The following is a 144,179-nucleotide window of genomic DNA, read 5'->3' as shown; positions in this document are numbered from 1 at the left end:
CTCTCTCTCTCTCTCTCTCTCTCTCTCTGGCCCCTGGCCCATTCCCTCCTCTCTCTCTCTCTCTCTCTCTCTCTCTCTGCCCCCCCCATTCCCTCCTCTCTCTCTCCCTCTCTTTCCCTCTCTCTGCCCCCCCCCCTCCTCTCTCTCTCTCTCTCTCTCTCTCTCTCTCTCTCTCTCTCTGGCCCCCATTCCCACTCCTCTCTCTCTCTCTCTCTCTCTCTCTCTCTCTCTCTGGCCCCCATTCCCCCCCTCTCTCTCTCTCTCTCTCTCTCTCTCTCTGGCCCCCATTCCCTCCTCTCTCTCTCTCTCTCTCTCTCTCTCTCTCTCTCTCTCTGCCCCCCATTCCCTCCTCTCTCTCTCCCTCTCTTTCCCTCCCTCTGCCCACCCCCGTTCCCATTCCTCTCTCTCTCTCTCTGCCCTGCCATTCCCACTCTCTCTCTCTCTCTCTCTCTCTCCTCTCTCTCTGCCCCCCGTTCCCATTCCTCTCTCTCTCTCCCTCTCTCTCTGCCCCCCGTTCCCACTCCTCTCTCTCTCCCCTCCCTCTCTCTGCCCCCCCGTTCCCATTCCTCTCTCTCTCTCTCTGCCCCGCCATTCCCCTCCCCCTCTCTCTCTCTCTCTCTCTCTCTCTCTCTCTCTCTCTCTCTCTCTCTGTGCCCCGCCATTCCCACTCCTCTCTCTCTCTCTCCCTCTCTCTCTTTCACTCTCTCTCTCCATCTCTCTCTCTCTCTCTCTCTGCCCCCCATTCCCCTCCTCTCTCTCTCCCTCTCTCCCTCTCTTTCCCTTTCTCTGCCCCCCCATTCACACTCCTCTCTCTCTCTCCCTCCCTCTCTCTGCCCCCGTTCCCATTCCTCTCTCTCTCTCTCTCTATGCCCCGCCATTCCCACCTCTCTCTCTCTCTCTCTCTCTCTCTCTCTCTCTCTCTCTCTCTCTCTCTCTCTCTCTGCCCCCCCCGTCCCCTCTCTCTCTCTCCTCCCTCTCTCTGCCCCCGTTCCCATTCCTCTCTCTCTCTCTCTCTCTCTCTCTCTCTCTGCCCCCCGTTCCCACTCCTCTCTCTCTCTCCCTCTCTCTGCCCCCGTTCCCATTCCTCTCTCTCTCTCTGCCCCGTTCCCATTCCTCTCTCTCTCTCTGCCCGCCATTCCCTCCTCTCTCTCTCTCTCTCTCTCTCTCTCTCTCTCTCTCTCTCTCTCTCTCTCTCTCTCTCTCTGCCTCGCCATTCCCACTCCTCTCTCTCTCTCTCTCCCTCTCTCTCTTTCACTCTCTCTATCTCTCTCTCTCTCTGCCCCGCCATTCCCACTCCTCTCTCTCTTTTCTCTCTCTCTCTATCTCTCTCTCTCTCTCCCACTCTCTTTCCCTCTGTATCTCTCTCTCTTTCCTACATCAAATAAAATAAAATAAAATGTATTTATATAGCCCTTTGTACATCAGCTGATATCTCAAAGTGCTGTACAGAAACCCAGCCTAAAACCCCAAACAGCAAGCAATGCAGGTGTAGAAGCACGGTGGCTAGGAAAAACTCCATAGAAAGGCCAAAACCTAGGAAGAAACCTAGAGGAACCAGGCTATGTGGGGTGGCCAGTCCTCTTCTGGCTGTGCCGGGTGGAGATTATAACAGAACATGGCCAAGATGTTCATAAATGACCAGCATGGTCAAATAATAATAATCACAGGCAGAACAGTTGAAACTGGAGCAGCAGCACGGCCAGGTGGACTGGGGACAGCAAGGAGTCATCATGTCAGGTAGTCCTGAGGCATGGTACTAGGGCTCAGGTCCTCCGAGAGAGAGAAAGAAAGAGAGAATACTTAAATTAACACAGGACACCGGATAGGACAGGAGAAGTACTCCAGATATAACACACTGACCCTAGCCCCCCAACACATAAACTACTGCAGCATAAATACTGGAGGCTGAGACAGGAGGGGTCAGGAGACACTGTGGCCCCATCCGATGACACCCCCGGACAGGGCCAAACAGGAAGGATATAACCCCACCCACTTTGCCAAAGCACAGCCCCCACACCACTAGAGGGATATCTTCAACCACCAACTTACCATCCTGAGACAAGGCCGAGTATAGCCCACAAAGATCTCCGCCACGGCACAACCCAAGGGGGGGCGCCAACCCAGACAGGAAGTTCACATCAGTGACTCAACCCAGTGACGCACCCCTTCTAGGGATGGTATGAAAGAGCCCTAGTAAGCCAATGACTCAGCCCCTGTAATAGAGGCAGAGAATCCCCGTGGAAAGAGGGGAACCGGCCAGGCAGAGACAGCAAGGGCGGTTCGTTGCTCCAGAGCCTTTCCGTTCACCTTCACACTCCTGGGCCAGACTACACTCAATCATATGACCCACTGAAGAGATGAGTCTTCAGTAAAGACTTAGGTTGAGACCGAGTTTCTGTCTCTCACATGGGTAGGCAGACCATTCCATAAAAATTTAGCTTTATAGGAGAAAGCCCTGCCTCCAGCTGTTTGCTTAGAAATTCTAGGGACAATTAGGAGGCCTGCGTCTTGTGACCGTAGCGTACGTGTAGGTATGTACGGCAGGACCAAATCAGAGAGATAGGTAGGAGCAAGCCCATGTAATGCTTTGTAGGTTAGCAGTAAAACCTTGAAATCAGCCCTTGCCTTGACAGAAAGCCAGTGTAGGGAGGCTAGCACTGTAGTAATATGATCCAATTTTTAGGTTCTAGTCAGGATTCTAGCAGGCGTATTTAGCTCTAACTGAAGTTTATTTAGTGCTTTATCCAGGTAGCCGGAAAGTAGAGCATTGCAGTAGTCTAACCTAGAAGTGACAAAAGCATGGATAAATTTTTCTGCATCATTTTTGGACAGAAAGTTTCTGATTTTTGCAATGTTACGTAGATGGAAAAAAGCTGTCCTTGAAACAGTCCTGATATGTTCTTCAAAAGAGAGATCAGGGTCCAGAGTAACGCCGAGGTCCTTCACAGTTGTATTTGAGACGACTGTACAACCATTAAGATTGTCAGATTCAACAGAAGATCTCTTTGTTTCTTGGGACCTAGAACAAGCATCTTTGTTTTGTCCGAGTTTAAAAGTAGAAAGTTTGCAGCCATCCACTTCCTTATGTCTGAAACACATGCTTCTAGCGTGGGCAATTTTTGGGGCTTCACCATGTTTCATTGAAATGTACAGCTGTGTGTCATCCGCATAGCAGTGAAAGTTAACATTATGTTTTCGAATGACATCCCCAAGAGGTAAAATATATAGTGAAAACAATAGTGGTCCTAAAACAGAACCTTGAGGAACACCGAAATACAGATCTTGTGATTTATTTCTTGCTCACACACTTGTCCTCCCGAAACCATAACCCTCTCTAATCCTAACCCTCTCTAATCCTAACCCTCTCTAACCATAACCCTCTCTAACCCTAACCCTCTCTAACCATAACCATCTTTAACCATAACCCTAACCCTCTCTAACTGTAACTCTCTCTAACCGTAACCCTCTCTAACCTTAACCCTACACCATCTCTCCCTACACCCTCTTTCCATACACCCGCTCCCCCAACCCCAACCCTCTCTAACCATAACCATCACTCTCACTCCCCCTAACCCTCTCTCCACCTAACCCTCTCTAACCATAACCATCTCTAACCATAAACTTAACCCTCTCTAACCATAACCCTCTCTAACCATAACCCTCTCTAATCATAACCCTCTCTAACCATAACCCTCTCTAATCATAACCCTCTCTAATCATAACCCTCTCTAACCATAACCCTCTCTAATCATAACCCTCTCTAACCATAACCCTCTCTAATCATAACCCTCTCTAACCATAACCCTCTCTAATCATAACCCTCTCTAACCATAACCCTCTCTAATCATAACCCTCTCTAACCATAACCCTACACCCTCTCTCCCTATATACTACTTTGCTTTCTCACTCACATTCCCCTTATTTTCTTCCTCTGTCTTTGTGTGTCTCTACCACTCACACCCACCCACCAACTCACCCTCCTCCACACCCACCCACCCACCCACACACACACCACACACACCCACAACCACACACACACACCCACAACCACACACACACACACCCATACACAACCACACATACCCACCCATACCCACCCACCAACTCACCCCCCTCCCCCCACACACACACAACCACACATACCCCCCCATACACTTACTCACTCTCTCACACACGTTCTCTTTCTCTCTACAGAGGTGTCTGTGTCCTCAGTACTGTGTCTGTCGTCAGTGAGAGAATTACCAGTTCAGGTGAGGGAGCTGTATGGTCAGGGCTTCGTCCTGGTGGCTGTCCATCCCTTTGTCCACCCTTGTGGCCCCAGGCCTGCACGCATCCAACGCCAGCTACACAGAGCTGTCCTCATCAGAGAGACACACAGGTATGGAAACACACACACACACACACACACAGGTACGGAAACATATACACACACACACACACTCATTTCCTGCAACCAACGCCTGCTACACAGAACACAGAGACATATAGTTAGGGAATGCCTTCAATTCTCACCTGCAGGAGCATCATCTGAGTTCTATTCTCACCTGCAGGAGCCTCATCTGAATTCCATTCTCACCTGCAGGAGCCTCATCTGAATTCTATTCTCACTTGCAGGAGCCTCATCTGAGTTCTATTCTCACTTGCAAGAGCCTCATCTGAGTTCTATTCTCACCTGCAAGAGCTTCATCTGAGTTCTATTCTCACCTGCAAGAGCTTCATCTGAGTTATATTCTCACCTGCAAGAGCCTCATCTGAGTTCTATTCTCACCTGCAAGAGCTTCATCTGAGTTCTATTCTCACCTGCAGGAGCTTCATCTGAATTATATTCTCACCTGCAGGAGCCTCATCTGAGTTCTATTCTCACCTGCAGGAGCCTCATCTGAGTTCTATTCTCCCCCACAGAATGTGTGAAATCTGAGCAGAATCCTATTTTCACACTGAGGATTCTCGGCAGAGATCTATTCTCACCCGTGTAATTCTTGAAGCATACTGTATGTGTAGATAGGGAACTGTATACAGCGTGTGGCAGACCCATGTGGCAGGCCTATGTGGCAGGCCCATGCTTATAGACATGCTCACACTTAGAAATGTAAACTGTTTTTCTCTCACACTTCCACACATACTGTATATGCTTACACAAATACACACACACACACACACACAATCTTTCCCTCATACTCACATATGTGCGTGCGTACACACACACACACACACAGTTGGGTGATCCTGCCAATTGGCACTTGTCACCGTGGCGACGACTGATTGCATCATCAGCACCCGCCGGAGGGGAATAATGTGCTAGGATAGGGGAACCATGAGGCCTTCTGTTCTCCTTTTATCTCTCCATCACTTCATCTCTCTCCAACCCTCTATCCTCCACTCTCTCCTCCTTTTATCTCTCCATCACTTCATCTCTCTCCAACCCTCTATCCTCCACTCTCTCCTCCTTTTATCTCTCCATCACTTCATCTCTCTCCAACCCTCTATCCTCCACTCTCTCCTCCTTTTCTCTCTCCATCACTTCATCTCTCTCCAACCCTCTATCCTCCACTCTCTCCTCCTTTTCTCTCTCCATCACTTCATCTCTCTCAACCCTCTATCCTCCACTCTCTCCTCCTTTTCTCTCTCCATCACTTCATCTCTCTCAACCCTCTATCCTCCACTCTCTCCTCCTTTTATCTCTCCATCACTTCATCTCTCTCCAACCCTCTATCCTCCACTCTCTCCTCCTTTTATCTCTCCATCACTTCATCTCTCTCCAACCCTCTATCCTCCACTCTCTCCTCCACTCTCTCCTCCTTTTCTCTCTCCATCACTTCATCTCTCTCCAACCCTCTATCCTCCACTCTCTCCTCCTTTTATCTCTCCATCACTTCATCTCTCTCCAACCCTCTATCCTCCACTCTCTCCTCCTTTTCTCTCTCCATCACTTCATCTCTCTCCAACCCTCTATCCTCCACTCTCTCTCCTTTTCTCTCTCCATCACTTCATCTCTCTCAATCCTCTATCCTCCACTCTCTCCTCCTTTTATCTCTCCATCACTTCATCTCTCTCAACCCTCTATCCTCCACTCTCTCCTCCTTTTATCTCTCCATCACTTCATCTCTCTCCAACCCTCTATCCTCCACTCTCTCCTCCACTCTCTCCTCCTTTTCTCTCTCCATCACTTCATCTCTCTCCAACCCTCTATCCTCCACTCTCTCTCCTTTTATCTCTCCATCACTTCATCTCTCTCCAACCCTCTATCCTCCACTCTCTCCTCCTTTTATCTCTCCATCACTTCATCTCTCTCAACCCTCTATCCTCCACTCTCTCCTCCTTTTCTCTCTCCAGCACTTCATCTCTCTCAACCCTCTATCCTCCACTCTCTCCTCCACTCTCTCCTCCTTTTATCTCTCCATCACTTCATCTCTCTCCAACCCTCTCTCCTCCACTCTCTCCTCCTTTTCTCTCTCCATCACTTCATCTCTCTCCAACCCTCTATCCTCCACTCTCTCCTCCTTTTCTCTCTCCATCACTTCATCTCTCTCCAACCCTCTCTCCTCCACTCTCTCCTCCTTTTCTCTCTCCATCACTTCATCTCTCTCCAACCCTCTATCCTCCACTCTCTCCTCCTTTTCTCTCTCCATCACTTCATCTCTCTCCAACCCTCTATCCTCCACTCTCGCCTCCTTTTATCTCTCCATCACTTCATCTCTCTCCAACCCTCTCTCCTCCACTCTCTCCTCCTTTTCTCTCTCCATCACTTCATCTCTCTCCAACCCTCTATCCTCCACTCTCGCCTCCTTTTATCTCTCCATCACTTCATCTCTCTCCAACCCTCTCTCCTCCACTCTCTCCTCCTTTTCTCTCTCCATCACTTCATCTCTCTCAACCCTCTATCCTCCACTCTCTCCTCCTTTTCTCTCTCCATCACTTCATCTCTCTCCAACCCTCTATCCTCCACTCTCTCCTCCTTTTCTCTCTCCATCACTTCATCTCTCTCCAACCCTCTATCCTCCACTCTCTCCTCCTTTTATCTCTCCATCACTTCATCTCTCTCCAACCCTCTATCCTCCACTCTCTCCTCCTTTTCTCTCTCCATCACTTCATCTCTCTCCAACCCTCTATCCTCCACTCTCTCCTTCTTTTATCTCTCATCACTTCATCTCTCTCCTCTCCTCTCCCCAACCCTCTATCCTCCACTCTCTCCTCCTTTTATCTCTCCATCACTTCATCTCTCTCCTCCCTCCATTATCACCATTCTCCTTTCTTCCATTCTCTAAAGCACAATAGATTACTAAGATCCAGAATGCAAGCGTGATTATCTATAGTTTTATTCAGGCCTTCATCAGTCCTTTCTACATGTTCATGTCTTTCTCCACGTTCATGTCTTTCTTTGAGAAGAAAGTAAGTCTGTGTCCTAAATGGCTATTCCCTACATAGTGCACTCATTTTGACCATAGCCATATGGGCCCCTATGAGCCCTGCAAAAGTAGTGCACTATATAGGGAATAGGGTACATAAATGTCCGCTGATGTCTTCCTTCAACCCTCTTTCATTTCTCTCTGTCCAGTTCAGAGAACGAGCTGAAGTGGGCGGGGCTTCGCCTGGAGACAGACGTGTGTGTGGCGGGTCAACAGGCCCCTGACCCAGAAGTCATCCAGAACTACGTGAAGAAGGTCAGCCCTGCCCATTAGTCCTAATGCACAGATCTAGGATCAGCTTACTACCTACACTCAGCTCCACTCAGGGAGAAGTTACCCATAGGCACAGATCTAGGAACAGCTTACTATTTACACTCCGCTCCACTCTGGGAGAAGTAACCCATAGACACAGATCTAGGATCAACAAATTCCCCCTTAATTTTTAATTGTAGCCCTTTACTTTCGGGTTGAAAATGGCAGATTTGGGCACTAATAAGAGTCGGTGTCTGAGTGAGAAATGCTGTAAATTAAGAGGACTCTATGTATTTTGAAATATGATATGTTGATGTCATACAAGCAAGCCAAACACCGGTGAGTCACATCACATCTCCAAATCATAAAACTCATGTCATATGCAGGGTCAAGGTTTCTGATCACTATGTTTGATGTACAGTTACCAGATGACATGTGGTCATACCCTGGGATGTTCTGAACACAATGAGCTTGTGTTTGTTTATTTCACTTAAATGCACTCCTTTTTATGCGCACCAAAATGACGATCTGTTTCTCTGAATTGCCTTGTGAAAGCCTAACACTGTAAGGTTCTATTTCATAACTTAGCTAGCAATAGAACACACTTTCTAATCATGCCCACTTGACACAGATTGCGATTTTTAACCAGAGGAGGGTGACGTGTGAGATCGCGGACATCAAACGGAACATACAGACACCCAGCTGGACACCCAGGGGGAGTGGGCTCTGCACGTGATGCCCGCTTGATGTCCGCGTCCACCTCCCATACCACCGGTGCCACCAGGCGAGAAGCTGGAAGTATGGGAGTGGGATCCGTGGACCGCTCCTCTGTATCATACAGCCGGGACAGTGCGTCTGCCTTCACGTTCTGGGAACCTGGTTTGTAGGAAAGGGTGAAAACAAAACGGGTAAAAAACATGGCCCACCTTGCCTGGCGAGGATTCAGTCTCCTCGCTGCTCGAATGTACTCCAGATTGCGGTGGTCAGTCCAAATGAGAAAAGGGTGTCTAGCCCCCTCAAACCAATGTCTCCATGCTTTCAGAGCCATGACAACAGCTAACAACTCCCGGTCCCCCACATCATAGTTTCGCTCCGCGGGGCTGAGCTTCTTCGAAAAGAATGCACAGGGGCGGAGCTTTAGTGGCGTACCCGAGCGCTGAGACAGCACAGCCCCTATCCCTGCCTCGGACGCGTCCACCTCAACTATAAACGCTAAGGAGGGATCAGGATGAGCCAGCACGGGAGCCGAGGTAAACAGAGCCTTCAGGTGACCAAAAGCCCTGTCCTCCCCTGCTGCCCACTGCAGTCGCACCGGTCCCCCCTTCAGCAGTGAGGTAATGGGAGCCGCTACCTGACCAAAACCCCGGATAAATCTCTGGTAGCAGTTGGAAAACCCTAAAAACCGCTGCACCTCCTTTACCGTGGTTGGAGTCGGCCAATTACGCACGGCTGAAATGCGTCATTCTCCATCTCCACCCCTGATGCTAAAAAGCGGTACCCTAGGAAGGAGATGGACTGTTGGAAGAACAGGCTTTTCTCAGCCTTGACGTACAGGTCATGTTCCAACAGTCTACCAAGCACCCTGCGTACCAGGGACACATGCTCGGTGCGTGTAGTGGAGTATATTAGAATGCCATCAATATACACCACTACACCCTGCCCGTGCAGGTCCCTGAAAATCTCATCTACAAAGGATTGGAAGCATTCATCAACCCGTACGGCATGACGAGGTACTCCTAATGCCCAGAAGTGGTGCTAAATGCTGTCTTCCACTCATCTCCCCCCTGGATACGCACCAGGTTGTAAGCGCTCCTGAGGTCCAATTTTGTGAAGAAGCTCGCCCCGTGTAATGACTCAGTCATACTGGCTATGAGCGGTAGCGAGTACTTGACCTTATTCAAACCTCCATAATCAATACACGGGCGCAAACCTCCATAATCAATACATGGGCGCAAACCTCCATCCTTTTTCTTCACAAAAAAGAAACTCGAGGAGACGGTTGAGATGGAAGGTTGAATGTAATCCCTGTCCCAGAGATTCGGTGACATATGTTTCCATATGTGACAGAGGATACAAATGACTCAACGATGGGCCTGGAGAAATTCAAATTCATAGACCGAGCTATGGATTCAAGGACTGACCAATCCAAGATATCAAAATTATACTTTAAAGCATGTTTTGAGGCGCTACAGTGTTTATTTACATTTGCATTGTTTACAAACAATGGAGTAAAACAAGCTAACATTATGGGTTCTGATGGGGTACGACAGTTGAACTAAAGTCATTAGGCGTTTGTAAATTACATTCTTCAAGAATCAATAGGTATATATCTTTAATTTATAAGTAAAGAATGTATGTATCAACTGCAGATTCTCCCTTTAAAGGGACATTACACTCTAAAATTCATCCCTTATTTGAACCTTAATATTTGACTGAAAAATTCTAGTGGCAAGCTCATCCTAATTTCCTTGGATGCCTCCTTACTGGAAGAAGAGGAAGCCAATTTGACTATTGAGATGCCCCCCTAATGTCACTATCAGCTGTGACATCATTTAACAATCACAAACTCCCTCTTAGGCACTTATAGTTGTGAATTCATCTAATTCTACAGCGACCATGAGTCGCTGTAGAATGAGATGAATTCACTACTATAAGTGAACAGGCCTTATTGAGGAGATTTGCATGTGAACAGGCGGAGCATAAAAGGGAGCGGTGATTGGATTGAAATGCACAGGGCTCAGTATAATGTGATATGGTCAGGCAGCGTGACATGAATAGGCAATCAGATAGCAGCCTGGCTGCTGGGGAATCACTGAAAAGAACCACGGACAGGATGCAATAGAAGAGTAGGGGACATTGATGGGTCTTCTCACACTGCAGGGTTTGGCACTTACTTCCTTCCTTCTTATGACACACACACACACACACACACACGTGCTCTTGCATATATGGACACACTAAACATGAGTAAGTACATGTCAAGGAGGTATAATACGCCTTTGGGTGGGATTGAGTAATAATCCCCACCACCCACATACATGTGACACACACACACACACATTTTGTATTTCTACTCACATCTTGACACACTCACTGTGTTCACTGTCCCTCATCTTCATCTGCCTCCCCAACAAAAATGTGTGTTGATTGTCATTGAAGGAGGGATGGTAATGGGGAAAGATGTCTCGTTATTATTGGTAGTAGTTAGCATTCTGTGTTCTCTCTAACGAGCCCCTCTCAAACTGTCAGCATTAATATCAACTGACAGTTAACCAGAGGAGCTCTGTGGGAGGGAGAGGGAGAATGACACACACACGGTAATGACAAACGCACATACAGACTGTGGATAATGAGGTTCCTTTGTCATTAGAATACTTGTCTTTAGGGATGATTAGGCTGTTTGCAGGATGGTTTGCAGAATGTCTGTAGTGTGTAAATGAGGCTGTGGGTGTAACCCCAAGTAAGCGTAATGGCTACTGATTGAATATGATTTGTATCTATATATGTATCGGGCATGAGAGAGTGTGTGTGTGTCCGTGTCTGTGTGCTTGAGTGCACAGTACCAGTACACATATGGAATCATGTAGTAACCAAAAAGGTGTTAAACAAATCAAAATATATTTTAGATTCTTCAAAGTAGCCATCCTTTGCCTTGATGACAGCTTTGCACACTCTTGGCATTCTCTCAACCATCTTCATTAGGAATGCTTTTCCAACAGTCTTGAAGGAGTTCCCACATATGCTGAGCACTTGTTGGCTACTTTTCCTTCACTCTGCAGTCCAACTCATCCCAAACCACCTCAATTGGGTTGAGGTTGGGGGATTGTGGAGGCCAGGTTGTCTGATGCAGCACTCCATTACTCTCCTTCTTGGTCAAATAGCCCTTACACAGCCTGGACATGTGTTTTGGGTCATTGTCCTGTTGAAAAACAAATGATAGTCCCACTAAGCGCAAACCAGATGGAATGATGTTTTGCTGCAGAATGCTGTGGTGACACCAACAGTGTTACCAGCAAGCACCCCCACACCATTACACCTCCTCCATGTTTCACAGTGGGAACCACACATGCGGAGCTCATCCGCTCACCTACTCTGCGTCTCACAAAGATACGGATGTTGACTCATCAGACCAGATTTTGACTCATCAGACCAAAGGACAGATTTCCACTGGTCTAATGTCCATTGCTTGTGTTTCTTGGCCCAAGCAAGTCTCTTCTTATTATTGGTGTCCTTTAGTAGTGGTTTCTTTGTAGCAATTTGACCATGAAGGCCTGATTCACACAGTCTCCTCTGAACAGTTGATGTTGAGATGTGTCTGTTGAACTCTGTGAAGTATTTATTTGGGCTGCAATTTCTGAGGCTGGTAACTCTTATGAATTTATCCTCAGCAGCAGAGGTAACTCTGTGTCTTCCTTTTCTGTGGCGGTCCTCATGAGAGCCAGTTTCATCATAGCGCTTGATGGTTTTTGCAACTGCACACATTTTCCGATATCTTAATGATGGACTGTCATTTCTCTTTGCTTGTTTGAGCTGTTCTTGCCATAATATGGACTTGGTCTTTTACCAAATCCTCTGTACACCACCTCTACCTTGTCACACACAACTGATTGGATCAAACGCATTAAGATAGAAAGAAATTCCACAAATTAACTTCTAACAAGGCACACCTGTTAATTGAAATGCATTCTACCTCATGAAGCTGGTTGAGAGAATGCCAAGAGTGTGCAAAGCTGTCATCAAGGCAAAGGGTGGCTACTTTGAAGAATCTCAAGTATAAAATATGTTTTAATTTATTTAACACTTTTGGGGTTACTACGTGATTCCATATGTGTTATTTCATAGTTTTGATGTCTTCACTATTATTCTACAATGTAGAAAATAGTAAATATAAAGAAAATCCCTTGAATGAGAAGGTGTGTCCAAACTTTTGACTGGTACTGTATGTGTCTGCTAAGTGACCACTACTCTGTGTGTGTGTTTGTGTGTGTGTGTGTGTGTGTTTGTTTGTGTGTGTTTTGTGTTTGACCAGATCCAGGACATGGCGGAGCAGGGTATGCTGTTTGTGGGCTTCCTGCAGCAGCCTGGCGGGGGACCCTGTTTCCTGGGGCACTTGGACCCTGAGGACCTGTCCTCCCTGCACTCCAGCCCCTCCCCCATACACAGACACCCCACCAGTCCCTCAGAACCCATGATACTGGATCCCAGCTCTACAGACTCTGCAGAACCCCACCAGAACCTCCTAGAACCAGAACACAACCGAAACACAGAAGTGAAAACACCAGAACACAAGTCGGTTGAACTCAGAACAATTGAGCAGAACCCTACAGATACCAGTCTGGTGGAGCTGGACTTGAGCTCCACAGGACCGCTAGATCTCACACAGGACTCTACTCCAATAGAACCATCAAACAGAGAACACGACCACAGTCCAGGCAAAATAGCCTCAATAGAAGACCAACCAAACCGCTGTCCAGATGAACCAACAGACTCACCAGAGAGACCCAGCCAAAGAGATCCAGCTAGTGACCAACAGAACCACAACCACGCCCCAACAGAACTCCCTGGTGACCAGGATCAACTACAGTCTGACAACACAATAGAGACCACATGTATAGAGAGACAACAGAATGAAAGCCAAGCAGACTTCCTCAGGATTCTACTACCCAACTTCAGCCCAACAGAGTTAACACATGGACTTGGTGGTCCAGACGCAGACAGACAGTGCCAGGGAGACAGACAGAGTCTAAGCCCTCAGACACAGAACCACAACCAGAGACCGGAAATAGACCACGGTACAGACAACCTGGTCCGGTCACCAGAACTAGACAACGGTGACCACAGGTCAGAGTCCGGGGCTGAGAGGGGGTATAACCGTAGAAACGAGGGCACGGGCGGTGACCCGGGTGAGCATCTGAGGAGCAGCAGAGTTCCGACCCACAACAACAACAATCACATCCGGGTCAAGAGTCCAGACAGAGAAAAGAGGGCTGTAGGGTCTCCACCAGCACAGAGCAGTGAGTGTGAAGTCTACTACTATTGCCACTGGGTTATAGAGGTTATAGAGTTTAAACTGAATATTACTGAATAATATAATATTGATCAGATATATGTATAGTGTGTATAGTATTTCAAACTAATGCTATGTGTCTCTCTCTCTGTGTTTGTGTGTCTGTGTGTAGGGGTGCAGCTGTTTGCCCTATACAACCACACGGGGGAGCTGTCCAGCTCTCTGAGGTTCTACTCCCTCAGGGTTCCGCTGCAGCTGCAGAGAGAGGCAGGGCTAGTGACTGAGGTTGACGCCCACTGGCTGGATCACATGACCCAGCATTTCACCAGCGGAGCTCACCTCATTGACGGCTTCTTTCACCTTGGAGACGACAATGGTATGTTTTGCACAATGGTGATGTGTAATACAGTAGTAGCCTGAGTGTCAGTCTGTTTGTGCTGTCAAACTCCTTGTCATGCCAAACAATAGGTTCTAGCTCATTAATGATAATATGTTCATATTTGAAGATTTCAGTGAGGCCAGACTGTTTGGATTGTCCATGAGCATTGCAGTTAGGAAGAGCACAAACAGCTCTTTGACAACGCTAGTGCTGTAGTGTTTACCATGGCGAACATACTTACAACTTTTGGAACTTTTGGAAAGCTTACCCATGTTCCTTCACCTATGTTGCATGGAAGTCCATCAAAGCCAAGAACGGATCAACTCTATCTTTTCCAAATCTGTGGAAGAGATTCAACTGTAACAGAAGACGTTGTTGAGTTTCTATCTCTCTCTCTCTTTCAGACAGCGGGGTCTCCTCCGTGGACAGTGTGTTCATCTTTCAGAGCTCCTCAGAAGAAACCCCACCCACTTCATACGACGCCATTGTGGTGGAGCAGTGGACCATTGTCGATGTGAGTGTGTGCGCGTGCGTGTAAATGTGCGCGTGTGTGTGCACCCGAGCGACCATTGTCGACGTGTGTGTGACACTGTTGTTCTCCTCTCCAGGGTGTAGTGGTAAGGACAGACTACATTCCTTTGCTCCAGTCTCTGGCTCCCTATGGATGGAGACTGACGTGTGTGCTGCCTACTCCCATCGTTAAGACCAACAGGTGCTGTCCCAACCCACCAGTCAGGAGCACTAGCCTAGCACAGACTAATAGTGACAGTATTTCTCTAAACCATACTAAACATTGGAACACTGCACATCATTTGGAACAAAATTACATTTCACATTTTCTTTCACACTATAAGATACAGTATAGGACTCAGAAGTTCTAATATCAAGTGCCAAGATGTGAAGCCAGTAGTGATGTACATTACGTTAATAGCACTGTTCTCTCCGTAGTGATGGCAGTTTGTCCACGAAGCAGATCCTCTTCCTCCAGAGACCTGCCTTGCAACGCAACAGGAAAGACTTCAAGGTTCCTCACTTTTTTTGTTCCTCTACTTCTGTCTTTCTCTCTATCACTCACTCTTTCCTTGTACCTTACACAATGCTGTGTCATTAAAAAGTCATACTTCTAAATGTAGCTGTAGATAACCCAGCTGATATAGTCCTACTCTGGTTCTGTTAACACTCAGGGGGAGAGTTTTTATGTTCTAAAAATAATCATTTCTTAGTACATTACAGTCAAAAAGATTACTTTCTTCAGTCAATTCTTTGCTGTTAACTGTCCAAGAGAAGCATCACAAAGATTTTTGTAGTCATTTGTCAGGTGTCTGAAGAGAGAGAAAGAGTTCATATAAAGAAAAAAGACATATCCTTAAAATGTCTATCTTTCAGAAGTTGAACCTCAGGGGTCGAAACAAGCCGAAGAAAAACTCTGCTGGAGAAATGCTAGAGAAGAAAGAGGAGAGAAAGGACACATCCCCAGTGATGGAGAGAGGGATGGATGGACAGAACAGGAACACGGAAGAGGAGGAGGAGAGAGAGGTGAGAAGGAATTGTGAGAAGAAAAGAAATGAGAAAGGGAGAACCGTAGACAGAGATGGAATCAAGAGAGAAGAGGAGAGAGAGTGTGAGACAGAATTTCAAGAAGACTTCACCCAGGGTACAGAGGGCGGGGCCACAGACCTCAACCAGGAAGTAGAGCGGGGGAATGGCAAAGCCCTATTGGCCAGACATGAGAAGGCCGTTAGGTTTGCAGATCAGTTTGTCAATCAGAAGAATGATGAAGAGAAGTCAGAGGAGAAGATCACACAGCAGCTGAGTGAGAGAGCGCTGTTTTCTGGAGTATGTTAATTAGATATAATTAAATATAAAGCGCCTGAGTAGGACTGCTGATCTAGGAACAGTTTTGCCTTTTAAATCATAATGAATAAGCGGGGAACTGATCCTAGATCAGCACTCCTACTCTGAGATGTGTTCTGAATAACGTTACAGGCCCTGACCTGGGTTCAAATAGTATTTGTAAGATTGCTTGATTGAGCTTGCATGGTGCCTTGCCTGGATGGAACCCAGCCCACCTGACACTCTAGGCACGCTCAGCAAGTTGTAATATTTCAAACAGCCTACTATTTTAACCCTGGAATGGAAATAATAAATATACAGAATGACAGAATAGGATGAAGCACTAATAGCTCATCGATGGAAACCAAGTCACTTAACAGAATGGTGGTTAAGTTATATTCCTGGTACTGTATCAAACCTGGAGTCGTATACAGTATATACTCTGTGTATATATATATATAAAATATATTTGTGTGTATACATATACATACAGTTGAAGTCGTAAGTACACTTCGGTTGGAGTCGTTAAAACAAGTTTTTCAACCACTCCACAAATTTCTTGTTAACAAATTATAGTTTTGGCAAGTTGGTTAGGACATTTACTTTGTGCATGACACAAGTCATTTTTCCAACAATTATTTAATATAATTCACTGTATCACAATTCCAGTGGGTCAGAAGTTTACATACACTAAGTTGACTGTGCCTTTAAACAGTTTGGACAATTCCAGAAAATTATGTCATGGCTTTAGAAGCTTCTGATAGGCTAATTGACATAATTTTAGTCAATCGGAGGTGTACCTGTGGAAGTATTTCAAGGCCTACCTTCAAACTCAGTGCCTCTTTGCTTGACATCATGGGAAAATCAAAAGAAATCAGCCAAGACCTCCACAAGTCTGGTTCATCCTTGGGAGAAATTTCCAAACGCCTGAAGGTACCACGTTCATCTGTACAAACAATAGTACGCAAGTATAAACAACATGGAACCACACACCCATCATACCACTCAGGAAGGAGACGCCTTCTGTCTCCTAGAGAGGAACGTACTTTGGTGCGAAAAGTGCAAATCAATCGCAGAACAACAGCAACGGACCGTGTGAAGATGCTGGAGGAAACGGGTACAAAAGTATCTATATCCACAGTAAAACAAGTCCTATATCGACATAACCTGAAAGGCCGCTCAGCAAGGAAGAAGCCACTGCTCCAAAACCGCCATAAAAAAGCCAGACTATGGTTTGCAACTGCACATGGGGGCAAATATAGTACTTTTGGAGAAATGTCCTCTGGTCTGATGAAACTAAAATATAACTGTTTGGCCATAATGACCATCGTTATGTTTGGAGGATAAAGGGGGGTGCTTGCACGCCAAAGAACATCATCCCAACCGTGAAGCACAGGGTGGCAGCATCATGTTGTGGGGGTGCTTTGCTGCAGGAGGGACTGGTGCACTTCAGAAAATAGATGGCATCATGAGAAGGAATATTATGTGGATATATTGAAGCAACATCTCAAGACATCAGTCAGGAAGTTAAAGCTTGGTCGCAAATGGGTCTTCCAAATGGACAATGACCCCAAGCATATACTTCCAAAGTTGTGGCAGAACAACTTAAGGACAACATAGTTAAGGTATTGGAGTGGCCATCACAAAGCCCTGACCTCCATCCTATAGAAAATTTGTGTGCAGAACTGAAAATGCATGTGCGAGCAAAGAGGCCTACAAAACTGATTGTTACACCAGCTCTGTCAGGAGGAATGGGCCAAAATTCACCCAACTTATTGTGGGAAGCTTGTGGTAGGCTACCCGAAATGTTTGACCCAAGTTAAACAATTTATAGGCAATGCTACCAAATACTAATTGAGTGTATGTTAACTTCTGACCCACTGGGAATGTGATGAAAGAAATAAAAGCTGAAATAAATCATTCTCTCTACTATTATTCTGACATTTCACATTCTTAAAATAAAGTGGTGATCCTAACTGACCTAAGACAGGGAATTTTTACTAGGATTAAATGTCAGGAATTGTGAAAAACTGAGTTGAAATGTATTTGGCAAAGGTGTATGTAAACTTCCGACTTCAACTGTATATATATGTGCACATATGTATAGATATATACTACCGGTCAAAAGTTTTAGAATGCCTACTCATTCAAGGGTTTTTCTTTATTTTTACTATTTTCTACATTGTACAGTCATGGCCAAAAGTTTTGAGAATGACACAAATATTAATTTTCACAAAGTCTGCTGCATCAGTTTGCATGATGGCAATTTGCATATACTCCAGAATGTTATGAAGAGTGATCAGATAAATTGCATGTGCGTGTCAGTGATTCTCTCGTTAACACATGTGTGAGTGTTGACGGGGACAAGTCTGGAGATCACTCTGTCATGCTGATTGAGTACGAATAACAGACTGGAATCTTCAGAAGGAGGGTGGTGCTTGGAATCATTGTTCTTCCTCTGTCAATCATGGTTACCTGCAAGGAAACACGTGCCGTCATCATTGCTTTGCACAAAAAGGGCTTCACAGGCAAGGATATTGCTGCCAGTAAGATTGCACCTAAATCAACCATTTATTGTATCGTCAAGAACGTCAAGGAGAGCGGTGCAATTGTTGTGAAGAAGGCTTCAGGGCACCCAAGAAAGTCCAGCAAGCGCCAGGACCGTCTCCTGAAGTTGATTCAGCTGTGGGATCGGGGCACCACCAGTACAGAGCTTGCTCAGGAATGGCAGCAGGCAGGTGTGAGTGCATCTGCACCCACAGGGAGGCGAAGACTTTTGGAGGATGGCCTGGTGTCAAGAAGGGCAGCAAAGATGCCACTTCTCTCCAGGAAAAACATCAGGGACAGACTGATATTCTGCAAAAAAGTACAGGAATTGGACTGCTGAGGACTGGGGTAAAGTCATTTTCTCTGATGAATCCCCTTTCCAATTGTTTGGGGCATCCAGAAAAAAACTTGTCGGAGAAGACAAGGTGAGCGCTACCATCAGTCCTGTGTCATGCCAACAGTAAAGCATCCTGAGACTATTCATGTGTGGGGTTGCTTCTCAGCCAAGGGAGTGGGCTCACTCACAATTTTGCCTAAGAACACAGCCATGAATATGAATGGTACCAACACATTCTCCGAGAGCAACTTCTCCCAACCATCCAGGAACAGTTTGGTGACGAACAATGCCTTTTCCAGCATGATGGAGCACCTTGCCATAAGGCAAAAGTGATAACTAAGTGGCTCAGGGAACAAAGCATCAATATTTTGGGTCCATGGCCAGGAAACTCCCCAGACCTTAATCCCATTGAGAACGTGTGGTCAATCCTCAAGAGGCGGGTGGACAAACAAAAACCCACAAATTCTGACAAACTCCAAGCATTGATTATGCAAGAATAGGCTGCCATCAGTCAGGATGTGGCCCAGAAGTTAATTGACAGCATGCCAGGTCAGATTACAGAGGTCTTGAAAAAGAAGGGTCAACACTGCAAATATTGACTCTTTCATAAACTTCATGTAATTGTCAATAAAAGCCTTTGACACTTATGAAATGCCGACAAAAATATCTAAAGACACTGAAGCAGCAAACCTTGTGGAAGTTAATAAGTGTCATTCTCAAAACTTTTGGCCATGACTGTAGAATAATAGTGAAACTTTGAAATAACACATGGAATCAGGTAGTAACCAAAAAAGTGTTAATATAAATATATTTTATATTTAAGATTCAAATAGCCACCCTTTGCACACTCTTGGCATTCTCTCAACCAGCTTCACCTGGAATGCTTTTCCAACAGTCTTGAAGGAGTTCCCACATATGCTAAGCACTTGTTGGCTGCTTTTCCTTCACTCTGCGATCCAACTCATCCCAAACCATCTCAATTTGGTTGAGGTTGGGGGATTGTGGAGGCCAGGTCATCTGATGCAGCACTCCATCACTCTCCTTGTTGGTAAAATAGCCATTACACAGCCTGAAGGTGTGTTGGGTCATTGTCCTGTGGAAAAAATGGATTCGCCATCCCATCAGGTTTGCGCTTAGTGGAACTACCAGTCTCAACATCAACAGTGAAGAGGTGACTCCAGGATGCTGGCCTTCTAGACAGAGTTGCAAAGATAACGCCATATCTCAGACTGGCCAATAAAAAGAAAAGATTAAGATGGGCAAAATAACACTGGACCAGAGGAACTCTGTCTAGAAGGCCAGCATCCCGGAGTCGCCTCTTCACTGTTGACGTTGAGACTGGTGTTTTGTGGGCACTATTTAATGAAGCTGCTAGTTGAGGCCTCTGTTTCTCAAACTAGACACTCTAATGTACTTATCCTCTTGCTCAGTTGTGCACCAAGGCCTCCCACTCCTCTTTCTATTATTTTTAGAGACAGTTTCCGCTGTTCTGTGAAGGGAGTATTGCACAGCGTTGTACAAGATCTTCAGTTTCTTGGCAATTTCTCGCATGGAATAGCCTTCATTGCTCAGAACAAGAATAGACTGACGAGTTTCAGAAGAAAGTTGTGTTTCTGGCCATTTTGAGCCTGCAATCAAACTCACAAATGCTGACGCTCCAGATACTCAACTAGTCTAAAGAAGGCCAGTTTTATTTCTTCTTTAATCAAAACAACAGTTTTCAGCTGTGCTAACATAATTGTAAAAGTGTTTTCTAATGATCAATTAGCCTTTTAAAATGATCAAATTGGATTAGCTAACAACGTGCCATTGGAACACAGGAGTGATGGTTGCTAATAATGGAAATCTGTACGCCTGTGTAGATATTCCATTAAAAAATCAGCCGTTTCCAGCTACAATAGTCATTTACAACATTGACGATGTCTACATTGCATTTCTGATCAATTTGATGTTATTTTAATGGACCAAAAATGTGCTTTTCTTTCAAAAACAAGGACATTTCTAAGTGACCCCAAATTTTTGAACGGTAGTGTATATATATATGGATTTGTGTATATTCATATGGACTGCTGCCAACGTGTAACGGCTTCAATCATCCTTCAAGGCACACATTTCACCTTCTGGCCTCAGATGTTGTCGTTTGGAGTAGGGTGAAGTGGCCCCTAGACGCTGATCTTGGGTCAGTTTTTGCATTTCCCCCACAAATGGTCAAGGTTAGGATTGAGGGAGGGTCCTAGATCTCTACCTAAGGGAAACTTCACCCTGGAGTGTTGTCATGTACTCACCTAGTAGGTATTATTTGCAATTTTAAACTGGGTGGTTTGAACCCTGAATTCTAAATGGCTGAAAGGCAGGGTATATCAGACCGTATACCATGAGTATGACAAAACATTTAGTTTTACTGCTCTAATTATGTTTATAATAGCATTAAGGTTCTTCCGGGGTTTGTGATATATGGCCTATATACCACGGCTAAGGGCTGTGTCCAAGCACTCCGCATTGCGTCATGCTTAAGAACAGCCCTTAGCCGTGGTATATTGGCCATACACCACACCACCTCGGGCCTTATTGCCTAAATATGTGGAGATGATTTTGTACAGTTGTGCATCTGCTTTGGGCCAATGAGAACATGCCGATAATGTAGGTCAGAGCCATAATTGCCAAGGCAACATCAATCATACCACTGTTTATAGATCTATTTGACATGTATCATAGAATACTGTACATTTAAGGAGATTTTCTCCACCTTCTATTTAACCCATTTAAAGTCAAGGACAATGGCCCTGTGTGAATACTGAAAATGTATCCTCCATTTATCATGATTGCACACTTAACCCTAATTGCTCCTGTATGTCGCTCTGGATAAGAGCGTATGCTAAAAGATTCAAATGTAAATGTTACAGTTGGATAGGTGTCACTGTATAGCTTTCCCTAATCATGTTATGTTAGGTCAGTGATTATACTTTACAGAAGGCATTTATGGAATACTTGTACAGCACTATAGTCCCCTTCCTGTTGTTTGAGTGATGTGGTAAACAAGTCTGGCACCCTATACCCTATGTAGTGCACTATATAGGGAATAGGGTGCCATTTGAGACATATTCTTTATTACAGACAAACAGAAGGAATAAACAGTTCTCAAAACAATATACTGACTTCTTTTCTTTTATTTCAACTCTTAATTCTGTATACACCCCTCAGTCGTCTCACATCTGAGGAGCAAAACAAAACTATTTCAGGGGACAAGGACCACCAGGAGGTTATATTACAGTGCACCATGACAGATCCCCCTCTGCCTCTGTATATGCAAACTCATTTGTGAGAGGTGTGTGTGCGATTTCAGGCCTGGATGGGTGTGTGATGATTGGAAGAAGTCGTGGTGTGTGTGTAAGTGGGAAGAGAGAGATGGGATGAGGGGACACTTGCCAGGATGTGTGAGAGAGATGGGATGAGGGGACACTTGCCAGGATGTGTGAGAGAGATGGGATGAGGGGACACTTGCCAGGATGTGTGAGAGAGATGGGATGAGGGGACACTTGCCAGGATGTGTGAGAGAGATGGGATGAGGGGACACTTGCCAGGATGTGTGAGAGAGATGGGATGAGGGGACACTTGCCAGGATGTGTGAGAGAGATGGGATGAGGGGACACTTGCCAGGATGTGTGAGAGAGATGGGATGAGGGGACACTTGCCAGGATGTGTGAGAGAGATGGGATGAGGGGACACTTGCCAGGATGTGTGAGAGAGATGGGATGAGGGGACACTTGCCAGGATGTGTGAGAGATATGGGATGAGGGGACACTTGCCAGGATGTGTGAGAGAGATGGGATGAGGGGACACTTGCCAGGATGTGTGAGAGATGGGATGAGGGGACACTTGCCAGGATGTGTGAGAGAGATGGGATGAGGGGACACTTTCCAGGATGTGTGTGATAGATGTGTTAAGGTCTGCATAGTTTAAAAAAAAACGTTCTATATATATATATACACTCACTGGTGTGATTTTCTCTCTAGCCCCTTTATATCTGGTGCTAACAATGTGTGCTGAGCGTGTCTACATTCTCATTGAACCACATTGATCAGATAACAAAACCACATTTGAATGCAAGGTGTAACCAGGGCTATAAATATACCTTTTTGAAAAGGGGCATCAAAGATTAGAACCTGGGACCTTCTGGTCCCTATATCCCCAGTGCCTCGTCCATTGCACCACACTTGTTTTTCACATATTTGAAGTTCTTCAGTAAGACACTAAAATGTGATTAGTTACGTTGTGTAGGGTTGGAAAACAAGTCGCATTGTGATTCAAATTGACAACCTTGCTGTTCACAGCCCTCCATCCACCTCTGAAAAGGTTTCTTTTATTTGACTCCATCCAGAGCGGTCATCAAACCCATCAAATCATCCCCAACTATCTAATCACAATCAGTTATTAGAATAATTTAAACTTCAAGCACCAGGTATAAACAGGGGTTCTACTGTGTGGTTCGGTCTAGCCTGGCTGACGCGACCCACGTGACTACAGTCAGAAAGACTTTGAGAGCTGGTGTTAGCCAGACTAGGCTCGGTCTTGTTTGAAAAGCATTCCCTTATACATTTTTTTCTACTGCAAGAAAAAAGATAATCAGATAATTATACTGTACAGAATTGCACATACACATTATTTCCTCAAACTATATCCACTGAATAAAATGATTTATTTTCATAATCAGAAAACAGTTGAAAGTTTCTCCACTGGGCAATGTGCACCATCAAGAAACTTTTATATACATTTTATACTGCACTTCACACGGGTCAGAGGTCAAAATCAGTCAGGCTCAGTGCAATGAGCCATGTTCAACTTATGTTCATTGCATTTGATGAACACCTGAGTCAAGTGAATATTCATGGTAAAGATGCGTTCATTTATTCAAGTTGTACCCGAGTCAAGCCAGATGTTCAATTTAGTACCTGGTAGAGACTTGGGCAGTTAGGGTGACCATATTACCGCCACCCCAGTGGTCAAGAGTCATGACCGCAGTCAAATTCCACGTGACTGTTTAGTCACAGTAACAAGGCTTCTCCAAGCTCATACTCATTAGCCTACCAAACTTGCTAACGACTAGGTTAGCGTTCTATTGTCCCTCTAATCACTGACATCAATGCAAATGTATTGGAAAATGTAATCAAACACTTCATGAGAGCCCATGAGCTCATGTTGCCCAACATTTCTATAGGCTATGCAATTGCTGAGTTTTTTTGTTTGTTTGATGGCTTCTTAAAAAGAGGATCCAATCAGCTTTCTATGGGATAGGCCTACTATATTTACTTATACTATTAAGCACATTGCTTCTCTTTACAACAGGAGTATATCCTACCTCGCTGGCATGAAAATGAACCACAGGAAAAGTGTCCTCCATTTGCTATTTAAGTGCATGGATGACATTTAGTTTATGTAAAGACAAGATTAAATCAAGAATAGTCTGATGGGTGACAATTTTAGCCTGTCACTTGTGAATGATTCCAAACTTGTGTGCAGTAAGGCAAGAAACAGCGCATGCCTCCCCCTTCACAGAACAGTGCAAACTGTCTCTAACCAGAATAGAAGGAGTGGGAGGCCCCGGTGCACAACTGAGCAAGAGGACATGTACATTAGTGTCAAGTTTGTGAAACAGACACCTCACAAGTCCTCAACTGACAGCTTCATTAAATAGTACCCGCAAAACACCAGTCTCAACATCAACAGTGAAGAGTTGACTCCAGGATGCTGGCCTTCTAAGAGAGTTGCAAAGATTTGCAAAGAAAAAGCCATATCTCAGACTGGCCAATAAAAATAAAATATTAAGATGGGCAAAAGAACACCGACCCTGTACAGATGAACTCTGCATAGAAGGCCAGCATCGCCTCTTCACTGTTGACGTTGAGACTGGTGTTTTGCAGGTACTATTTAATGAAGCTGCCAGTTGAGGAGTCTGTTTCTCAAACTAGACACTAATGCACTTGTCCTCTTGCTCAGTTGTGCACCGGGGCCTCCCACTCCTCTTTCTATTATTTTTAGAGCCCGTTTGTGCTGTTCTGTGAAGGTAGTACACAGCGTTGTTCGAGATCTTCAGTTTCTTCTCAATTTCTCGCATGGAATAGCCTTCATTTCTCAGAACAAGAATAGACTGACGAGTTTCAGAAGAAAGGGCTTCGTTTCTGTCTATTTTGAGCCTGTAATCGAACCCACAAATGCTAATACTCCAGATACTCAACTAGTCTAAAGAAGGCCAGTTTTACTGCTTCTTTAATCAGAACAACAGGTTTCAGCTGTGCTAACATAATTGCAAAAGGGTTTTCGAATGATCAATTAGCCTTTTAAATTGATAAACTTGGATTAGCTAACACAACGTGCCATTGGATCACAGGAGTGATGGCTGCTGATAATGGGCCTCTATACACCTATGTAGATATTCCATTAAAAATCTGCAGTCATTTACAACATTAATGTCTACACTGCATTTATGATCAATTTGATGCTATTTTAATAGACAAAAAAAGTGTTTTTCTTTCAAAAACAAGGAAATTTCTAAGTGACCCCAAACTTTTGAACGGTAGTGTATATGTTCCAACGGTCTGCATCAGGGGCTTGTAGGCTATGAGTGGAAGCCAGGAGATGCTAAATGTGTTTGTCATGTATAACTGACCGTTAATTAACAATCACAGGCTGACCTTCACAGCCCTAGTATGTTTAGGTGAAGTAAAATAAATAAAATGATGTGTGCAGCTCCAGACAAATATGGTCCAATACTCCTTGAGATGTTGCCATGGTAACGTGGGCAGGTGCTTGGTCTGATCTCCTAGGCACTGGAGGAGAGAGCAGGGATAGTTAGGCCGGGGTGAGATGATGATGAAGAGGTCTGTCTCTAGTACACACTACCACCACTTCTCAAACAGTATCCTTTCCTGGGATAGGCCTAGGCTTAGTAGGGTCTGGACCACGCTCTCTATCATGGGTGGAGGGCCACACAGGTAACACAGAGTGGTGTTAGGGTCGACGTGGCAACGCAACCCCCCCTCTGACAGTCTCCCACCTGGGGAAGATCAAATCAACATTTATTAGATGTGCCGTAAAAAAAAAAAAAAAAAAAGACAACATGAAAAACATACATTAAAGAGTAGCTAAAAACACTTTCATACCCGTACTGCCATTCTGGGACTAGCATCCATTTAAATGAATTGAGAATGTATCCGTTTTCCAACCAATGGAAGCATATTCAGTTAAAATATAGATAATTTGAAAGTCAAAGTACACCGACCCATTGTAGACTATATCAGTAAACATTTGTGGTTGTGTTAAGGTCATTCTGTGGTACTTACGGTTCATGTACGGTTGGAGTTCCTGGTCGATGTCTGCGGTCTGTGCGGTGATGTGGAAGTCGCAGGAGAATTTCTCTGGGAATTCCTTACACACATTTATGATGCTTTTCTGAGAGCAGAGCAGGGATGGGAAGAACAATTATTGGTCTCATTCCTACACACACAGGCCATTTCTCAATTAGATTTGTTCAACTCCTGCGTCTTCTTCTCCGTCCTCCCTCACCTCCTTTTGAAAACGGTGAAAGTTAATCGAGGCGAGGGAATGTGGACAAAAATATGCTGAAAATACGCTGTATGAAATGAGATTCCTTCTCCACTCACGCGTCATCAGGAAAATGACATTTACAGGGGTGGATCCCAAATTAAAATGTGTGAAGTGATTCAAACAAAAAGTTAAAATGTGCAAGACATTATAGATAAAACAGTAAGTAGAACATTGTTTTTAAACGTGCTTTTCTCCTCCGACAAAAAAGCGAATTCAAAGGGGGTGTGGCAGATGTTAAAACTCTTCCGCAGAGAACTCTGCTATCCTCGATGAAAGGAGGCTATAGAGGAAGGGAGGACACTTCTGCTCGACTTACTAATGAATTGACATCTCCTCAACTACTTATCGGTTTCCGGATCACGGAGGAGAAAGGGTGTAATGGTACCCCTGTATATTGTCTCGCTATTGGTATTTTAATGCTGCTCTTAACTACTTGTTACTTTTGCTTTTGCCCAAATGAGAAAAGACCATACATCCTGGTACAAATACTTGCAACCACACACACACACACACGTCCTCTCTCTCACACACACACACACACACCTTGAAGAGCAGCTCCTGTATGTTCTTGGCACTGTAGCAGAGGTGGGTGGAGCCTATGTGGTAGCCCCTCCCTGCGTTAGTGGGGTTCTGTCGTAGCAGGTCAGCGGCATGGAGCAGGATGGAGTATAGAGGGTTAATGCCCACGCCCCCAGCCACCAACAACAGGTCGACAGAGGGGTCAGAGGGCAGGGGGTCAAAGAAAAAGTTACCACCCACACGCATCGCTACATGGGAGTCCATGGTGCACTGTAGGAGGAAGAGGAAGAGAGGGGGGCAGAGAGAGAGAGGAAAGAGATAGGGAAGGAAGAGAGAGCAGTGAGCAGAGGGAGGAGAAAGAAGGAGCAGAGAGGGGAGGGAGAGAGTGGGGGCGGGAGCAAGAGCAGAGAGGGGAGGGAGAGGGGAGAGAGCAGAGAAGGAGGAGAGAGCAGAGAAGGAGCAGAGGGAGGGAGGGCGAGAGCAGAGGGGGAGGGAGGGCGAGAGCAGAGGGGGAGGGAGGGCGAGAGCAGAGGGGGAGGGAGGGCGAGAGCAGAGGGAGGGGAGGGCGAGAGCAGAGGAGCAGAGGGAGGGAGGGCGAGCAGAGGGAGGGAGGGAGGGCGAGCAGAGGGAGGGAGGGAGGGAGGGAGGCGAGCGAGCAGAGGGAGGGAGGGCGAGCAGAGGGAGGGAGGGCGAGCAGAGGGAGGGAGGGCGAGAGCAGAGGGGGAGGGAGGGCGAGAGCAGAGGAGCAGAGGGAGGGAGGGAGGGAGAGCAGAGGAGCAGAGGGAGGGAGGGAGGGGGAGAGAGAGAGCAGAGAGAGGGGGAGAGAGCAGAGGGAGGGGGAGAGAGCAGAGGGGGGGAGCAGAGGGAGGGGGAGAGAGCAGAGGGGGGGGAGCAGAGGGAGGCGAGAGAGCAGAGGGAGGGGAGAGAGCATAGGGAGGGGGAGAGAGCATAGGGAGGGGGAGGGGGAGAGAGCAGAGGGAGAGAGAGCAGTGTGATTATTTTGTACTGATAAATAGCTCAGGTATGAGATGTGTCCACATTCTAGAATGATCTGCTTTCTGCTCCCTATTGTGGAGAAAATGTCTCTTTCAGAGATAAAAAAAAAAAACGACTTCCAGTGCAGCGTCGGTTTAGCTACGTCTGAACACTATTACACACAATGGGAGAGAGAGAGCAGAGAGAGACAGAGAGCAATTAACAGATATAGTGACCAGCAGAAATACTGACAAAGCTATTGATTGATTTTGTGGCACTACCAACAAGTGAACATTTTAATTTCAATGCACACACACCTTGGTGTGTATCCAGTGTGCAGGGGGATGTTGTGTGTATTTGACAGCCAGCTCGATGACACCCTCTTTCTGCAGCAGACCTGGACTGGAACACACAGAGAATCCTCCTACCTTCTCCATACCAGGGATGAAGAAGTCCACCCTACACAGACACACGCAGCAAGGAAAAAATTAAATCTTAAAATGTACAGGACGTGTCGATGACATCTCTGTTTGTTTGTGTGTGTGTGTGTGTGTGTGTGTGTGTGTGTGTGTGTGTGTATATACATACATACACACAATATATATATATATATATATATATACACACACACATAGTGGGGCAAGAAAGTATTTAGTCAGCCACCAATTGTGCAAGTTCTCCCACTTAAAAAGATGAGAGAGGCCTGTAATTTTCATCATAGTTACACTTCAACTATGACAGACAAAATTAGAGAAAAAAAATCCAGAAAATCACATTGTAGGATTTTTAATTAATTTATTTGCAAATTATGGTGGAAAATAAGTATTTGGTCAATAACAAAAGTTTCTCAATACTTTGTTATATACCCTTTGGTTGGCAATGACAGAGGTCAAACATTTTCTGTAAGTCTTCTGGCCCATTCCTCCATGCAGATCTTCTCTAGAGCAGTGATGTTTTGGGGCTGTTGCTGGGCAACACAGACTTTCAATTCCCTCCAAAGATTTTCTATGGGGTTGAGATCTGGAGACTGGCTAGGCCACTCCAGGACCTTGAAATGCTTCTTGCGAAGCCACTTCTTCGTTGCCTGGGCGGTGTGTTTGGGATCATTGTCATGCTGAAAGACCCAGCCACGTTTCATCTTCAATGCCCTTGCTGATGGTAGGCTTTGTTACTTTGGTCCCAGCTCTCTGCAGGTCATTCACTAGGTCCCCCGTGTGTTTCTGGGATTTTTGCTCACCGTTCTTGTGATCATTTTGACCCCACGGAGTGAGATCTTGCGTGGAACCCCAGATCGAGGGAGATTATCAGTGGTCTTGTATGTCTTCCACTTCCTAATAATTGCTCCCACAGTTGATTTCTTCAAACCAAGCTGCTTACCTATTGCAGATTCAGTCTTCCCAGCCTGGTGCAGGTCTACAATTTTGTTTCTGGTGTCTTTGACAGCTCTTTGGTCTTGGCCATAGTAGAGTTTGGAGTGTGACTGTTTGAGGTTGTGGACAGGTGTCTTTTATACTGATAACAAGTTCAAACAGGTGCCATTAACACAGGTAACGAGTGGAGGAAAGAAGAGCCTCTTAAAGAAGAAGTTACAGGTCTGAGAGAGAGCCAGAAATCTTGCTTGTTTGTAGGTGACCAAATACTTATTTCCCACCATATTTTGCAAATAAATTCATTAAAAATCCTTCCTACAATGTGATTTTCTGGATTTTTTTTCTCATTTAGTCTGTCATAGTTGAAGTGTACCTATGATGAAAATTACAGGCCTCTCTCATCTTTTTAAGTGGGAGAACTTGCACAATTGGTGGCTGACTAAATACATTTTTGCCCCACTGTACACACACACACACACACACACACACACGTTTCTCCCACTCCTCCTACCCATCTGTCAGAATAGGAACATCATCCATATGGACTGGAGGTGGTGTAACAAATGCATTTACATCTTTTTACATTCATTACAGAATGCCGACGTCCAACTCACGGACCCCTACTGTTTATACACAACACAAACGCCCACCTGCAATATGGACCTCAGAGTTGAAGGAGATGTTGGGGTTTAGGCTGGGTTCTGTATAAGAACTGACGTCTGCTGATGTAAAGATAGCTTTAAAAATAAACATGATTCATTGATATTTACAGTTAGAGAACTGAATGTACTTTTCCATAACATAAATTAAACATGTTTATGTATGTGTGCTTTGCTTTTAGCTACAATACTAATGCTTGATAGTGGGTCTAAAATAACCTCGCAAGTTTCAAATACTTCCTGCTGTCGCCATCTCTATTCGTCTTTTAAAATGATCAACTTCTGAATGTACCTGCATTTTAACCGGGGGGGGGGGTGGTGATTGAGAACGTTTTATTTACCACAATGACCTGGGAAAGAGTGGCAGGGGAGAGTAAATGTACACACTACATGTATCTGTACAGCATAAACATAACCACAGAGCTTCAGTGCAACACTTCCCTCTTGTGCCTGGTAAAGGTATTACAGTCCTTATAAAATAATTGTTCAAGAGTTGGACAGAAGAGCTCACCGTGCGTGATGACTGACAGCAGCCTATGTCAAATAATAAACTTCATAAGCTCTATGCCAGTGGTCCTTTTATGCAAAAAAAAAACAATGTACATCTGTTGTGGTTTATTGGTGAAATGTGACGATCCCCTCCCCCAATACTATTCCTACCAATGATGTATATAAACCCTAGATTACAGATGCTATGTATGGGCGATTGAGAGGCTTTGAAGCCACCGTTCAACCATATTGCCACTCCCCAGTAGAAGCAGTCCTCCATAGGAATGAATGGAATTCTACAGTATTTCAATTAAATGTTTCAAGGACAAAATTACATGCATTTAAGTATTTTTGGTTGTTGTAGTGTGGACAGTAACATTAGTAATCTCTACAAATTATACTGTATGGAAAATGTTTTTACACTGAACAAAAATATAAAACGCAACATGTAAAGTGTTAGTCCCATATTTCATGAGCTGAAATAAAAGATCCCGGAAATGTTCCACATGCACAAAAAGCTTCTCTCAAATGTTGTTTACATCCCTGTTAGTGAGCATTCCTCCTCTGCCAAAATAACTCAGCCACCTGACAGGTGTGGCATATCAAGAAGCTGATGAAACAGCATGGTCATTACACAGGTGCACTTTGTGCTGGGGACAATAAAAGGCAGCTCTAAAATGTGCAGTTGACTGCAAGAATGTCCACCAGATCTGTTGACAGAGAATTGAATGTTCATTTCTCTACCATGAGCCGCCTCCAACGTAATTTTAGATTATTTGGCAGTACGTCCAACCGGTCAAACAACCGCAGCCCACATGTACCCACACCAGCCCAGGACCTCCACATTCAGCTTCTTCACCTGTAAGATCGTCTGAGACCAGCCACCTGGACAGCTGATGAACCTGTTTGCACAACTAAAGAAATTCTGCAAAACTGTCAGAAAGTGTCTAAGGGAAGCTCATCTGTTTGCTTGTCGTCCTCACCAGGGTCTTGAGCTGACTGCAGTTTCAACTGCTGTGTGGGTGAGCGGTTTGCTGATGTCATTATTGTGGGACAGAGGGATCCATGGTGGCGGTGGGGATATGGTATGTGCTGGTATAAGATACGGACAACGAACACAATTGCATTTCATCAACGGCAATTTGAAGGCACAGAGATATCATGACGAGATCCTGAGGCCCATTGTCACGCAATTCACCGCCACCATCACCTCACGTTTCAGCATGATAATGCACGGCCCCATGTCTCAAGGATCTGTACACAATTCCTGGAAGCTGAAAATGTCCCAGTTCTTCCACTGTCTGCATACCAGACATGTCACCCATTGAGCATGTTTGGAATAGTCTGGATCGATGTGTACAACAGTGTGTTCCAGTTCCTGCCAATATCCAGCAACTTTGCACAGTCATTGAAGAGGCCAAAATTAACAGCCTGATCAACTCCATGTGAAGGAGATGTGTCGCACTGCATGAGGACAATGGTGGTCACACCAGATACTGACTGGTTTTCTGATCCACGCTCCTACCTTTTTTGGTCTCTGTAACCAACAGATGCACATCTGGATTACCAGTCATGTGAAATCCATAGATTAGAGCCTAATGAATTCATTACAATTGACGGATTTCCTTTTAGTGTTCTGTTGGCATGTGTCTTCACTGACATTTTCAACATGTCCCTGATTGAGTCTGTAATACCAACATGTTTCAAGCAGACCACCATAGTCCCTGTGCCCAAGAACACAAAGGCAACCTGCCTAAATGATTACAGACCCGTAGCACTCACGTCCGTAGCCATGAAGTGCTTTGAAAGGCTGGTAATGGCTCACAACACCATTATCCCAGAAACCCCACTCCAAATTGCATACCGCCCCAACAGATCCACAGATGATGCAATCTCTATTGCACTCTACACTGCCCTTTCCCACCTGGACAAAAGGAACACCTATGTGAGAATGCTATTCACTGACTACAGCTCAGCGTCCAACACCATAGTGCCCTCAAAACTCATCATTAAGCTAATGACACTGGGACTAAACACCTCCCTCTGCAACTGAATCCTGGACTTCGACAAGCCGCCCCCAGTTGGTGAGGGTAGGTAGCAACACATCTGCCACGCTGATCCTCAACACGGGGGCTCCTCGGGTGCGTGCTCAGTCCCCTCCTGTACTCCCTGTTCACCCACAAATGCATGGCCAGGCACAACTCCAAAACCATCATTAAGTTTGCAGACGACACAACAGTGGTAGGCCTGATCACCGACAACGACGAGACAGCCTATAGGGAGGAGGTCAGAGACCTGGCCGGGTGGTGCCAGAATAAAAACCTATCCCTCAAAGTAACCAAGACTAAGGAGATGATTGTGGACTACAGGAAAAGGAGGACCGAGCATGCCACCATTCTCATCGACGGGGCTGTAGTGGAGCAGGTTGAGAGCTTCAAGTTCCTTGGTGTCCACATCACCAACAAACTAGAATGGTCCAAACACACCAAGACAGTCGTGAAGAGGGCACAACAAAGCCTATTCCCCCTCAAGGAACTAAAATGATTTGGCAAGGTGTCCTGAGATTCTCAAAAGGTTCTACAGCTGCAACATCGGGAGCATCCTGACTGGTTGCATCACTGCCTGGAATGGCAATTGCTCGGCCTCCGACCGCAAGGCACTACAGAGGGTAGTGGGTACGGCCCAGTACATCACCGGGGCTAAGCTGCCGGCCATCCAGGATCTCTACACCAGGCGGTGTCAGAGGAAGGGCCTAAAAATTGTCAAAGACCCCAGCCACCCCAGTCATAGACTGTTCTCTCTACTACCGCATGGCAAGCGGTACCGGAGTGCCAAGTCTAGGACAAAAAGGCTTCTCAACAGTTTTTACCACCAAGCCATAAGACTCCTGAACAGGTAATCAAATGGTTACCCGGACGATCTGCATTGTGTCTGCAAGGCTGTAATTGCTGCAAATGGAAGATTCATTGACGAAAGCACAGTTATTATTATTTTAATTAAAATTCATTATTTATAACCTTGTCAACATCTTTACTATATTTCCTATTCATTTTGCAACTCATTTCATGCATGTTTTGGGGTCATGGTTCAGTTACAGTACAGTGGAAAAATGAACTTCTAACCGTTACTGTAGTTAATGTTTGTTTATTTGGCAAAATACGCTAAATTAAAAACCACCCTATTTGTGGCCAAGTCCAGTTTCTGTGACATTCATAATGTTCCTGGAATTGTGTTGTGACAGGGACTGTTCTGTTGGTCCAAAAGTAGAGGTCTAAAAAGTTGGCAGCGTTTTGAAATGGACCTGGGGCTTTCCCACCAAGACAAATACGCATAAATACATGTTTTAATGTAGAGACCTGTTCCATACGGACCCGAAGACGACCACTTCCATATAGACGTGGTCAATTTTGAGTGAAGAAAGCAGCAGACAAGTCCACAGCTATTTTATTAACCAGAGCTGATACAGCGCCACGGAGAGCAGGCGGAGGAGGGGCCTTGTGTACTGTAAGCCAGGCAGTAACCAAACAAGACGATTTGCGCTAGTAGACTAACTTCTAGCTTGTCATAGCTAGGGTATTTACAGTTGATGTCAGAAGTGTACATACACTTAGGTTGGAGTCATTAAAACTTGTTTTTCAACCAATAAATCCACTAATTTCTTGTTGACAAACTATAGTTTTGGCAAGTCAGTTAGGACATCTACTTTTGCATGACACAAGTAATTTTTTCCAACAATTGTTTACAGACAGATTATTTCACTGTATCACAATTCCAGTGGATCAGAACAGCTTGGAAAATTCCAGAAAATTATGTCATGGCTTTAGACGCTTCTGATAGGCTAATTGACATCATTAGAGGTGTACCTGTGGATGTATTACAAGGCCTACCTTCAGTGCCTCTTTACTTGACATCATGGGAAAATCAAAAGAAATCAACAAAGTCCTCAGATGTTTTTTTTAATAGATCTCCACAAGTCTGGTTCATCCTTGAGAACAATTTCCAAACGCTTGAAGGTACCACGTTCATCTGTACAAACAATAGTACTCAAGTATAAACACCATGGGACCACGCAGCCGTAATACCGCTCAGGAAAGAGATGCGTTCTGTCTCCTAGAGATTAATGTACTTAGGTGTGAAAAGTGAAAATCAATCCCAGAACAACATCAAAGGACCGTGTGAAGATGCTGGAGGAAACAGGTACAAAAGTATCTATATCCACAGTAAAACGAGTCTAATATCGATATTTATTCATTCGGGTTCACAGTGCGGTCGAACCGAGGTCTCCATGACAGAACGGTTCAGTACTAATACCTTTACAACCCTAGTATCTACCCATACCTACAACTTCGCACTTGTGCAGATCAGAAAGGATTGGATAGGTGAAGCAGCCTCCTTACAATGAGCTATGAATATAGCCAAACAAAAACGACAGTACTGTACTACTCACCACTGGCCAGCTCTGAAAGTGAAGTCTGGATGGACAGCTAGCCGGAGGCGTTTCACTGTCTCAGACTCGTCCATGATGCCACATACCTGCGCCGGATATACACCCTTGACACAGACAGACACACAAACTTTACAAATGTAATAACCTGTCGATCATGAATATGAACAATTGTAAACTGTGGCAATAGTTAAGACTCTGTACACTACTAACCTATAGCATAAAGACAAGGAAAACTGTCTCAGCAATTGACAGTCTCGTAATAAAACACAGAATGTAGCCCAAAACCGTTTTCAGCTATGAATTGCATAAGCCACAGTTTTGCTGCTATAGTACGAACACAGCTGGGCGGTCACTCACATCTTGTCTGTAGTTGCTGGCTGTCCTCTCTAGATGGTCCATTTGTCTTCTGGATGACATTTTCCTGAAAAGGCAACAAAAATGCCTACTTTATTTAAACATGTCCATCTAGTAGAAAATAATGTAACCAAGCTGATCATCTCAAAGGTTACATAAGGCTATAACATCAATGGACCCTATAAAGACACTGCAGTGTTACATGTGTGCAGATGTCAAAACACAAACGGCAAATTGACTTTTACCTATTGTCAGCTGGGTCCAACAAACTTTAGTAAATCATAATCTAAAAACAGGCGAGTAGTTCTGGGTGTATGGAGGCTCTGGTGTTGGAAAAGAAGTGGCAAAAGTGTAGTAGCTGCACAATCAGTCTCTGCTCTCTCCTAACCCACAACAATGACAGTGGTGAACGGTCACCTGACCGCAACAATACTCGACATATTCGAGATGGAACTCAACTCACCTTGTGATCGAACAAGGGCACAATACACGGAACCGGTGTAGCAGCACACCGGACGCCCCCAGCAATGTGAAGCTTCGAGCAGCCCTGGACAGTAGACATGGGACGCTCATTGCGATAGGATGTCACTTCACCTTATCTTTATAGAGGAAACCTATTGCAAGAGAGGAAGAGAGAAATGTGGTGTTGGTTGGTGCTGTTGTGATGGCCAGTTGTAGGTGGTCTTAACCAGATTGACAGTCACGTAATCTAGTTCATTGATACAAAAATCGATTACAACACCCTCGGTCTCTTTCTTGTCACCCGGCATCTCAACATGTATGTCTGATGTAACTAGCATGATAACCAACTGTTGCAACCACAGCGTTTTTAATACATAGAAAGCCATAGCATGACAGCTCAGTTACACAACCCTATGCCCTTTCACATGACAGAAAGCAGCTATCGTAACATTGCTTAGTCCTGGCTGCATTCCCTACGGAATATAGCTAGCTAGTCTCTCTGAAAACAAAGTCTTACCAATGTGATGAGAATGTTTCATGTGATCTTCTTCATTGTACAAGTTAGTTAGATAACCTTTCTGGTGAAAGCTTTGTTGACCCCGGAAGTGATTGACGGACGGCTCTTTCGCGGGTTCATGTTTGCGCAGAAACTGCGCAGGCCACGTTCAACTTTGTTCTCAGCGAGAATAGATTCCGACCATACGATTCCTTACAGCTGCACTGTGGTCGGACAGGCTTCCTGTTTAGATTAATATATTAACGAGCCAGCGCAAAATATGGTTTGGAAATTGTACCTCAATCCAGGGATGAGAAATTGTTGTCTCCTTATCCCAACTGGTCTTTCCACATAATTCAAAGGAAAAGGAAGGTGTGGACTCAAGTCTACAAGATTAATAACACATCTGGGAAATGTAACAGAACCAAGAGGACTAAACAGTCCTACATGAATTGGGTTACTTTCAACTCCACCCAAATAAATAAAGAACCAACATACCTTGAAAGGAAGGAAATGGGTGACCGACCATTCCAAACGTTCCTGGCTGGAGAAGCAAAAGCACATCAAATAACATCAAACATATTCCACCCAATTGACCAGGTGTAGCAAGATATGGAGGAGTCCTGTGGTGATACTAAAAATATTATCTAATGTAAGAAGAGTTAGTAATCGTTCCCAACATGTGACAGTTCGTAACTAGACAAGGGCAATTAGAAGGGTTGGTTTATGCTGACTGGTTTCTTCATCTTTCTAATCTATAAAGTGGTGGTTAAGATTCTTCTCAGACTGAGAGAAAAGGATGAGACGGTGAAGGATGAGACGGTTGCCAGAAGGGATGAAGACAACAATCTAGGTAGGACATACTGTTCATACATAGTCTAGTCGCAACATTGCAGTTTAAATGGTTGATGAATTACTGAAGATTTTAATTTGATATCAACAGGGATTATTTATTTATTATGTTCTCTTTCTCTGTCCCTCCTTCCACCTCTATCCCTCTACCTCAGTCTCTTCTCTGAAGTTCTTACCTTGTCCACACTGCACCATCTCCTTCACTGACTGTTACTTCTTGGACAACCACATCAAGACCAAACACCAGAAGCAGTACCTGGCCATGTTGAAAAGCCATGTCTCAAAGAGTAAAACAGTACACGCCCTCACAAACAGATGTTCCCACTGTAGCTGTATATTCCACACCCCATGACAGCTAGACATCCACACATGCCAGGCCCACCCCTCTGCCCTTCCTCAGAAACCTGCCCGTCCCCCCAGCGTTCCGGGGAAAGTCCACCTATGCCTGCAGATTTTTGTACCTGGGCACCCTGCTGAAGCACTGCAAGAATTTGCACAAAATGGCAGTTTTTGCACCAATGGACACATCGGTTTCTCCGACTGTGGGAAAAGCTTTGAGAATTGCTGGGGACTGGGGCCTTACCGGTGTCATGAACCAGAGGGCTCTAAACCTAAGGACACTAAGCCTGTGGTTTGTCTGGGAGTCTGGGGAAATCATCAGTCCTCCTATGAGCCTGGACATTCACATATTCATCCACACTGGAGAGAAGCCTTATAAATGCAAGGAGTGTGGCAAGTGCTTCTCAGAGAACAGCAGTTACCGTTGTCACTTGTTAATACACTCAGGACTCAAGCTGTTGAAATACCGGTACTACGGGAAGGCTTTCAAACAGAAGTCGCTCCACTGGACTCACCTGTCTGTACACACCGGTGAGAGGAAGTTCTCCTGCTCCCAATGAGACAAGCAGTAGGCAAGAAGGGCACATCTGACACTTCACCTGTTTTTTAGGCTTCACTCAGTCTGGGGATCTGTCTCAACACAAGCTCCTCTGCACTGGGGAAAAGCCATTTGAATTCCTTGAAATCTCCAACCGGTTTAACCACTATGGTTCTCTGACCAGTCACATGAGGAGCCAAACTCATCTTGATATGTACAGAAGATGATTGTATGCTGACTCTTCTGGTAATAAAGGTGGCAATGCCTGTTCTATCAGTCAGCAAATTGATCAGTCTGCCATCTGAATTGTCGGAATTGTGTAGGCCTAGGTTACTTCTAAGCTTGGAGACATTTATACATTGAAACATCCACACACCATACTATTGATACTTTTGTTAGATATTTTATTCAGGATGAAAAATCTTGATTGTTTGCACTTCTAAATTATTCTAAAGGATTCTGTCACCATTAAGCCTACATTTACATTACACTTAAGTCATTTAGCAGACGCTCTTATCCAGAGCGACTTACAAATTGGTGCATTCACCTTATGACATCCAGTGGAACAGCCACTTTACAATAGTGCATCTAAATCTTTTAAGGGGGGGGTGAGAAGGATTACTTTATCCTATCCTAGGATTATAGGCTATTCGCTAACTAAATCTGGCAATTTCATAATATAGAATATTCCTTTATGTGCAGCATTGTACAAAATCATACAGCTTATTTCCTCTGTGATTTATGGTTTGTTCACACCATAGAACTTGCATTATATGTCCTTAAAACAGAAACCAAATCTAAATGCAGGCAAGATGCTGATTCCACAAGCCATTGCAAAGAATATACAGACATACAGTATAGCCACATCAGCATTGCTATTGAATTTAGCCTTAGACCTCTTGCCCATAGAGACCCACTGATGATACTGGCTCCTTACAATATGTGCTTTTATTATGTGCCTTTAGGCAATGTACTGTAACTATACTTCAAGTCAGTCTCAGGCCCCTTTAGGGACAACTAGCTGTTCGAAGTGCCACTGTTGCCGGGGCTGATGGGCACAGGGGCGCAGGAACAGACCCTTCTGGGTAGCGTTGCCCCCTCTCTGGTGACCTCCTGTGTCCCTCTGCTGCTTATCCCCCTCCTTCACAGCTTCCAGACATCTCTGGGTCTGCAAGTGAACCACCTGGCCACTCAGCTGAAGAAAAAAATATATAAATTATTAATTGTCTGTATTATTATTATATCTGTGTCAAATTACAAACACCTAAATAAATAACACTTCATACAGCTCTATTATTATTTTTTGCTTATTTATTTTGTACAAGTTTGCAGTTGTCATGTCATGCATGACCTTTGCCCCTTCACTGACCTTGATGACCCTCCACTGTGGTTTGTTGCGTGGTGGCTGATGGGCGGGGCACGGTGTTAGTACCACCCTCTCGCCTTGGGCGTGGAAACACAGCCGTCCCGCTGGCCCCCAGCGCACCTCTCCCATGGAGTTCAACTCACAGTGCTGAAGAGAGAACAGACAGAGGAGTAAAACTTTAGTCTTCATCACTACATCAGCATCATCATGATCTTCTGATTTAGGATCTGCTCTCACTGTCTCCAATATCATCATTGTCATGGTTACCTGGTAGCCATTGCCACTGCAGGGTGCTATGTCCATAGTGGCGCCCTGTGCACCCCGTCCTCCAGGGTAATCTGCACAATAGCCAGTGCCAACATTGTACAGCTTCAAACATACAGGCACAATATGTTATATGATACATTCATGTTCAACATACAGCACAAGAATAACACAATATATTAGTCAAAAGTATAAGGATAATGATATAATAGCTATACAAGTGTGTGTGTGGGGGGGGGGTGAGTTCTACCTCCCCTGAGAGTGAAGGTCTGTCCTGGGGTATATAGAGGTCTGGGTAGACATTAGTCAGGAACCAGTGGAAGTTACGACAGCCCAGTCTCTTCTTCAGTCTGACTAGCTCTGTAATGTTAGGACTCTCAGACTGCACAGGGAACAGGACACACACATTAATTTGAGATCAACGCCAGAAGCAGACACACACACACACACACACACACACACACTGATTGTACAAAACATTAGAAACACCTGCTCTTTCCATGACAGACTGACCAGATAAATCCACGTGAAAGCTATAATCCCTTATTGATGTCACCTGTTAAATCCACTTCAATCAGTGTGGATAAAGGGGAGGAGACGGGTTAAAGAAGGATTTTTAAGTCTTGAGACTTGGATGTGTGTGTGCCATTCAGAGGGTGAATAGGCAAGACAACATTTAAGTGCCTTTGAACAGGGTATGGTAGTAGGTTCCAGGTGCACCTGATCGGGTCAAGAACTGCAACGCTGATGGGTTTTTCACGCTCAACAGTTTCCCGTGTGTGTCAAGAATGGTCCACCACCCAAAGCACATCCAGACAGCTTGACACAACTATGGGAAGTATTGAAGTCAATATGAGCCAACATCCCTGTAGTCCATGCCCTGAGAGCAAAAGGGGGAGCAACTCAATATTAAGAAGGTGATCCTAATGATTTGCACACTCAGGACACATACACGCCTATAGATATAAATGCACGCGCACACACACATGTGCACACACCGCATACACACACCCTACCTGCCTGATGAAGTGAGCTAGTGTATCTCTCTTATAGTAGATCTTCCTGAAGGCATCCAGCCAGGTGTCAGCGATGCGTATCTTGTTCCTCTGGAGGATGTCCTGGTCAGGGAGGGTATAGGGCTGGTGATGGCGCCCCAGGTGAGCCACTCTGGAGCAGGGGACCACCTCCATGGAGCCCCCACACAACCACACCTGGACAAACAGACAGACAGAGACAGGGAGATGCCATCACCTTTTTTGTTGGAATATGACTTCACCAAGATGAGCAGCCCAATCTACAGAAGCCTTGTAGAATCATCTGCACATCTAAACTCCACAGACAGTTGTGTCTCCACTCAGACTCCATTACTTTCGCTACATTGTCAAAATGTCTTTCAAATGAAGATGTATGTTTGAATCTTTAATTGCTAGGATCACAAAAGCTTCACATTCACTGACACCTGTCTGCAAATACACTATTAACCACTGCGATCCTATTCCTCTTTATTTCCCAAGGTCTACGTTTGCTCATCATTTCAAACCAAACCAATTAAATATTCCATGATGGATATAAAAATTCCATAACGGCACCCTATTCACTAGTGCACTACTTTCGACCAAGGCCCATATGTAACATGCTACATAATCCTGCTAGTGAGACATTCCATCATCAATCAGCCCTTTGCATTCCATATATAACCTCCCCCCTTTACCCTGATGGACAGCTCCTTACACCCCCCACATAGAGAAGTCACATTTTAAAATTCCTAATTAGACACTTTAGGGCTCTATTTTTATTGTTTTTATTTAACCTTTTTTTAACAAGTCAGTTAAGTACAAATTCTTATTTACAATGACGGCCTACCCCGGACGACGCTGGGTCAATTGTGCGCCACCCTATTCAATCCCCATTGCGGAAGTTCAGCTGTACAGCGTGATTGAAATGTAAAGGCAATGTTTCCCACAATAGTGGAGACTGTATTCCTGGTAAATGCTGCATATGTCGGCTCAATCGAAAATGACCTTATATTTCTATCGCGGGACCTGTAATGCTTCACTAAACATCCATTGAATTATTATACTTAGAATTGTAATTCAAATTTTCGCTGAGCACTATTTTTTTTCTCCATCACTCACAGCCAAAGATACTAGATATCCGACCGTTGTTGTCAACGTAATCCAATAACGAATTGCAAAAATCGCTGAAGTTGGAGACTTTTATCTCCCTCACCAACTTCAAACATCTGCTATCTGAGCAGCTAACCGATCGCTGCAGCTGGACATAGTCTATCGGTAAATAGCCCACCCATTTTTACCTACCTCATCCCCATACTGTTTTTATTTATTTACTTCTCTGCTCTTTTGCACACCAATATCTCTACCTGTACATGACCATCTGATCATTTATCACTCCAGTGTTAATCTGCAAAATTGTAATTATTCGCCTACATCCTCATGCCTTTTGCACACAATGTATATAGACTCTCTTTTTTTTCTACTGTGTTATTGACTTGTTAATTGTTTACTCCATGTGTAACTCTGTGTTGTTGTCTGTTCACACTGCTATGCTTTATCTTGGCCAGGTCGCAGTTGCAAATGAGAACTTGTTCTCAACTAGCCTACCTGGTTAAATAAAGGTGAAAAAAAAATGAAATAAAACATTTTATATTCATCCAATGTCTGGCAGTTTTTTGATGGCGTGATGATATCTTCACTGCATAGAGCTGTTCTCCATGGGCACTGAGTGCTCGTGCGAATATGAAGTTGGTCCGTATGCAACCCGGATATAGACGGTCCGTGAATCGGCAAATGTTAGTGGATTACGTTGACAACAACGGTCGGATATCTTGGACAAAGTCTCTAGTTCTTATTATAGCTCTATGGTCATAACCAAGGTGGATTTTTAAAAATCCACATTTCCAGAAACATGTCTCTCACCGTTGCCGCTTGCTATAGACCCGACTCTGTGCCCAGCTGTGCCCTGTACACCATATCTGAATGGATTGCCCCCCATCTATCTTCAGATCTCGTGCTATTAGGTGACCTAAACTGGGACATGCTTAACACCCCGGCCATCCTACAATCTAAACTCGATACCTCCAATCTCACATAAATTATCAATGAACCTACCAGGTACAACCACAAATCCGTAAACACGGGCACCCTCATAGATATCATCCTAACCAACCTGCCCTCCAAATACACCTCTGCTGTCTTCAACCAGGATCTCAACGATCACTGCCTCATTGCCTGCATCCGTAATGGGTCTGCGGTCAAACGACCTCCACTCATCACTGTCAAACGCTCCCTAAAACACTTCAGCGAGCAGGCCTTTCTAATCGACCTGGCCCGGGTATCCTGGAAGGATATTGACCTCATTCCGTCAGTAGAGGATGCCTGGTTATTCTTTAAAAGTGCTTTCCTCACCATCATAAATAAGCATGCCCCATTCCAAAAAATGTACAACCAGGATCAGATATAGCCCTTGGTTCACTCCAGACCTGACTGCCCTTGACCAGCACAAAAACATCCTGTGCCGTACTGCATTAGCATCGAATAGCCCCCGCAATATGCACGTTTTCAGGGAAGTTAGGAACCAATATACACAGGCAGTTAGGAAAGCAAAGGCTAGCTTTTTCAAACAGAAATTTGCATCCTGTATCACAAACTCCAAAAAGTTCTGGGACACTGTAAAGTCCATGCAGAATAAGAACACCTCCTCCCAGATACCCACAGCACTGAGGCTAGGAAACACCACCAATAAATCCACGATAATTGAGAATTTCAATAAGCATTTTTCTACAGCTGGCCATGCTTTCCACCTGGCCACCCCTACCCTGGTCAACAGCCCTGCACCCCCCCACAGCAACTTGCCCAAGCCTCCCAATTTCTCCTTCACCAAAATCCAGATAGCTGATGTTCTGAAAGACCTGCAAAATCTGGACCCGTACAAATCAGCGGGGCTAGACAATCTGGACCCTCTCTTTCTAAAATTAGCAGCCGAAATTGTTGCAACCCCTATTACTAGCCTGTTGAACCTCTCTTTCCTATTGTCTGAGATCCCCAAAGATTGTAAAGCTGCCGCGGTCAACACCCTCTTCAAAGGGGGAGACACTCTAGAGCCAAACTGCTACAGACCTATATCGGTCCTACCCTTCCTCTATACGGTCTTCGAAAGCCAAGTTAACAAACAGATCACCGACCATTTCGAATCCCACCATACCTTCTCCGCTATGCAATCTGGTTTCCGAGCTGGTCATGGGTGCATCTCAGGCACACTCAAGGTCCTAAACGATATCATAACCGCCATCGATAAGAGACAATAGTGTGCAGATGTATTCATTGACCTAGCCAAGGCTTTCGACTCTGTCAAATCACCACATTCTTATCGGCAGACTCAACAGCCTTGGTTTCTCAAATGACTGCCTACCCTGGTTCACCAACTACTTCTCTGACAGAGTTCAGTGTGTCAAATCTGAGGGCCTATTGTCCTGACCTCTGGCAGTCTCTGTATACATCAATGATGTCGCTCTTGCTGCTGGTGATTCTCTGATCCACCTCTACGCAGACAACACCATTCTGTATACTTCTGGACCTTCTTTGTACACTGTGTTAACTAACCTCCAGACGAGCTTCAATGCCATACAACTCTTCTTCTGTGGCCTCCAACTGCTCTTAAATGCAAGTAAAACTAAATGCATGCTATTCAACCGATCGCTGCCCGCACCTGCCCGCCTGTCCAGCATCACTACTCTGGACGCTTCTGACTTAGAATATGTGGACAACTACAAATACCTAGGTGTCTGGTTAGACTGTAAACTCTCTTTCCAGACTTACATTAAGCATCTCCAATCCAAAATTAAATCTAGAATCGTCTTCCTATTTCTCAACAAAGCATCCTACACTCATGCTGCCAAACATACCCTCGTTAAACTGACTATCCTGCTGATCCTAGACTTCGGCGATGTCATTTACAAAATAGCATCCAACACTCTACTCAGCAAATTGGATGCAGTCTATCACAGTGCCGTCCGTTTTGTCACCAAAGCCCCATATACTACCCACCACTGCGACCTCTATGCTCTCGTTGTCTGGCACTCACTTCATATTCTTCCCCAAACCCACTGGCTCCAGGTGATCTACAAGTCTCTGCTAGGTAAAGCCCCGCCTTATCTCAGCTCACTGGTCACTATAGCAGCACCAAACTGTAGCACGCGCTCCAGCAGGTATATTTCACTGGTCACCCCCAAAGCCTTTCTTTCCAGTTCTCTGCTGCCAATGACTGGAACGAATTGCACAAATCACTGAAGCTGGAGACTTATATCTCCCTCACTAACTTTAAGCACCAGCTGTCAGAGCAGCTCATAGATCACTCCACCTGTACATAGCCCATCTGTAAATAGCCTATCCAACTACTTCATCCCCATACTGTTATTTATTTATTCATTTTTGCTCCTTTGCACCCCAGTATCTCTACTTGCACATTCATCTTCTGCACATCTATCACTCCAGTGTTTAATTGCTAAATTGTAATTATTTCGCCACTATGGCCTATTTATTGCCTTACCTCCCTTATCTTACCTCATTTACACACACTGTATATAGACTTTTTCAAATAAAATCAAAGTTTATTTATCACGTGCGCCGAATACAACAGGTGTAAACCTTACAGTGAAATGCTTACTTACAGGCTCTAACCAATAGTGCACAAAATGTATTAGGTGAACAATAAGTAAGTAAAGAAATAAAACAGCAGTAAAAATACAGGCTAAAAACAGTAGCGAGGCTATAAAATTAGCGAGGCTACATACAGACACCGGTTAGTCAGGCTGATTGAGGTAGTATGTACATGTAAATATGGTTAAAGTGACTATGCATATATGATGAACAGAGAGTAGCAGTAGTGTAAAAGAGGGGTTGGCGGGTGGTGGGTGGCGGGACACAATGCAAATAGCCCGGTTAGCCAATGTGCGGGAGCACTGGTTGGTCGGCCCAATTGAGGTAGTACAGTGGGGCAAAAAAGTATTTAGTCAGCCACCAATTGTGCAAGTTCTCCCACTTAAAAAGATGAGAGAGGCCTGTAATTTTCATCTATGACAGACAAAATGAGAAAAAAAATCCAGAAAATCACATTGTAGGATCTTTTATGAATTTATTTGCAAATTATGGTGGAAAATAAGTATTTGGTCAATAACAAAAGTTTATCTCAATACTTTGTTATATACCCTTTGTTGGCAATGACAGAGGTCAAACGTTTTCTGTAAGTCTTCACAAGGTTTTCACACACGGTTGCTAGGATTTTGGCCCATTCCTCCATGCAGATCTCCTCTAGAGCAGTGATGTTTTGGGGCTGTTGCTGGGCAACACGGACTTTCAACTCCCTCCAAAGATTTTCTATGGGGTTGAGATCTGGAGACTGGCTAGGCCACTCCAGGACCTTGAAATGCTACTTACGAAGCCACTCCTTCGTTGCCCGGGCGGTGTGTTTGGGATCATTGTCATGCTGAAAGACCCAGCCACGTTTCATCTTCAATGCCCTGGCCTGGACATGTACTGGCTTAAGCAGGGGGACACGTCTGGCACTGCAGGATTTGAGTCCCTGGCGGCGTAGTGTGTTACTGATGGTAGGCTATGTTACTTTGGTTCCAGCTCTCTGTAGGTCATTCACTAGGTCCCCCCGTGTGGTTCTGGGATTTTTGCTCACCGTTCTTGTGATCATTTTGACCCCACGGGGTGAGATCTTGCGTGGAACCCCAGATCGAGGGAGATTATCAGTGGTCTTGTATGTCTTCCACTTCCTAATAATTGCTCCCACAGTTGATTTCTTCAAACCAAGCTGCTTACCTATTGCAGATTCAGTCTTCCCAGCCTGGTGCAGGTCTACAATTTTGTTTCTGGTGTCCTTTGACAGCTCTTTGGTCTTGGCCATAGTGGATTTTGTAGTGTGACTGTTTGAGGTTGTGGACAGGTGTCTTTTATACTGATAACAAGTTCAAACAGGTGCCATTAATACAGGTAACGAGTGGAGGACAGAGGAGCCTCTTAAAGAAGAAGTTACAGGTCTGTGAGAGCCAGAAATCTTGCTTGTTTTTTAGGTGACCAAATACTTATTTTCCACCATAATTTGCAAATAAATTCATTAAAAATCCTACAATGTGATTTTCTGGATTTGTTTCTTCTCATTTTGTCTGTCATAGTTGAAGTGTACCTATGATGAAAATTACAGGCCTCTTTCATCTTTTTAAGTGGGAGAACTTGCACAATTGGCGGCTGACTAAATACTTTTTTGCCCCACAGTATGTACATGGATGTATAGTTAAATTGACTATTCATATATGATAAACAGAGAGGAGCAGCAGCGTAAAAAGAGTGGTTGGGGAGGCACACAATGCAAATAGTCCAGGTAGCCATTTGATTACCTGTTCAGGAGTCTTATGGATTGGGGGTAAAAAACTGTTGAAGCCTTTTTGTCCTAGACTTGGCACTCCGGTAACGCTTGCCATGTAGTAGTAGAGAGAACAGTCTATGACTGGAGTGGCTGGGGTCTTTGACCATTTTTAGGCCCTTCCTCTGACACCACCTGGTGTAGAGGTCCTTTTTCTATTGTGTTATTGACTGTATGTTTGTTTATTTCATGTGTAACTCTGTGTTGTTGTTTGTGTCGCACTGCTTTGCTTTATCTTGGCAAGGTCGCAGTTGTAAATGAGAACATGTTCTCAACTAGCCTACCTGGTTAAATAAAGGTGAAATTAAATAAATAACCTCCCTTCTTTACCCTGATGGACAACTCCATCTGCTCCGCCCCCCAGAACAGCATGCCTGGATCATAACCTCCCACGCTCTGGAAGAAGTGTCTGTCAATTGCTAAGACCACGCCCACCAACGCCGGACTCCTATAGGACAATGAAAGGAGAGGAAATATCAAAAGATTAGACAGGGATAGGTACTACTAGGGGTCGATTTTGAGCTGGACATGTCTGTAATCTCTGTATTTGACTGTAGTATTCCAGAGGTCAGACTATATTTACTGGACAGGCTCCACTGGTGAATCCTGGTTTTCCTGTTGGGACAGGGTTTCCCAGTTGAAGTCCAGTCTCCAGTCAAACACTCCCCTGTGTGGCCACTGGGTGGCGTTGTACTGGAACGTCTGCCAGTCTATCACGTCTATGATGGGGGACACCACTCTGGTCCTGGAGATGGGAGGAGATAGACACTGGGCACAGAGGAAACTCATATAACTTCTAGAACTAGATCAGAAACATTTTCTCGCAATGAAGATTAAAAACCTAAGATTTTATTACATGGATGTAAATCTGCAGACAGATTATTGGTCGATGATAACCTGTAATTTCATAAAACATCACAGAAGAAGAGCAGGGATTCAGGAAGGGAATTAAGAGGTTTGAGGGAGAGAGAGAGAGAGATGGAGTAGTGCCAGGCAGCAATATAAGGACCCTGTTTAATCAACTAGTCTAAATGGCTGCTACCCTGCTGGATACAGCTTAGCAAGTAAGCTACCATGGTCCGGAGGCAATTAAGGATTAGATATAATACACAGAGACAGATTCACACAAACACAGACATACATTATGCCATTTTGTGTGTGTGTGTGTGTGTGTTTATGTGTGTACCTGTCCTGTGCCACTCGCTCCAATAGTGGTTCCAACCAGCCCCTTTGGCACTCGCAGTGTGAGTCCATGAAGACCAGTACCTCCCCCACAGCTCTGGCTGCACCCAGAGAGCGACACCCTGCCACGCCCAGACGCCACGTGCTGCGGACCAGACGCACCCCTTCCAGCAGCAACACATACTCACTCAGCACACTCTTCAGGTGACCTACAGATAGGGAAGGCAGGGTCAGGTGGCCTACAGATAGGGGAGGCAGGGTCAGGTGACCTACATGTAGGTGAGGTAGGGTCAGGTGACCTACAGATAGGAGAGGCACGGTCAGGTGACATACAGATAAGGGAGGCACGGTCAGGTGACCTACAGATAGGGGAGGCACAGTCAGGTGACCTACAGATAGGTGAGGTAGGGTCAGGTGACCTACAGATAGGGGAGGCACAGTCAGGTGACCTACAGATAGGTGAGGTAGGGTCAGGTGACCTACAGATGAGGGAGGCACGGTCAGGTGACCTACAGATAGGGAAGGCACAGTCAGGTGACCTACAGATAGGTGAGGTAGGGTCAGGTGACCTACAGATAGGGGAGGCACGGTCAGGTGACCTACAGATAGGGGAGGCAGGGTCAGGTGACCTACAGATAGGGGAGGCAGGGTCAGGTGACCTACAGATAGGGGAGGCAGGGTCAGGTGACCTACAGATAGGGGAGGCACGGTCAGGTGACCTACAGATAAGGGAGGCACGGTCAGGTGACCTACAGATAGGGGAGGCACAGTCAGGTGACCTACAGATAGGTGAGGTAGGGTCAGGTGACCTACAGATAGGGGAGGCAGGGTCAGGTGACCTACAGATAGGGGAGGCACAGTCAGGTGACCTACAGATAGGTGAGGTAGGGTCAGGTGACCTACAGATAAGGGAGGCACGGTCAGGTGACCTACAGATAGGGAAGGCACAGTCAGGTGACCTACAGATAGGTGAGGTAGGGTCAGGTGACCTACAGATAGGGGAGGCAGGGTCAGGTGACCTACAGATAGGGGAGGCAGGGTCAGGTGACCTACAGATAGGGGAGGCACAGTCAGGTGACCTACAGATAGGTGAGGTAGGGTCAGGTGACCTACAGATAGGGGAGGCAGGGTCAGGTGACCTACATATAGGTGAGGTAGGGTCAGGTGACCTACAGATAGGGGAGGCACGGTCAGGTGACCTACAGATAGGGGAGGCAGGGTCAGGTGACCTACAGATAGGGGAGGCAGGGTCAGGTGACCTACAGATAGGGGAGGCAGGGTCAGGTGACCTACATGTAGGTGAGGTAGGGTCAGGTGACCTACAGATAGGGGAGGCACGGTCAGGTGACCTACAGATAAGGGAGGCACGGTCAGGTGACCTACAGATAGGGTAGGCACAGTCAGGTGACCTACAGATAGGTGAGGTAGGGTCAGGTGACCTACAGATAGGGGAGGCAGGGTCAGGTGACCTACAGATAGGGGAGGCACAGTCAGGTGACCTACAGATAGGTGAGGTAGGGTCAGGTGACCTACAGATAAGGGAGGCACGGTCAGGTGACCTACAGATAGGGAAGGCACAGTCAGGTGACCTACAGATAGGGGAGGCACGGTCAGGTGACCTACAGATAGGGGAGGCAGGGTCAGGTGACCTACAGATAGGGGAGGCAGGGTCAGGTGACCTACAGATAGGGGAGGCAGGGTCAGGTGACCTACATGTAGGTGAGGTAGGGTCAGGTGACCTACAGATAGGTGAGGTACGGTCAGGTGACCTACAGATAGGGAGGGCACGGTCAGGTGACCTACAGATAGGGGAGGCACGGTCAGGTGACCTACAGATAGGGGAGGCACGGTCAGGTGACCTACAGATAGGGGAGGCACGGTCAGGTGACCTACATATAGGTGAGGTAGGGTCAGGTGACCTACAGATAGGGGAGGCACGGTCAGGTGACCTACATATAGGGGAGGCACGGTCAGGTGACCTACATATAGGGAAGGCACGGTCAGGTGACCTACAGATAGGTGAGGTACGGTCAGGTGACCTACAGATAGGTGAGGTAGGGTCAGGTGACCTACATATAGGGGAGGCACGGTCAGGTGACCTACATATAGGGGAGGCACGGTCAGGTGACCTACAGATAGGTGAAGTAGGGTCAGGTGACCTACAGATAGGTGAGGTAGGGTCAGGTGACCTACAGATAGGTGAGACAGGGTCAGGGTCAGACACACACAGTACCAGTCAAAAGTTTGGACACACCTACTCATTCCAGGGTTTTTCTTTATTCTTATATTGTAGAATAATAGCGAAGACATCAAAACTATGAAATAACACATATGGAATCATGTAGTAACCAAAAAGGTGTTAAACAAATCAAAACAATATTTCTGTAACCTTCTTTATACTTCAAAGTAGCCATTTTCCTGTTGAAAAACAAATGATAGTCCCACTAACGCAAACCAGATGGGATGGTGTATTGCTGCAGAATGCTGTTGTAGCCATGCTGGTTAATTAAGTGTGCCTTGAATTCTAAATAAATCACTGACAGTGTCACCAGCAAAGCACCCCCACATCATCACACCTCCTCCTCCATGCTTCATGGTGGGAACCACACATGCAGAAATCATCCGTTCACCTACTCTGCGTCTCACAAAGACACGGCAGTTGGAACCAAAAATCTCAAATTTGGACTCATCAAACCAAAAGGACAGATTTCCACCGGTCTAATGTCTTTTGCTCGTGTTTCTTGGTCCAAGCAAGTCTCTTCTTCTTATTGGTGTCCTTTAGTAGTGATTTCTTTGCAACAATTTGACCATGAAGGCCTGATTCACGCAGTCTCCTCTGAACAGTTGATGTTGAGATGTGTCTGTTGAACGCTGTGAAGTATTTATTTGGGCTGCAATTTCTGAGGCTGGTAACTCTAATGAACTTATCCTCTGCAGAAGAGGTAACTCTGGGTCTTCCTTTCCTGTGGCGGTCCTCATGAGAACCAGTTTCATCATAGCGCTTAATGTTTTTTGTGACTGCACTTCTTGACATTTTTTTTCTTGACATTTTCCAGATTGAATGACCTTCATGTCTTAAAGTAATGATATACTGTTGTTTCTCTTTGCTTATTTGAGCTGTTCTTGCCATAATATGGACTTGGTATTTTACCAAATAGGGCTATCTTCTGTATACTACCCCTAACTTGTCACAACACAACTGATTGGCTCAAATACATTAAGGAAAGAAATTCCACAAATTAACATTTAACAAGGCACGTGTTAATTGAAATGCATTCCAGGTGACTACCTCATGAAGCTGGTTGAGAGAATGCCAAGAGTGTGCAAAGCTGTCATCAAGGAAAAGGGTGGCTACTTTGAAGAATTTCAAATATAAAATATATTTGGATTTGTTTAACACTTTTTTTGGTTACTACATGATTCCATATGTGTTGTTTCATAGTTTTGATGTCTTCACTATTATTCTACAATGTAGAAAATAGTAAATATAAAGAAAAACCCTTGAATGAGTAGTGGTGTCCAAACTTTTGACTGGTACTGTATGCCCAATTCCATGGGCATAGCACAACTCGGATTACAGGTGGAAGTTTGGTCATATTACTAAGACCTATCCTTTCAGACAAGTGCAAACGGGTTTGGGACACTTGGGGGCTAGGGGTCTATTCAGAATCTGCACTATAAAATGGTTGAATATGGTGGGAATAGAGTGAACAAGTTTCGTCTGATATGTAGTGATGTTGTAGTGGTACTTTAGACTAATTAGATACAACTCGTGCCAATTGTTTGAGTAATGTCTTCTACACGCACCATGCTGACTGAGGTCGTCCACGAGCAGGACCTCGCGCAGGTACTCCTTGGGCGCTGTGTCGAGCACGCTGTGCACGGTGCGGAGGAGCGTGGACCAAGCCTCGTCATGGAAACATATCACCACGCTCGCGGACGGCAGCGACTCACTGTAACGCTCAACGAGGCACCTGTCAAAGCATTCCCATTGATTGACAGGGGTATAGACGCACGAGTAATTACGCACGAACCCATTAGCTTTACTAAACAATATACCATATTTCGTAGTTAGTGAGATCTTGAAATTAGACTACATATTTGTCACTGATAGCTCTTGTCGAGTCTATCTAGTTATTTTAGATACGTTGTTGAAGAGCCCTTTTTTGGTGTGGTGCGCTCCTTTGGAACATGCAGGACACTTACGAAGGATGGCGAGCCTCGGGCAATCTGCGATGCAGTGAGATCCGTTCGCTCACCAGCTCGTTGAAGCCGTATTTCTGCAGAGCAGACTTCTCCATGTCCCTTTCTAGCCCCTCCAGCTTCAGCCGCACCGGTCTCCCCATATTCCCGTGCGTCGGTAGCACCGGGACCGCTGATTCCTTCTTGGCGCTTGATATAACCATCCGGTAATTCCCCTTCCTCGGCGGCGGAGCTGGGTTCCTCACCTGGGTTGAGGGCACGAAGAGAAGCTGGTCCTCCTGCAGGGAGCTCAGCGGCGCGAGACCGAGATTATGCTCCTGTTTGAGACGGTCCCAGGAATCCACGATCACCTCCAGGTCCGGTGGACCAGAGAGCCGCTGGAAGGGACGGCGGGGCGAGTTGGGCGGTGTTTGGGTCTGATCCCGAAAGACCAGGTCCATGAGGGCCAGCGTGGCCACGGATAGAGCGAGGATAAGTAACCAGAGACAGAGCATCACCCGGCGGCATGGTCTGGGTCTGCTCCAAAGCCGCATAGTGAGCGGGAGAGAGAGAGGAGAGCGACGGGTTCACATAGAGAAGTCAGGGCTGAATCTTATTTCCCTCATCAAATTTGACTGGGGACAACATGGTCAGATACTGCACCTTTTGGCTACAACTTTTTAACCATAACGTTTTAGGCTTGCAATGGATAGTCCGTAATCATGACCAAATGGAATTACGCATAGATGTTGTTCTTTAGTTTAGGTCCATAATTCTTCCACGGTGTCCTTCCAAAGAACTGCAGCTCTGAACACGTTAGCGCTTCGTTTCACCTCCGACAAAATGTGGTTTCCAGTTATGTCCCTTGTTCCATGATACTCATTGCTGTTGGAGTGAAGTGCGTAAAATATGTCCTTCCACCGCGCCCCTGTGGTCCTAACGCGAGATTTAACCCCTGCAAGAATAGCGGATTTGAAGGCCACACCTGTTCAAACACCTTGCTTGCTCTATCACCATAATGACTAACTGACAATAGTTTAGGAAATCATATCCAGGCCTATAGCCCTATAAGTGAATAGAAAATATAGGCAAAGAACAAAAACACATTAAATCATTCAAATATGGCTAAAATTCTATTTATCTGTCATAAGAAAATATTTTGCCATCATTATATCTGATGTCAACTTCTAAAAGAAGGGGCAACATAAACGGAGAACAGACTGTCATCAACATAGGCCTCGATTCAATCCGTAGTTCTGATGACCTGAGCTACAGTGTGATAGAAATGTCACGTATTCCCGCGTTCGGAGACGACATTCATAGTATAACGCTGTATATGTCTGCTATATCGCGCTACGGAGCTGATTTCCAGCGCTACGGATTGAATCGAGCCCATAGTTTATTTGTGTATGCGAGTACTGCGCCCCTCCTCGCTGCGAGCTCGAGGCAGCATCACTCCCCGGTCAGACATCAGAGTTATTCCCCGGGCCAGCTGGCCAACAGCCTCGCGGTCCCATGACTGGCTGTTTGACTGTGATGCCAGCGGCTGCAGACTCGATCTCTCCAGTTTTCACATTGATTCTTGGCAGCCACTGTGGCTGTTTTCTTCACCGCTGTTGGAAACAGGGTGCCTGGCTCCACACCGCCCAAAGTCTCCTCTTCCCTCCCTTTATAGACTTTTAGTTTCATCATATTTTATATAAGAACCATGCAGCCTACTGTAATGCTACAATGTGAAGGTGCATTTGGAGAAGTGTTGAAATGGGCCACAGTGTGCTGATAACAGGACAACAATAGAAAAGGGTCTACATAGTCATGTCTGTCTCTATCTTGACTCTCTGTATGTGTCTCTACTTATGTCATCTCTCTGTCTTGGAATGCCTGTCTGTTAGTGTTGGGTAGTTTTGACAGAGTTAGTTCTGTCTTGGCATGCCTGTCTGTTACTGTTGGGCAGTGTTGACAGAATTAGTTCGGTCTTTGCATGTCTCTGTAGGTGTTGGGTACTGGTGACAGTTAGTTCAGTCTTTAGCATTAGTTTTCTCTGTAATTACATTGGGTGGTAGGATCTGTGTGTCCCCCTCAGGATGAAAGCACTGTGTCCACCTCTAAAGGCTCCCCCTGGTCAGGATGACAGGGCAGAGACATCAGTCTCCCTGAGGCCCCTGGGTAATGATGGAGTCCACAGGGCTCTGGTGGCTCAAGGGTGAAGTCTTCCCTAGGATCAGCTTTCCCTCCCCAAATCCTAACATGAACCATTCGTGGGAATAATGAAAAACCCGCCCAAGATCAGCATCTAAGAGAAACATCACCCTACACCTGATTACACAGGAGGACATACCTGGAGAGAGAGAAGCAGGGAAAGAGATAGAGTGAAGGAGAGGATGAAAACGAAAGAGAGGGAAGGGAGAGAAGGGGAGAGAGGTGAAGAGAGCGTAGAGTAAAGGAGAGAGAAAAACAGACTAAGTGACAAAGAGGGGGCGAGAGGTAAGAGGATCTACCAGGAAAATGAAAGAGGAGAATGTGAGAAAGAGGACAGAGAGACCTTTCAGTCGAACTGTTAAAAATCAGCACAGAAGTTGTACAGAATGTATTTAGTCCCTCCCCCTACTGCCAATTGACATGGCACAGAACAGGTTGTTGACCCCTTGACCTTTAGTTGATCTAATAGGATCTAAATGGAACTCACAAGTCATTCACCCAATTAAAGAACCATACATTTCCATCTGCACACAGAATAACATTTCCGTATGATCCACCCTCCTGCCAAAAGAGAAACATCTAAATTCCCAGACCACCACACAAACAGACATACAAGGATGTAGACTCTGCACACTCAAACGCGCGCTAGCGCACACACACAGAGAGCTCGACCCACGCATCCTCCTCAGGAATGTTCCTGCATTCCTTCCCCCTCTAGAAGCCATGCAGTGCTGTAAGTAGGAAGAGGGTAAGTGCTTGTAACCAACAGCCCCTAACACACATACGTGAACTCATGCACAAATAAAAATCTAATAAAAATCTAACTTTATTTGTCACATGCGCCAGAACACAACAAGTGTAGACCTAACCGTGAAATGCTTACTTACAAGCCCTTAACCAACAGTGCAGTTCAAGAAGAGTTAAGAAAATATTGACCAAATAAACAAAAGTAAAAAATAAAAAGTAACACAATAACATAACAATAACAAGGCAATATAAAGGGGGTACCGTTACCGAGTCGGTGTGCGGGGGTACAGGTTAGTTGAGGTCATTTGTACATGTAGGTAGGGGTGAAGTGACTATGCATACATAATAAACAGCAAGTAGCAGCATTGTACAATACAAATGGGTGGGGGGTGGTGGCGGGGTCATTATAACAGTCCAGTGGCCATTTGATTCATTGTTCAGCAGTCTTATGGCTTGGGGGTAGAAGCTGTTAAGGAGCCTTTTGGTCCCAGACTTGGCGCTCCGGTACCGCTTGCCGTGTGGTAGCAGAGGAAACAGTGTATGACCTGGGTGACTGGAGTCTCTGACAATTGTATGGGCTTTTCTCTGACACCGCCTATTATATAGGTCCTGGATTGCAGGAAGCTTGGCCCGAGTGATGTACTGGGCCGTACGCACTACCCTCTGTAGTGCCTTATGGTCAGATGCCAAGCAGTTGCCATACCAGGTGGTGATGCAACCAGTCAGGATGATCTCAATGGTGCAGCTGTAGAAGTTTTTACACCATACACACTTAAACATGTACACACACACACACACTCTGAAAACACACACACACCGAAAACACACTCACGGTCCAGGGTCATGACATGGCTAGACACACTCCCTTCCCCACTACACCCAACAAGGGTGTGACCTGTTCTTCTCAACTCTGGGTACTCAGTGTACTCTTCACAGTAATCAATGTTAGTATCCTCTGTTTGTACAGATGTGATTAATGGTGTTGGTTTTGGGTGATATTCAGGGTAACATGCCTGGATTGCTGGTCTGAAAACATTCCTTTTGTTTTTGCAGTCAGTGACGTGTCGAGTCTGGACTCTTGTTATGTCTGGATTGACTGGGGCTTACTGAGACGGAATAGTGATGCACTCTGCTGGAGGGTTAGAAGTACTGCACTTCAGTCTTGCTCGCCGCTTTCAATTTCAATTTAAGGGGCTTTATTGGCATGGGAAACATATGTTTACGTTGCCAAGGCAAGTGAAATAGATAATAAACTAAAGTGAACGGTAAACATTACACTCACAAATTTCCAAAATAATAAAGACATTTTAAATGTCATTACGTCTATATACAGTGTTGTAACGATGAGCAAATAGTTAAAGTACAAAAGGGAAAATACATATACATGTGGATTGTATTTACAGTGGTGTTTGTTCTTCACTTGTTGCCCTTTTCTTATAGTAACAGGTCACACATGTTGCTGCTGTGATGGAAAAATATGGTATTTCACCCAACAGACATGGGAGTTTATCAAAATTTGATTTGTTTTCGAACTCTTTGTGGGTCTGTGTAATCTCAGGTCAATATGTGTCTCTAATATGGTCATACATTTGGCCGGAGGTTGGGAAGTGCAGCTCAATTTCCACCTCATTTTGTGGGCTGTATGCACGTAGCCTGTCTTCTCTTGAGAGCCAGCTCTGCCTACTGTGGCCTTTCTCAATAGCAATACTATTCTCACTGATTCTGTACATAGTCAAAGCTTTCCTTAAATTTGGGTCAGTCACAGTGGGTCAGTCACAATATGTCAAGTAATTATCTTTTTGTTTTCTCGTGATTTGGTTGGGTCTAATTGTGTTGCTGTCCTGGGGCTGTTTGTGAACAGAGCACCAGGACCAGCTTGCTTAGGGGACACTTCTCCAGGTTCATCTCTCTGTAGGTGATGGTTCTATTATGGAAGGTTTGGGAATCGCTTCCTTTTAAGTGGTTGTAGAATTTAACGGCTCTTTTCTGGATTTTGATAATTAGCGGGTATCGGCCTAATTCTGCTCTGCATGCATTATTTGGTGTTTTACGTTGTACACGGAGGAGATTTTTGCAGAATTATGCATGCAGAGTCTCAATTTGGGGTTTGTCCCATTTTGTGAATTCTTGGTTGGTGAACGGACCCCAGACCTCACAACCATAAAGGGCAATGGGCTCTAAGACTGATTCAAGTATTTTTAGCCAGATCCTAATTGGTATGTCGAATTTTATGTTCCTTTTGATGGTGTAGAAGGCCCTTCTTGTCTCTCAGATCGTTCACAGCTTTGTGGAAGGTACCTGTGGCGTTGTTTAGGCCGAGGTATGTATAGTTTTTTATGTGCTCTAGGGTAACGGTGTCTAGATGGAATTTGTATTTGTGGTCCTGGCAACTGGACCTTTTTGGGAACACCATTATTTTTGTCTTACTGAGATTTACTGTCAGGGCCCAGGTCTGACAGAATCTGTGCAGAAGATCTAGGTGCTGCTGTAGGCCCTCCTTGGTTGGTGACAGAAGCATCAGATCATCATGTGAGAGGGCTACATAAATCTACATACCCAATATGGAAGAAGATGGAGTGTAGTGAATGTAAGGGTTTCAGTTGATAATCTAGTGCATTCCAGGTAGAAAAAGTTAGAGCAGCTAATTGCGCTATAGTCAGCAGAATACAAGCAGAGTCCCCCTGACAAAGCAGATACTGCCTGTGGAGTTGTCCAGAGCCAAGAGCCGGTGTGGATAGTTCAGATGAAAGATCTTAAGGAAAGGGAAACTGTTTATGAGGATACTAACCTCTGGTTAGAGTGGATTCAATATACGGCCAGATCAATAGCTAAAGAAGAATGCTATGCTTGTGCCACAGCAAACCTCAGTTGACAACCATTCCTTTTCCATTAAATGGAATTAATTCACCTAAGGGAATGGCCTGTATGGTAAAGCTATTCATGGAAGCAGGAACACCAGATAATAACAGTTGTATGGATTTGAACTATTTATATCCACATGTTCCTCTGAAATCTAAGCTTCCTCCTTTCAAAGAGGCAAGGGGAGACTGTTTACTGTTTGATTCGGTATAGTACTTCTGGGAAATATGTGGGGGAAATCAGTACCTGCAATAGGACAGATAATGTTACTTCTGATGCGACAAATGAGTGATTTGGCAGGCTGGTTGAGATCTGGGGATTTCAGTAAGATAAGGAGGCCCAGGGCTCACATCTGGTGGTTGGTTGTGTTGGGGAATGATGTTATGGCCGAGTATTACTGGCTAATTGGACAGGGGTATGTGCACTGGTACATTTGAGAATGCCTTTCACACTCATTCAACACCATGACATGATGTTGACTAAACGGGAGAAAATAAGTACTCCGACTGGGTCTTTTGATGATAGGGTTTGTATTAATAACATTGTGGTTCCACGGGGGGGAGCAGATGAGATCAAAGCTATAAATTAGATCCTGGTAGGATTAGAGTGAAGTATTTTTTGGTGGTCCACTCTCAATGAGAATGTGGATTGGATCAATTATATCTATTAAAAATCCACAGCGCTTCACCAATTATATCAGAGATGTAATGAATGGCTTGGCAGAATAGAATAGTCTTAGATATGTTTGCTGGCTGAAAAGGGTGGGAGTGTATGGAGGTAGTTTGGACCCCGATGACACAGCTCCGGATGGATCAGTGACCAAGGCCTTGGCTGGTTTACACACCCTAGCTCACGAGTTGGCAGTGAACTCAGGGGTGGATACTTCTCTGACTAATTGAGTTGACAGTGTGTTTGGAAGATGGAAAAATGTTATGATTACTGTGTTATGGGCTACCTTCACCTGTGTGACTGTGTTAGTTTTGTGTTTTGATTGCGTGTATGAAAGTTATCATTTCCAGGATTCTGGAGAAATCAATGACACTTCAGATGGTGATATATATGGACCAATCCTAAGCTCTGACCAGTGGAATACAAAATACATGGCTCCGGACGTAATAGAAGAATCCGGATCCTTTCACTCGCGAGGAGACCATATTTGATGTTTAGGGAATTTAGATGTTTTCTTGTTTCAATGTATAGACTGTTTTTTCATGAAGATTGTAACGGAAAATCCTGATAAGTAGAGTTAAGATTCTGATGTAGGTTAGAACAGTCATTGAAGTTGATTGTGTACATACATGTATGGGGTTGTCTTCTTCTAGTATATCATTGATATTTCCATGTAGTGTTTAATGATGGTATGAGTTGTTAAGTCATTTTTAAGGTGGATTGTTAGGAAAATTATGATTAAATGACTGAACAAATCATTTTAAATGGAACTGTAACTAAGTAAACTTATACTCTGTTTTATTATATCTGATTAACAAATATGAGTTTATAAGAAGGGATTGTGTGACACGGACAAGGAGTAATTCAAGTTAATGAACACCATTCCAACTAGGTAGAAACGAATGGGTTGTGGATTAAGTAAGCAGATAAGGTAGTTAACCTATTGTTGAACCGACAAAACTGAGCTCTGGGGTGTTTTAGATAAGACAGTGAGTGCATTCCTAGGTTTTCTGTTAATTAGAACTGTCAGCTAAGTGGTGATCGATAATGTTGAGGGGTCAAAAATTCAGTTGTGTTGTGTGTCCTGTGTATGTGCTAGGGGGGGTCACAATGAAGTTCCCTTTGTCCCGGTCGAGAGGAGGGGATTCTGTTAAGCAATGAAATGACATCATGTTATTGTATATAAACTGCTGCTCGTGGTAACGTGGCAGCGCGCTCCGAGAATACATTCTGTTACCTATTATTGATAAGACTGGTCTCCGTCTATTTTATGCAAACAAGAATCTTACAAATTCTCATAAAATAGATTAAAGAGAATTAAATTAATGAAAACACATTGGTATAATTCAATTACAGTAACAGTGGCCCAGCCAGAGCCCGGACTTGAACCCGATCAAACATCTCTGGAGAGACCTGAAAATAGCTGTGCAGCGATGCTCCCCATCCAACCTGACAGAGCTTGAGAGGATCTGTAGAGAAAAATGGGAGAAACTCCCCAAATACAGATGTGGCAAGCTTGTAGCATCATACCCAAGAAGACTCGAGGCTATAGTCACTGCCAAAAGTGCATCAACAAAGTATTGAGTAAAGGGTCTGAATACTTATGTAAATGTGATATTTCAGTTTTTTAGTTTTAATTAATTTGCTAAAATGTCTAAAAACCTGTTTTTGCATTGTCATTATGGGGTAGAGGGTGTAGATTGATGAGGGGAAAAAAACATTTAATCAATTTTAGAATAAGGCTGAAGGGGTCTGAATACTTTCTGAATGCACTGTATGTTGAAGAGGGTGGGACTTAAGCTGTGTCCCTGTCTCAGCCCACAGTCCTGTGGAAATAAATGTGTTTTTTTGCCAATTTTAACCACACACTTGTTGTTTGTGTACATTGATTTTATAATGTCGTGTTTTTCCCCCAACACCACTTTCTATCAATTTGTATAGCAAACCCTCATGCCGAAGCTTTTTTGAAATCAACAAAGCATGACAAGACTTTGCGTTTGTTTTGGCTTGTTTGTTTGTCAATTAGGGTGTGCAGGGTGAATACGTGGTCTGTCGTAATTTGGTAAGTACATTGTTTTCACTGAGGAAATGTACACGTCTGCTGTTATTGATAATGCAGATGATTTTTTTGCTGTTGACACATATCTCACGATAGTTATTGGGGTAAAATTTGTCTCCACTTTTGTGGATTGGGGTGATCAGTCCTTGGTTCCAAATATTGGGGAAGCTGCCAGAGCTAAGGATGATGTTAAAGAGTTTAAGTATAGCCAATTGGAATGTGTATATTTTATCATTTAATTTAGGACACCATCAAACCCACAGGCCTTTTTGAGTTTGAGGGTTTGTATTTTGTCCTGGTAGTTCATTCAATGTAATTGGGAATCCAGTGGGTTCTGGTAGTCTTTAATAGTTGATTCTAAGGTTTGTATTTGATCATGTATATGTGTTTGCTGTTTGTTCTTTGTTAAAGAGCCAAAAATATTGGAGAAGTGGTTTATCAATACATCTCCGTTTTGGATAGATAACTCTTTGTGTTTTTGTTTGTTTAGTGTTTTCAAATTTTCCCAGAAGTGGTTAGAGTCTATGGATTCTTCAATTACATTGAGCTGATTTCTGACGTGCTGTTCCTTCTTTTCCCGTAGTGTATTTCTGTATGGTTTTAGTGATTCACCATAGTGAAAGCGTAGGCTCATGTTTTCTATGTTTTTGGTTGGATAGGTTTCTCAAATTCTTTCTTAGGTTTTTGCATTCTTCATCACACCATTTGTCATTGTTGTTAATTTTCTTAGGTTGTCTGCTTGAAATGTTTAGATTTGATAGGGAAGCTGAGAGGTCAAAATATACTGTTTAGATTTTCTACTGCCAAGTTTACACCTTCACTATTACAGTGAAACATTTTGTCCAGGAAGTTGTCTAAAATGATTGAATTCGTTGTTGCCTAATTTTTGGGGGGTAGGTTTCCACACTACTTTCCTTCCAACTATAGAATTTCTTAATATTATTCCGTTCCCTTGGCTTTGATGCCTCATGATTGAGTATTGAAGCCAGAAGAGGACTGGCCACCCCTCATAACCTGGTTCCTCTCTAGGTTTCTTCCTAAGTTTTGGCATTTCTAGGGAGTTTTTCCTAGCCACCGTGTTTCTACACCTGCATTGCTTGCTGTTTGGGGTTTTAGGCTGGGTTTCTGTACAGCACTTTGAGATATCAGCTGATGTAAGATGGGCTATATAAATACATTTGATTTGATATTGCTCTGTTCAAGTAGACTGTGATTTTGCTGTGATCTGATAAGGGTGTCAGTGGGCTGACTGAATGCTCAGAGAATCTGGGTTGAGGTCAGTGATGAAATATTCTACACTACTACTGCCAAGAGACGAGCTATAGGTGTACCCACCATAGGAGTCACCTCGAAGCCGACTGTACATACCCAGCGTATGACAGATCTGCAGGAATTGTGACTGTTTTTTGTTGATTATGTTGTCGTAGTTGTGCCTAGGGGGGCATATGGGGGAGGGAATACTGTCACCTCCAGGTAGGTGTTTGTCCTCCTGTGTGCTGAGGGTGTCAGGTTCTTGTCCAGTTCTGGAATTTAGGTTGGCACAGACTAGTACATGTCCCTGGGCCTGGAAATGATTGATTTCCCCCTCCAGGATGGAGAAGCTGTCTTCATTAAAGCATTGGGATTCTAGTGGGGGGATATAGGTAGCACTACAGGAGGACATTGTTCTCTGTTGAGATAATTTCCTTTAGAATTTCTAGCCAAATGTACAATGTTCCTGTTTTGATTTTCAATAGATTGAGTTAGGTCTACTTTATACCAAATTAGCACACCCCCTTCCCTGTTTCACACCTGGTCGTTTGGTGGATGGGACTACCAGCTCTCTGTAACCTAGAGGGCAACCAGTGGGTCCATCTCCTCTATACCATGTTTCTTCTAGGATGACAACGTCTGTATTCCTGATTTTTTGGTGAAGTCCAGGTTCCTGCTTTTTAGACCAAACGCAGATGACATAGTAAAGGCTTTGAGTTCCATAAAGTGTACAATTTTGCTAGTCATGTGGTTTGGCCTCAGACCATGGCTCTCTCCCCCGATCTCTACCCATCTCTGTCGTTCTCTCTCCTTCTAGCTCTCTCAGGCACACCTCCTGACTATTTCTATTGAGTGTAGGTACATTTATTTAATGATCCCCTACATTAAATCTCAGAGAATAATACAAATAATATATGTTTTTGGTCCTATACGATCCCAGGTCATATTTTGATTGATGAAGGATGACACATTGAGTCTGACTGAGAGGAATGGTGATTAGATTGGATGCTTATCTTGTCAAAAACAATGTAAGTAGAGTATAATTTAAAGGTTCATCAGACACCACCACGTGATGGCTGGACTGTTGCCCAAATGATTGACTATATTGACGAGAACACGCATAGTAGGTAGCCTACTCAACTTTACTGGCCTACCAAATCATCATCATCATTAATCAATCATAGACAATTTCTACTCAAAAACTGTCAGGAATTCAGGACTCTTTCTAGAGCTCTGACCTGAAGATCACGGATATCATGATTCAACCTTGTTTTTTTCAAAGTTCCCAGTTGTATTGAAAGCACCATAAATCAAGAGAATGCCAGACGCTGATGTCAAAGTTTGATGACAAAATATGTCCACAAGAAGAATAGCCACGAGACCTTCCTGTTCAAGTGAGCACAGCACAAGGTAAGTACAAAAATGTATTGAATGCTGTTGCATAATGTATGTAATATGCCAGGGAGATACAGTTGAAGTCGTAAGTTTACATACACTTAGGTTGGAGTCATTAAAACTCGTTTTTCAACCACCACACATTTCTTGTTAACAAACTATAGTTTTGGCAAGTCGGTTAGGACATTTACTTTGTGCATGACACAAGTATTTTTTCCAACAAATGTTCACAGACAGATTATTTAATTTATAATTCACTGTATCACAATTCCAGTGGGTCAGAAGTTTACATACACTAAGTTGACTGTGCCTTTAAACAGCTTGGAAAATTCATGTTATGACTTTAGAAGCTTCTGATAGTGACATCATTTGAGTCAATTGGAGGTGTACCTGTGGATGTTTTTCAAGGTCTACCTTCAAACTCAGTGCCTCTTTGCTTGACATCATGGGAAAATAAAAAGAAATCAGCAAAGACCTCAGAAAAAAATGTATACCTCCACAAATCTGGTTCATCCTTGGGAGCAATTTCCAAACGCCTGAAGGTACCACGTTCATCTGTAGAAACGATAGTACGCAAGTATAAACACCATGGGACCACGCAGCCGTCATACCGCTCAAGAAGAAGACGCGCTCTGTCTCCTAGAAATGAACGTACTTTGGTGAGAAAAGTGCAAATCAATCCCAGAACAACAGCAAAAGTACCTTGTGAAGATGCTGGAGGAAACAGGTACAAAAGTATCCACATCCACAGTAAAACGAGTCCTATATCGACATAATCTGAAAGGCCTCTCAGCAAGGAAGAAGCCACTGCTCCAAAACCGCCATAAAAAAAGCGACTACGGTATGCAACTGTACATGGAGACAAAGATAATACATTTTGGAGAAAAGTGCTCTGGTCTGATGAAACTAAAATAGAACTGTTTGGCCATAATGACCATCGTTATGTTTGGAGGAAAAAGGGGGATGCTTGCAAGCCGAAGAACACAATCCCATCCGTGAAGCACAGAGGTGGCAGCATCATGTTGTGGGGGTGCTTTGTTGCAGGGGGGACTGGTGCACTTCACAAAATAGATGGCATCATGAGGGTGGAAAATGATGTGGATATATTGAAGCAACATCTCAAGACATCAGTCAGGAAGTTAAAGCTTGGTCGCAAATGGGTCTTCCAAATGGACAATGACCCCAAGCATATACTTCCAAAGCTGTGGCAAAATGGCTTAAGGACAACAAAGTCAGGGTATTGGAGTAGCCATCACAAAGACCTGACTTCAATCCTATAGAAAATGTGTGGGCAGAACTGAAAAAGCATGTGCGAGCAAGGAAGCCTACAAACCTGACTCAGTTACACCAGCTCTGTCAGGAGGAATGGGCCAAAATTCACCCAATTTATTGTGGGAAGCTTGTGGAAGGCTACCTGAAACATTTGACCCAAGTTAAACTATTTAAAGGCATGTAAACTTCTGACCCACTGGGAATGTGATGAAAGAAATAAAAGCTGAAATAAATCATTCTCTCTACTATTATTCTTACATTTCACATTCTTAAAATAAAGTGGTGATCCTAACTGACCTAAGACAGGATTAAATGTCAGGGATTGTGAAAAACTGAGTTTAAATGTATTTGGCTAAGGCGTATGTAAACTTCTGACTTCAACTGTATGTATACTGTAGCTAAGAAAGTAATACTAAAGGTATGTTGTGTAATAAGTTGTTAGTACCCTATGTGCCTCACCCAAATAATTTGGTCCCTTTCCCCCTCATAACTTAGCCTACTGTTCTGACTTGGTGGTGCACATGTAGCCTATAGCCTGTTTTAGAGAAATGTAATGATTGAATATTGTAAGAGCTTTCATTGCCTGCTTATATGCCCCCTTTATTTACCATACTGTTCTGACTTGTTGTACAGGGAGAATACTGTAAGAATGGCCTATATTCTGCTGTATATATTTCAAAAGTGCTGAACAAATAGTTATACTGATTACATCGGTCCTAGCTTGCTCATTAATGTCTAAATCGAAATTACAATCGAAATTACCTCTTACTTGCTCGTCATCCCCTTATGCCATAGTTTGTACATCTCAATTGTCAGTAGAAAATACATTTGTTTAAGCAAGTCAGCCATATCAGCTATGTTTTTTTAAAGGCAGTAAATGAGGCTGAATTAATTGTTTCCCTGCCAGATAAGGCTCTGCTGATAGCCAGGTGTGGTGCAAAAAAAATATATATTTGTCATGCATCTACAACGTTGTTTATTTTTTCGCACTACCAAGATTTACATGCTAAATTCGCCACTGAACGGGACAGGACAGAGCAGAGGGGTGGGGACTGAGACGGTTCACATGAAGCGCGCGACCTAATGAAGGATGAGATGCATCTTGTTATCAACTTCATATGTTTGCGCGTGCATGCATCCCTCTATTAAATTATGGAACTCCGGGCACGCGGGGGAAGGAAGGGAGAATAGGTGCGCGTAGGAGCAGTTATGTGTTTGGTGGGGTCCGCGTGAGCAGCAATATCTTTGGGGTTGTGTGGATATAGTTGCAGCTTTTTCTCCAGGTAGAAATGGGACGTTTACATTATGCCTGTGTTCTGGCTTGCACTTTTTTCGTTTCTCAAGCCAATGGACTCAAAAGTAAGTAAAGTTTGAGTTGCTTTTGGGGTCTCAGCTGTACCTATCAATCAGGTTTGTGGTATAGGATGATGGATGCAGATTAAGCATAATTTGTTGTCAAATGAATAATTTAAATAATATAGGGATGATTGTAAGCCTACAATCTTGTTGATAATTGTTATGCGGATCGTTGTATATTTTTTCCATTTAGCCTATAAAGGTTTAATAATGCAATCAGTCAACTCTTTCAAACGACTAGGCTATAGGTCGAAATAATTTCACATAGGCTATGCATGGAATTGAAATGTATTGTAATTTTTCTCCGTGTACAAATTACGTTTTTCAAGTAAAAATGAACGCTTCGGACTAATTGTTTTCATCTGACCTTGGTCATCCTCTAAGAATGTCAGAGAGGTGCGCGAGCTGTTATTGCTTTCCTAGTATCCACGCGCTTGTCTTGTCAGTCTCAGTCCCATGAGCCCAATTATGCCATTTACGCGCGTGCACTAGTAGATGCGTCTTGTGAATATGGTTTCCTCGATAGGTTTTCCAACAGTATACAAAACATTTTTGAACACAATATCTATTGTAGTCTGTGTCTAGAATATGACCGTTTATTATGGTTAGGGAAATAGGCTGGTTTCAACGAATTCATACAATAAGCTTACATTAGAGCGCTCACATTAGGCAGCATTTTCCAATATACGTTTTTAAAAGTACCATTTTAGTCTATAAATTTTAAAACAAACATTTACTCTCTCTCTCAGCTTACCGAGACATGTTCCCTCATAAGCATTCAGTATCGATGAAGTTTCCACCGATCCCCGGTTGGAACCCAGACAGTAACCCATGGGATGACTATCTTTACCCACCCTTCAGTCCCAAGGAACTAACGCGGAGGAAAGGTGAGCACCACCACTGACCTTGTCAAATTATGCAGGGAAAGTTTATAACGTTCCTCCTTTAAAACATTTAGCTATCCACTATTTTCACACACCTATCCAGGTCAGCCCATCAAAGTTCGCCTGACCAGTGACAGTCCTGCGATCATTGGCTCTATGGTGTCATTTACGGCCAAGCTAGACTACCCACCTTGTCAGAAGGAGGATGCCAATGGGGAGCTGGTGTGGGATGAGCATTGTCCGGATGGTGTGGAGCTGGAGGCCTCAGGTGCTTCCCACAAACCACTCTACGTGCACGCACACACATTTGCGTGCCACAAAAAGGACAACATCTGATAACTTCTGTATTGACTAAACTCTCCCCTCTCCTGGTCAGCTAACGGTCAGCTGAAGCATGGCTATGTGTTTAACTGGACGTCCTGGCTGGATGACTACGGCTTTGGAAAGTGTACTGACCTGAAGAGATGTAACGTCTTCCCAGACGGGAAACCCTTCCCTCAGAGCAACGACTGGAGACACAAGAGCTACGTCTACGTATGGCACTCCATGGGTAAGTCTCACTCAAACACAATCAGTCACGGACATACTCATGCACACAGTCATAAAGTAACACACATATGCACGCACAATGTCTTCAATTATATGTGCTCTATCAAAGATGCACTATGCAGAAATCGCTCTGCCATTTCCTGGTTGCTAAAATTCTAATAGTTTGCCTAGGTTAGAGCATTGGGCCAGTAACCGAAAGATTGCTGGATCGAATCCCCGAGCTGACAAGGTAAAAATCTGTCGTTCTGCCCCTCATGCAAGGCAGTTAACCCACTGTTCCCTGGGCGCCGAAAACGTGGATGTCGATTAAGGCAGCCCCCGGCACCTCTCTGATTCAGAGGGGTTGGGTTAAATGCGGAAGACACATTTCAGTTGAATACATTCAGTTGTACAACTGACTAGGTATCCCCCTTTCAATTAATGTGACAAATTAATTATTTCAATTAATGTGACAAAACAACAGTGTGGAGAATCATTATACCATCTAAACAACTGTGAAATATATTTTCCATAACCAAAATATAGTCTTTTTTATCGTATTTTCAGCTGTTTGAAGCTGGTGTACAAAACCAAAAGTAAAAGACGCAAAAACAAAGCATATAAATAGTGCACGTTGAACAAATCTGCTTCTTAGACTTGCTTTCAATAAGAATGACAGATCTGTAACTCACAGTTCTAAAAAGTTTCATATTGCAGCTTTAAAGGTGGGGAAAGGTGAGGCGGCAGGTGCTGAGAGAGATGGAGATCTGCTATCGCTGTAACTCTCTCTGCCCTCCCTCTCCACCCCCCCCCCCCTCCATCTCTCTCTCTCCCTCACTCCCTCCATCCCTCCCTCAGGTCAGTACTCTGAGACGTGCGATGGCTCCTCTTCCACCCTGACAGTGAACACCAGTGACATCACTCTGGGGCCGGAGCTGATAGAAGTCATGGTGTACAGGAAACGTGAGCGCAGGAAGTACAGCCCCCTGGCCACAGACAAGACCGTCTTCTTCGTCACAGGTGAGTCCCCTGTATACACTTTGTATACATGTCTACTCCCAAAGCATCAATGGGACGGGTCTCAATCCACAACCTTTCTTCCTCCCATCTACTATCATTTCTTCCCCTTGTACATCTTATAGGACACCAAGCCCTTAGTCAGGTGGAGCTTTAGTGTTTTTTTGCTTTCACTTATTCAAAAAAGATTTGACAGTCAAGAATTTTGTTGATTGGAACAAAGGCCAATGGTGTGTCCCAAAAGGCACCATATTCCCTATATAGTACACTAATTTTGACCAGACCCCTATGGCTGTAATGTACTATGTAGTGCACTACACTCTTAGAAAAAAGGGTTTCAGAGATTCTTCGGTTGTCCCCATAGGAGAACCCTTTTTGTTTCTAATTAAACCCCTTTTCGGTTCTAGGTAGGATCTTTCTGTGAGAAGGGTTCTATACGGAACCCAAAAGGGTTCTTTCTACCTAGGGGTTCTTCAAAGGGTTCCCCTATGGGGACAGCTAAATAACCTTTTTAAGTTCTAGATACGCTACATTCTTTTTAAAAATGTATTATTTTACCCCTTTTTCTCCCCAATTGGTAGTTACTGTCCTGTCCCATCGCTGCAACTCCCGTACAGACTCGGGAGAGGCGAAGGTCGAGAGCCGTGTGTCCTCCGAAACACAACCCAGCCAAGCCACACTGCTTCTTGATACAACGCACGCTTAACCTGGAAGCCAGCCGCACCAATGTGTGGGAGGAAGCACCGTACACCTGGCGACTGTGTCAGCATTGCGCCCTGGCTACCACAGGAGTCGCTAGTACGCGATTGGACAGCCCGTTGCTGACAGGTATATAACATTGAGCACACAACCATGCAATCTCCATAGACAAAAATTGGCAGTAGAATGGCCCATACGGAAGGGCTCATACTGAAGAGCTGCCCCGGTCAACTGTAAGTGCTGTTATTGTGAAATGGAATCTTATAGGAGCAACAACGGCTCAGCCGCAAAGTGGTAGGCCACACAAGCTCACAGAACGGGACCGCCGAGTGCTGAAGCTGAAAAAACGTCTCACCTCGGTAGCAACACTCATTTCGAGTTCCAAACTGCGTCTGCAAGCAACATCAGCACAATAACTGTTTTGTCTCATGAAATGGGTTTCCATGGCCGAGAAGCCGCACACAAACCTAAGATCACCATGCGCAATACCAAGTGTCGGCTGGAGTGGTGTAAAGCCTGCCGCCATTGGACTTTGCAGCAGTGGGTAAGGATGTTGCAGTGACCGTTTTACCACCACACCAGCGGTCACGTGTCATGAAGGCAGTCAAATTCCAAGTGACTGTTTAGTCATGGTAATTCATTAGGCTTCTCCAAGCTCTGATGCTGCTGCTAGTCGTTAGTAACAAACTTAATAACTGCCTGGTACTCAGCACTCTATTGTCCCTCTAATTACCCTGATAGCAAATCTAATCAAAAATCTAATCAAACACTTCCTGAGAGCCCATGAGCTCATGTTGAGCATGAGTGATGGCCTCGACTAAAAATAGGAGGATCCCATCAGCTTTCTATACGCTAGACCTACTATATTTATTTCTCAACTTTCCTAATATTAAGCACATTGCTTATATTTACAACCAGAGTATAGCCTACCTGGCTGGCATAAAAATGAACCATATGAAAAGCGTCCTCCATTTGCTATTTAAGTGTATAGATTACATGTATTTTTTCCTGCTGCCCCTGCTTCGAGACAGGCGCATGATAATGGTCCATTGTAAATCAAAATATATTTCACACATATATCATTTAATAAATGTAAAGACTAGATTAAATCAAGAATAATCTGATGGGTGACAATATTAGCCTATCACTTGGGAATTAAATATTATCACTTGTGAACAATGCCCAGCTTAAGAAACAATGCCTTTTTTGGGGCAACTTTTTCGAATCATAGTGGCACACCTCATGTAGCCTAGCCCATAAGCCTACATGTTTTGATAAGGTTTGTATCACAACTAAAGTGGCCAAATAACTTCTTAAAATGAAGCACATTCATCCGCTTTACAAGGGGTGTAGAGCCTAACTGGCATGCATAAGCATCGTGTGAGTTTCAAGTTTGGGGAAGATCATTTTCACCATAAAAATGCACCTTAATAATGAAAGCATTACATGCATAATTGCATTTGTGGTCACCTTTGATAATGATGTTTTCTGCTAATGGTACATCTGCCCTCATAGCCTACTACCATGTGCGCATTGCTGCGCTTATAATGTGAAGAAATAGACTGATAATTAATCAACATTTTAAACTAAACGTTCTGATCTGTTGCGTCAGCCACATTGCATAAAAATGATTTTGAAGCTAGTAGTTGTATTAATTTGGGATCTATTGCATCCCTCAACTGTCCCAGACTATGTTTGGAATATTTATTTCTCACACAGAGTAGAATAGGTTGACTTTTGTACTATGGGGGAATAGTAGATTGACATAGGCTAGAGCTTATTGCTTTTCGTTAGGCCTACTCATCTTGTTGGCTGAAGAAAAGTAAATGCTGACAGTTCTTCCAATATCTTCAATTTGCACCTCGGAATTGGATTAGGAAGCGCACAGTTGTATCCCAGATGTGTCTGTCTTCACTTGTAGCCTGTGAGAAAGACCCGATCATGTGATGGAGAGCCATATGAGTGGGAGGTGATTCGGAGCGCTCAGCACTCAGGGAGAAGGGCACAATGTCAACTGGCTGCAAAAGGCAAGGATTTTTTTAGGGTGCATTACGGCCACACAAAGGTGATAACGCCATGAAATTCAAGGCATTATCAAATCCTTGTCAAGTTGTGAATGAGTGACTGATGTAGTGTGTACAAAAAAAAACAAAGCAGAGCTCATGCCTTTCAAGCAACTTTTTTCAAATCATCGTGCAGCCTTACAATGTATTAAAAATCTAAATATATAGCCCAACGTTTGTAGAACACCTAAAGTTACATTAATAACTCTACATTAACCGCTCAACACAGAATGTGCACACTCCCTCAAATCGTTTGGAGAAAATGTCCTTTCTCTTTTATTCAGCTTTGTTCAATTGTATTCATACTATAAAATAATGCCACAGAATTCTAAGCAAATCTTGTCTACTAAATGAACTAGTGTATCCCACAGCCATTTGGCATAGCCAGATCAGGGCCTAACATAAGGACAACTCAGAGTATGCTATCCTGTTCTTCTGAAATAGACTACATTTTCTTCATATCATGCTTCTTTAGACCTGTCAAAAAGAAATAATGGATTTAGTTGTAGGCTATATTTACATGGATTTATTAGACTTTTTTTTGTTTTGTTTTTTGTTTTTGTTTTGTATTTTACACCTTTTTTCTCCCCAATTTCGTGGTATCCAATTGTTTTTAGTAGCTTCTATCTTGTCTCATTGCTACAACTCCCGTACGGGCTCGGGAGAGACGAAGGTTGAAAGTCATGCGTCCTCCGATACACAACCCAACCAAGCCGCACTGCTTCTTAACACAGCGCGCATCCAACACTGAAGCCAGCCGCACCAATATGTCAGAGGAAACACCGTGCACCTGGCAACCTTGGTTAGCGCCCACTGCGCCCGGCCCGCCACAGGAGTCGCTGGTGCGCGATGAGACAAGGATATCCCTACCGGCCAAACCCTCCCTAACCCGGACGACACTAGGCCAATTGTGCGTCGCCCCACGGACCTCCCGGTCGCGGCCGGTTACAACAGAGCCTGGGCGCGAACCAGAACCCAGGCTCTGGTGGCACAGCTGGCGCTGCAGTACAGCGCCCTTAACCACTGCGCCACCCGGGAGGCCCTTTTATTAGACTTTTTAATGTAGATGTTCCAAAGTTCTGCACTTGCAAGCTATGAGTGGAGATGCTAAATGTGTTTATGTTAATTAACGGTAAATTACAGTGATACCGACAGTTATTTGCTTGACAATCACCAGCTGACAAAATTTTGTGACCACCACAGCCCTAGCAGTGGAAACACGTTCTCTTGAGTGATGAATCACGCTTCACCATATGGCAGTCCAACAAACAAATCTGGGTTTGGCGGATGCCAGGAGAACGCTACCTGCTCCAATGCAAAGTGCCAACTGTAAAGTTTGGTGGATGAGGAATAATGGTTTGGGGATGTTTTTCATGGTTCGGGCTAGGCCCCTTACTTCCAAAGGAGGGAAATCTTAACGCTTCTACAGCATACAATTACTTTCTAGGCAATTCTGTTCTTCCAAATTTGTGGCAACAGTTTGGGGAAAGCCCTTTCCTTTTTCAGCATGATAATGTTGACAATGCACAAAACGAGGTCCATACAGAAATGGTTTGTTGAGATTAGTGTGGAAGAACTTGACTGGCCTGCACAGAGCCCTGATCTCAACTCCATCGAACACCTTTTGTGGCTGGATGGAAGCAAGTCCCTGCAGCAATGTTCCAACATCTAGTGGAAAGCCTTCCCAGAAGAGTGGAGGCTGTTATAGCAGCAAAGGAGGGACCAACTCTATTAAGGCCCATGATTTTGGAATGAGATGTTCGATGAGCAGGTGTCCACATACATGTAGTGTAGCTCCCTTTTTCCCCCCTAAAAGTGTACGTAGCGAAAAGGGTGCCATTTTGGAAGCAACCATAGCCTGTCTCTTACACATGAGATGGTCCTTCCTCAGAGGGACGCAGAAGTACAGAAGAGAATGTATAGCTGAACGGATGCGTCATGTCTGAGCGTTTCTCATTAACCCTTACCCCTTCACAGACAAGATCCCAGTGGCGGTGAATATTTCCCAGAAGGCAGCATCCAACCTGTCAGCGAGCGTGTTTGTGCGTGGCGAGGACGTGGTGTTCAGTGTGTCTGTTCACGACCCCAGTAACTACCTGAAGACTGCCGATGCCGTCGACTACATCTGGGACTTCAAGAACGGCAACCAGCTGGTCACCCATAGCAACGTGGCCACGCATGCCTACAGCGCGGTCGGCGAAGTTAATGTGAAGCTGATGGTGGAGGTGGCGATCAAGATCCCGTGCCCCCCGCCAACACCGATGAGTGTTACTTCGCCACAAACTACAGGTACACTCGAGTCACACACCTCACTTCAGAGGATACTACAGGCACACAAATCTAGAAGAAGGTATGTACATAGTACACACAATAATGAGCTTCACCTGCACCGTACTTCTGCCACACATGCCTGGAATAAGGTATGCACCGTTGGGGGATGGTGCATGTTTATTTTGGACTGATTGAGCAGCAGACGCATTTCCATCTTTGGAGTGTTGTATCATATCTCTTTTTCTCTCCTTCAGCGGCTCCTACACCTCCCACTGGCACTCACTCCATCACTAGCAAAATGGAAACAACCCATGGTTATGGTAAGAGTTAACTCTACAATGTGTATTGAATAGAAGTGTCTGCCAGAGTGTATGAGGAAATGTTTTCTCTTGTGAGTTTAGTTCTATTCAGTTGACATAAACTGTCCAAATTCGACTGTCTCGTTTCCAGTGCCAATCACCACTGCCAGACCCACATCCAAGGGCCCCAACACACCTGTTTCCGGGACAACAGGCTTCCAGACGACAGAGCCCCTCCCCTCGACGGTGGCTGATTTGACCCAGGGGTTCAACCCAACCTCGCTGCTGCCAGCTGTCCCCACCCCTATGGCCCAGCTCCATCACAGACACCTGGCGGCCACCGACTGCTTCCGCTACCTCTACGGAACTTTCCAGACCAACATCACCATCATCGGTGGGTGCATGACAATGGGGTGTCAAACTGATGACAATCAGTGAAGTTAGATAGTTAGTCAGTCAGTTAGCCCCTCAGTTAATCACTTATCAGTCTATACAAATATATAAAGCTTGTACATTACAGATTTGGCTGATGAGTTCATGCGAACTAGAAAATGACATCACTTGGGCTTTACCCTATCACAGAGCACCTAATCAACAGCCAGCCAGCCAATCGAATCGTGGACGTGTCTGCTGCCAAGGTGACCAACACTGACATCAGCTTCCTGGTCAAGTGCCTGGGCAGGTGAGTGGAATACAATTACACATTGCTAATGCAACCCTCAGAAATGTTTTGGGGACTAGTGAAAAATGTAATTTGTGAATATTAGCACACAAACCACTCCATAGTTTCCCCATCCATCTACCATAACCACCTCTCTACTTCTCCTCTCCCCCCGTAGCACTCCCACCTCAGCCTGCACCATCGTGTCGGACCCCTCCTGCCGCCAGGTCAGGAACATCGTGTGTGACGACGTGCCTCCGTCTTTGGGGTGCGAGGTGCACCTGCGGAGGACCTTCCTGGAGCCGGGGATCTACTGTGTCAACATCACCCTGGAGGACGCCAGCAGTATGGCCCTCGCCACCATCACCATCAGCAACACTGACCCTGACACACCCGGTAGGTCCCAGGGAAAAACCCTGAGGTACTATTGGCAGTGTTGCAGGCGGACTACTTTACACACGTCTGCCAGATCTCACAATGTCTGGATAGGTATTTAGCATAATTAGCTAACCTCATCTGATACAGCATTCTGATGCCAGACTGTACAATGTCTGCTGCAATGTTGTGAACATGTGGATAAGTCCAAGTCGTAGTTGGAGGTTTAAATAAATAAATAAATGTATAGGGGACAATGCACAGTAATCAACATCTATATTACAATAATGCAACATCCATGTAAATGTGCTGGGGTTTGCCAAAAGCTCATTTGCACCCGTAGTCTCAGGGCAGCTAAGGACAATTATACAGGCACAATACAAATACTCAGTAAAACAATACAAGACCATGGAGCATCTTAAAGACAAGGCTTGCATGTAAGTGCTGCTTAAAGCTATCCAGACTAAACAAATTATGTTTGTAAATGACAATGGTGGTAACTGTTTGGTTTGTTATAAAAAATCGTAAGTGTTTGTTTGTAGAGTGATTCAATTGGTTTCAGACTGAAGTTAGACACAACTTTCAGATTCTCCTCATTAACAAGAACAGCTCGTTGGGAAAAATCAATGGATTTCTTAGAGAAGTACATACAAACAGTCTTGATATTTAAATGCAGGCAAGAATTAGTCATCCATTTAGAAACATGTACCATAGCTAAAGTTCACTTGTTAACAACCAGTTGTCAATTGTTTTGAGTGTACATACAGAACTGTATCGTCTGCATACATCTAATCAAAATCAAATCAAATGTATTTATGTAGCCCTTCGTACATCAGCTGATATCTCAAAATTCTGTACAGAAACCCAGCCTAAAACCCCAAACAGCAAGCAATGCAGGTGTAGAAGCACGGTGGCTAGGACACTCCCTAGAAAGGCCAAAACCTAGGAAGAAACCTAGAGAGGAACCAGGCTATGAGTGGTGGCCAGTCCTCTTCTGGCGGTGCCGGGTAGAGATTATAACAGAACATGGCCAAGATGTTCAAATGTTCATAAATGACCAGGATGGTCAAATAATAATAATCACAGGCAGAACAGTTGAAACTGGAGCAGCAGCACGGCCAGGTCGACTGGGGACCGCAAGGAGTCATCATGCCAGGTAGTCCTGAGGCATGGTCCTAGGGCTCAGGTCCTCAGAGAGAGAGAGAAAGAAAGAGAGAGCATACTTAAATTCACACAGGACACCGGATAAGACAGGAGAAGTACTCCATATATAACAAACTGACCCTAGCCCCCCAACACATAAACTACTGCAGCATAAATATTGGAGGCTGACACAGGAGGGGTCAGGAGACACTGTGGGCCCCATCCGATGATACCCCCGGACAGGGCCAAACAGGAAGGATATAACCCCACCCAGTTTGCCAAAGCACAGCCCCCACACCACTAGAGGGAAATCTTCAACCACCAACTTACCATCCTGAGACAAGGCCTAGTATAGCCCACAAAGATCTCCGCCACGGCACAACCCAAGGGGGGGCGCCAACCCAGACTGAAACATCACATCGGTGACTTAATTAACCCACTGAAGTGACGCACACCTCCTAGGGACGGCATGAAAGAGCACCAGTAAGCCAGTGACTCAGCCCCTGTAATAGGGTTAGAGGCAGAGAATCCCAGTGGAAAGAGAGGAACCGGCCAGGCGGAGACAGCAAGGGCGGTTCTTTGCTCCAGAGCCTTTCTGTTCACCTTCACACTCCTGGGCCAGACTACACTCAATCATATGACCCACTGAAGAGATGAGTCTTCAGTAAAGACTTAGATTGAGACCGAGTTTCCGTCTCTCACATGGGTAGGCAGACCATTCCATAAAAATTGAGCTCTATAGGAGAAAGCCGTGCCTCCAGCTGTTTGCTTAGAAATTCTAGGGACAATTAGGAGGCCTGTGTCTTGTGACCGTAGTGTACGTGTAGGTATGTACGGCAGGACCAAATCAGAGAGATAGGTATATAAGCCCATGTAATGCTTTGTAGGTTAGCAGTAAAACCTTGAAATCAGCCCTTGCCTTGACATGAAGCCAGTGTAGGGAGGCTAGCACTGGAGTAATATGATCCAATTTTTTGGTTCTAGTATTTAGCACTAACTGAAGTTTATTTAGTGCTTTAGCCGGAAAGTAGAGCATTGCAGTAGTCTAACCTAGAAGTAACAAAAGCATGGATACATTTTTCTGCATAATTTTTGGACAGAAAGTTTCAGATTTTTGCAATGTTACGTAGATGGGAAAAAAGCTGTCTTTGAGACAGTCTTGATATGTTCGTCAAAAGAGAGATCAGGGTCCAGAGTAACGTCGAGGTCCTTCACAGTTTTATTTGAGACGACTGTACAACCATTAAGATTAATTGTCAGATTCAATAGAAGATCTCTTTGTTTCCTGGGACCTAGAACAAGCATCTCTGTTTTGTCCGAGTTTAAAAGTAGAAAGTTTACAGCCAACTACTTCCTTATGTCTGAAACACAGGCTTCTAGCGAGGGAAATTTTGGGGCTTCACCATGTTTCATTGAAATGTACAGCTGTGTGTCATCTGCATAGCAGTGGAAGTAAACATTATGTTTTCAAATGACATCCCCAAGAGGTAAAATATATAGTGAAAACGATAGTGGTCCTAAAACAGAACCTTGAGGAACACCGAAATGTAAAGTTGATTTGTCAGAGGACAAACCATTCACAGAGACAAACTGATATCTTTCCGACAGATAAGATCTAAACCAGGCCAGAATTTGTCCTTGTAGACCAATTTGGGTTTCCAATCTCTCCAAAATAATGTGGTGATCGATGGTATCAAAAGCAGCACTAAGGTCTAGGAGCACGAGGACAGATGCAGAGCCTCGGTCTGATGCCCAAGGCGGTGGCCCGTTCCTGTAGGTTCATGCTCTACAACATCCGCAGAGTACGACCCTGCTTCACACAGGAAGCGGCGCAGGTCCTAATCCAGGCACTTGTCATCTCCCGTCTGGATTACTGCAACTCGCTGTTGGCTGGGCTCCCTGCCTGTGCCATTAAACCCCTACAACTCATCCAGAACGCCGCAGCCCGTCTGGTGTTCAACCTTCCCAAGTTCTCTCACGTCACCCCGCTCCTCCGCTCCCTCCACTGGCTTCCAGTTGAAGCTCGCATCCGCTACAAGACCATGGTGCTTGCCTACGGAGCTGTGAGGGGAACGGCACCTCAGTACCTCCAGGCTCTGATCAGGCCCTACACCCAAACAAGGGCACTGCGTTCATCCACCTCTGGCCTGCTCGCCTCCCTACCACTGAGGAAGTACAGTTCCCGCTCAGCCCAGTCAAAACTGTTCGCTGCTCTGGCCCCCCAATGGTGGAACAAACTCCCTCACGACGCCAGGACAGCGGAGTCAATCACCACCTTCCGGAGACACCTGAAACCCCACCTCTTTAAGGAATACCTAGGATAGGATAAAGTAATCCCTCTCACCCCCCCTCCCCCTGAAAAGATTTAGATGCACTACTGTTCCACTGGAGGTCATAAGGTGAATGCACCAATTTGTAAGTCGCTCTGGATAAGAGCGTCTGCTAAATGACTTAAATGTAAATGTAAATGCCATTAAAAGGTCATTTACCACCTTCACAAGTGCAGTCTCAGTGCTATGATGGGGTCTAAAACCAGACTGAAGCATTTCGTATACATTGTTTGTCTTCAGGAAGGCAGTGAGTTGCTGCGCAACAGCCTTTTCTAAAATGTTTGAGAGGAATGGAAGATTCAATATAGGCCAATAGTTTTTATATTTTCTGGGTCAAGATTTGGCTTTTTCAAGAGAGGCTTTATTACTGCCACTTTTAGTGAGTTTGGTACACATCTGGTGGATGTGAGACGTTTATTATGTTCAACATAGGAGGGCCAAGCACAGGAAGCAGCTCTTTCAGTAGTTTAGTTGGAATAGGGTCCAGTATGCATCTTGAAGGTTTAGAGGCCATGATTATTTTCATCATTGTGTCAAGAGATATAGTACTAAAACACTTAAGTGTCTCTCTTGATCCTAGGTCCTGGCAGAGTTGTGCAGACTCAGGACAACTGAGCTTTGAAGGAATACGCAGATTTAACGAGAAGTCCGTAATTTGCTTTCTAATAATCATGATCTTTTCCTCAAAGAAGTTCATGAATTTATTACTGCTGAAGTGAAAGCCATCCTCTCTTGGGGAATGCTGCTTTTTAGTTAGCTTTGCGACAGTATCAAAAAGGAATTTCGGATTGTTCCTTATTTTCCTCAATTAAATTGGAATAGGATGATCATGCAGCAGTAAGGGCTCTTCAATACTGCACGGTACTGTCTTTCCAAGCTAGTCGGAAGGCTTCCAGTTTGGTGTGGCGCCATTTCCTTTCCAATTTTCTGGAAGCTTGCCTCAGAGCTCGGGTATTTTCTGTATACCAGGGAGCTAGTTTCTTATGAGAAATGTTTTTAGATTTTAGGGGTGCAACTGCATCTAGGGTATTGCGCAAGGTTAAATTGAGTTCCTCAGTTAGGTGGTTAACTGATTTTTGTCCTCTGATGTCCTTGGGTAGACAGAGGGAGTCTGGAAGGACATCAAGGAATCTTTGTGTTGTCTGTGAATTTATAGCACGACTTTTGATGTTCCTTGGTTGGGGTCTGAGCAGATTATTTGTTGCAATTGCAAACGTAATAAAATGGTGGTCCGATAGTCCAGGATTATGAGGAAAAACATTAAGATCCACAACATTTATTCCATGGGACAAAACTAGGTCCAGAGTATGACTGTGACAGTGAGTAGGTCCAGAAACATGTTGGACAAAACCCACTGAGTCAATGGACGTTTCCATGTGAATATTAAAGTCACGATAGGAATTCAGGGAACTCAATGAGGAACGCTGTATATGGCCCAGGAGGCCTGTAAACAGTAGCTAAATAAAGTGATTGAGTAGGCTGCATAGATTTCTTGACTAGAAGCTCAAAAGATGAAAACTTCATTTTTTTTGTGTAAATTTGCTATCGTAAATGTTAGCAACACCTCCGCCTTTGCGGGATGCACAGGGGATATGGTCACTATTGTAGCCAGGAGGTGAGGCCTCATTTAACACAGTAAATTCATCAGGCTTAAGCCATGTTTCAGTCAGGCCAATCACATCAAGATTATGATCAGTGATTAGTTCATTGACTATAATTGCCTTTGAAGTAAGGGATCTAACATTAAGTAGCCCTATTTTGAGATGTGCAGTATCACGATCTCTTTCAATAATGACAGGAATGGAGGAGGTCTTTATCCTAGTGAGATTGCTAAGGCGAACACCTGCGTGTTAACTTGTAGGCAAACAAGTGGGAGATCATTTATATAGATGGTAAACAGAAGGAGGGCTAATATTGACCCTTCTGGGGCCCCAGTGTTATAGTAAAGAGAGTCCGACTTGAGTGTCCCCCAGACGTACCCTTTGACTTCTGTTTGCCAGATAGGAATACATCCAACTAATGACTTCAGTGGACAGATTAAGGGAGGATAGTTTGGATAGGAGGACCTCATGATTCACAGTATCAAAGGCCTTTTTAAGATCCAAAAAGACTGACATCACCACCTATGTCCAGTTTAGATTTTATTCACTCCAGAAAATAGCAATTGGTTGTTTCGGTAGAAGCGTTAGTTTGAATCCAAATTGCATTTGATGTATGGAGTTGCCCTGAAGGAGGTGATCAGTCAGATGATCAGCCATCCATCTTTCAGCTACTTTTGATAGCACTGGAAGCATGCTTATAGGTCGGTAATTTTCCACCAGTGTTGGGTCACCAGATTTTAAAACAGGTGTCTTGTCTTTGCTATGCCGGATTAAGTGATATGACATGCTATTTTATAAAATAATTTCTTGGTAATTAATATTACCTGATTAAACTAATCATGTAAATGTAATTAACTAGGAAGTCGGGGCACCACGGAAGAATGTTTATAGAGGTGTTGTCTTCCGAATAAACTCTTAAGGACCTGGTAATCTTTTATATCAATAGCAGTCAATTATTAATCGTCACCTTATTCAGTCTCATCTGAACGTCGTAAAATGTTTGATTATCTTCACAAACCCTGGCTAACAAGTTGAATCAGCAATACAAAACTTGGTTTATTTTTCATTACTAAATACCTAAATAATCACAGAATTACATATACACAGGATGGATAATACATTGATTACTAATTATGTCATACAACGTCCCCAGTGGACGGAACCGATATGACGGCTGGTTACGCAAAGAAAGGGGGTTGGGTTTGAATGAAAGCGCGGGAAGACTGAGTAACAAAAGGATTGGGTCTTTATCGGACCTTATGAAGCTATGCTATCTTAAATACAGAATCTTATGCATTCCAAATAACCACCCATTTGTAAAAGGAAAATACAATAAATATTTACTCTGAGCTGCGCTTCGATAGATTGGTTGTAGATGGAAGGCTGGGTTGCCCAGCAGAGATCTCTTTTGTCCTTTGAAGAATATGTTGTGGTAGAATGGTTCGTTGTAGTACCGTTGTCGTGTGGTAGAATGTATACGTTGTAGTACCCTGTCTTTCTCAAGAGATTGTCCGTCCTTTCCTAGTCCACGTTTACAGCTGCTGCTGTTTACTCGACGTCTAGGATGTATCACTTCTTTAGTGAATAAGAGTTCAAAATTCATAGCAAGCTGCCATACTATGAGCTCATGCTATATTCTGGCTGGTATAGTCGAAATTCATCCTTCCAGCGTGTCGATCGGTCAACCATTCGCAACCAGAGCTCAGGCTGAGGTTGGCTTAGTTCTGTAGTTTAAATCAGCCCTTTTAAGCGTATGGACAGCCGTCCTGATGTCATCGGGAACACAAGGTTGACTTTCGCCAATGGGCATTTGTAGTGGTGGAGAGAAGGGCGTGTTTCATAGTTCACAACCAATGTCTGTTCACTTGGGTGGGGCCACTGAGTGAGCATAGTTCACTTATGTAAACAATTCTCTCATTTAGAAGCTAAAATTACATTTAATCTTTTCACAAATAGTTTCATATTTAAACATTTAAATTGCACAACAATTCCAGGTGAATCTGATAACTAGGATGTGTAGACTTTCCAAGATACAGTTTGTCATGCTATCATCAGTAATAATGTCTCAGATTACAACTGATCTGACATCATATTCTTTAACCTCTTAAGTCGACCCTCTACTTTTTTGAACATTCTGTTAAAAATCGCGCAACATTTCAGCGCCCTGCTACTCATGCCAGGAATATAGTATATGCATTTGCTTAGTCTGTGTGGATAGAAAACACTCAGACGTTTATAAAACTGGTTAAATCACTGCTGTGGCTTTACCAGAACGGCATTTACATCGAAAAGCACAGGAAAAACTGATCACTGAAAATGGGAAAATATATCCATGCGCTACTTGAACCCATTGATAAAGGTGAACCACAATTAATTGACTGAGGTTGCAGTACCTACAGCTTCCACACGGTGTCTAGAGTCTTGTCATTTCCCTTCGAGTTTTTTCTTGGTCAAACACATGCAGGGCACCGTATCTCCTCGGGTCTAGGACCGGATATTTTCGTTGAGTTTCTAGCCGGACATTTTTCCAGACGGACAGCTAATGATCTCTACATCGCCTCCTGATGAATTTTATCGCTTATTAACGTTTACTAATACCTCAAGTTGCATTACAAACGTATTTCGAAGTGTTTTGTGAAAGTTTATCGTCGACTTTTTGAATTTTAAAAAATGACGTTACGTTTTGAAACGATGTTTTTTTCGTTTATCACACAGTCTACATATAACGATATCTAGGCTTTATATGGACCGATTTAATCGAAATAAAGACCCAAATAGTGTTTATGGGACATCTAGGAGTGCCAACAAAGAAGATGGTGAAAGGTAATGAATGTTTTCTATTTTATTGTGTGGTTTGTGTAACGCCGAAATGCTAATTATTTTGTTTACGTCCCCTGTGGGTCTTTTGGGGTGTTACATGCTATCAGATAATAGCTTCTCATGCTTTCGCCGAAAAGCATTTTAAAAATCTGACTTGTTGCCTGGATTCACAACGAGTGTAGCTTTAATTCGATACCCTGCATGTGTATTTTAATGAACTTTTGAGTTTTAACTAATACTATTAGCATTTAGCGTAGCGCATTTGCATTTCCAGAGCTCTAGTTGGGACGCAAGCGTCCCGAGTAGAAGCAAGAGGTTAAGTACCAACATATATTGTCAACTGGTTGGATTACCGAAATATGGTTCCATTCCCCAACCGTTTGATGTTACCAGACTCTCTCTATGTTAACAAAGGGCTTTCCAAGAGTCCAATCTGTAGAGAGAAAAGGGGGAAAGGTATCTATGGAGGTCATAAACCTCACCAACAGAGCAACGTCATGACACAGGTATCACTGCAGCAGACTTCCAAGCGTTGGGGAAGAACCCACATTTGATGGACAGATAAACAAGATGTACAATAGGGGCAATGAGAGAATATTTGTTCTCTTTAGTAATACAGTGTCTAGATCAAATACATCTTTTGTTCTAGAGCTCATGAAGAAGCTAATAATCACTGCTGATGCTGAGATTTCAGGAATTCTGAATATTGGTTTATTATCTTCTATGGGAGTGAGAACTGTGGTCTTGGTTGAGAATCTTTGAGCCAGTTCCCTGACAGTTAACAAAAAAAATTGTTGAAGATTGAATTAGAATCTTGAATTAGAATCCCATTAACCTTTAATTCAGGATGATTTTTGGACATTGCAGCTCCTCTCCCTGTTAGTTTGTTGAGATTTTCCCAAATCACTTTGCCATTACCTTTTGCTTCATTGATCACTCTAAGAAAGACCTCTGCTTATGCATTTTTTACATTCCTAACCACCTTATTTCTCAGTGATGCAAATGTACGTGTCATCATTCTTACCAGACTTCAATGCTTTTTTCAAGGAACAATCCCATTCTCTCATCTGACTCCAGAGGTCCTCATTGAGCCATGGTAGAGAGGTTTTCCATCTTGGCTTACGTTGAAATTTCCTAGTAAAAGAGTTATCCACTTTGTCAATAGCTGACAGAAATGTTCTGTATCCAAACTCTGGGCATTCATTGCTTAACAGATCAGACCAGTCTATTTGATTTATAGCTGCATCGTAGTTACTCTGCTCACTTTTCAGGATTTTTTAAATCTTACTGTTGCACGTTAATGTTTTTTTTAATGTATTTCTTATTTCACCTTTTATTTAACCAGGTAAGCTAGTTGAGAACAAGTTCTCATTTACAACTGCGACCTGGCCAAGATAAAGCAAAGCAGTGCGACACAAACAACTACACTGAGTTACACATGTAACAAACAAGCGTACAGTCAATAACACAATAGGGGGGGGGGAAAGAGTCTATATACAGTGTGTGCAAATGGTGTGAGAAGGCAATAAATAGGCCATAGTGGCGAAGTAATTACAGTTTAGCAAATTAACACTGGAGTGATAGATGAGCGTTGGAGTGTTGTATGGCATTGAAGCTCGTTTGGAGGTTAGTGAACACAGTGTCCAAAGAAGGGCCAGATGTATACAGAATGGTGTCGTCTGCGTAGAGGTGGATCAGGGAATCACCCACAGCAAGAGCGACATCGTTGATATATAAAGAGAAAAGAGTCGGCCCGAGAATTGAACCCTGTGGTACCCCTATAGAGCCTGCCAGAGGTCCGAATAACAGGCCCTCCGATTTGACACACTGAACTCTATAAGAGAAGTAGTTGGTGAACCAGGCGAGGCAGTCATTTGAGAAACCAAGGCTGTTGAGTCTGCCGATAAGAATACAGTGATTAACAGAGTCGAAAGCCTTGGCCAGGTCGATGAAGACGGCTGCACAGTACTGTCTTTTATCGATGGCGGTTATGATATCGTTTAGTACCTTGAGCGTGGCTGAGGTGCACCCGTGACCAGCTCGGAAACCGGATTGCACAGCGGAGATGGTACGGTGGGATTCGAAATGGTCAGTGATCTGTTTATTAACTTGGCTTTCGAAGACTTTAGAAAGGCAGGGCAGGATGGATATAGGTCTGTAACAGTTTGGGTCTAGAGTGTCATCCCCTTTGAAGAGGGGGATGACCGCGGCAACTTTCCAATCATTAGTGATCTGACGATACGAAAGAGAGGTTGAACAGACTGGTAATAGGGGTTGCAACAATGGCGGCGGATAATTTTAAAAAGAGAGGGTCCAGATTGTCTCGCCCAACTGATTTGTACGGGTCCAGGTTTTGCAGCTCTTTCAGAGCATCTGCGATCTGGATTTGGGTGAAGGAGAAGCTGGGGAGGCTTGGGCAAGTAGCTGCGGGGGGTGCAGAGCTGTTGTTTGGGGTAGCCAGGAGGAAGGCAAGGCCAGACGTAGAGAAATGCTTATCGAAATTCTCGATTATCGTGGATTTATCGGTGGTGACAGTGTTACCTAGCCTCAGTGCAGTGCAATACGGTTCTTAAATCTCTTTTTAGTGAGCTTTCTAACCACCAATGTAACATTGTGGTCAGATATGCCAGTTAGTAAATTACTGGACTTAGTTATTCGAAATAATCTGTGATTTCTGAGTTTCTTCCTGCAAGTTTTGTTTTCCCAGTTTATATTGAAATTTCCCATGAAGATGATCTCCTTCTTATGATCACATTCTTTAAGCATGGCATTTAGATGGTCATTAAACAAGATATCAGATGTTGGTGGTCGATATGATCCAATAATAGTGAGATATATATATATATACAGTGGGGCAAAAAACTATTTAGTCAGCCACCAATTGTGCAAGTTCTCCCACTTAAAAAATGAGAGAGGCCTGTAATTTTCATCATAGGTACACTTCAACCATGACAGACAAAATGAGAAAAAAAATCGCATTGTAGGATTTTTAATGAATTTATTTGCAAATTATGGTGGAAAATAAGTATTTGGTCATCTACAAGCAAGCAAGATTTCTGGCTCTCACAGACCTGTAACTTCTTCTTTTAAGAGGCTCCTCTGTCCTCCACTCGTTACCTGTATTAATGGCACCTGTTTGAACTTGTTATCAGTATAAAAGACACCTGTCCACAAGCTCAAACAGTCACACTCCAAACTCCACTATGGCCAAGACCAAAGAGCTGTCAAAGGACACCAGAAACAAAATTGTAGACCTGCACCAGGCTGGGAAGACTGAATCTGCAATAGGCAAGCAGCTTGGTTTGAAGAAATCAACTGTGGGAGCAATTATTAGGAAATGGAAGACATACAAGACCTCTGATAATCTCCCTCGATCTGGGACTCCATGCAAGATCTCACCCCGTGGGGTCAAAATGATCACAAGAACGGTGAGCAAAAATCCCAGAACCACACGGGGGGACCTAGTGAATGACCTGCAGAGAGCTGGGACAAAAGTAACAAAGCCTACCATCAGTAACACACTACGTCGCCAGGGACTCAAATCCTGCAGTGCCAGACGTGTCCCCCTGCTTAAGCCAGTACATGTCCAGGCCCGTCTGAAGTTTGCTAGAGAGCATTTGGATGATCCAGAAGAAGATTGGGAGAATGTCATATGGTCAGATGAAACCAAAATATAACTTTTTGGTAAAAACTCAACTCGTCGTGTTTGGAGGACAAAGAATGCTGAGTTGCATCCAAAGAACACCATGCCTACTGTGAAGCATGGGGCTGTTTTTATGCAAAGGGACCAGGACGACTGATCCGTGTAAAGGAAAGAATGAATGGGGCCATGTATCGTGAGATTTTGAGTGAAAACCTCCTTCCATCAGCAAGGGCATTGAAGATGAAACATGGCTGGGTCTTTCAGCATGACATTGATCCCAAACACACCGCCCGGGCAACGAAGGAGTGGCTTCGTAAGAAGCATTTCAAGGTCCTGGAGTGGCCTAGCCAGTCTCCAGATCTCAACACCATAGAACATCTTTGGAGGGAGTTGAAAGTCAGTGTTGCCCAGCAACAGCCCCAAAACATCACTGCTCTAGAGGAGATCTGCATGGAGGAATGGGCCAAAATACCAGCAACAGTGTGTGAAAACCTTGTGAAGACTTACAGAAAACGTTTGACCTCTGTCATTGCCAACAAAGGGTATATAACAAAATATTGAGATAAACTTTTGTTATTGACCAAATACTTATTTTCCACCATAATTTGCAAATAAATTCATTAAAAATCCTACAAAGTGATTTTCTGGATTTTTTTCCCTCATTTTGTCTGTCATGGTTTAAGTGTACCTATGAGGAAAATTACAGGCCTCTCTCATCTTTTTAAGTGGGAGAACTTGCACAATTGGTGGCTGACTAAATACTTTTTTGCCCCACTGTATATGAGGGGAGAGGATGACATTCAGCCCCATACATTCAATGTCATTGGCATGTTTCCATATGATACGATTGCATTTAAAGTTTTATTTTTTTAATGATTATTTATTCATTTATTTTTTTACCCCTTTTTGTCTCCCCAATTTCGTGGTATTCAATTGGTAGTAGTTACAGTCTTGTCTCATTGCTGCAACTCCTGTACGGACTCGGGAGAGGCGAAGGTCGAGAGCCATGCTTCCTCCGAAACACAACCCAACCTAGCCGCACTGCTTCTTGACACAACGCACATCCAACCCGGAAGCCAGCCGCCCCAATGTGTCAGAGGAAACACCGTACACCTAGTGACCTGCCCGGCCCGCCACAGGAGTCGCTAGTGCGCGATGAGACAAGGATATTCCTGCCGCCCAAACCCTCCCTAACCCGGACGACGCTGGGCCAATTGTGCGACGCCCCATGGACCTCTCGGTCGCGGTTGGCTGCGACAGAGCCTGGGTTCGAACCCAGAATCTCTGGCGATGCAGTGCCTTAGACCACTGCGCCACCCGGGAGTCTTAAAGTTATCTTTCATGTACATAAGCAATCCACCCCCTCTGCCCTCTCCCCTGTCCCTCCTGAATATGGAATATCCAAGGACATTAAAGGCAGAAATAGAAGATTTTTTCAGCCATGTCTCAGAGAAACAGAAAAAAATCTAGATTAGTCGTTCAATAAATGTTCACTCTTAGAAATGTTTTTATTTATTTTTTATTTTACCTTTATTTAACCAGGTATGCTAGTTGAGAACAAGTTCTCATTTGCAACTGCGACCTGGCCAAGATAAAGCAAAGCAGTGTGACACAGACAACAACAGTTACACATGGAGTAAACAATAAACAAGCCAATAACACAAACAAGTCAATGACACAGTAGAGAAAAGAAAGTATATATACAGTGTGTGCAAAAGGCCTGAGGAGGTAGGCAATAAATAGGCCATAGGAGCGAATAATTACAATATAGCAGATTAACACTGGAGTGATAAATGAGCAGATGATGATGTGCAAGTAGAGATACTTGTGTGGAAAAGAGCAGAAAAGTAAATAAAATAAAAACAGTATGAGGTAGGTAAATTGAGTGGGCTATTTACAGATGGACTATGTACAGCTGCAGTGATCGGTTAGCTGCTCAGATAGTTGATGTTTAAAGTTGGTGAGGGAAATAAAAGTCTCCAACTTCAGCTATTTTGCAATTCGTTCCAGTCACTGGCAGCAGAGAACTGGAAGGAAAGGCGGCCAAATTGGGTGTTGGCTTTGGGGATGATCAGTGAGATGTACCTGCTGGAACGTGTGCTAAGGGTGGGTGTTGTTATCGTAACCAGTGAACTGAGATAAGGCGGAGCTTTACCTAGCATAGACTTATAGATGACCTGGAGCCAGTGGGTCTGGCGACGAATATGTAGCGAGGGCCAGCCGACTAGAGCAACGTTTGCAACATCTGAATATTCGTAAAGCTACGAATATTCAGATGACCTCCCAATATTCCTCTAGGCTTGGAACGAGGGTCCCAGAGCATTTTAGCCTGATTAACGCTTTGACAAAGTTTCATGGTACAATGTTTTCTAATCCCTGGGTTAAGGGAACTGAGCATCTGACTCGAATGCGGGTTTTGTTTGAGACATGTATCAAGAGTTGGCATTAAAATTAAATTATCAGCAGATTTCTCATTCTCTTGAAAAGCCATGTTAGCGACAGAAGTTATGCTCACATACACAGAATGACCTTCTCTGACTCAGATAATATAGGTTACTCAAATATAGATTATTTCAATTCTTTATCAATGATTTTGTTCTGGACGGCTAATTAGGGGGACTTTTTTCCACTTCTCCCAGAATTACATCCTCCTTTTTTTCTGTAGGTGACCTAACTCCAGACTCTGATGGGGAGCTTGGTACCCTGGGCCGCTTTGGTGTATGTTGATTCCGGTTTGTTTGAATGAAGGCCAGCATCGATGTTTGGCCGCCTACTTTTGTTTTCCCCAGAGAATTGCACCGCCTTTGGGGTCCCCTATTCCAGGTTTTCTATTGGGTTATGATATTCACTGGTCTCAGTAGCCACTTTCCCAGCTTCATTTTTAATTTACATTTTTAATTTTCTCCCTTTTTCTCCCCAATTTCGTGGTATCCAATTGTTTTAGTAGCTACTAACTTGTCTCATCGCTACAACTCCCGTACGGGCTCGGGAGAGACGAAGGTTGAAAGTCATGCGTCCTCCGATACACAACCCAACCAAGCCGCACTGCTTCTTAACACAGCGCGCATCCAACCCGGAAGCCAGCCGCACCAATGTGTCAGAGGAAACACCGTGCACCTGGCAACCTTGGTTAGTTAGCGCGCACTGCGCCCGGCCCGCCACAGGAGTCGCTGGTGCGCGATGAGACAAGGACATTCCTACCGGCCAAGCCCTCCCTAAACCGGACGACTCTAGGCCAATTGTGCGTCGCCCCACGGACCTCCCGGTCGCGGCCGGTTACGACAGAGCCTGGGCGCGAACCCAGAGTCTCTGATGGCACAGCTGGTGCTGCTGTACAGCGCCCTTAACCACTGCGCCACCCGGGAGGCCTTCCCAGCTTCATTTTGAGCATTTTCCCTCTTATTATTTTTCTTGGAATGAGAGGTCACTGTTGCAGACTCTAGCTCACCAGGTACCAACTCCAATGTTTCATTCACTCCGTCTTTGTCCTTGGGAGCGAAGAATTACCGTCTTCAACCTCAGTCTCACGTTCAGTCATTTCAGCTGAGATATGTGATATGTCTGCCCTACTCATGGGGACAGGATTGTTCTCCTGCACATAGTGTGAAAAAGTTTCCTCTATGCACCTTATGTTGTCCAGTGTAGTAGGACTGTACTGTACCATCTCCTGAACCCCTCTAGTGTGGGATTGTGTCAGCCAGTCCTGTCTACACACAGGACCTTGTTCATCATAAAATATTTAGTGAGGGCCCATCCTTACAGACTGTGTTATAGGAATGATGGGTGCTGCTACAACATATACAAAACGATCTCCATTGGAGCAGTTTGTAAATTGACCCTTGTATCTTATCATGCGCCTCATCACTCTCCACATCACCTTACATCCAGCTTTAGCCAGAACCTCAGTCATAACACTATCATCTGCTGATTCAGGTAGTTCTTTAATGTTGACTTGAATGGAGTTCTGGTCAGCCATGCGTGACTTCAAACTGAACAAATTATTCTCTTTGAACACAACATGTTTTCCTTTGACTGTTTTCCTCTGAACAAAAACGTTGCTCTTGCTTCCTTACTGAAAATATACAGTGGGGAGAACAAGTATTTGATACACTGCCGATGTTGCAGGTTTTCCTACTTTCAAAGCATGTAGAGGTCTGTAATTTTTATCATAGGTACACTTCAACTGTGAGAGATGGAACCTAAAACAAAAATCCAGAAAGTCACATTGTATGATTTTTAAGTAATTAATTTGCATTTTATTGCATGACATAAGTATTTGATCACCTACCAACCAGTAAGAATTCCGGCTCTCACAGACCTGTTAGTTTTTCTTTAAGAAGCCCTCCTGTTCTCCACTCATTACCTGTATTAAATGCACCTGTTTGAACTCGTTACCGGTATAAAAGACACCTGACCACACACTCAATCAAACAGACTCCAACCTCTCCACAATGGCCAAGACCAGAGAGCTGTCTAAGGACAGCAGGGATACAATTGTAGACCTGCACAAGGCTGGGATGGGCTACAGGACAATAAGCAAGCAGCTTGGTGAGAAGGCAACAACTGATGGCGCAATTATTAGAAAATGGAAGAAGTTCAAGATGACGGTCAATCACCCTCGGTCTGGGGCTCCATGCAAGATATCGCCTCGTGGGGCATCAATGATCACGAGGAAGGTGAGGGATCAGCCCAGAACTACACGGCAGGACCTGGTCAATGACCTGAAGAGAGCTGGGACCACAGTCTCAAAGAAAACCTTTAGTAACACACTACGCCGCCATGGATTAAAATCCTGCAGCGCACGCAAGGTCCCCCTGCTCAAGCCAGCGCATGTCCAGGCCCGTCTGAAGTTTGCCAATGACCATCTGGATGATCCAGAGGAGGAATGTGAGAAGGTCATGTGGTCTGATGAGACAAAAATAGAGCTTTTTTGTCTAAACTCCACTCGCCGTGTTTGGAGGAAGAAGGATGAATAATATCCGACCAATACCTTTTTTTTTTTTAAATTAAAAATTAAATTAATTTTATTTTACCTTTATTTAACTAGGCAAGTCAGTTAAGAACAAATTCTTATTTTCAATGACGGCCTTGGAACTGTGGGTTAACTGCCTGTTCAGGGGCAGAACGGCAGATTTGTACCTTGTCAGCTCGGGGATTTGAACTTGCAACCTGCTCTAACCATTAGGCTACCCTGCCACCCCATGATGAGTACAACCCCAAGAACACAATCCCAACCGTGAAGCATGGAGGTGGAAACATCATTCTTTGGGGATGCTTTTCTGCAAAGGGGACAGGACGACTGCACCGTATTGAGGGGAGGATGGATGGGCCCATGTATTGCGAGATCTTGGCCAACAACCTCCTTCCCTCAGTAAGAGCATTGAAGATGGGTCATGGCTAGGTCTTCCAGCATGACAACGACCCGAAACACACAGCCAGGGCAACTAAGGAGTGGCTCTGTAAGAAGCATCTCAAGGTCCTGGAGTGGCCTAGCCAGTCTCCAGTCCTGAACCCAATAGAAAATCTTTGGAGGGAGCTGAAAGTCCATATTGCCCAGCGACAGCCCCGAAACCTGAAGGATCTGGAGAAGGTCTGTATGGAGGAGTGGGCCAAAATCCCTGCTGCAGTGTGTGCAAACCTGGTCATGTAAGTCGCTCTGGATAAGAGCGTCTGCTAAATGACTTAAATGTTATGTTAAATGACTACAGGAAATCTCTGTAATCTCTGTAATTGAAAACAAAGGTTTCTGTACCGAATATTAAGTTCTGCTTTTCTGATGTATCAAATACTTATGTCATGCAAATGAATTACTTGTTTTAGATTCCGTCTCTCACAGTTGAAGTGTACCTATGATACAAATTACAGACCTCTACATGCTTTGTAAGTAGGAAAACCTGCAAAATCGGCAGTGTATCAAATACTTGTTCTCCCCACTGTATATACCCCAGAGTGCACATACTCCCTGTACTGACCTCAAGTGGTTTGGATGAATTTCCTGTATGAGAGCGTGGTAGAGCTCCTCTTCCTTATGGGGTTGGCTATATCCTCCTCCTTTGTCAGGATTTCTCTCTCCATGATAAAATAGGTAAAACAGTCTCCTCTGGGGCATTTCGACCCAAAGGAGTCTGTCTAGGTTTTGTTTAATAGTGCTTGTGCTAAGTTTGCACCTGATACTAAAGTACTTTCCTTCTCTCCTGGTCTCATACCTACATCTCTTCTTTGCACTCCTTTCTACTTCTTTCCCTTCCTCTCCTCGATCCAACTCTCTATCACTGTCCATTTTCCTTTTTTTTTCTTACCACCCTCCCTTTTGTAGTGTCTAAAGCTCCTCATGCTGCAGAGGTTGTCCTCTCCTCCAGTGCTATCCTGGTAGCCATCTTTGCCTTCATAGTCTACAAGTAAGTCAAGCCACAGTGTTCCACACACTCACGTCTATCACCAAGCCTCCCTTACTCATGATCTCTCTCCTCCCTCTCTATGCCATTTCTCTGTTCTCCTCTTTCCCTCCCTCTCCCCCCTAGGCGCTATAAGGTCTACAGACCTGTGACGAGGTCCCTGGTGGAGGATGCCAGTGTCCATGTTGAGATCGGGGGTCGTATGGGCCGGCTGAGGGAGATCATATTCCCCACCAACGAGGAGAGTCGCCGCCTGCTGACGGACAGACGCCCCGTGTAGACCCACCGTCGGTACTACAGAAGGGAAGCAGAACGAAATAAAACAAATAGAACTTACACTCGTCTGTCAGTTAGGATATTGAGTATCTGTTCTACACCATACATTTCTATCTGAATGTTCTGTAACGTTACATAATCCTGAACAGGCGCAAGCGTTTTTACTTAGAGGTTCTTTAGTAACAAATTATACATTTAGCACATTTATAAGTTAGTTTGTCAAAGTAACACTGTTAAAAGGTAAGATGTGCTGAAAAATATGAAAATATTAATATATTTTCTGTTTAGTTCACTTTGTAGTAGAAAAGTACAAGTACCGTAATTTCCGGACTAAGCCGCTACTTTATTCCCACGCTTTGAACCTCGCGGTTTATACAATGACGCGCTAATTTATGGATTTTTCCCGCTTTCACAAGATTCATGCCGCCAAAAAACTGAGCACCGTCACATAATGTGACGTAAATCGAGCGAGCTCAAACTTCCCATCATTCTGATTACGGTAGTAATTTTGTCACCCTCATCATGGCAAAGACACGGAGAAATGCATATGATGCAGCTTTCAAGTTGAAGGCGATCGATCTGGCTGTTGGAAAAGGAAATAGAGCTGCTGCACGGGAGCTTGGCCTTAATGAGTCGATGATAAGACGTTGGAAACAGCAGCGCGAGGAACTGACTCAGTGCAAAAAGACAACAACAGCTTTCAGAGGGAAGAAAAGCAGATGGCCCAAAGTATTTGCAGCCACTCGACATCAGTGTAAATCGTGCATTTCAGGTGGCGCTCCTTGTTCAGTGGGAGTCTTGGATGACAAGTGGGGAGAAATCCTTCACTAAAACGGGGGCCGCATGTGAAGAGCAACTTATGGTGAAGTCTGCCAGTGGGTTCTGACAGCGTGGAGCATTGTCAAAAAATCCACTATCATCAACGGGTTTCGAAAGGTTGGACTGCTGCGTGTTGAAGGGGCAGCATGAGCTCAGCGGGGTATTTGCCTCCGGATGAAAGTGACGAGAGCGACAATGAAAACGATCCAACATCGGATGAAGCAATTCTGAGGCTATTCAACTCCGACACCGAAGGAGATGGCTTCAGTGGTTTCAGTGCACAGGAGGAGGAAGATAGTGACCAATGACTTTCTTGGTAGGCCACTGTTTAATTTGTTACAAGCCGTGTTTCGTTTAAAGGCTGTGTAAAGTTCATTTGTTTCAATGTACCGGTAGGCACCTGCGGCTTATAGACATGTGCGGCTTATTTATGTACAAAATACTTTTTTTATTTTTATTCAGTGGGTGCGTTTTATATTCGGGTGCGCTTAATAGTCCAGCAATTACGGTATGTGGCAAATAGCAAGAATTAAGAAAAGTTTGCAATAAAGCTCAGTGTTTTGAAGTTGGGGTGGGGCAGTGTTTAAGGCAGTGCTGGGGTGTATTCATTCCACCGATTCTGTTGCAAAACGTTTCTTAAACAGAACGAAACGGGGCTGGACCTACCTGAATTTGTCCAATAGACACTTGTTTTGCTCTGTTGGCTTCCATTTGGTTCTTAAACTGTAAACAGTTTCTGTAATGAATACACCCTTGGTGTGAGCGTGATAGTAAGGTCCTTTCCCATTTCAATCCCTAGCTTCTTCCCCTAGTCTTTTCAGATCTGTGAACTCCAAAGAGAAATGGGGCTAGGAACTCAAATGGAACTGGGCCCAATGGAACTGCTTTGAAGTTGGTTTTGGAAATCAAATTTAGTAAATATCTTTGCAGACTTTCACAAGCCTAACAATGTGTTACTTTTAGAAAATGTTCAAATATTAGATTTATCAGTGTTTAACTGTACATCCCACTGCCCATTCTCTAATGTGCATATCATTTACATTTGTTGCACGAATGTACTGAATTGTAGTCATTTAGTTATTATAAAAGCCATAATTTCAAACCAATCTAAAAATGTAATTTTGTTCTGGAAAGATTCAAATGAAGATTGTGAACTAACCACTGTTTGTGAATATACTGGTAATGTCTGTAGCCTACCGATCTGCATGTGTCTTGGGAGTAGGGGGGGTTACAAGTGATGAAACAAGTAACCAGATTTAAATATAATTTAAAGTTGGATTTTTGACACTACTACACTGTTGCAGTAACTGACCACCGAACACAGTTGCACTGGGGCTAAAGTTAGCTGAAGTTTGTACTGGCTTTAGAGAACCGAACTACAGATTCCAGTTCATCATGCTCCATAGACACATGACCAAAAGTATGTGGACACCAGATATGATACAACACTCCAAAGATGGACATGAGGCTGCTGCTCAATCAGTCCAAAAAACATGCTCCATCCCCCAACCAGGCATGTGTGGCAGTAGTACGGTGCAGGTGAAGCTCATTATTGTGTGTACTATGTACATACCTTCTTCTAGATTTGTGTACCTGTAGTATCCTCTGAAGTGAGGTGTGTGACTCGAGTGTACCTGTAGTTTGTGGCGAAGTAACACTCATCAGTGTTGGCAGGGGGCACGGGATCTTGATCGCCACCTCCACTGTCAGCTTCACGTTAACTTCGCCGACCGCGCTGTAGGCATGCGTGGCCACGTTGTTATGGGTGACCAGCTGGTTGCCGTTCTTGAAGTCCCAGATGTAGTCGACAGCATTGGCAGTCTTCAGGTATTTACTGGGGTCGTGAACAGACACTGAACACCATGTCCTCGCCACGCACAAACACACTTTCCGACAGGTTGGCTGCTGCCTTCTGGGAAATAGTCACTGCCAAAGGGATCTTGTCTGTGAAGAGGTAAGGGTCAGTGGTGCTTTTAGCATGTGAACTCTTGGTGGGGCATACTCCCAAAATATTGTTTTATGCATGCCAGCAAAGCCACTACACTAAACAATACAGTGGGGCAAAAAAGTATTTAGTCAGCCACCAATTGTGCAAGTTCTCCCACTTAAAAAGATGAGAGAGGCCTGTATTTTTCATCATTGGTACATTTCAACTATGACAGACAAAATTAGAAGAAAAAAATCCAGAAAATCACATTGTAGGATTTTTAATGAATTTATTTGCAAATTATGGTGAAAATAAGTATTTGGTCACCTACAAACAAGCAAGATTTCTGGCTCTCACAGACCTGTAACATTACCTGTATTAATGGCACCTGTTTGAACTTGTTATCAGTATAAAAGACACCTGTCCACAACCTCAAACAGTCACACTCCAAACTCCACTATGGCCAAGACCAAAGAGCTGTCAAAGGACACCAGAAACAAAATTGTAGACCTGCACCAGGCTGGGAAGACTGGATCTGCAATAGGTAAGCAGCTTGGTTTAAAGAAATCAACTGTGGGAGCAATTATTAGGAAATGGAAGACATACAAGACCGCTGATAATCTCCCTCGATCTGGGGCTCCACGCAAGATCTCACTCCGTGTAAAGGAAAGAATGAATGGGGCCATGTATCGTGAGATTTTGAGTGAAAACCTCCTTCCATCAGCAAGGGCATTGAAGATGAAACGTGGCTGGGTCTTTCAGCATGACAGTGATCCCAAACACACTGCCCGGGCAACGAAGGAGTGGCTTCGTAAGAAGCATTTCAAGGTCCTGGAGTGGCCTAGCCAGTCTCCAGATCTCAACCCCATAGAAAATCTTTTTTTATTTTATTTTTTATTTTTTATTTCACCTTTATTTAACCAGGTAGGCTAGTTGAGAACAAGTTCTCATTTGCAACTGCGACCTGGCCAAGATAAAGAATAGCAGTGTGAACAGACAACACAGAGTTACACATGGAGTAAACAATTAACAAGTCAATAACACAGTAGAAAAAAATGGGCAGTCTATATACAATGTGTGCAAAAGGCATGAGGAGGTAGGCGAATAATACAATTTTGCAGATTAACACTGGAGTGATAAATGATCAGATGGTCATGTACAGGTAGAGATATTGGTGTGCAAAAGAGCAGAAAAGTAAATAAATAAAAAACAGTATGGGAATGAGGTAGGTGAAAATGGGTGGGCTATTTACCAATAGACTATGTACAGCTGCAGCGATCGGTTAGCTGCTCGGATAGCTGATGTTTGAAGTTGGTGAGGAGATAAAGTCTCAACTTCAGCGATTTTGCAGTTCGTTCCAGTCACAGGCAGCAGAGTACTGGAACGAAAGGCGGCCAAATGAGGTGTTGGCTTTAGGGATGATCAGTGAGATACACCTGCTGGAGCGCGTGCTACGGATGGGTGTTGCCATCGTGACCAGTGAACTGAGATAAGGCGGGCTTTACCTAGCATGGACTTGTAGATGACCTGGAGCCAGTGGGTCTGGCGACGAATATGTGCGAGGGCCAGCCGACTAGAGCATACAAGTCGCAGTGGTGGGTGGTATAAGGTGCTTTGGTGACAAAACGGATGGCACTGTGATAGACTGCATCCAGTTTGCTGAGTAGAGTGTTGGAAGCCATTTTGTAGATGACATCGCCGAAGTCGAGGATCGGTAGGATAGTCAGTTTTACTAGGGTAAGCTTGGCGGCGTGAGTGAAGGAGGCTTTGTTGCGGAATAGAAAGCCGACTCTTGATTTGATTTTCGATTGGAGATGTTTGATGTGAGTCTGGAAGGAGAGTTTGCAGTCTAGCCAGACATCTAGGTACTTATAGATGTCCACATATTCAAGGTCGGAACCATCCAGGGTGGTGATGCTAGTCGGGCATGCGGGTGCAGGCAGCGATCGGTTGAAAAGCATGCTTTGGAGGGAGTTGAAAGTCTGTGTTGCCAGCAACAGCCCCAAAACATCACTGCTCTTGAGGAGATCTGCATGGAGGAATGGGCCAAAATACCAGCAACAGTGTGTGAAAACCTTGTGAAGACTTACAGAAAACGTTTGACCTCTGTCATTGCCAACAAAGGGTATATAACAAAGTATTGAGATAAACTTTTGTTATTGACCAAATACTTATTTTCCACCATAATTTGCAAATAAATAAATTAAAAATCCTACAATGTGATTTTCTGGATTTTTTTTCTCAGTTTGTCTGTCATGGTTGAAGTGTACCTATGATGAAAATTACAGGCCTCTCTCATCTTTTTAAGTGGGAGAACGTCCACAATTGGTGGCTGACTAAATACTTTTTTGCCCCACAGTATATTCATTGCACCGTAACGGTGACAAACGGTGCCCACAAACTGTTAGGGCCTACATTAAGCTGTCCCAATTGCAGTTCCAACACCTTACCACTGCTACAGCTAGCTATCAGCGGGGCATTGTCTGGCAGGGAAACAGTTAATTCAGCCTCATTTACTGCCTTTAAAAAAAACATAGCTGATATGGCTGACTAGCTTAAACAAATATGGTTTCTACTGACAATTGAGATGTAGAAACTATGGCAAAGGAGACGACGAGCGGTAAGAGGCAATCCGTGATTTCGATTAAGAAATTAATGAGCGAGCTCGGATGGACGTAGTAAATAGAACTATTTCTTCAGCACTTCTGAAATGTACAGTGAGAGAATTCAGAACATGGGCCGTTCTTACAGTATTCTCCCTGTATACCAAGTCAGAACCATAGGATAAATGAAGGGGGCATATAAGCAGACAATGAAAGCTCTTACAATATTCAATTACATTTCTCTAAAACAGGCTTTATAGGCTAAATGTGCACCACCAAGTCAGAACAATAGGCTTAGTTATGGGACCAAATTATTAGGGTGAGGCACATGGGCTACTAACAACTTACTACAAAACATACACTTAGTATTACTTTCTTAGCTACAGTAAACATATCTTTCTGTTATATTACGTAATTTATGCAGCAGAATACAATACATTTTTGGACTCACCTTGTTTTGTTGTGCTCACTTGAACAGGAAGGTGGTGTGGCCATCTTTCATGGGAAAATTTTGTCATCAAACTTCGTCATCAAAGTCTGGCATTCTCTGGATTTATGGTGCTTTCAAGACAACTGGGAACTCAGAAAAAAACAAGGTCTAATCGTGATGTCAGTGATCTTCAGGTTGGAGCTCTAGAAAGCGGTCAGAGTTCCCGATTTGGAATTCCGAATTGGATGATAATTTAAAACGTATTTTCCCAGTTGGAGCTCTTTTTTTTTTTTTTTTTTAAATCTCCGTGCTGAGTGTCCAGTTGTTTTGAACGCGGCAGAAGTAATGCTGTGTCAATGTTTATCCTTTTAATCTTGGAAGAGACCCTTAAACACAGACTTCACACCCACTCCACTGAATAGCAGTCTAGTGATTGCTTTGTAATGTGACACCAATTCCTTCCAAACCACTCATGGTTGAATCTGCGCTTTTCCACTTTTTATTTTACATTTATTTAACTAGGCAAGTCAGTTAAGGACAAATTCTTATTTTCAATGACGGGTTAACTGCCTGTTCAGGGGCAGAACAAGAGATTTGTACCTTGGGGTTTGAACTTACAACCTTGCGGTTACTAGTCCAACGCTCTCACCACTAGGCTACCCTGCCACCCAACACTTTTTGTGTAATGTTTATGTCCATTTATGTCCATAGTCCGATACATTTTATCTATAATTTCTCTTCATATGACAAGGATTGAAAATTGTCGACTTGATTCATGATGACTGCTAACTAACCCTAACGTTTTGAAAGTATGTTGACATCAGTTCAATCAAAGCTACGGTAGATATAACGTGATTTGACATCATTTTATCTGTGACCTATGACCTTGAGCCTTATTGGATGGGCACTTTAATGTTAATCTATTGCAGCCCCCAAGGGGCTTACATTTTCAAACTCTCCCCATAGATTTTGCAGCAATGTATTGTCCCCATGAGTGACAGAACACTGCACCAATCATGGCGCAACTAGAGTACATTAACCCCTATCCTCCGTATTTTCCACTGGCTGCCCCACCACCACAGAAAGCACTGAGCTAGGCTGAAACGCTTGCATTTTGGAGCTGCCTTACTCCAGAAAGCAAAAGAAGAATGTTTGTATGCCGCTTTATTAACTCAATGATGTTTTTTTTACATTGTTTGCAAACTGATGTGATATGTATTAATGGCAAAATAACATGCAAAACAGGCTAACTCCTATTTATTTGTTAAACAGCTGGAGCAGAGCCACTGGTAAGGGTTAATGAGAAACACTCAGACAGGATGCATCCGTTAAGCTTTACATTCTCTTCTGTGTCCCTCTGAGGAAGGACCAGCTGATGTACAAGAGACAGAGATTGCTTCCCTAATGGCACCCTTTTCGCTACTTACACTTTTAGGGTGGGGGGAGGAGCTACACATCCACAAGCGCATTAGTGAGGTCGATGACTGATGTTGGGCGATTAGGCCTGGCTCAGTCAGCATTCCAATTCATCCCAAAGGTATTCGATTGGATTGAAGTCAGGGCTCTGTGCAGACTAGTCAAGTTCTTCCACTCCGAACTCAACCATTTTTTTGTATGAACCTCGCTTTGTTCACAGGGGCGTTGTCATGCTGCTTACTCCTGGCATCCACCAAACCCAGATTCGTCCGTCATCCTGAGAGACAGTGAAATGTGATTCATCACTCCAGAGAAAGCTTTTCTACTGCTTCAGAGTCCAATGGCGGCGAGCTTTACACCCCTTCAGTCTATGCTTTGCATTGCGCATGGGGATCTTAAACTTGCGGCTGCTAGGCCATGAAAACCCATTTCATGAAGCTCCCGAAGAACAATTATTGTGCTGATGTTGCTTCGAGAGCCAGTTCGGAACGCTGTAGTGAGTGTTGCAACAGAACGACAGAATTATGGGAGCTTGTGTGGACTACCACTTCGCAGCTGAGCCGTTGTTACTCCTAGAGGTTTCCACTTTACAATAACAGCACTTACAGCTGACCGGGTCAGCTCGAGCACGGCAGAAGTGTGAAGAACTGACTTGTTGAAAAGGTGGCATCCTATGAAGGTGCCATGTTGGAAGTCACTGCGTTGTAGAATCCTGAACTTCCCCTTCAACAAAATGTTAAGTTACATTTTATGGCATCTTACAGTAGATTGAAAAACCACAAGGGGAAAAAAAGACGAGTGCAAGACGTGGGAGCCAATTTCATTTTTTTGATTTATTCAGAGGCATTTGACAAGTTGAGCTGTGAGGGGGGTGAAGGGGCAGAAGCATGGTCGCAGGGAGGGGGGCATCATGCTTAAACCAGAACACTTCCAAAAACTGACTCCCAAACCCAGTCCCTCTTTCCCACACAAACATGATTTTCCACATTACACATCCAGGAAATGCTAACCGAACAAATCGTTATCAAATCAGCAGGCCAATGTAGCATCCGTAAAGACATAAAAAGGTAAGAAAGAAGACTGGCTTAGTATTTATTTTTAGTCTCAAACCAGAAACGAAAGGCAGGTCTTTTTTTTAAACATTTGTTTGTTACTTATTGTCCAGTCATTGAATCCAAAAACTTCAAACCGGTGAATTTGACCTTTTTTTTCACGAAAAACCCAGGCAAGAAAGTTCAATACATGGAAGCCACACCATCAAAAAGAAAAGCAGAAAGAAAAGCAAAATCTTGAGGATTTACAATCAATTAAGCTAGAAGAGTGTGTGTGTGTATATATATATATATATCTATATATAAACACTGGCAAAGGAAACATCTGATAACTTTTCCATTATTCGTTCAAATTCTAAAGAGTACATGATTTATTTATTTTCATTAATATCTTGGAAATCAGAAAGGGGACAGTGGGAGAATAACCCTAAATCTAACAAATAGAAGTTTGCCTCTAATTCAAATGTATCTAAAGAGGTAGATAAAAAAAACAGGTGGAGAAAGGGAGGGGGAATAATAATTGTCACTTATGCCCCTCGTGGACATCAGCGCGAGGTTGAACCGCGTGAGCACGCACGAGTCCATGCAGAGAAGTGTTCCTGGGGGGACCGAGGTATCGCAGCGAGCACGTGGGCGCTAGGCGGGGTGAGGGCGCATGCCACCACAAACCCCCCTCAGCTGAGGTAGACAGCGTTCTACTGTGGAAGCATGGATACACACAAGCACTTTTACCACAATCAAAACATATTTACATTCTGCATGAAATAAAAAAAAACTTGGGTATTTTGTTATCGTTTTTTTTAAACTATTTTTTTTTCTTATCATTCCCATCCCAATCAAGGTAAATTTAGTACATTTTCTTGTGTGCATCTTGGATTTTTGTGATGAATAACAATTGAAACTCACTTCAAATCAAGATTACAGCTGCTGGTTAAACAAAACTCAACATTTAGTTAACGTAGCTTCTATAGCAAAATAAGCATCCATCAGTGTGACTCCCCTTACTTTCACCATGCAGTGAATGACACTAACGTAGACCAACTGCGGCTACTGGGGCCACCGCACATGGCCAAGCTTCCTCTATGAAAAAACCCTAGTCAGGCTGTGGACTGCACTTCAGCCTGTCACAAACCTGGGATGACTTCCAAATGGCACCCTACTTCCCCATGTAGTATACAACTTGGAGCACTATAAGGGAAATGGGGTGCCATTTGAGACTAGGATGATGTAATAAAGCAGGTAAGGCCTAAGCAGGTAAAAGAAATACAACAGAACAGACAGTGCTGCTCTAACATGTCCATTTCTATGGCGGCTACAGAGCGAGAGAGAACTCAGTGTTCAGGCCCCTCCATTTGTGTGCTACCCATTGCACTTCCAGGAAGGCAAAAGGAAAAATCATTGTGTGAAAAATGTAACGTACCGTCAACAATAAGAATGTCAGAATCCCAAAACTAAACGGCATTGCTGCAATATGTACGGTTGGCATTATTCAGCATTACTCTAATATATTTGTTGTTTGTAGTTTTCATTAGATGGTGGATACACCTCAGGAAAACTGAGGCAATTTCTTCTCTCGATACTCCCGTCAGCAGCCAACAGTTTGGTGCCAACTCTGCCCTGGGCTCTATGTACAGAGACTTTATGAACAGGGCCATCGTCGACAGACACATTGTACACGTTGCCGCCGCCGCCGGAGAGCGCTAGAGTTGAAGGCAAGGTCAGTTGGCAGCTGACCAAATTTTAAATTTTCTTAAAAAAATAAAAATGTTCAATAACTATTAGCTTTATAAAGTATACAAAATACCACAAAGCAAAATAAAAAAGAAAGGAACATTTTTTTTCATATATATAATTATTTTCTTTTTCTCTTCATCTTCTTGAGGTACTAGAGATCCTGAGGTAGTTCAGTACAATGCATATTAAATTGGTTTTCCTGGCCAACACCATTCAACACGTCCCTTAAGTGTTAATGACAGTGTTATCCTCGCCTCTAAATATATTTTATATATCTATAAAATGCATCCGAATTTATAAAATGCCACTATCAATAGCAGGACAGGGGTGCCCTGTTAGACCACCACCGGGGTCCCTGTCCAATCAAACAGAGTATTACCCCGAGCCCCGCCCCTCCATCTAAACCCCTCCCCCTAACCTTTCTCCATCCTACAAGGACTCAGAGCAATGCATTTTTCTTTCCAAAGAAAACTCAGGAGAGAAAGTTTCAACCAACTAAACAAACTTCATCCAGGGCAAAAAAAAAAAAAGTTAAAATAAAAAGGTAAAAACAAAATTAACAGCCGTCATCAACATGTGAGGTGGTTGAGTGTGTTACCACACCAGGGAGGTGACAGGAGGGAGTTCATTATTATTTCTTCTTTGTGTTTTCTAGTGTACCAAAAAAACAACATTAAAACAAATAAGGAACCAATCAGGACCGAGGTGAGGGTGAGTGACAACGTTGGAACCCTCAAGTACATTCTCACAGAGATGCAGACAGGTGTGGCGATGGGTTGGGGGGGTGTAAGGTCTCCTATCCACGCTGTGGTGTCGGTCGAGGAGGTCGTCGAGAGTGGGTGTGTAAGGTCGAGGGGGTCGTCGAGAGTGGGTGTGTAAGGTCGAGGGGGTCGTCGAGAGTGGGGGTGGGTGTGTAAGGTCGAGGGGGTCGTCGAGAGTGGGGGTGGGTGTGTAAGGTCGAGGAGGTCGTCGAGAGTGGGGGTGAACAGTTGGGTACCCATGACCCTTATCCCCTGAGATGAGCGCCTTGTCCCTGCCTGTGTTTCCCCTCTGGTCTCTGCTCTGGTCTGTCTTCGGGGGCGGTTCCGTCACTGGCCCCCCTGGGCCACCTGGACGCCCCCCTCTACTTCCGGGATGGGCGGGAAGGGGGTGTTCCCTCCCCGCGGGGTGAGGGTTTGGGCTGCTGTTGCCGTCTCACCTGGGACAAGATCTCCTGGATCTTCCTCTGGGCCAGCTGGGGAGGGGTAAGAGGGCAGAGGTCAGGACATGTCATCTGACAATGACATGCACACATCCATTGAGTCTAAGGTGATGAGTAGAATTAAGAATTCATCAAGCAGCAAGGTTAACAACGGCTGCAACTGTAATAGCACCCCATTCCCTTTATTACAGAATGGCACCCTATTACTTATAAATACACAGGGTACTGGTCAAAAGTAGTGCCCTATATAAGGAATAGGGTGCCCCTTCAGATGCAGCCATTGATTAATGCTACAAAGAAGTGAAGCAGTATGGTGGACAATCCTTACATAGAAAGCAGACATTGTATACATTTTACACCCCCATTCACCCTACAGTCCACGACCTTACACTCAGCTTCATTCATACTGTGCCTATAGCATGAACCAGCCTTTTGGCTCACTAATCAGAGCTGACTGGGATGAATATGGACTCATTCTCTCTCCGTCAGATAGAAGACACCGCCTTGCCCAGTGGCAGAGGGGGAGGAACATCCCGTAATCATAGCTCCTCCCATCTGATCCCTTCAGAACCACATGAAGTGCAGAGGGGTAGATATGGAATTGGGCAACAGTATTAGTACTGTAGTGAAATTATTCCAGACATACATTTTAATTCGTTTTAAGCTCCGTTATTTAATTTCCTCGTGTTTGTTTTTGATGTACTTACTTTGTTATTGTTTTACTGTAAAGTGAGTTGCACTTTAAAGTTTGATTAGTGTAACATACCTGGCTTGCATAGAAGTGTCCAGTGATTTTGACAATGACCTGGTCGTTCTCGTCAGGTGTCTGGTCTCTGGGGACCACCACCTCAGCACTGGTCAAGTTCTGCAACTCATTCACCTGAGGGGGAGGGAGAGATGGAAGGAAAGCGAGAAACAGAGTGAGCGAGAAATTAACAAATAAGTATTTTATATTATGGCTAAAGTAATAAGTGGTGTTTTCAATTATTCTGCAGCAGAACTTATACATTTTGCAATAGCAAATTGATCACACACACAGACCGGCCTCTGCGTACCGTTTTGCCTCCCTTGCCGATGACACGTCCAGCAGCGAAAGAGGGCACCTTGATGTGAGCCTCCAGCTTCACCTCCTCCTTCGGCCCAAAGAAGTTCTCCTCCTTTAGCTTCCCAAAGATACGACCCTGAGCCTGGAACAGGGCAAACATCACACACTGGAGTCAGAGGAAATTACACAACCCTTGATTGAAGCTGCAGAAGCATCTTTATCGAACTGTAAATATATGCTTTATTTGAGGTTATTTACTTGACAGGGATGGACATCAATCAACATTTCTGCAACTGTACCAGAATTTGCCAGCTAGCTAAATTTCCAATTGTATAGACTACTGTGTTTTTGGGAAAAAGGACAACACTTTTCTCTGGTGCGGTGGGCATTGGACAGAAATAGCATGGCTGGAGAGCACAGTCCTGAGGGCTCCTACCTTGAACTGGGCCTCTGGTGGTCCAGCAATGATCACCATCCTCTGCTTGGTGTCCATACCTTCTGGAGGGGCTCCCTGACGGGAGGAAAATGACACGTGTTAACACATTTGCACACACATTTTACTTGCTCTAATTACTGCCCACTGCTTCACTTCACCCCATCAAGGACGCATCACAACAGCCTGAAGGAGGCGCCACCCAATCCCAATCTGAACCCAATTTGCACTTCTGAGATGATTGATGGTATAAGCAACAAGACAAACTCATCTGAATGTTTGAAACAAAAATAAAATACCTGGTTTGCATCTACGACACTGACTTCATCTGCACTGATCTGAAATGGAGGGGGTGGGGGGGGGGGGGGGGTGAAGGAGAACAAATAAGACGAGAAGCTACTTTAAGTTATTGAGATGCAGCTCAAACCCTCCTTTGAGTTAAGTCCCTCACCTTGATGGAGGCTCCGGCGTAGCGCGACAGCTGCTTGATGTGTTGACCCTGTTTTCCGATGATCGCTCCGACCGCCAGCGCCGGGATGAACAGATGGACCGTCTCCGACTCCGGCTGGCCCTGTGGAACAGTAGAGGCCACACGACAGTAATGAGATCCCAGTCAGACCACAACAGAGCAGTTCTGACCGCAGGGATACCACAATCAGACCTGGCAAACCGCGATAGCAGCCCAGATAGTGACCAAGCAACAGATGCAGCGGCACAGGAAGAAGGATCTCACAGTGGCTCGCACCCCAAATGGAACCCTATTCCTTATTTAGTGCACTACTTTTGACTATAGCCCTATAAGCCCTGGTCAAAAGTAGTGCACTACACAGGGATTGGAGAGCCATTTGGGACACAGACAGGGAGACTAGAAGCAGAACTGATGGGAAGTTTCCTAAGTGCTTTATTAACAAAGTTGTACCTCATATTTACCAGTCAAATCTAAGCCAATTCAAATCCCGTCAGTAGCATAGAGAGTCACAATAGCACTGCATAACCATGAAAGAACTGAACATACAGTAATGAAGAGGTTGAACACAACTAAACAAATCGCAACTTCCAATGGAGTGTGTCCCAATTATCTCTCCTTTCTCACCAAGTGAGAACTTGTTCACTTCCTGTTATGAATTAGAAAGAAAAAGACTGATATGGAAATTCCCTCCTGCCCATGACAATACCAATTCAATACTTTTAAATTTGTGGGAAGTAGTGATCGAGTGCACATTTCAGGAGGAATGACAGATTATTGGGACGCACCCCGGGCATAAGAGAACCACCCCGACTCTAGACAGATGCCCAAATCTGTAGCATCCAGTGCCTAGTTCAGGTAAACACAGCATTCCCAGAGGGTTCTCCATTTCTCTGCAGCAACTGAGCACATCTAACTAATCCACACAGTATATGGATGTACCACTGATAATCCCTTTCAGATGGAAGTGAGTGAATGCTTGGCTCTGCTCAATCACTCCTCAGCGCTTCCAAAAAGACACTGTAGAACAGACTGTATTGAAGAGAAGCTGTAGCAAACTGTCTGCTCACTTCACATGGCTGGTGTTAGAGAAAAGTGGGTGAGATCTTTCAGATGAGGGGGCAGGAGGTATTAATGATACATTTAGTGCACACATGGCTCTGGTTGAAAGTAGTGCACTATATAGGGAATAAGGAGACATGTGGGACAGAGCTGCTGGGACTGCTGGTTTTAGAGGATGTCATCAAATCATTACACTTCAGTCATCCAAATCATGGGTCACATTCAGAAGCCTCCAGATGGGAACAAACTTTTTCAAGAGGCAGTTCCAGATTAAACTGTTCAATAGACAGGTGTCCGCTTGAAAACATTTGCGCCCATTTGTAACCTTCTAAACACGCAAAGGTGTTGAATAACAGCTCTTTTGTCAGCTGAAGACTTGAGGGCCCAACTAAACCCAGCAGACACTGGGGCCCCCCTTCCCAGCAGGTTTCAGAGTAATGAACTTAAACGTGTTGTGCCCTCCCTAGAGGTCAAATGTTACTGCGAGCCCTACCTCGTTACCCTATCCGGCAGCGAGCAGCCAGAAGCCGTGCAAAGCACTGTGGGAAGGGAGACTTACAGAGACGGGCTGGCTGCTCCCCGACAGCACAGACGCCCAAAATGGCCCTTCACCCCCGAAGGAGCTGCTCTATAGGAGAGAATAACACGAAACCAAGTCACTGTCGTGCCCCCAAATGGCTGCACTAAGGAGAGAGGAACACAGACAGGGTCACTGAAAGATCCAAAATGGCTTCAGTCAGAGGTTGGTCTGTTTTAGGTTTCTTCTTGCAGAAAGTTCCAGTAAGGAGGGGGCCATCTTTAAGCGTCACCAAGAGGCCCTGTGGAGTAGACCCAGGGAGGTAGGCGGGGTGGGGAAAGGTCCAGACACTCACCCCGAATGAATAGCCACCCTGGGCACCGGGAGGTGGGACGTTGTGTCCCATGGAGGGGCCCATACCTGGAGCACCACCAGGGAACAAACCCAAAGCATTCAGGTTGAGTCCTGGAATCAGGTTAGACTGGAGCTGGGGATAGACAGAGAGACAGAGGAAGAGAGAGAGAGAGATGGACAGAGGAAGAGAGATTTACTACCAGACAAAAGGAACTAGAACAAAAACCGATCACAGGGAAACCGCTCGAATACATTTAAAAGCACAGCGTGCCGTGCCCAGCGTGAGAACAAGGACCTACATTCATAGCGGCCACGTCGTTCTCATACGACTCCCTGACCTTCTTCATGACTTCCTCCTCGGCACGGGAGCAGGCCTCGATAGAACCCTTCACTGTGATGGTCCTCTCAGGGTTGTACAGGGTCAGGTCTTGGAGACTGAAGGAGAAGGACAGCCATTACCACCTTGATCTCTAGTGGATGTGTGTATTGTGATGGGAGACTGACCTTGTGTTCGTTATACCTTAGAGACATGAGGATTTTGTAACTTGTGTGTTAGTGGGATTATTTTAGAGGTGAATTTGACAAGACTAAAATGTACGCGTGTGGCATCCAGTCATTTTGATAACGTGATGACAATGGCTTGTGTGCATCAGGTAAGGGTGTACAATGGCGACCTGTCATTCAGGGCAGGTAGGTCAGTGTCAGTTTGCAAACAATGTAAAAAAATAAAAGATCATTGAATTAATAAATCTGCATACAATCATGGTCTCTTAAGGCAGCTCCAAAATGCCTAGCTTAATGCTTTCTGTGGGAGGGGCAGCCGCCGAAAATACAGTGCATAGGATTTGGTCATGTTCCCTCGTTGCTCTGTAATTTGCTCAGTGTTGTGTCACTCATGGGGATACTACGTCGCCGCAGAATCTACAGAATCTAGGCAGTTCAAGCCCCCTTGGGTGCAGCCCTAGACTTACATTAGAAGTGGCTATCCAAAAAGGCTCAAGGCCATTGGTCACAGATAAGATTACATCAAATCATGTCGTCTACCATAGCTTTGATTAGACCGATCAGGTCAACATCATACTTTCAAAATCTTAGCTAGCCAAGCAGTCATCATGAATCCTTGTCATATGAAGAGAAATGATCAAATCGGTGCTCATTGGCCATAAACATTACACAGCAAGTCAGAAATCACAAATTCAACAATGAATGGTTTGGAAGGAATCAGCAGCTAACTGCCAGCATCACAAAGCAATCACTATTTTGCTTCCCTTTTTTGAACGGTCATCGAACACAATTGTTATATAGGTCTCATTAGTATCTCATTTATTTGTCAATGTTGGAATTATACATTTCTTTGTGTATTATAAAAAGCTCGTGCTTTTCTAAACGAGGGGGGAATACTATAATGTTGTTGGGTCTGTAACCATGTTTGCCAGTGAGTTCAGTAATAGACCCATGTAATTCCAGTTGATATTGCGAGGGTTTTGTTTTGTACAATGCGCTGTCTATAAAAGTGAATCCTTGTGATTGTATTGTCCTTTTGACCACATAGGCCTAATAAAATACTTAAAACAGTAAGCTAGGTAAAGTTACATTCAGCAAGATGGAGGCCTTATCTGAACGAACACCTGAATTTCTGCCTGTGTCCATTTTGAAAGTGCTGAAGGAAGATCTCCCTCATTGCAGCTCGTTTGCTTGCACTTGCTTATAGCCTACTTAAAAGCTAAGTGTTAATGATAAGAATAATCCTAATTTACTGAACACAAATGTAATGTTTGTGTATGGTTCAAAAGTCAACTCATGTCAGCATTCGGTATTAAAGGAGAATGCAGTTTTATGGCGTTACATAACTCCACAAGGAGTCAGCAGACACCATAATCATTTAAGCAAGTCTGCCATATCAGCTATGGTTATATATATATATATTTTTGTAAAGGCAGTAAATGAGGCTGAATGGACTGCTTTGCTGCCAGACAAGGCTCCACTGATACCCAAGTGTAGTGATGTTAAGGATTCCCTCCATGGTGCTGAAAGGAAAGCTCTGCTGCTGGGACAGCTTTATGTAGGCCCTAACAGTTTGTGGGCACCGTTTGTCATGTTATTGTACAATTAGTGCATTGTTTAGTGTTGTGGATTCGCTTGCATGCATCAACAACCAAAATTGGTTGAGTTTGCCGCACCAAGATTTACACGCTAAACCCGCCATTATTATTTCAGTGGTCCGATAAATGAGAAATTCTGATTCTGGGACGTGTGGTCATCTTACGGGGAGATGGTGATCTTGGTCTCTGTGTCCACTTCAATTTTTTTTAGGTTACGTCCTTCCTTCCCGATCAGTCGGCCCACAAAGTTGTTGTGAGCCAGAATCTTCAGTGGAATCTCCTCAGTACTGTTGATAGAGAGGAGAGCGAGAGAAAGACCACAGGAGTCAATTGTTCAAGTTGAAGAATACAAGTGGAACTGACGTTTTAGCAACATGAAATCTTAATCAAATCTGATCATATACTTGGTTAACATTCTGACAAGTGAGCAAATCGTCATTTTCACATTTTCATAAATTCATAGAATGTTTGGGAATTACAGAGCAAGGCATTTGTGAAAATTCCATAGCAATATAGAGGGAAAGCAGCGGTTAGACAATGAATAGACACTGCAGTAAATAAAACCATCCGTCTTGTCCAGGACCGGTAGACTGGTAGGCCACAGCCAATCCACAGTAGGCCTATATGCAAATAAGCTTTTGCCACACGGGCCTGCCATCCTTCGCTTTAAACTGGACTGTGTGTTTACAGGCAGTAGCAACAGCGTGACTTTAGATTAGAACACATTTGCCAAAAAACACAAAATAGATTTTTTTAAAGATATCACGAGTCCTCTTACATTTGGGAACTTCACAGTCCTATTGATCAAACAATGAAAAAGTAGTCGCTCTCCCTCAGAACAGGTGTTTTTATGTTTAAAGCTGCCTAAAGAGGACATTTATAGACAGAGCCAACTCATTCCACTCTGAGGTTCCAGTACACAAGAAAGTACCTTTCCCTAGAAGCACATATCAGCAACACCTGATCTGGTGCTGTGATTGTGTGCATCCCTAACATGGGGAAGTAATCAGATATTTGGGCGTGGAACCATAAATAATTCTGTAAACCAAACCCAGTCTAATCTGGGACACCCTGGCCTCAACAGGCAGCCAGTTGAGTTCCTGAAAGCAGCTGTATTTGAAGCTTCAGCTTAGATAAACCCCCAAACCAGGAAGTACTTACGTAGTCAAAATGGCATAGAATGAAGGCAGTAGCTAGCACTCTCATGGAGTCCTTATCAAGCAGCTTGGACCTTGTAGTCAAAAACGTAGTCCTGGCATTAACCTTCCCCGTCCTACTGCAGCTTCCCTGGCAATACATGCAAATTGTCCCACGGTTTGACAACTGAATGGGAACTTGCCCGCTCTCCCACTTGATCGACGCGAATACATTTGATTGACCACTGCTAACTGTGGATAAGTCGTTCAGGGTCAGCATAGCTACTGTAGATAGCAGTGATTCAGATGTCTTACTAGCAACCCAATTGACACCTGCATCCCTTCCTGTAGCCACCGAAAAACAATGAGGGGGAAAAGTTGGTCACACCCCCACTACCTATTTTTTAGCTTGCTAAATAAATAATGAATGCAAAATTGCTGTATGGTGCACTCAATATCTTGTAGTTGAGTAGCCAGCCTACTGTAGTAGCCAGCCTACTGTAGTAGCCAGCCTACTGCACAAATGCGGCTGTAATATGTAACATGTTTCTCCTTTGCGGTGTTTTGTTGCAGGTCTAGTTCTTTGCTTATTCATCTTCAAGCTATAAAACCTGAAGCCAGGCAGCAACATTTGAATAGCCTAGCAAGGACTGTGGCACGTATCTGTACACCTTACCTCCGCTGCATGCTAGAAACCGGACACACGAAAGCAGCGCAATTGAAGTTGCCGATGAGAGCGAATCAGGCTGTAATTTCATAAAGTTTATGACTCAACTGTTGACTAATTTATACTTGCTTATGTGTTGTATTGTCCTTTAGTAGTAATTTAAACTCTCATGTGAATCCTTTCAAAGTGTCGGCAACCAATATGAAACTGTTCTGGCTGCATTTTCTGCAGGCTACAGTAGTGACCCTTTGGCACAGAACCTCGTCATGGACATTTAGCCTACAACACGTTTTAACATTTGGTCCGGCAGAAGAGTCGGTTAGAATCTTCAAAGTAGCCACTCTTTGCCTTGGATGACAAGATTGAACTCTTGGAATTCTCTCAGCCAGCTTCATGAGGTAGTCACCTGGAATGCATTTCAATTAACAGGTGTGCCATATTAAATGTTCAGTTAAGGAATTTCTTTCCATTTTAATGTGCTTGAGCCAATCAGCAGTGTTGTGACAAGGTAGGGGTGGTATACAGAAAATGGTCCTTTACCAGATGGGGCTAAATCCATATTATGGCTAAATCCATATTATGGCAAGAACAGCTCAAATAAGCAAAGACAAACAACATTTCACAGAGTGACTCGGTCTATAAAAAAAAGTGGTCAGATGAAGCAGATTCTAAGCTACAGGACTGTTTTGCTAGCACAGACTGGAATATGTTCCGGGATTCTTCCGATGGCATTGAGGAATACACCACATCAGTCACTGGCTTTATCAATAAGTGCATCGAGGACGTCATCCCCACAGTGACTGTACATACACACCCCAACCAGAAGCCATGAATTACAGGCAACATTCACACTGAGCTAAAGGGTAGAGCTGCCGCTTTCAAGGTGCGGGACTCTAACCCGGAAGCTTACAAGAAATCCCGCTATGCCCTGCGACGAACCATCAAACAGGTAAAGTGTCAATACAGGGCTAAGATACTACACCGTCTGCAACGCTCGTCTTATGTGGCAGGGCTTGTAAACAATTACAGACTACAAAGGGAAGCACAGCCGCGAGCTGCCCAGTGACACGAGCCTACCGGACGAGTTAAATCACTTCTATGCTCACTTTGAGGTAAGCAAAACTGAGGCATGCATGAGAGCATCAGCTGTTGCGGACAACTGTGTGATCACGCTCTCCGTAGTCGACGTAAGACCTTTAAACATGTCAACACACACAAGGCTGTGGGGCCAGACGGATTACTAGGACGTGTGCTCCGGGCATGTGCTGACAAACTGGCAGGTGTCTTCACTGACATTTTCAACATATCCCTGATTAAGTCTGTAATACTAACATGTTTCAAGCAGACCACCATAGTCCCTGTGCCCAAGAACAAAGGCAACCTGCCTAAATGACTACAGACCGGTAGCACTCACGTCAGTAGCCATGAAGTGCTTTGAAAGGCTGGTAATGGCTCACACCCTAGACCCACTTCCAATTTGCATACCGCCCAAACAGATCATGCAATCGCTATTGCACTCCACACTGCCCTTTCCCACCTGGACAAAAGGAACACCTATGCGAGAATGCTATTCATTGACTACAGCTCAGCATTCAACACCATAGTACCTTCAAAGCTAATCACTAAGCTAAGGACCCTGGGACGAAACACCTCCCTCTGCAACTGGATCCTGGACTTCCTGACGGGCCACCCCCAGGTGGTGAGGGTAGGTAGCAACACATCTGCCACACTGATCCTCAACACTGGAGCCCCCCCAGGGGTGCGTGCTCAGTCCCCTCCACTCTACTCCCTGTTCACCCACGACTGCATGGCCAGGCACAACTCCAACACCATCATTAAGTTTGCAGACGACACAACAGTGGTAGACCCGATCACCCGACAACGACGAGACAGCCTATAGGGAGGTGGTCAGAGCCTTGGCTGGGTTGTGCCAGAAAAACATCTCCCTCAACGTAACCAAGGCTAAGGAGATGATTGTGAACTACAGGAAAAGGGCCGAGCACGCCCCCATTCTCGTCGACGGGGCTGTAGTAGAGCAGTTTGAGAGCTTCAAGTTCCTTGGTGTCCACATCAAACTAGAATGGACCAAACACACCAAGACAGTCGTGAAGAGGGCACGACACAGCCGATTCCCCCTCAGGAACCTAAAAGGATCTAAAACTGCAACTGGTTCCAGCACTGCCTGGTACGGCAATTGCTCGGCCTCTGACCGCAAGGCACTACAGAGGGTAGTGCATAAGGCCCAGTACATCACTGGGGCCAAGCTGCCTGCCATCCAGAACCTCTACCCCAGGCGGTGTCAGAGGAAGGCCCTAAAAATGGTCAAAGACCCCAGCCACCCCAGTCAGACTGTTCACTATACTACAGCATTGCAAGCTGTACCAAGTCTAGGACAAAATGCTTTTTACCCCCAAGCCATAAGACTCCTGAACAGGTCATTCAATGGCTACCCGGACTATTTGCACCTCAATTGGCCCAACCAACCAGTGTCCAGGCTATCTGCATTGTGTCCCGCCACCCCCTCTCTGTTCATAATATATGCAGTCACTTTGTATATGTAGATATGGTTATACTACCTCAGCCAGACTGACTAACCAGTGTCTGTAGCCTCGCTATTGTTTTTCACTGTTTTTATTTCTTTACTTACCCATTGTTCACCTAATACCTTTTTTGCACTATTGGTTAGAGCCTGTAAGTAAGCATTTCACTGTTGTATTCGGCACACATGACAAACATTGATTTGATTACTTGAAGACATGGTCAGTCAATGTGGAAAACTTCAAGATCTTTTAAAGTTGTTTCAAGTCGCAAAAACCATCAAGCACTATGATGAAACTGGTTCTCCGGAGGACTGCCACAGGAAAGGAAGACCCAGAGTTACCTCTGCTGCAGAGGATAAGTTCATTAGAGTTACAAGCCCCCAAAAAATGCTTCAGAGTTCAACTCTATGAATCAGGTCTACATGGTCAAATTGCTGCAATGAAACCACTACTAAAGGACACCAATAAGAAGAGACATGCTTGGGCCAAGTAACACGCAATGGACATTAGACCGGTGGAAATCAGTCCTTTGGTCTGAGTCCAAATGAGATTTTCCAACCGCTGTGTCTTTGTGAGATGCAGAGTAGGTGAAAGGATCATCTCTGCATGTGTGGTTCCCTCGGTGAAGCATGGAGGTGGTGGTGTGATGGTGCTTTGCTGTTAACACAGTCCAATCGGAAAAAATATTCAAGGCACACTTAACCAGCATGGCTACCACAGCATTCTGCAGCGATACGCCATCCTATCTGGTTTGTGCTTACTGGGATCATCATTTGCTTTTAAACAGGACAATGACCCAGCAGACCTCCAGGCTGTAAGGGCTATTCGACCAAGGAGGAGAGTGATTGAGTGCTGCATCAGTTCACCCGACCTCAACCCAATTGAGATGGTTTGGACTGCAGTGAAGGAAAATCAGCCAACAAGTGCTCAGCATGTGTGTGAACTCCTTCAAGAATGTTGGAAAAGCATTCCAGGTGAAGCTGGTTAAGAGAATGTCAAGAGTGTGCACAGCTGTCATTGGGACAAACGGTGGCTTCTTTGAAGAATCTCAAATATAAACTATATTTTAATTTAACACTTTTTGGGGTACTACGTGAATCAATGTGTATTATTTCATAGTTTTGATGTCTTCACTATTATTCTACAATGTAGTAATTAGTTAAAAAAATAAAGACAAAGCCTTGAATGAGTAGTTGTTTAAACGTTTCACTGGTATTGCATATTAATCATGCATTGAACTGCATCCATCTATTCTATCTACCAAGAATGCCTGATTTTTTTTTTTAAAACTCTTTATGAAGTAGGTTTTGAAGCATCAACTGGAATTTGATATTTTTGACATAGTGGGGAAAGTAGTCAGAACCTTTGACTTTCTCCACATTTTGTTAGATTATAGCCTTAATCTAATTGACTAATTAATTATTCTAAATCCCCTCAATCTACACACAATGAAAAAGCTAAAAACAGGTGTTTATAATAAAAAAAAATAAAAAGCCACATTCAAAACAAATTTTATTAGTCACATGCACCAAATACAACAGTGAAATGCTTACTTACGAGCCCCTAACCGACAGTGCAGTTTCAAAAAATACAGACAAGAATAAGATAAGTAACAAATAATTAAAGAGAAGCAGTAAAAAAATAACATACAGGGGGGGGTGCCGGTAAAGAGTCAATGTGCGCGGGGGCACTGGTTAGTCGAGGTAGTATGTACATGTACGTAGAGTTAATTAAAGGGACTATGCATAGATGACAGCAGAGAGTGGCAGTGGTGTGAATAGTCTGGGTAGCAATTTGACTAGATGTTCTTGAGTCTTCTGGCTTGGGGGTAGAAGCTGTTTAGAAGCCTCTTTGGGACCTAGACTTGGCACTTCGGGACCGCTTGCCGTGTGGTAGCAGAGAAAACAGTCCATAACTAGGATAGCTGGAGTCTAGCAATTTTCAGGGCCTTCCTGATACCGCCTGGTATAGAGGTCCTGGATGGCAGGAAGCTTGGCCCCAGTGATGTACTGGGCCGTACGCACTACCCTCTGTAGTGCCTTGTTGTCAGAGGCCGAGCAGTTGCCATACCAGGCAGTGATGCAACCAATCAGTATGCTCTCGATGTTGCAGCTGTAGAACCTTTTAAGGATCTCAGGACCCATGCCAAATCTTCAGTCTCCTGAGGGGGAATACGTTCTGTCATGCCCGCTTCACCACTGTCTTGGTGTGTTTGGACCACGTTTGTTGGTGATGTGGACACCAAGGAACTTGAAGCTCTCAACCTACTCCACTGCAGCCCAGTCGATGAGAATGGGGGCGTGCTCTGTCCTCTTTTTCCTGTAGTCCCCAATCATCTCCTTAGTCTTGATCATGTTGAGGGAGAGGTTGTTGTCGGTGAGCAGGCCTGCCACTGCTGTCTCAACTGCACATTTAATGGTGTTGTAGTCGTGCAGTCATGAGTGAAGAGGAAGTACAGGAGGGGGCTGAGCGTGCACCCCGGAGAGGCCCGTTGAGGATCAGTGTGGCGGATGTGTTACCTACTCTTACCACCTGGGGGCGGCCCATCAGGAAGTCCAGGATCCAGTTGCAGAGGGAGGTGTGTAGTCCCAGGACCCTTATTAGCTTATAGAATTATGGTCAGATTTGCCAAATGGAGGCCAAGGGAGTTATTTTCCCTCTGGTTGCATTTACATAAGTATTCAGACCCTTTACTCAGTACATTATTGAAGCACCTTTGGCAGCGATTACAGTCTTCTTGGCACACCTGTATTTGGGGAGTTTCTCCCATTCTTCTCTGCAGAGCCTCATGCTCTGTAGGGTTGGATGTGAGCGTTGCTGCAGAGCTATTTTCAGGTCTCTCCAGAGATGTTCGATTGGGTTCAAGTCCGGGCTCTGGCTGGGCCACTCAAGGACATTGAGACTTGTCCCGAAGCCACTCCTGCATTGTCATGGCTGTGTGCTTAGGGTCCTTTCCTGTTGGAAGGTGAACTTATCCCCCAGTCTGAGGTCCTGAGAGCTCTGGAGCAGATTTTCATCAAGGCTCTCTATACTTTGCACTGTTCATCTTTCCCTCGGCCCTGACAAGCCTCAGTCCCTGCCACTGGAAAAACATCCCCACAGCAGGATGCTGCCACCACCACGTTTCACCGTAGGGATGGTGCCAGGTTTCCTCCAGATGTGACGCTTGGCATTCAGGGCAACGACTTCAATCTTGGTTTCATCAGACCAGCGAGACTCTAAAGGTTCCTTTTGGCAAACTCCTAGAAGGCTGTCATGTGCCTTTTACTGAAGAGGCTTCCGTCTGGCCACACTACCATAAGGGCCTGATTGGTGGAGTGATCCATTTAAGAATGATGAAGGCCACTATGTTCTTGGGGACATTCAAAGCTGCAGACATTTTTTGGTACCCTTTCTCAGATCTGTGCTTTGACACAATCCTGTATCGGAGCTCAACCAACAATTCCTTCGACATCATGGCTTGGTTTTTGCTCTGATGTACACAGGCAACAGTGGGACATTATAGACAGGTGTGCGTCTTTCCAAATAATGTCCAATCAATTGAATTTACCACAGGGGGACTCCAAGTTGTAGAAACATCAGGGATGATCAATGGAAACAGGACGCACCAGAGCTCAATAAGGCTCCATGGATTGACTAGGAATTGAAAAACTATGGTTGAGAAGGGGCAAAAGGAGTGGCTAATAAGTCTGGCTGCATATCGAGATATGTAACTAACAAAACAAAAATAAGAAAATATTATGAAGCCAAGATCAATGATAATGGAAAAAAACTTGCCTACTTTAAATTAAACAGATGGCTTATTCATTACAAAACCATGATGTTGCCTATTATTTTAATGATTACTTAATTGGCAAAGTGGGCAAATGTAGGCAGGAAATGCCAACGAACAGTGAGCCATCGTATTCATGCATTAAAAAAAAGAATGAAAGAAAATCATTGAAAGTTTGAATTTTGTAAAGTTAGTGTGGGAGAGTTGGAAAAATTATCAATAATAACAAACCTCCTGGCATTGACAACTGAGACAGAAAGCTACTGAGAATGGTAACTGACTATAGCCACTCCGGTCATATCTTTAATCTGAGCCTAGAGGAAAGTCTTTGTCCTCAGGCCTGGAGGGAAGCCAAAGTAAATCCAGTTATCCTAGAGTGGTAAAGCGGCTTTTACTTGTTCTAACAGCAGACCTATGAAGCTTCCTGCCAGCTCTTAGCAAACTGTTAGAAAACAAATGTTTGGACCAAATAAACTCGGCAAAAAAAGAAACGTCCCCTTTTCAGGACCCCATCTTCCAAAGAATTTGTGAAAATCAAAATAACTTCAGAGCTTCGTTGTAAGGTTTAAACACCGTTTCCCATGCTTGTTCAATTAACCATAAACAATGAACATGCACCTGTGGAACAGTCATTAAGACACTAACAGCTTACAGACGGTAGGCAATTAAGGTCACAGTTATGAAAACTTACTACACTAAGAGAGGCCTTTCTACTGACTGAAAAACACCAAAATAAAGATGCCCAGGGTCTCTGCTCATCTGCGTGAATGTGGCTTAGGCATGCTGCAAGGAGGCATGACTGCAGATATGGCCAGGGAAATAAATTGCGATGTCCGTCCTGTGAGACACCTAAAACAGCACTACAGGGAGACAGGACGGACAGCTGATCGTCCTCGCAGTGGCAGACCACGTGTAACAACTGCACAGGATTGGTACATCCAAACATCACACCTGCGGGACAGGTACAGGATGGCAACAACTGCCCAAGTTACACCAGAAACGTACAATACCTCCATCAGTGCTCAGACTGTCCGCAATAGGCTGAGAGAGGCTGGACGGAGGGCTTGTAGGCCTGTTGTAAGGCAGGTCCTCACCAGACATCACTGGCAACAACATCGCCTATGGGCACAAACCCAGTCTCTGGACCAGACAGGACTGGCAAAATGTGCTCTTCACCGACGAGTTGCGGGTTTGTCTCACCAGGGGTGATGGTCAGATTTGAGTTTATTATCGAAGGAATGAGTTACACCGAGGCCTGAACTCTGGAGCAGGATCGATTTGGAGGGTGATGGTCATGGTCTGGGGCGGTGTGTCACAGCATCATCGCACTGAGCTTGTTGTCATTGCAGGCAATCTCAACGCTGTGCGTTACAGGGAAGACATCCTCCTCCCTCATGTGGTACCCTTCCTGCAGGCTCATCCTGACATGACCCGTCAGCATGACAATGTAACCAGCCATATTGCTAGTTCTGTGCGTGATTTCCTGCAAGACAGGAATGTCAGTGTTCTGCCATGACCAGCGAAGAGCCCGGATCTCAATCCCATTGAGCACGTCTGGGACCTGTTGGATCGGCGGGCGAGGGCTAGGGCCATTCTCCCCAGAAATGTCCGGGAACTTGCAGGTTCCTTGGTGGTAGAGTGGGATAACATCTACAGCAAGAACTGGTAAATCTGGTACAGTCCATGAGGAGATGCATTGTAGTACTTAATGCAGCTGGTGGCCAAACCAGATACTGACTGACTTTTGATTTTGACCCCCCCTTTGTTCAGGGACACATTGTTCCATTTATATTAGTCACATGTCTGTGGAACTTGTTCAGTTCATGTCTCAGATGTTGACTCTTATGTTCATAGAAATACATTTCTTTTTTTTGCTGAGTTCGCAATGCTATTTCTCTGGAAACAAATGAACAGACTTTCAGCATGCCTATAAAGAAGGGAACTCAACATGTACTGCACTGACAAATGACTGATTGGTTGAAAGAAATTGATATGAAGATTGTGGGAGCTGTACTGTTAGATTTTATAATATTGATTAGAATATTCCGCAACATTACCGCCGGGCAGCTCTCTCGGACCTCAACTCTTTTCACCATTGACCTGCTACTGGCCATGTGTGCTTCAACCATATACGCATCAGCAACCACAAGAGCTGGTCAGTTTTGGAATGGGTGGCCAGTAATAAACTGGTCCTGAACATCTCTAAAACTAAGACATTGGATTTGGTACAAATCATAATTTAAGTTCTAGACCTCAGCTGAATCTGGTAATGAATGGTGTGGCTGTTGAACAAGTTGAGGAGACTAAATGACTTGGCGTTACCTTATATTGTAAACGGTCATTGTCAAAACACGCAGATTCAATGGTTGTAAAGATGGGGAGAGGTCTGTCCATAATAAAGACATGCTCTGCTTTTTTGACACCACACTTCAAAAAGCTCAGAAGGCTCTGGTTTTGTATCATCTTGATACTTGTCCAGTCGTGTGGTAGAGTGCTGCAAGGAAAGATCTAGTTACACTACAGCTGGCCCAGAACAGAGCGACAGAACAGCGCTTTTCATTGTAATAAGGCTGATAAACACCATGGATGTCAGTCTCTTTTGGCTAAGAGTTGAGTAGAGCCTGACTGCATCACTTCTTTTTAGAAATCCCAAATTGTTTGCATTGACATCTTGCTCTGACACACACTTACCCCATCCAGATATGCCACCAGGGGTCTTTTCAGAACAATTTCAACAGAGTACAGTATTATATAGAGCCATTTTTGCACTGAACTCTGTTCCATTTCATAGCTCAAATAAACAAACTTTTTTTTTTTACCCCCAGATAAAGCACCACCTCACGTCACAACGCCTCTCCCCTATTTGACCTAGATGTTTGTTTGTACGTATTGATATGTAGACTACATGTGCCTTTAAAAAAACATATGCAGTTCTGTCCTCACGCTGTTCTTGTCTATTAATGTTCTGTATAATGTCATGTTTCATGTGAACCCCAGGAGTAGCTGCTGCCTGTACAGCTAATGGGGATCCTAATAAAATACCAAAAATGTTGAGTCGCATAGAAAAGGGTCTGAATACCCGTTTTCGCTTTGTCAATATGGGGTAGTGAGTGTAGAATAATAAGTCATTTTTTGTATAAAAATCAGTTTTAGAACAAAGACTGTAAAGAAACAAAATGTGGATAAAGTTAAGGAGACTGAATACTTTCCGAATGCACCGAATTATGATTGTTTCATATCGCCAAAGTAATTAAAAGGCTGACACGTGTCTATGCATGTGTGAACTCACAACTTGGTGTCGAGGGCCTCCTTTTGCATGATCTCCATGATGGTTCTGCAAGCGTTGGAGCAGCCCTCTGGGGTGGAGTGGACCGTGATGGGTTTCTCTGCCGCTCCCGCATTCTCCTTCCTGTGGATGTCGATCCTGGTGAGGTGCAAGAGAAAGAGGAGGAACTAGGCAAGTCAGTTAACAGATTCTTATTTACAATGACGGCCTACCTCAGCCAAACCCAGATGACGCTGGGCCAAATGTACACCGCCCTATGAGACTCCCAATCACGGCCGGATGTGATACAGCCTGGATTCGAACCAGGGACTGCAGTGACGCCTGTTGCACTGACATGCAGTGCCTTAGACTGCTGTGTCACTCGGGAGCCCAAGTTTAGAAGGGAAGAAACGCATTGTTTTTGTCACCTTCTAAACAGCTTGAGTGTGCACAGCTCGTCTGCCCGTTACGATACCAGCTGGTCTCATACTATTCCCTACCCGAGATCGGGGTTCAATCCCAGCGTCCACCCTTCCTACTGGCTTAATCCCACAGAATCACTGAAGATGGGTGAAACTGTGAAAGTCCATCTTTTTCAACTTGAGATGCCTTTTAAGAGGGTCACATCAATTGGTAGGCTGAGCCTAAGTCAATAGAGTATGATTATTTCTGTGAGAGTGAGCTTTATATTGCCAAGCCAAGGGAATCATAAAATGTATTTACATATGGTCATAAATCAGGGCCAACTTCAGTAGCCAAATATTGTGGAAAGTTAGATAGAAACGTATTGAATAGTGCCAACGTAATTCCTAATTCTACATGTAAAAGAGGGGTGTTTGACCTACATGCTGTATTTCTATCTGAACATTGCACAACATTGTGTCCTGCGGAACGCACCCCAGCATACTGTTGGGTGTATACTGTGTACATGATCAGGGACGTAGTCCTACTTTGAGTGTGTCTGTTTGGTGATGTTGCGAATGGTGGCTCCCTCCTTGCCGATGATTGCTCCTACAAACTGCGTTGGGACGAGTATCCGCAAGGGAACTTCCGACTGCAGTTTGGGGCGCGCACCCATGCCCGGAGAACCTGAGCGGGGAGGTCCACGGGGGACAAAGCCCCTCCTACCCCCTCCCAGAGGTGGGGCGTCAGCAGTGGCCATCTCGTCGGGGATGTACGACACCTTCAGGGCAAAGTTCTCCATCAGGAAGCCATTCAGCTTCTCCATCGCCCTGGCAATCACACAAAGAAACAGCAGTCAGTCACAGCATTGATAATAGAAAGCTTTCCTTCACGGGAAAGGAGAAACGGGAAAGGAGAAACGGGAAAGGAGAAACTTGCTTGACCCCTGTAGATACTGACGCAAGTTTGAGATTTTATTTTCTCTCTATACCACTACTGAAACAAGATCTTGATTAAGGCATTACACAAATCAGGTGTATTATTGCAGGGCTGGAACAAAACTTGCTCTACAAGGCCAGGACTGACTGTTCTGTGAACTGCTCTTGAAGGGTCGTATTGATTTTCATACACCGGCCACTCCCACTTTTTCAGGAAAGGCCGGCGTTCCACACACACCAGAGGGCAGCAGTGAGCTAGCATCTCTCAGCCAGCACGTTACTCCTATATCAGCAACTAATTAGGCGTGACTGCTTTAGAGGGTGAGGAATCAGGTGAACTAACAAAAAGGGAATCAATACAAATGCAGTGTGGGGAAATAGTGTAAACCACTCATACAAACTTAGTTTGACTGCACTTGCAGAATGACAAAGAAAAGGAGGGTAGGTAAGTAGGTGTGTGTGCTTACTGTCTAGCCTGGTCCTTCGCACCATATCTGACGTTGACCACTGCAGTGTCTGTGTCTGTATTTACTGGAAGGAGAGAAAGCATCGACTCAACTCCCAAAAACACACAAGGCGATACAACTTTATACACTAAACAATCCGACTTGAACAAATACCTACTAGTCACATGCGCTCACACACACTGCAGAGACAGAAGACAAACAGACATGCTAAGGAGTGTGTGTGTGTGTGTGTGTGCGTACGCACGTACGTGTTGTGTGTGCGTTTACATGTGTGCGTACCTTGCTCACAGTTCTCCACTGTGCCATATTGGGCCAACATGCCATCCAGAACCTGACCCAGAACCACAGGAAAGAGTGATTAGAACCAGAGCAGAGTTTTGTTAGTGTCTTTTTCACACCATCACAGAGGCCCAAACTGGCTTTCTGGTGAGTACAGTTCAGAAAGTAAATAAGAGATGGTTACATACACCGGATAGGTGCAGTGAAATGTGTTGTTTTACAGTGTCAGCCAATGGTACGGCACCCAAGAAGCAAATTAGGGTAAGTGCCTTGCTCAAGGGCAGATTTTTGACCTTATTGGCTGGGGGTATTTGATCCAGCGACCTCTCACTTACTGACAACGCTGTAAACGCCAGGCAACCTGTCGCTCTTGTCCGAGACAGAACAGCCAATAGGGCAGGAGCCTCTCAGTTTTCTGTAGCGTGAGGCAACTTGATGTACAAGTGGCCAGGAAACAGCAAAGCAACGGACAGCCGTCCCATCATCTCTGACCAGAACATTGGCCGTCAATTTCAGTTAACTTCTACATGTTGAATCATCACCGTTAGTGATCACCTGCTGGGTGTTGACCAACACACACCCTGGGGTGAACTTTTCCATAGGTACAGATCTAGGGTCAGATTCCCCAATCCTAATCTTAACCATTAGAGGGGGGAAATAAAGTGACCCAATATCCGTGTCTAGGGACAATCTCACTCCAACACACCACATCCCAATGGACAGCCCATGGGTCCATCATGATCATTTACCAGAGGGTTTTACCTAAAGCAACTCACAAAGGGCAATTCCACAGTAACAGATTGATGCAGAGAATAAAACGTGTCAAGCAAAAACGATTGCAAAGGTAAACAAACCATACAACCAAGGACTACCTTTAACAAGCATTTTACAAAAACATTTACTTGGAGTGCAGATGCAAAGTTAGTTAACAGAATAGCAGTTGGTGTCATTCTGTTACCAAACTTTGCAACTAAACTGTTCCAACGCCTGGTGCCATTGGTCCTGTGATTCAACTAACTGGCCCATCAATACCACTCAACCAGAGACCTGGGGCTGTACGCATCAAGCATCTCAATAGGAGCGCTGATTTAGGATCAGTGTAACCTTTAGATCAATGAATACGATTACATGGACAGGAGGTACCTGATCCTAGATCAGCACTACTTCCTCAGATGCAAGGCCATTCAATTACATTCTCAAACAGGAGAAAGAACATCTTAAATTGTGTTCATGATATTTGATTTCCCCACATAAATCAAGCTGAACAACTGATCTTTATTCACTTGTGAGTACATAGAGAAAGTTGGGGGGGATTGATTTGCTTTTTATTAGAGGGCCAAAATCAATGTCTGAGCCAAACCAAATCTGGCAACCTGCCCAAATCTGGCAAGCACAGGATTTGAATTCTACAACTAGATAAAATGTTCTCCTCTTCCAAGTGCAGTCATGAGGGAGGGAACGAGAGGGCGAGGCATCCAAACGCAGCATACAGACCGAGGACATCCAATCATGCCCAGGCTTACTGGAAGCCACACCCACAAGAGCTCAACCCCCCTTTCTGACCAATCAGCTTCCCTCCTGGTCCTCTTTTTCTCCCAACCCACATATCCCCTTCCCACCCGCCCCTGAGCCATCTCAAAGTCCTTCCATTGGCTGTTCCCGCACTGATACAACATTCCCAGTGGGGAGTAGCAGCTCCATGCTCACTGGCTGCCACATCTGTCTGTCTCCAGGGTCCAGCCAATGAGAATCCAGGCCATTCAGGAAAGGGTGGAGTGCATTCCTGCAGGAAGCGGTGGTTGGATTGGGGGAGGGGCGGAACAGGAGTAATGCTACACATTCTGTGTCTGTCCGTGGCACATGTAGGCGAAACAGAGCAGGCCCACCCACCCAAAGCAGGCTAGAGCTAGCCATGAGAACATGCTACCATTGTTCTCTGCCTGCATGGCTTTGTGCTGAGGCACACGTTATCTCCCTAATAAGATACAAGGTCTCCTTTACATCAAAGACTTTGTTCGGTGTCCCCCCTCCATTCCAACCCTACCACAACCTTAGGTTGACGTTCATTGTCATGATTCTTGTCCTGGAGGCAGAACAGAGCAATTTCCCCTTAGAAAGGCCAGCTGCGAAGTCAAAATTGGCTAGATTGTAAAAATATGTGAACTACAATTAGCTTTTTGGGCTTAATTTAAAGGTTAGATCAGCATTTGGGTTAGCAGTGAGGTTAAGGATAACATCTGATTGAGTTTGTGGCTGTCTCAGCCAGTGACCACTATATACAGAGCTGCCTCCAGAACAAGATGCGTGACAGAAAAATCTAACCTGCACCCTAACCCCCTCTGGTCCAAAAGCCATCAGCATGCTATATACATGCTACCAACCACAAAAGGTTGTCTTTTTTTTATTTTTTAGAAATCAGTCATACTTTAGCCTATACACTGACTTTTGAAAGTTAGAATAGCCTTTGTACATCAACAGCCCTTTGCTAAAGTAGATTTTGCCCGTGACACAGACCCACTCCTTAGAGGGGTTAGGTTAAATGCCAAAGACATTTCAGTTGTTCAACTGACTAGGTATGCCCTTTCCCTTATTTAGATTGCAAGCAGAAAGGATCAAGGATTACGAGGTCAATAACTGATATGACTCACTATGAATGTGCCGGCTTGCCAGATTTTTTTTGTGTGCTCTCCAAACAAGACAATTGAAGGCTAGTTTAAATCCCATTCTGAAGGCACTATTGCAGGGCATCTTATATTATCCAATGGACACATTGAAAATGAATGAGTGCAAGTGGTGGCCATGTAATACAATTACAGCAAATCTGTATCGTTCCCATGTCCGGCAGAGTACATTCCTGTTGTTGTTGTTGTAAGTGCCCTTTAATGTCGCAGCCTTCCATCTACTTTGCATTCCATTCAAACATCCCCTGCCCCCCGTACCTCTACCCTGTCTAGTGTACCTATGTGACAGAGGTACTGTAAAATCATAATCAATCCTACGTGTTAAAACAATGAGTTCATGCTCACTGACTGTGCTTATATAATAGTATCCCACCAATACTTTTGGGATATTCATGCATTTGTAATTTATCAACATTCGATCCTGTTGATTTGTGAATACTGTACATGCTTGCATGGCTATTCATGTCTCTTCCAGAAGAAGATGGCATATAAAGGGCAAGACAGCATCTGTAGGGACCTTTCTCCTGACATTATCAGGTATGTCATGGGCTGCAGTTCACTAGTAGGTCACTGGCCTAAAAGGCAATCCTCTGGAGTAACACCAACTATCACAGCTCCATTGATTACATACATACCATGACAACCAACCAACATGTCTCTAGCAATGAAACAGATTTGAGCTTTAAAGCCTGTCCTATGCTTGCTTTATGAAGGTACTCGCTCACTCCCTTAATGAGTTGTTCTGAACGAAATAGTCATTTAGCAGTCGATTTTTAAGGGGACTAACGGTAGACTATACTGAACAAAAATATAAAATGCAAGATGCAACAACTTCAAAGTTTTTTCTGAGTTAGTTCATGTAAGAAAATCAGTCAATTGAAATAAACTCATTAGGCTCTAATCTATGTATTTCACATGACTGGGCATAGGCCCACCCACTGGGGAGCCAGGCCCAGCCAAGCAGACGATCCCGCAGGTGACGCCGGATGTGTAGGTCCTGGGCTGGCGTGGTTACACGTGGTCTGCGGTTGTGAACCCTGATGGGGAGGTCCTGGGCTGGCGTGGTTACACGTGGTCTGCGGTTGTGAACCCTGATGGGGAGGTCCTGGGCTGGCGTGGTTACACGTGGTCTGCGGTTGTGAACCCTGATGGGGAGGTCCTGGGCTGGCGTGGTTACACGTGGTCTGTGGTTGTGAACCCTGATGGGGAGGTCCTGGGCTGGCGTGGTTACACGTGGTCTGCGGTTGTGAAGCCTGATGGGGAGGTCCTGGGCTGGCGTGGTTACACGTGGTCTGTGGTTGTGAAGCCTGATGGGGAGGTCCTGGGCTGGTCTGGTTACACGTGGTCTGTGGTTGTGAAGCCTGATGTGGAGGTCCTGGGCTGGCGTGGTTACACGTGGTCTGCGGTTGTGAACCCTGATGGGGAGGTCCTGGGCTGGCGTGGTTACACATGGTCTGCGTTTGTGAAGCCGGATGTGGAGGTCCTGGGCTGGCGTGGTTACACGTGGTCTGTGGTTGTGAAGCCTGATGGGGAGGTCCTGGGCTGGCGTGGTTACACGTGGTCTGCGGTTGTGAAGCCTGATGGGGAGGTCCTGGGCTGGCGTGGTTACACGTAGTCTGTGGTTGTGAAGCCTGATGGGGAGGTCCTGGGCTGGCTTGGTTACATGTGGTCTGCGGTTGTGAGGCCAGCTGGACGTACTGTCAAATTCCCTAAAACGATGTTGGCGGCTTATAGTAGAGCAATGAACATTCAAATCCATTAGCAGCTCTGCTGGACATTTCTGCAGTCAACATGTCAATTGCACGCTCCCTCAAAACTTCAGACATCTGTGGCATTGTGTTGTGACAAAACTGCACATTTTAGAGTGGCCTTCTATTGTCCCCAGCACAAGGTGCACCTGTGTAATGATCATGCTGTTTAAATAGCTTCTTGATATGCCACACTTGTCAGGTGAATAGATTATCTTGGCAAAAAATAAATGCTCCCTTAACAGGGATTTCTCACAATTTCAGAGAAATAAGCTTTGTGCATATGGAACATTTCTGGGATCTTTTATTTCAACTCATGAAACCAACACTTTTACATGTTACGATTATATTTTTGTTCAGTATAAATAGGTGTCCTAAATGGCACCCTATGGAACTCTTCAAAAGTAGTGCACTATAAAGGGCCATTTGGGGAGCATCCTAACTAACGTACCATAATGAGACGGCCAGGAGAAAACGGAGACCTGCAATATCAGCCTCTGTTCTTAAAAACTAACTAGCAGATACAAAACTAAAAAAGGACCCAAAGGTGGCAAAGAACCTGTTCAGTGGACTTGTTTACACCCAGTAAAAAGGCTTCCTGTTTCAAGGCATTTAAAAAAAAAGAAAGTTTGTTCCTATTGAACAGGACCCAGTATAGTGAGAGAGCCAAAGCTTTACCAATGGACCAATTAACACTTACCTCCCACTGCATATGAGGCGGGATGTTCCTGATCTGCAGCTTACAGCTCCTGCATGATGGGAGAGAAAGACGGAGATAAAGCGAGACAGTTAGCATCAGTTGGTTGGGCTAAAGGACAAGGTGTCCCATTGGAAAAAGCCAGCAGGCTAGTAGGTGCCTCCTTCCATCACCCTGTGCTCTGAGAGGAGAGGTGTACAAGCTGTGGGCATGACTAATGTTTAATACCACTCCCAAAACCAGTGGGTGTGCACCAGAGGGAGGGAAGCAGTTCCATTGTTGGACGGGTAGCTCCATGTGGAGAAAATGGTATGATCTTGTTTGAAAATTAAAATATATGAGACGGATTGGGACAGAGGGAGCGCATGGCAAGGAGGGGTAGGGAGGAAGGTAAAGAAAGAGACAGGACAGAGGTGAGAAAAGGGAGAGGGGGGAAGAGCGAGGAACAGAAAGGAAAGGAGATAGAAGGACCGAGAGCAAGAAGAGAGAAAAGGTGAAAGGCAAAGGAGAGCCTAAAGGAAGAGAGTGAGCGCAGAAAAGGGAGGGATGCCATGCCCAAGGAAGAGGGAACCTCCACTTGTGGCATCTTAGCAGAGCGAACAGATGACGGGGATTCAGAGTGGAAGGAGCGCTGACATCAGGCAACAGCAGCACAGACTCACTGCTACCAATTACTGCACTGTAAAACTCTGGTTAAAGGCACAGCCAAACTGGCCTGTTGAATGTATCTGTATTTCCTATGCCTTCTGAATGGGAGTCGTACGCTGACGGTCCATATCCATACAATGTCCATCCACGCACAAAAAGAACAGACGAGTTTAACTTTTGATGGGCCGATGGAAAAGAGCACACGCACGGACCAAAATTAATCCGTTCTAATTTGGTGTCCCTTCTCCAGGGATCAGTCTGGCCAAAGCCTTGGCATCCAGAATGCCCTGCATTTCAATATCCATAGAGTCAATTGTTTTCACATTTTGAAGACTTTCGGATCCACAATGAAACATTGTGAATATCAAGGACCCAAATATTTTAAGAACTCAAATGCTTGGTTGGACTTGTGAATCTTAACACACTAACTAGTCTGTGGACATACACACTTCAAGACTAATTTGGTGTACTTGTGACATGTTCCATTAAGGTGTTGGTTTAGACCTGGGAGATTATATCAATGTGGGAAAAGTGGCCAGGCTGCTCCAAAGTCCACTGCCTATTTACACACACACACAATGTACATGCAGCTGGGAGATCCAGTGCAAACTATGACCCCTACACACACACACACACACACAGCGTCTACCGAACGCACTCCGAACATAAACCTAACCCTTTCTGTAAACTTCCCCAACAAACATCTGCATGAGAGATGATCTACACCACAAAACACAACTAACCCCTTCCACTAGGAGCAGTCAGTGGGTTAAAGCACAATGTTGACCGGGAAATGAACATGTGGGATGATTTAACAGGAGATGTTAGAAACAGTTTGACCCGACGAAGACTTCGGTGGAAGTGGAAACATTGTGTTTTTGGGGTCAGGACTAAAGCATTGCGGCCCATCAACCTTCCTGTTAAATAGACTATACATTTGAAATACAATGATTTTACATTCAAATTGAGCACAAGCTCTTCAACTTCAAGAGCTGAAAATTAACAGGCAGCCATTTATGCTGTGCAAGTCAATGGCCTTTTTCGCCATTAGATTCGCTCAACTTCTGCGTCCTCTGGCTTGTTGAGGAGAGGGAAAGTGGACAAAAATGCATAAATTGTGCAAAATTACTCCTTCAAATCACACCTCGCCAGACAAAGGACGTTTACAGGGTGGAATCCCAAGATAAATGTAGAAAGTGATCAAAAATTATTTGATAGTTGTGCAAGACATTTTATAGATAAAAGGATAGTAGCATATTGTTTTTAAAGTTGCATTGCTTTTCTCCTTTGAGTAAACATCTGATTAAAAAGAGGGTGTAGCAGATAAAAAAACATCCATGAAGGACTCGGGTAAGATACACTTCTGCTTTCTAGCCAAAAGGAGGCTATAGAGGGGAGGACAGTCTTGTTTGCCTACTAACAAATTGACACTCCTTGACCACTTACCCGTTTCCGGGTCATGGAGGACAGACTTTCTCCCAAATTAGGAAAGGCCAATCAGTGAGACAAGTGTCTGCATTTTGAACAGGCTGGTTGGTCTCAGGTGCCAAAGAGCATCCTTAAATATTATTTCTCAGCCCACCACCCACACGCGGACATGGTCCAGCTCACACCAAGGCCAGCAATGCACATGTCGCTCATTCTATACACATGACCCAGAGAGAACGCACGCTTAACATTGGAGCATATAAAAAAATGTAAAAGTCTGATACCTCAACAAACACACATCTGCAGGTTAGGTGTGAGCTTCCATGCATGCAGCACTAGGCTGCAGTGAAAACACATAGTAGGGGAAAGTTCAATGACATTTACACATTCTTTAACACCTACACTCGATCTGGAGGACCTTTCAACATGGTCACGATATCCCGGCCTCAAATGAATTGTATTAATTTATTTGGACCATAACGATATTAATACATTCTAAAATGGTGAATAAAATAGAAACAATCCCAAAGAGCTTCCGAGAGGAGTTCCAGCCCTTTCCGGTCTACTGTGCCATTCCTGGCTGATCCGGCCCCCTTTCTCCCTGTGTGTTTCGCTCTGCAATGCAGCGGGAACACCGTGCTAAATGTGCAAATGCACCAAGCACTTCCAGACGGATGAACCTATAGCTCCACACATGGAGGAAGTCGGCCAGGGTATGGAGGAGAGGGGGTGGGGTGCATTCCCCGGTCCCCGCCTTAGATTTAGGAAGGGGGGGGGGGGTGTAGGGGAAGTAGCCCTGTTACAGGGAAGGGTAACAAGGGCCCTTCTCTGCCCTGTGGGGGTGGGGCTCCCGTTGCCATGGACACAAAGTCCACTGACAGAAATATGTAGGGGGAGGGGATAAGGGAGGGGGACCATGAGGGCTGGGTTGGCTTGTCATGTGACAGAGGCGGCCAAGGTTCCTTATTTACTTTTAAATTCAACTAACATTCTACACATTCAACGGCTCCATCCCCCTCCGAATGATCACATCCCAGCTGAGATCTATGGGCCTCTGCACCACCGTAGTGTGTAAAGCCCATAGGAGTAATCCCATGTCGAGCAACATGAGACTGCACCACATTCATGCTCATTCACGTCACTACACCCCCCTCCCCCCCAGAACCCATCTTGTCATCATACAATACTCAACAGAAACACTGACATCCAGACTAAAAACCCATCCATGTCAGCACACACACTCCCAGGGCTGTGTTCAACACCCATCCATCCACACACATTGACTTCAGTATGCAGGGGTTCTGAATGACTGAACTCAAAGCTACTCACTTTCCGCTGCACTCTTATATAGAGCCTCACATAGCAGAGTCCATTTTGCAGCAAATATTGCTCTAATGTATAAGTTGATAGCTTAAAACATACAAAATTGGTTCACTCAAGACATTTAAAAATTTGAATCTGTGAAATCTTCCACACGTAAAAAAGCTTAATCTCTCTACAGCATGCTATCCAACGGTTCTCTAGCAAAATAAGTCCACACTACCAGTGAGCGAGTTGAGACATCTATTACTGCAAGCTAGATGGGACAAGGGGCCACATTGAGAATTTCAGGCAACCCCGTGCTTCCATCCAAAATCCCTTCTTTACAGGTTAGGCCCCACAATGACCCCCTGGCCCCAAATTCTTTAATAAGAGCTGGGAGGTACTTCTCTTCACAAAGCCACAGTTATGGGTTAGAATGGCCACGGAAGCAAGCTTTGCTTTTACAACTACAAGTTTTTTTGGGCTGTTAAAGGAAGAGAGCATTGGATGTATTTTTAGTTTAAATGACAATGTTTAGGATTTCTTGACCTACCCCCTCCCCATTTGGTGAGGAGAATATTGCAAGTTTAGAACGTGTAAAAAAGATTGTGCCAAGTAACTTCAGATTTTTTTGTCTGGTGTAAAAAAATATATATAAAAAAGGTCAAGACTTATAGTAAACTAGGTTCAAGTTAAATCATCTTCAAAAGCCAGACTGAGTTTAAATGTAATAACCCTGATGCATCAAGCAAACTTCCAGCAGCTTCCTCCTCGGCCCTCGACCTGCCCGATTTCCCCCCCATCCCCCACACACCAGAGTTCAAGCACAAACTTTGACCGCTACACACACACACTTCTTTAGAGTGCTTACATACAAAATTACACCGATTGGCACACTTGGACCACCTCTCAAACCATATTTTATACAGATTTGGGGGGCACTCACTAGTGCAGCTAAGAGTTAAACATGAACACTCAGTAAATATAAGCAATTAGTGCGTTGATTATAAATAGCCAAAATATACCTATAGCCTACATGTCGCAGGCCCCACAATAATTACTCCCTTTTCAACTCGTCATGATCAAGCTACCATTTTTACAATATGTAGGCCAAAGATGAATGCAGAAGTAGTACTATAATGCAAATGGCACACTTGCACTAAAGCCTAGCCCTCTCCCACCATCTGCACCCCACCCCCCACCCTGGAACCCTGTGGAGGACTCTGGGAGCCTCTGCCTCCCTGCTCACACTTCCCCCTCCAGTTCAAAGGTTAAGTCGTGGTGATGGCCGAGCCTCCAGCTGATACTCAGCAGGCTGGAATGTAAAGACGGGCCCCAGTGGACAACCCAGTGTGTGTAATGGACAGGATACTGTTCCCAGTTGCGCTTATAACCTTTCCTGTGGCAAAAGGGGGACATCACCTTTATGGCCTCCCCACTCACCGTTTTTTGTAGGTGGAGGCTTATGGTGAAATGTAAGACCTACTACTAATTTTTATATATTTTTTGCCAGTGTGTGTAAACCTACACATGTCAAAGACTAATAATTTAGCAGAAAATAACTAGCACCACTTTGGGAAGAGAAAGGTCAGCAAATTGACCAGAGTGATTTGATTTTTATTTTACTTTTAATACCGCCATGATGATTCCATGCCAATAACGAGCACGCTAAAGGCATTCAATGCATTCAGGTGAAGGCCCTTGTCCAACATCAATAGGCCTAACCTCGACAATTCAATGCATGGTGATTTCAAACCACGCAAATAAATATGTCCACTATAATAAATTATAGAATGTCAAATATGTTCAGCCATTTTGTGCAGAACGTCAATAAAACCTATTATTTGATTTTAGCAGGCCTAAATGGTCATATTGGCAATTATAAAATCAATTCACTCAAACCTCACTTCCATTGTTCATTTTTTAAACGTGGTTATCACATGCTTCATTCTAATTCCATACCAACCTAGCAGTAGCCATTATGGACTGCATATAGCCCACTAACTAATTAAAATGCATATTAATTTATAACGCATTAGTGCAATTTGGCGCCAAATCACCTTCCTCCAAATTACACTAATTTAATTACTAATTTCAAATGATTGCAATTAAAATCTAAGAAGTTTAATAAATGGCCAAAATGTGTAAAGTGGCGGAAATCCTACACTCCACGCAGAATTGTTGCAGTTCTTGTCCCGCTTCCACGTAATTCAGCACAGTATAATCCGTTCGACTGTGTACATGGAGCTACGTGTTTTTTTTTCAGACCGTTTTTTTTCCGTGACTGGGACCCAAACCGCCCATTCCTAGATGGGAGTCCATCTCGTGCACAACCTCAATACTCGAGCGAAGGAGGGCGGAAGCATGGGGCAGGCAGAGAATGACGGGCAGATCCTTCTCAAATGGACGACTCCTGAGTGCCTACCCCTCAGCTCACACATCCACATCTAAGGAGGCCCAGTAGGCCATTGCTGCATAAATAGCCCAACACTGGAGATGTGCACTAAACAGCCTAACCTCTTCCACAGATGGGTATGGTGTGTAAAATATATATTTTTTTAAGTGGCATCATTTTAGGTTGCCATAGGCGTGACGAGGTGACATCCCTCATGCCCTTATAACTCAACCCCTACACACTCAGCCTATTAATTTCTGCTTTTTCCACAAAAGAACAGACATTCCGCCCCTTCACTTCCTGCTGACGCTCCAAACCCACTGACTACACAATCACAAGACACAATCAGACGACCTCAATCAAATAACGTTAACAAGTTTCCATAAAAGGGTCATGGAAATAAGTACAATTGAGGACAGCAGCAGCATAAATTAACAATTTGGACATTGGGAGATTATAGTCAGAATTTACCTTTGACGTTTAGGGACAGAGTGCTCCACCTCTAGGAGTTTTCCATGTAGGTCAACTTTACCTATAGTGAGGAGAATAAAAGCAATTTTAGTTCACAATTATTTTATTGCTCTTCAACTGTTCTCACAGGCAGCCAAAAGTAGGCCTCAACTAGCCTAGTTAATGTCCAAAAAGTCCGTGCACGTAATTTCTTTAAAATGAAATCGGTGGCACAATTGTATGACCATAAAATTACAAATGTTCACTAACTTAATATCAGCCAACGTGAATGCCAATTTTAAAAAGGTTAAATATGGTAACTGTGACAAGTCCACGACACCTGAGCTAAATACGATTACATTTCGTAAAATGTTAATTTATTTCTAGAATGTGGCCTGCAGAATACCTATGTTTCCTCTCACATTTCGTACAGTTGTAGTTTCTAAATGTTACATATAACGTAGTTTGGCAATGGTCTTACATTTCGTTGGCCTACATTTTACCAATACACAATGAAACCACCTGGTGTGTCAGTATACGCAAATGCACTGTGTTGTGTGCTACAATTTAACAAGTTATGCCCTACTTCCATTGCAACTTTGTTACTTGGTTCGTCATCGGAGAACGTGCAAGTTCAAAGGCGGCGACAGAAGTAGCAATACAACAGTTATATTTAGTTAATTTAACATAAGTGATCCATGTTACACACAAGCCTACATTGAGCGGCCAATGCCTGTGCGCCCCATTGCTCTGAATGGCGCTACAATGGATAGACGTTCTCTTCCTTCGTTCAGAAACACGTTTCTTCACCGTTTTTGTACTAGATTAAATTAGTGGTAACACTCTGAATTAATCAAAGACATGGACTTTCCTTATACGGTGTCAGGTGCCAAGTGAGAGGCAAGACCAGCCTGGATGCATGGAGCCCAATTGGACGGAGGTGTATCCATCTAAAGGAGGTTAAAGTAAACCCGTAGCAATTTCCACAATTAAAGCACCCTTTACGACCGCTTTTTAAAATGTCTCACCTGAAAGAATGTCGATGGCCTTCATTGCAGTCTTTTCATCGGGGCAATCCACGAACGCATAACCAGTTTTGACGAGAAACGGACCACTGTGCGGAATCTTCCACTGCTCAAATATAGTTTCCAAGTCCTCCACACTCGCCTCTTCACTCACGTTTCCAATGTACAGCTTGTTCATGTTCTGCGCTGAAATTGACAACCTTTACGCAGAAGGTTAACCGTTATTTAATATATCGGGTGTGCAGTGTTTGGATTCGCCAAAATCGCCTTACTACTAAACGGAGTGGCGGTGGCGTGCTTCCCCCGGTCGTTCTAGCCACAGATATATTTGACCGGCTACCTCGTCGGTGTTTGCGCTTCCTCGCCCCTCTATTGCGTACAAAAAATAATTCTTAATTATTTATCCCTTCTCTCCAAAACGATGGCTGGGTGAAAAGGAAGAAACTACTTTTTTGTCTTCATCAAAACCCCTTGGCCTAGAGAATGTCACACGTTAAGGTTCGCACCCGCCTCTGACTAAAACCAAGAAAGAGAAGAGGTTAGAAAAAAAAACGGATATTCCGGCTAATTTGAATGAGCCACGTGTTCAAACTACAAATCAACCACGCACGTGAAGAATCTCAGTTGCTCAATTAAGTGTTGTATTGGAAAAATGTCACGGGAATCCGGGGTGGGGACCATGGAGAGGGTAAGAGTGGATTGGTGTTGGGGGAAAACCTGGCGAGCTACGTGCGTTAAGGGATTCCGTGAGAACCCAGTGTATCTTTTACTAGAATCACATTTGTGTGCCTTTCTCTGTAAACGCTCGCTTCCCATTGGTCGCTGGTCGAAATAGTAAAACGGCAGTGGGCTCACGCACGCCCATAGCAGGGGAACAGCAGTGTTGCGGGGGCTTGCGCGCACGCATGGGAGCCTGTGGTGGGTGTCGGCCTACTGTATGGAACAAGTATCTTGGGGGAGGTGCCATTCATAAATTATATCGTATGATGTTGTTACAATGTATGCATGTGAAACACATTGGATTGAATCAATGAAAGTCTAGAATGCGTCCACCCCTACTAGGCCCATGGCCCGGTCAACATGGGAATGACACGTTTCCTACCATCCACATGACGGCATCCATCTTCTCTACGAAGATTGAAGTGGTTCACTGCTCTACAATACAGTGAGTGACATGCCTGATTTGTCCATGTCCACATGAAATGGCAGAGAGGGGAATAAGGTGTCTGGGGCAAGATTGCTTGTTTTCGAAAACACTTCTCTGGAGAAGAAACCTATAGAAGAACTAGAAATATTCAGCTTGCTACTACCAAGATGGTGAATAAATGAAGATAGTTCACTCAAGCTTTTTACCATAGAAAAGAAACCGTCCGTTCCAGTCTACTTGACCGGGTGTGTCTCCCATAGACACCAATGCAATAGCAGCTGGGTCTGGTCTTAGTTAATTAATTGACATTCATTGAACCAGAAAAAACAGCGAGTGGGTGTCTCGCTTCCTCTTCCGTCTCTGCTATTACTGCATATGGTGAACCTGTTATTACATTTTTGGCGTGGGTATATAGGCAACGATGACCATTATATATTGACAAGATAGTGACCGCTCTAACAATGGAAACACGTGCTCAATGATTGAAAGCAGGCGAGATCAGGTGGGACCATTCTAGCCAATAAGAGGGCAAACACAGGTGTGAACAAAAGGCACAATTAAGTTGTGTTTCTTAAAGTTGACAGAATGCCACGTGCGTCCACTTATATCAGTACATTTGTAACAGCCTAAACATTACGAAACTTCAATTTGATCAAATAAGCTTTACGTAATTCGACACTCACTCTCATAGACCTCCAAACAAAAAGGGACTTCTCTAATGTGGACAGATTTTAGGAGGAGTAAATCCTCTCGCTTCGCCTCTTCCTCTCTGATATAGGCAACATACAGCGAAGCGAGGGAGGGGTATCTTCATAGAGAAGTGACCCTACCGAACTGGCGACAAATGTAACAAGCAAAGCAAGTTTCTGGCCTGGCTGGGCCTAGCACATGTCTTAATAAGACAATTAAACTTGTCAATATGTATTGTGTAAAATTATTGTCGTTTCGGGTAGATGAAATTCACAACACAGTTCAAACATGGACTCATTCCCAAGCAGTTTTACTAAATTAGTATGCTACATTTAGCATAGCCTAGGGATGATCTCAGCCCCTTATCCATTCTGATAGCCATACTTCGTTAATGTGTTACTTCATTGGTCCCCGGAGAGTTCAAAGGCGTGCAAGTTCAAAGGCGCCAACAAAAGTAGCAATACAACGTTATTTAGTTAAGTTAATTGAATCGAAGTGATCCATGTTACACACAAGCCTACAATGTGCGACCACTGCCTATGCGCCTCGTTGCTCAGAATGGTGCTACAATGGATAGACTTCTAATTCCTTCCTAAAAACGTTCTGAAACAAGTTTATTCTCCATTTGTGTTCTAGATTCAATTAGTGTTCATTCAAAAGCATGGACTTTCATTTTATGGTGAAAATAAAAAAGGTATGAAGAAATTTGAATGGAATAATAATAGAATGAAAGTGTAATCCATTAAATTTAATTTGAAACACATGGATGGCCACTGTTGAATAGTGTCTTACACACACATACCAGAGCAGGATAGCCCATTATTTAACCCATATCTATACCATTTGTGCATGCATATAGTTTATTCAACTTTTAAATCGTGTTTAGGCATTGCCAACACGTCATGGCATACTGCTAAAATACCTTCTTCAAATGTATAACTGCAGGAAAAGTTACTTACTCGTTTCTAGACAACATAAGAACAATTGAGTTTCATGGACATGTTCATGTTAGGCAAAAAGAAGCGAACTGGAATTGCCAAAGCCTAAAACGGTAGGCCCTCTGCTTTGGCACTGGCAGCACCTTAAATTGACATATTCTATGCTGGCCAAACATAGAGTGCGCTCCTATTGGTTGGAAAGACTGACCAATCAGAGAGCTCATTCTCGCTCTCTACTACTCGTGCTGGATCGAGCTCAGCGTGTTCATTCATTGGCTCCTCTGTACGGCTGTTCTATATGAATCAGCGCGCGAAAAAAACTGTTTTTTCACTGTTTATGGAAAAAGGTAATAGCACGTTCCTAATCTAACGAAATAATTAAGATGCGACTATATACATGTTAGGCTACTCCACAAGAACAGTCCCATTATTTGTGTTGGTCAATGAGAAAGTTGGAGATGGAAATTATCTTATATCAAAGAAAAAGGTAAAATGGGTAAATTAGATCGTTTCAAACACCTCTATTAGGCCTACATGTTCGTTTGCTTCGCAAATTCACCTGTAATGTATTAAATGGTAAAAATAAGGATGTCATCTTTTCCTCACCATAAAAGTCTACTTGCCTTTCAACAAACAATAAACAACCGTGTAATTAATTCGTTTAGTTTAATAGTCTAGCCTATTCGTTCAGTAAACCCGCACAATTTAGTCGATTTATTCAATTTATTTGACCTTTATTTGAGCCCAACTCTAATTCTGTTTGTTGTGAAATAACACAATGTTTATATAAGACACTTTTCTGGAAATGTGAAATATACTATGTGTTCATATAGATAAAATATTGGACTATCAGTGTGACTTAGATTCTATACTTTGTTTACATCCAACCAATGTACGCAGTCCTTCTCTTCGCTACCATTCCAGGCTTGTACAATGTGCTCAGAAACTGCAAAGTGGTGAATATATCCGTGAAGAATGTACAGAAAAAGACCCCGCCCACATTCTTTGAGGAAAACTTTATTCCTTAGGGCTAAACAGGCTTAAATAAAGAAAGATTCATATACCAAAGACTACATCTTGCATGGAATGATTTGAGATTTTTAAGAATGGAAAGCACACGGGGACCATCGGTGAGATTTTAAGACCAAATACGATTATATTTAATTCCATAATGACGAATGTTTAAGTTTAAACAATAGGCTATGTATTTCTGTGTCGTGATGTGGAGGATAAATGTCTCATTCGTTCCCGTCTTTTAGTGAAAAAGGGGAACCGTTTCTATTTATTTATACTTCAGTCGAATATCTCGAAACATCTCTTGTAAGTCTCAATGCATTCCATTGGCTGACTGCTTAAGCTAGAATGTATGGTGCTTTCTTGTCGTGAACGCCATGTTGTACTGAATATTGAAAAAACGTGTGTGAGAACTTTTCTCCAAAGATTTATGTAATCGATATGGTACGGATAAATAACTTATTGCGACCAGCATTAATAGATTACACTTAAATTGCATTAAATGTGCCTTACATTTGAACGTTTTTTCGATAGATTTGGTCTTTTCCCCTGTGAGGTCACCCTATAGACTTTCACTAATGTCTTCTGCACAGAAAATGGCGGTGTTCTGCCTAGGTCTACTTCAATGATCATTCTAAAAACAATATATATTATTGATAACGAAAGGTTCTAAGTGAATGACAAAATGAAATAAATGAACATTTAAGTTCAGAACACTGTTTGTGCCCTTTATATAGTTCTTTATCAAACGTTTTATGTTGAAGACATTTTTGCTTTGGATTCTATCCATTCAAATTGTTGTTCAAGACCCTTTTTGCCAGTCTCTGGATCTAGGCCTATTTTATGTGAATGTAAATGTGATCTTTTCAATTAGTGAAGCATAGTATAGCTGGTGAAGATGTTCACCAATGTTTATTGTCATAAACTTACAAATAGCTTAGGAAATGTGACTTTTAGGAATGTTATAAGAATTCAATATTTGTTTGATAACAGAAGTTAACTTGTTGTTAGAAACCTGTCCAGAAAATAGTATTTCAGACACTGTACAATATTACATGAAACAACAAATCAACTGATTTTATTTATATGTCAGCTAATTTTCTTGATATAAATTATTTCTAGTATCAAGTTGCAGTATATCCTCATTTCATGGTAGATTTTTTTTACTCCAATTCAATACAGAAAACACATTTATGAACGAAACCTTCAGAGAATATTATGCATATTCATTTAATTTCGGTTCAAGTAACGGTTCATGAGTTGAAAATTAATCTAAATATGGTTTATTAATTAAATGATATCAAATGAGTTCCTGAGTGGACTGAAGGTGACATGGAACTGACCTAAGCTCTGATGCAAACTACACTTCAAGTCACTTAATCTGAACACTTCCAAGCATACATTACTTATATATTACAATAGGCTATGTTAATTTATTCACTCATTTCCAGTTAATTTTGGAATTGACATATAATTCATTTGTGATCAATGTTTGATTTGTATTTTGAAACAGTTATTTATTGGTGTTGTATTAAACAACTGTACCTAGTGCCTCTTGTAAAATGTACTATATAACACACACATTCATTTATAAGAAGATAACACAAAAAACTTCAGAGAGATAGTTTTCTGAACTTCAGACCAAGCCTCTGCATGCTAAGTTTGAAAAGCAAACATATTGAAACACATCTCACCAATAAAACCAATCCTGGCCTGCACGCTGGTAATTCTTGTTTATTAACAATAAGTGGAAATTTAGCAGAGTGCAACATTCAGAATGTTGCAGATAGAAGTGTGATGAATAGAGTGTAATAACTTACGTGTTGCATGATAGTGGATCATGTCTGTTCTATATTCTAGAATGTACATCATGTTTTAAACTGACATGGTGTGAAATTTGCACCCAGAATCAGAATCACATTTATTGTCCTACAAGAGGAAAATCTTGAATTGGCCTTTGGTAATTGGAAAATGGATATTGTCTGATTAATTTAGGTACTACATAATCATACTGAATAATAACACTGAGTAAAAGTACCTAGTTCTTTGGTGTTTACATATCTGAAAGAGACAGATAGGTTTAAGCAATATGGCAGAGAATACATTAGATTGCTTTCACCATGTTGCTTACACCTTTCAAATTTGAAAACACAGAAGCGGTAGGAGCTTGGGTAGTTTTGGAACCGGACAGAACTACTCATTAGGAATGCACTATATAGGGATTATGGCTGCTCTTTGAGACCTAATGTATGCCTCTGACCATGAGGTCAGGGAATAGCCTATCAACTCATCTTGACTGTGAGGCAGAGGCAAATATGGTGGATAAATATAGATAGTTCACTCAGTTTGCCATTGGAAAAAAATGGTCAGTTCCAGCCTACTTATGCAATAGAAGCTGGGTCTGGTCTACTTCATTGACTTTCATCATTTGTCTATGGCAGAGGTTATCCTTGCTCCACTGTTTCTCCTTGCAGACATATTTACCTTTATTTAACCAGGCAAGTCAGTTAAGAACAAATTCTTATTTTCAATGGTGGCCAAGGAACAGTGGGTTAACTGCCTGTTCAGGGGCAGAACAACAGATTTGTACCTTGTCAGCTCAGGGGTTTGAACTTGCAACCTTCCGGTTACTAGTCCAATGCTCTAACCACTAGGCTACCCGTGCAGTTATTGGGGTTCAATAACCAAATAAGGGCCACTTATTTGGTTTCCACTCATGTTAAAGTAATTGTTACATTTCCTTAAACAACTTTGTTTTATTGGTTTAAGCTCAGCATGTTTGATTCACCAGTGTTTGGATATGATTTAATTGGCTATGATGTTTCCCCAGTCTCATCCAGTGAAAGCCTTTACCACCCTGCAGGTAAAACTTACTCTTCTGTCTGCATTTGTCCCCTATAATGAATTTTCAACCATGTTTGCATTACTATTCACCAGCAGATGGTGGTGCTGATAAAGGCGGTCAAAGAAAGGTGAAAGTGGTCTTATGACATGTGTTTACCCTCTTTCAAACATGTGCAACTCTACTGTAATTCAACTATTTATTTTCAAAGATAGCCTCAAAATATTACCTCATTCCCTGTAGCCATTCCCCTTGCAAGGGGAAGATGAAACTCTATTGGTCAACATAAACTAGTAGGGCTGGTCAGTTTATTAATATTTTCCCTTGTAACTGTATCTTGGATTAAAAATAATTTGCTCTTAAAACAAACTATAGCATTATTTTCTAATGTTTATGTTCCTGACCCTATAGTAACCACAGTGTCGTCAGTGGTGTGATGGTAGCCATTACCCACTTCAGTGGGCTCCGGTATCATTAGTTTCAAGGTCTCCCAATACTCCAGATAAACGTTGTGGTTTCCACCCCACCCCTCTATCACAGCTTCTGATCAGTCAACTAGCCTGCCTGAATAACAAATGCTCTTCATTTGCACATCTTCTTTACCCTTCCTCCTCTCCATACCAATATGTGTGTTAATTAGATTGATGGTCCCCCCAACTGATCACACAATTGACTGTGTGGATCACACCCATTCTGTTGAGCATTTTCTCAGACAAGGTGTGTCACTCTCTGTCTGATTGGATTATTCAGCGTGGCAGATAGAAATGCAATTCATAGAGCTGAGCTGAAACACAATCCCTGTGGTCTATTCTACATGACAGAGAAATGATCTGTTTCACACCACGCATTTTAATCTGAACTTCCTGTAGTTGTGGATTGTTGAGGATTGAAGACAGAAAACTGAAAATAGAGCAGTAATTTCCATTTTATGTGGACAACAGATTATTTCTGTGGAGTGTATTGCATAGATACATAGGTGTCTGGTTAGACTGTAAAATCTCCTTCCAGACTCACATTAAGCATCTCCAATCCAAAATTACATCTAGAATTGGCTTCCTATACCGCAACAAAGCCTCCTTCACTCATGCTGCCAAACATACCCTCGTAAAACTGACCATCCTACCGATCCTTGACTTTGGTGATGTCATCTATAAAAATGCCTCCAACACTCTACTCAACAAACTGGAGGCAGTCTATCACAGTGCCATCTGTTTTGTCACCAAAGCCCCATACACTACCCACCATTGCGACCTGTACGCTCTCGTTGTTTGGCCCTCGCTTCATACTCGTCGCCAAACCCACTGGCTACAGGTTATCTACAAGTCTCTGCTAGGTAAAGCCCCACCTTATCTCAGCTCACTAGTCACCATAGCAGCACCCACTCATAGCACGCACTCCAGCAGGTACAGTGGGGCAAAAAAGTATTTAGTCAGCC

At 44.1% G+C, this 144,179-nt stretch overlaps 5 protein-coding genes and 1 pseudogene across 8 annotated transcripts; 3 read left to right on the top strand and 3 right to left on the bottom strand.

The window, feature by feature from the left end:
* Positions 1-3,199: 3,199 nt before the first annotated feature.
* LOC115128670 (raftlin-like) lies at positions 3,200-21,908 on the top strand. Its single transcript, XM_065018144.1, has 9 exons — positions 3,200-3,215; positions 4,195-4,378; positions 7,556-7,661; positions 12,688-13,672; positions 13,838-14,041; positions 14,449-14,558; positions 14,653-14,756; positions 14,993-15,068; positions 15,431-21,908. Exons 1-9 carry the CDS (start codon positions 3,200-3,202, stop codon positions 15,887-15,889), a joined length of 2,244 nt encoding a protein of 747 aa, XP_064874216.1. The 3' UTR covers positions 15,890-21,908.
* Positions 21,909-21,910: 2 nt separating this feature from the next.
* oxnad1 (oxidoreductase NAD-binding domain containing 1) lies at positions 21,911-36,264 on the bottom strand. 3 transcript variants are annotated; one of them, XM_029658738.2, is made up of 8 exons: positions 36,156-36,264; positions 35,640-35,790; positions 35,180-35,264; positions 34,823-34,926; positions 28,175-28,316; positions 26,907-27,152; positions 26,099-26,207; positions 21,911-25,812 (listed from the first exon to the last, which is right to left on the bottom strand). In XM_029658738.2, the coding sequence occupies exons 2-8, from the start codon at positions 35,747-35,749 to the stop codon at positions 25,655-25,657; spliced, it is 954 nt and encodes a 317-aa protein (XP_029514598.1). In that variant the 5' UTR covers positions 35,750-35,790; positions 36,156-36,264; the 3' UTR covers positions 21,911-25,654. The 3 variants fall into 3 exon arrangements, with proteins under 3 accessions (XP_029514598.1, XP_029514599.1, XP_029514600.1); XM_029658739.2 differs by having other exon boundaries at positions 35,180-35,243; positions 36,156-36,263; XM_029658740.2 differs by lacking the exons at positions 35,640-35,790; positions 36,156-36,264 and adding an exon at positions 35,422-35,515 and having other exon boundaries at positions 35,180-35,243.
* A 596-nt stretch (positions 36,265-36,860) lies between these two features.
* LOC115128816 (uncharacterized) lies at positions 36,861-38,174 on the top strand (annotated as a pseudogene).
* A 76-nt stretch (positions 38,175-38,250) lies between these two features.
* LOC115128668 (polypeptide N-acetylgalactosaminyltransferase 15) lies at positions 38,251-53,245 on the bottom strand. The gene is made up of 10 exons (XM_029658737.2): positions 52,325-53,245; positions 51,926-52,092; positions 48,123-48,327; positions 47,520-47,681; positions 47,267-47,384; positions 40,510-40,704; positions 39,744-39,875; positions 39,497-39,598; positions 39,233-39,376; positions 38,251-39,058 (listed from the first exon to the last, which is right to left on the bottom strand). Exons 1-10 carry the CDS (start codon positions 52,852-52,854, stop codon positions 38,861-38,863), a joined length of 1,953 nt encoding a protein of 650 aa, XP_029514597.2. The 5' UTR covers positions 52,855-53,245; the 3' UTR covers positions 38,251-38,860.
* A 12,679-nt stretch (positions 53,246-65,924) lies between these two features.
* Positions 65,925-95,228, top strand: gpnmb (glycoprotein (transmembrane) nmb). The gene is made up of 12 exons (XM_029658736.2): positions 65,925-66,110; positions 66,857-66,994; positions 67,095-67,259; positions 67,368-67,541; positions 68,378-68,539; positions 73,276-73,587; positions 73,824-73,889; positions 74,020-74,262; positions 74,451-74,550; positions 74,708-74,925; positions 92,758-92,839; positions 92,963-95,228. The coding sequence occupies exons 1-12, from the start codon at positions 66,041-66,043 to the stop codon at positions 93,114-93,116; spliced, it is 1,884 nt and encodes a 627-aa protein (XP_029514596.1). The 5' UTR covers positions 65,925-66,040; the 3' UTR covers positions 93,117-95,228.
* Positions 95,229-101,120: 5,892 nt separating this feature from the next.
* On the bottom strand, positions 101,121-136,882 carry igf2bp3 (insulin-like growth factor 2 mRNA binding protein 3). 2 transcript variants are annotated; one of them, XM_029658733.2, is made up of 17 exons: positions 136,117-136,882; positions 135,110-135,170; positions 128,869-128,917; positions 123,740-123,791; positions 123,461-123,524; positions 122,604-122,885; positions 121,678-121,812; positions 110,438-110,560; positions 108,471-108,606; positions 108,173-108,304; positions 107,860-107,928; positions 106,224-106,343; positions 106,072-106,110; positions 105,776-105,850; positions 105,350-105,481; positions 105,061-105,174; positions 101,121-104,327 (listed from the first exon to the last, which is right to left on the bottom strand). In XM_029658733.2, exons 1-17 carry the CDS (start codon positions 136,289-136,291, stop codon positions 104,217-104,219), a joined length of 1,869 nt encoding a protein of 622 aa, XP_029514593.1. In that variant the 5' UTR covers positions 136,292-136,882; the 3' UTR covers positions 101,121-104,216. The 2 variants fall into 2 exon arrangements, with proteins under 2 accessions (XP_029514593.1, XP_029514595.1); XM_029658735.2 differs by lacking the exon at positions 107,860-107,928 and having other exon boundaries at positions 136,117-136,880.
* Between the last annotated feature and the right edge of the window lie 7,297 nt (positions 136,883-144,179).

This window comes from Oncorhynchus nerka, linkage group LG4, assembly GCF_034236695.1.
Source record: "Oncorhynchus nerka isolate Pitt River linkage group LG4, Oner_Uvic_2.0, whole genome shotgun sequence".
Lineage (NCBI taxonomy): Eukaryota > Metazoa > Chordata > Actinopteri > Salmoniformes > Salmonidae > Oncorhynchus > Oncorhynchus nerka.
Note: the sequence above shows the minus strand (reverse complement) of the source record. Positions and strands in the feature narration are given on the sequence as shown.

Bases quoted from the DNA above. Each gene is read 5' to 3' on its own strand.
- LOC115128670 (XM_065018144.1), top strand. The intron at 14,559-14,652 runs GTGAGTGTGTGC...TCTCCTCTCCAG, and splicing joins AGCAGTGGACCATTGTCGAT to GGTGTAGTGGTAAGGACAGA. The intron at 15,069-15,430 runs GTTCCTCACTTT...TCTATCTTTCAG, and splicing joins GCAACAGGAAAGACTTCAAG to AAGTTGAACCTCAGGGGTCG.
- oxnad1 (XM_029658738.2), bottom strand. From the start codon at position 35,749: ATGAGCGTCCCATGTCTACTGTCCAGGGCTGCTCGAAGCTTCACATTG. The intron at 35,265-35,639 runs GTGAGTTGAGTT...TAAATAAAGTAG, and splicing joins TGCCCTTGTTCGATCACAAG to GCATTTTTGTTGCCTTTTCA. The intron at 27,153-28,174 runs GTGTGTGTGCAT...TTCCTCCTACAG, and splicing joins CACACTGGATACACACCAAG to TGCACCATGGACTCCCATGT.
- LOC115128668 (XM_029658737.2), bottom strand. From the start codon at position 52,854: ATGCGGCTTTGGAGCAGACCCAGACCATGCCGCCGGGTGATGCTCTGT. The intron at 47,682-48,122 runs GTACACACATAA...TCCCATCTCCAG, and splicing joins GAGCGAGTGGCACAGGACAG to GACCAGAGTGGTGTCCCCCA. The intron at 39,599-39,743 runs GTAGAACTCACC...GTATGTTTGAAG, and splicing joins GACCTTCACTCTCAGGGGAG to CTGTACAATGTTGGCACTGG.
- igf2bp3 (XM_029658733.2), bottom strand. From the start codon at position 136,291: ATGAACAAGCTGTACATTGGAAACGTGAGTGAAGAGGCGAGTGTGGAG. The intron at 128,918-135,109 runs GTAAATTCTGAC...CCCATCATGCAG, and splicing joins TCTGTCCCTAAACGTCAAAG to GAGCTGTAAGCTGCAGATCA. The intron at 122,886-123,460 runs GTAAGCACACAC...TGTGATTGCCAG, and splicing joins GCGAAGGACCAGGCTAGACA to GGCGATGGAGAAGCTGAATG.
- gpnmb (XM_029658736.2), top strand. From the start codon at position 66,041: ATGGGACGTTTACATTATGCCTGTGTTCTGGCTTGCACTTTTTTCGTT. The intron at 66,995-67,094 runs GTGAGCACCACC...ACACCTATCCAG, and splicing joins GGAACTAACGCGGAGGAAAG to GTCAGCCCATCAAAGTTCGC. The intron at 73,890-74,019 runs GTAAGAGTTAAC...TCTCGTTTCCAG, and splicing joins GGAAACAACCCATGGTTATG to TGCCAATCACCACTGCCAGA.